This window comes from Oryctolagus cuniculus, chromosome 20 (assembly GCF_964237555.1).
Source record: "Oryctolagus cuniculus chromosome 20, mOryCun1.1, whole genome shotgun sequence".
In the NCBI taxonomy this organism is placed as follows: Eukaryota; Metazoa; Chordata; class Mammalia; order Lagomorpha; family Leporidae; genus Oryctolagus; species Oryctolagus cuniculus.
This window is the reverse complement of record NC_091451.1, coordinates 37,686,208-37,811,829: the sequence shown is the minus strand read 5'-3', so window position 1 is coordinate 37,811,829 and position 125,622 is coordinate 37,686,208. Positions and strand designations below refer to the sequence as shown.

Sequence of the window (125,622 nt, the reverse complement as noted above, 5' to 3'; positions counted from 1 at the left end):
TTTTAATTCCGTTTCTCTGTGAGCATTTTGAAGTATCCTTGTACAGGTGGTTCAATGCCTGTTCCTCTGTTTTCTAGAACAGTTGGCTGCCTCCATACCTTGCTTCTCTCTTTGTTATTAGACCCCCTGTGGAACGATGGTCTGCTTCCTAATTTATTAAAGGCAGAACCTGAATGTTCATGGTTCTCAAAGTGAAAAGCAGCTGTGTTTCATTTCCCAAATAAATGACAGTTTCATCGGTGACAAGGACATGGCCTTTTCCCTCCCTGGTGTGGTTCATGGGCCCCAGTAGGACTGAGGTCTCTGTGCCTTGGATTTCGGTCCTTTCTGGTAGATGTTTGCCCTGGCCATCATGGGCTGTTATAACAGCGTGCCTTGCAGGGGTGCTTGGGAGCTGGAGAGACCGAGATCGGGGCGCCTGTCTGGGTGGACCCCGGGATGGTCCTACACTCGGGTAACAATCTAGCACGTCATCTGTGGCTCCCGCTATTCCAGTGTGGCCACTGGCTGGAATGAGGCGTGGCTCTGTGTCCTGGCCCGCTCAGTGCAGCCGCGTCTGTTTTTGTGGCCATCCTTCCTGTCACCGCAGGGTGGGCTGGGCTGCCTTGTCTATTTCCTGCCCCGGTCCTAGAGTCGGCCATTCCTCCCAGGAGCCCTGGCTCCTTTAGTCACGTCAGCTCCTGTCCCCTTACGCCTTGCAGTGAGCTTGTTCTAGACTTTGACAGTGCAGTCAGGTGCTTTGGGAGCCGTCTGCTTCCCCTTCTGGGGCCCCTTGACTTCCTGAGTGATATTTGAAGATTAGCAGACATTAAGGTTCACTGTGCCGGAAACGTCCATCTCTTGATGAAGGGATGACGCCAGGCATCTGCCTCTGCATGTGTCACACAGGGTGCTTTCCCTGCCCGGGAACCTCCCGAGTTCCAGCTCTTCGCCCTCCCTTCTCCCCCTTTCCTCTGGCACCCGCTGGCCTCCCCCTGCCCCACCCTGGTCTCGTACCCATGCCTTTTCCAGAGCGGGTCTCACTGGGTCAAAGCTGTGCAGCTGTTGCAGGTGGCGACAAAGCCCTGGTTTTCCGGGTGATGGCTCGTGTCTTCCCCGTGCTGAGTTCCATTCTGTGCATGAGCCATGATTTGTCCCTTCATTGTTGAAGGACATCCTGGTTGCTTGCAGGTTTTCTGGTGCCTCGTGTGTAGGTTTTTGGGTGGACACGGGTTCTCTGTAAGTGTGTGAACGCCCAGGAGCGACTGCCGAACCTATGGGGAGCAGGGTCAGCCTTAGGAGGAGCTGCACCTCGGCGTCCCCTCCCGCAGCGAGTGAGGGGGAGGGAGGGAGAGGGCGCGCAGGCCTCTTGCCTGGGCTCTCAGCCCTGCTGAAGGTGGGTGGTGCTGTCTCTAGTCTAACGTGCAATTCCCTAGTGACATCACCTCCCGCGTATTTTCATTTGCTTCTTTGCCACCTGTGTGTCCTTGTGAGGTGTCTGTTCCAATCTTTTGCCCATTTTTAATGGATTTCTTATTTTTACACTGATTATACCATGAGTCCCTAGGGGATGGAGTCCAGCAGCTCAGGCTCCTTTCTGTGGCTTCTCTGGGGGAGCAGGCTGGCCTGTCGTCAGCTGAACCTGCGTTCCCTTCTCTGGCTTCCCTCTCTCTCCGGTCCTCCCCTTCACACGTTTCAGGAAGCTTCCGTGGCTCCTGGAGTGTGTTACACACTCAGCACGCACACTGATGCTCTTGGCTGGAATCTTGCCCCTAACGTGTTTGTTTGAGGCCTGCTGGGTCACACTGTGGGCGCCCCTGGTGTGGCCATGGTAACCTTCCTTGCGTGTCAACCAGACCCATTCCCTTGATGTCTACAATGTCACTTGTCAACGCCCATGTAAGTGGCCCAAGGAACAGCTCTGTGTTTTCTAAAAAGCCGGAGAACATGCATCTGGTACCTCCCCTCCTTCTCTTGGCGTTTGCTGTCTCAGCAAATTACTGGAAGGTGGCAGTTCTAGCTGGTGGATTGTTTTCTTGTTGAGGCTAAAGAATTTTTTTTAAAAAGATTTTATAATTTATTTGAGAGACAGAGTTAAAGAAAGAGGGAGAGAGAGAGAGGTCTTCCATCCCCTGGTTCACTCCCCAAATAGCTGCAATGGCTGGAGCTGGGTGGACCTGAAACCAGGAGCCAGGGGCGTCCTCTGGGTCTCCCACGTGGGTGCAGGAGCCAAGCACTTGGGCCATCTTCACTGCTTTCCCAGGCCATCGCGCAGAGCAGGGAAGAGGAGCAGCTGGGACTTGAACCAGCACCCATATGGGATGCCGGCGCTGCAGGCAGAGGCCTAGCCTACTATGCCACAGCACCGGCCCCAAATAATTCTTTATATATTTTGGAAACAAGTCCTTTATCGGATATGAGAGTATTCCAAACGTCTGTGAAAAACCATGCATGGATTTCAAGATTTTTACACCAACATAAATTTACATTTTAACTCATTTTTTTTGCTCACTTTTTGAAGCACCCTCATGTACATTTTGCAAATATCCTCTCTTAATTTTTGGCTTTTTTGTTTTTAAGATTTATTTATTACTTGAAAAACAGTTACACACACACACACACACACACACAGAGATCTTCCCTCTGCTGGTTCACTCTCCAAATGGCCACAATGGATGGGGCTAGGCCAAGCTGAGGCCAGGAGCCAGGAGCCCCATCCAGGTCCCCACGCTGGTGGCGGGGGCTCAGGCACGCGGCCCATCCTCTGCAGCCTTCCCAGGCGCGGTAGCAGGGAGCTGGATCGGAGCAGCTAGGACATGGGGTGCTCACATGGGCTGCCCGCACTGCAGGAGACGCTTAGCCCGCTATTGCGGTTGTCCTCTGTGTCTTACCTAACTTCCCTCATATTTTTAGCTCTTTGATATAGTTGATTGCATTTACTTTTTAAAAATTAACTTGCTTGAAAGAGAGACACAGCAAGATCTCCCATCTGCTGGCCCCACCCCCCCATTCCCGCAACAGCTGGGGGTGGGGGTGGGGGCGGGGCTGAAGCCAGGAGTCTGGAACTCAGGCCAGGTCCTCCATGTGGACTGCAGGGGTGCACTCGCCCCAGTTCCTCTGCCTCCCAGGGTGCGCGCTAGCAGAAGCCGCACCCCACGGGGCATCCTCACTGCTGTGCCCATCACCTGCCCCACAGAGCATTTGTGCACTGTCTGCGGGGTGAGGCGGGGGAGGGGTCTATCTTTCTCCCTGTCCGCAGGAGACTTGGCCACTTTCTTCCACCCATGAGGAGTAACTGAAGCTGAGGCGGCCGCAAGGCCTGGGGAGGACTGGGCGTCGGCAGGGCGCGCGCCGAGCCACCAGGGATGGTTTTGCCCTCCGCGGAACCCCCTCCCCTCCGCCCCGCCCTTCCAGAACAGCCTGCGAGGGCCGATGGCCCCAGAGTGTCCCTGCACCCCCGCTGGGTGTCCTGCGTGCCCCTCACGCCCCGCACACCCACAGCCGCCTGCCTCGCAGGTCTCTGTCCCGTCCCCCCACCCCCCTGCATCCCCATGAGAAACCCGGGCGTCTAGAGTTCTACCGCTCCGCGGATTTCCCACCCTCGCCGTGTCCCATCGTTCACGCCTCCTCGCACCGCCCCACGGCCGCGCCCGGGCCGCCCTTTCAGCCTCCTGTCCTGCTCCTGGCACCGGCCCGCGTGTCACTAGGAGTTTCCCTGTGGTTTTCGCTGTCTTGCTTCCCGCTTGTCCGGAAGTGGGAAGGGGCTGAGGTTTGACTCCACTGACACGCCAGCCGGGAGCCGGCCGTGGGTTCACAGGCTCTGGCCGATCCGACACTCCGGACACCCCCGGGCGGGCGGCTGCAGGAGCGGCATGCTGGCTCATGGCGCCACCTGCCGGCCAAGTCCGGGCGCGCCGCGGTGCCGGGTCCTCTGGGTCCCTGCTTAGGAAACTCAGTTCTTTCCAAAAGGGGGCAAGCCTGCCCGAATTAGGCCCTGGAGGGGGACACCCCTTCCAAGGTGAGAGCCATGGTTTTATTATTATCCTGGTCAGAGAAACAAGGCAAAGCCGTGCGCTGCGGCACAGCAGGCCCGGCATCCCATATGGACGCCGGGTCGAGTCCTGGCTGCTCCGATCTAGCTCTCTACGTATGGCCTGGGAAAGAAGTAGAAGATGGTCTAAGTGCTTGGGCCCCTGCACCTGTGTGGGAGACCGGGAAGAAGCTCCTGGCTCCTGGCTTCAGATCAGCTCAGCTCCGGCCGTTGTGGCCATTTGGGGAGTGAACCATCAGATGGAAGACCTTTCTTTCTGTTTCTCTGTAACCCTGGCTCTCAAATAAACAAATTTAAAAAGATTTATTTTATTTATTTGAAAGACTCCCCAGATGACCGCAACGGCTGGAGCTGCGCGGATGCAAAGCCAGGAGCCTGGAGCTTCCTCCAGGTCTCCCACGTGGGTGCAGGGGCCCAAGGACCTGGGCCATCTTCTACTGCTTTCCCAGGCCATAGCAGAGAGCTGGATCAGAAGAGGAGCAGCCGGGACTAGAACCGGTACCATATGGAATGCCGGCACTGCAGGCCAGGGCGTTAACCCGCTGAGCCACAGCACTGGCCCCTCAAATAAATAAATCTTTTTTTTTTTTTTTTTGACAGGCAGAGTGGACAATGAGAGAGAGAGACAAAGAGAAAGGTCTTCCTTTTGCCGTTGGTTCACCCTCCAATGGCTGCCGTGGCCGGCACACTGCGGCCGGCGCATCGAGCTGATCCAAAGCCAGGAGCCAGGTGCTTCTCCTGGTCTCCCATGGGGTGCAGGGCCCAAGCACTTGGGCCATCCTCCACTGCACTCCCGGGCCACAGCAGAGCTGGCCTGGAAGAGGGGCAAACGGGACAGAATCCGGCGCCCCGACTGGGACTAGAACCCAGTGTGCCGGCGCCACAGGCGGAGGATTAGCCTAGTGAGTCGGGGTGCCGGCCTCAAATAAATAAATCTTAAAAAAAAAAAAAAAAAAAAAAAGTGAAAACTGTCGAGGGCTCTTCCCCATACCTGCAGACATGGACATGGAAGATGGATGTATTTATTGGAAAGGCAGAGTTACAGAGAGGGAGAGACAGAGAGCGAGCGAGCTTCCATCTGCTGGTTCACTCCCCAAATGGCCGGGACGGACAAAGAAGCCAGGAGCTTCTTCCGGGTCTCCCACGCGGGTGCAGGGCCCCGAGAACTTGGGCCATCTGTGCTGCTCTCCCAGGCGCACTAGCAGGGAGCTGGACAGGAAGTGCAGCGGCAGGGCCTTGGACAGGCGGTGGCTTTACCGGCTGCTCTACGCCGCCCTGGGGGGGTTCTCTGGGCTCTGCTCCTGGCCGGCCCTTTGTTCCTCCAGACCCCGCCCGGGCGCCCTGGGCTCCTGCTGGGGTCCACGCCCTGCATCCCCTCAGCGCCCAGGACCCCAGGACGCGCTGTGCCTGCTGCTGTCACCCTGATGGTCACACTGAACGGAAAAGAGCTCCAGGCTCAGCGGCCCAGATCGGGACGTCCCCTTAGATCTGGAGGACAGAGCACAGACTGACGCCCACTGGCCCCAGGGCCACCCAGCGTGGGCCGGGAACCTGCACCCCCTCCCCGCCACTGCGAGCCCCCCACTCCTTAGCTTTTCGAGAACATCCGGGACCTCTCCCGCCTGCGCCCCCAGGCCCCGGGAGGATCAGCACTCTCACTCAAAGAGGGGAAACCGGGGCTCCAGCCATTGCACGACGGGCTGAGGGCACACAGCTGGCCTGGGGCCCAGGGCCGCTGAGCCGGTCAGCGAGTTCCCACCCTTACTGCTGCGTTGCGTTCCGGATCTTGAAGTCCGGCACACTGCAGAGTACCCATCCGGGGCCTGGCGCGGGGGGCCATGGAGGCCGGCCCTTCCTGGCCAGGCCGGGTTTGTGTGGCAGCCGGGGGAGAGGGAAGCCACTGGCGGGCTGGCACGTCCCCACTTCCTGCCACAGCTGCTGTCCTCCGTCGGCCCAGATGACCCTGCCAGATGTGGGCCTGGATTCCGGCTGAGCATGGGCACCAGCCCTCCCAGACGTGGCCCTGGCTGCCCAGTGGGGTTGGGGGCCAGGATGTGTCCACAGCGGGGGCGGGGCAGCGGGGGTCCCTTGGGCCCTTGCCTGCCTTCCTCGGATCTGCAGGCCTAGCCCTGTCCACTTGCTCTTGAGGGAGTCTGATAACCCCATCAAGGTCATGTGGGGTCACCACACCTGGGCATCTTCAGGGCTGGTTTGGGACTTCTGAGGGGCAGGACTTTGTGCCCAGCTGTCCTAGCAGGGCCAGGGCGTGCCTGGTCTCCAGGGAGACCCTGGGGGGCTTTTCCCAGCCCCAGGAGAGCGGAGGGAGCCAGTGTGCCCCAGGTCCCCACCGCCTGCAGCCTGGACTCTTCGCCAGGGCCCAGCCCTGCTGAGCTCCCCCGGCTCCCCTGGCAGGGGCCCCAGGAGCTGGGGTGAATTGTGTACCCCCGGAAGTCCACAGGTTGGAGCCCCGAGCCCCGGTACCCAGTAAGTAAGGTTCAGGGAGGTCACCCAGCCGGGCCCTGATGCACTGGCTCCTGTGTTCTTGCGAGCAGACGGCGGGGCGAGAGGCCCAGTGGACAGAGGCGTGGGCCGGGAGAGAAGGCAGCTGCCTGCAAGCCGGGGAGGCCTGGGGAGCGGCCAGCAGGGCCCCGGCTCCCTTGGTGCCGTCCAGCTTCCGGAAGCGAGAGGCACTCCCTGTGGTTTCGGCCCCAGGTCCTTTGCGTGGGAGCGCCAGGAGCCCACGACACCCCGGTTCTTGAAACCTTCATGACCTCACCCACAAATGCCTCCCTCGGGGCTGTGTGGGGTGAGATGGTGCAGGGGAGCCGCACAAGGCACCCCCAAAGCTCAAGCAGGGGTGAGGCCACCTCCTGGGAGCAGCGCACTCGGATGATGGGAGCGCCCCCTTCTGTTCTCGGGGCTCCCTGGCCTCACCTGACGGCTGGGCCCCAACACTGGCCTCATGCCCACGTGGGCCTCTCACAGGGAGCCCCTCAAACCAGCCCACAGCGCCTCGGCCCCTTTCCTGGGGACCCCAGGGTAGGCATGGTGCCGCCCTCTGAACCCCAACCCACTGAGCGTGGGCCCCGCCGCGGGCTTGGGTGCACGGGGCCCCTCTGGCCTTCCCGCTCAGCCCAGGGCTGGTGGCAGGCGGAGGCCCCATGTCCCACAGCTGCTCAGGGCCCAGGGCAGCGTCGGAGCCCAGGCAGCGGCGTCTGCAGCACACAGCCAGCCGCGCGGGGACAGTCTGGGCTCGTGGCCAGCTGCCCTCAGCTGTGTGGGCTTTGCCTGTTTGCTCACAGCCTTGACACCAACCCCCAGGGCCAGGCTGTATCCTGGAGGGTCCCGTGTCTCCCACTGCGCCAGCCCAAGCCAGAGTCGGACAGAGTCTGTTGACCGGCAACTGAGCAGGCTGGAACCTGGGACTGGGCCGAGCTGAGGTCAGCTCACCCCGGGGGGCGCCCAGGGGCTGTGTTGTGTTCTGTGCTGCAGGCACCCAGCAAACGCCCGTCCCTAATCAGGGCAGGAGACACAGACACACAGCTCCGTCCAGAGGCGACATCCACGGGCACCTGCATTTTGATGGGCAGGAACACGGATAAGCACAGTTTGGTCCAACCTGGGCAGTCCCAGGAGGCTTCCTGGAGAAGCTGGGTTTTGAAGGGTGTGTAGGAGTGGACCAAGCAAAGCCCAAGGGAATGGTGTTCCAGTGGCACCATTCCAGGGGACAGATGGCTGTGAACATGACCTTGTGGCTGGGAGGAACGGGGACCAAGGTCAGAGGCTGGGGGCAGCCACATTAGGACCCCGGAGGCTGCGGGAGGCCGAGCCTGAGCCCCAGGCTCTGGAGACACGGCCCCCTCCCTCGGTGGCAGCAGCGCTGCTCCCGACCCCCACCCGGGAAGGTGGGGCTGCGAGCCCCCCCCCACCCCGCACTGGCTGCAGCTCCTCCAACCACAGAGACGCCATTCCCAAAGGGTCTTTATTCGCCCCTCCCCACGCGGCTGGGTCTCTCCCCACAACTGCGTGGCCCCGGGGGACGGAGAGGGCGTGTCCCCCACGGGTGGCTGCCTGCTCCTCGGGGCTGCGGGGCGCTGGTGGCCGAGGGCTGGTCCCGAGCCCTCCATACACACTTGGGGCGCCCCGGAGAGGCCAGGAGGAGCCCCCAGCTGTCCGGCGCCTCCCTGGGGGCAGGGGAGCATCTGCGGCCATGTCCTGGACACGGAGCTTCCTCCCCCGCCCGAGGCGCTGTGCACGCACAGCGGGTGGGCTCGCTTGCTGCGAGCCTCAGTTTCCCCTTGCGTCTGAAGAGCCAGGGCTCTCGGGGCTGGGAGTCGCCCGCGGCTGCTGCCTCGCCGTGTTCCCCAGCGTCCTTGGCTCTCTGCGCGCTGACACGAGCGCGCGTGGGCCCGTGTCCAGGCGTGCGCGCCTCACAGGAAGTTGGGCTCCCGCACCACGAGGCAGGGCGGGCTGCCGCCGCCGTCCAGCGGCCGGTACACGAAGTGGAAGTCGCGCTTGGGCTCGCTCCGCAGCAGGTAGCCCTTGATGGCGTGCGGCAGCGCCTCGTCTGCCAGCTGGAAGCAGCGGCCGTCCACCAGCACGAAGAGCCGGTGCTCGCGCGCCTGCGCCACCTCGAACTTCTCCGCGCACTGCGCGCACAGCGCCTGCGCCTGCGTGTCCGCCCGCGACGCCAGCGTCCGCGACTGCTGCTCGGGCTCCAGGTACGACACGCAGATGAAGTCCTGCGGGGCGACAGCGGGGGTTGCGGTCACGGCGGGCCCGGGCTGGCGGCGGCGGCGGCGCGCGGGGGGCCCTGGACGGCCCGGGTCCCGCCGGCACCTGCGGCCCCTCCCTCCCCGAGCCCAGCACCTGGGCCCAGAGGCAGGGCGGAGTGGGGGCGCACGGTGGCGGCTTCAGGGCAGGTCCAGCGGGCACGGCGGGAGCCAGGGGGCCCGAGGGGAGCCGGGGCCTGCGGGGCCGCCGCGACCCGCCCGACTCTGACTCGGTCCCCCGTGACTGCGTACCCGGGGTTTCCCGGCGCGTCTGCCCCCTCGGCTGGGAGCCGAGGACGGCCTCGGCCCTGCACGGTAGGGAGGAGAGCGGACGAGGATGGCGCGGAGCCTGGAGCCGCAACCGCCGGCCCACCCCGGGCGCCCCCAGCGCAGGTGCGATCCGGCGTGCGCGGGCTACCCCCTTGTGGCCGGAGTGGTGACAGCAGCCAGGCCACCCGCGTGAGGCCCACCGCCCCAAGCAGGCAGGCGCTTCTGAGATGCTGGGCTCCGGCCGGGAAACCCCAAAGGCCCCTCTCTTGCTGCCCGCAAGGGAAAGGATTTAAGGCCCGGGTGCGGGGGGAGGCACGGGCAGGGGGCCGAGGGGCTCTCTCCTGAGCGCCCATCTTCCCTGTGGCGGGGTCCATCTCGCCGAGGCCCTGCCTGGCACAGCATCGGGAACTCACAGTGTGGAAGCGAGAGGCAAGGGAGGCCTGGGGCTGCAGCTGGCTCGGCCGAGCTGGGGCGAGCTGACTGCACAGATTGCTCATGTCAGCCATGCCAGGCTGAACTCGCCCTGGACAGTTTTCACAGCATGGAGACGGACGGAAGCTGTAACTGGATCTTTGCTTTTCCTTCCCAGAGAGCCAGTTACTGAACACTGATCGGGATGCGGGGGTTACAGGAAGGGGCAGCCTCCGGACACAGGGAAACTGAGCTGTAGGAGAGGCAGGACAGCTCAAGGGCGCACAGCAAGCTGGGACGGAGCCGCGTCCAGCATGCGAGCCCCCTGCCGCCTGGGCCCGGGCTCTGCCTGCTGCACACAGGCCATCTTGGGAGCCGGGAGTGGGGTTCAGGACCGGTGTGCTCCGGGTGCCGGGGGAGTGCGTCTGCATAGCCCCGTGCAGCTGTGGATGGCTGCCCAGCTCGGCGCCCCTTCCACACACGCAGGCCTGCTCTGTCCCGAGCCCTGGGCCTCCTCTCCCGAGCTCCTGTGCTCCCAGAGACGGCGCGTCCACGCAGCGAGGGTGGGCGGCACACCGAGGGGAGTCTCGCGCCCAGCCTGGGGGTCCCAGGGACGGCCCCTCAGCGGGGCTGTTACAGGATGGGCAGAGCAGTGCAGGTGGAGGGCAGGCAGCCGGGCACGGAGCGCTGCGTGTGTGCGGGAGGCTGTGGGCAGCTGGATCTGAGGCAGGCTGGGGCCGCCAGGGAGGGGAAGCATGGGTGCCGAGGACGTGGCGCAGTCTGGCCAGGAACTGGATTAGTGGGGGAAGGACTGCAGGCTAGGGGCGGGGCCTCTGCGTTTGTTCAGGATCCCAAGCCAATAGGACAGCTCGTGGGCTCCCTCAAGCCGGACACCCCCGTCTGACGTACCAGCAGCGCCAGGACACAGCAGGTGCCAAGGGATGCTGGTGGCTGTCTTACCCTCCTATGCCGGAGCAGGACACAGCCCCGTCCCGGGGCAGAGAGTGGGACACAGTGGCGGGGGGCGGAGGGACTGGGGTCCCTTCCCCACTGCGCCCCTGAGGGCCCGCTGCGCCACCCGCCCTGGCCCCCAGGCCGCACCGCACCTGCACGGAGGAGCGCGAAGCCCGGGCCTTGTTGAGCGTGCGCCGGCGCTCCCAGCGGTGGATGGAGTCCTGCACCTCCACGCTCAGCTGCCGCGTCACCGTGAGCTTGTCATAGTTCTTGATGTGCTCCAGGGCCCCGTAGGTGGTGGTCAGATAGTAGGAGCCTGCGAGGACAAGGGTGTGGAGGCTGAGCCGGCCCCGCCCCCGCCCCGCCTGCGGGGAGGGCGCTGCTCCGGGCTCGGCCGCCCCCCCCCCCCAGGCTCCACCCCCCGCCGCTGCACGGGGCACTCCCTAGTCCCTGCACCTGCGCCCAAGGCCGGTCTCCACCTCACGCTCGCCCCTGCTCAGAGCTCACTGGCTCCCCTTCCGGATGCTACTTGCTTAGTTTCAAACGTTTGAAAACAAGTTTAAAATAAAAAATGTTTAAAGACTTATGCAAGAAACTGAAATAGGGGGCCTGTGCCATAGTTCACTTGGCTAATCCTCCGCTTGTGGCGCCTGCATCCCATATGGGCGCCGGGTTCTAGTCCCGGCTGCTCCTCTTCCAGTCCAGCTCTCTGCTGTGGCCTGGGAAGGCAGTGGAGGACGGTCCAGGTGATTGGGCTCCTGCACCCGCGTGAGAGACCGGGAGGAAGCACCTGGCTCCTGGCTTTGGATCGGCGCAGCGCTGGCCGTGGTGGCCATTTGGGGGGTGAACCAACGGAAGGAAGACCTTTCTCTCTCTCTTACTGTCTAACTCTACCTGTCAAGTAAAAAAAAAAAAAAAAGAAAGAAAGTGAAATAGGGGTGCATTCAAGGAGAGAAGGGGAGTCTGGGTGACTGTGGCAGGATACTCATGTGTGTTTTCATGTAAATCCTTCTTAAAAACATGTATTTATCTGAAAGGCAGAGTTACAGAGAGAGAGAGAGAGAGAGAGAGGTCTTCCATCCTCTGGTTCACTCCCCAAATAGCTGCAATGGCCAGAGCTGGGTTGATCAGAAGCCAGGAGCCAGGGCTTCTTCCAAGTCTCCCACGTGGGTGCAGGGGCCCTAGCACTTGGGCCATCTTCCATGCTTTTCCCAGGCCATTAGCGGGGAGCCGAATTAGAAGTGGAGCAGCCGGGACTCGAGCTGGCGCTGCAGTATGGGATGCTGTGTTGCCGGCAGAAATGCTTTAAAAACCTAAGCTCTTCTGACTGCATCGTCTCTTCTACAAACGACGTAGAGGAGATTCCAGTTATCATTGGCCAATTGCATGCAAGTTTTACTGACCAAAAATCAGTGAGAATTTCCATGCAACGCTCCCTTTATTTGTGCCGACTTCGGTTAGTTCAGGCGCGTTTTCACTGGCCAGCGCGTCCTGAAGTGACTCAGGCTTTAAGCACGGAGTGTGGCCGCAGCCTCTCCATGAGGTTTGAAGATAAAAGACTATTTTGCATGGATGCTTCCAAGTCCGCTCTGCTTTGCGTGGAGGCAGGGGGTGGGGCAGCGGGTGGGGCAAGGCCTCCGCCTGGGGCAGCTGCCCCCTACACACACAAAGCCCATGATGCGGCTGTGAGAAGTCACTGCGCGAGTGACGCACGGTGGCTCCTGACCCCAGGGGGGCGCTCTGGAGGCCTCTCCCCAGATGGGGTGACAGGTGGGGAGCCCCGAGCCCGTCCAGGGCCGCCCCACTGTTCACAGCCAGAGCCCCACCTGCGGGCCAACTTCCCTGGGATCTGAGGCCACGCAGTGCAGGCCACGGCCACTAGGCGGCAGGAGAGCCCACCGGGAGCTCCGAAGCCCCTTGTGCGGCCCCCACAGCCTGGCCTGGCGCTCCAGGGACCCTGGGCCAAGGAGCCCCTGCGGGCACTTTCGGGAGAGCTGTGGACTTTGAGCTGGCTCCAGAGTTGCTGGTCTCCTGCGTGCCCCATGATTTCCCAGAGGGGTGGGAGCAAAGGAGAGGCCAGAAAGGGGGGCCCTGGCCCCATGAGCTGGAATCCAGCGCCCCCTACTGCTTATAGGAAGCCCCGACCTCTCTGGCCCCACACAGCCGCTGCACAGTGACACCCAGCGCCTGGCCCCTTGCTCCGTTACAGCAGGTGGGCTGGGAATGCAGGGTCCACAAGAACACAGGACCTGGCTTGCAGGCCCTGTGCGGAACAGGCAGCGGTCGGCTCGCGGGAACTCGGACACGCGGGAGACAGAACCCGACTCAGCTCCCAAGCCTACTGGTCTCAGCTGTGTCCCCCGAAGCCCAGCTGTTGAAATCCCGGCAGAGACCCCTCCCGCCGCCCGCCTGGCTCCTCCGCCCTGGCCCGGGCCCCTGCCCAAGGTGGTCCTGGAGGCTGACACCTGTGGGGCTGGGCCTGGCCCAGGTGCCGAGGCCTCCCCTGCCATTGGGCAGGACAAGGAGAGGTACAGGGAGGCACCTCCTGGCACCTGCTGCACATCGCGGGGACCGTCTACAGGTGCTCGGAGCTGCCACAGGCGCACAGGCTGCCCAAGCGCTGCGGGGCGGGGCCTGGGGAGGCTCCACCCTGCCCACCACCTTGCCCTCTGACGCCCCCAGGAGCGCCTCTGACGTCACTGCGGGGCTGGAGGTGGGGTGGGGCTCTGGCGCCTGCAAGAACCAGACCAGTGCACTCAGGCAGCCTTGGGTCAGAATCTGTGAACTGCTTGGCCTTCGTGGATTTTTATTTTTATTTTATTTATTTATTCTTAACAGGTAGAGTTATAGACAGAGAGAGAGACAGAGAGAAAGGTCTTCCTTCCGCTGGTTCACTCCCCAAATGGCCGCTGCGGAGCCAGGTGCCTCCTCCTGGTCTCCCATGTGGGTGCAGGGCCCAAGTACTTGGGCCATCCTCCACTGCAATCCCGGGCCACAGCAGAGAGCTGGACTGGAAGAGGAGCAACTGGGGCAGAATCCAGCGCCCCGACCGGGACTAGAACCTGGTGTGCCGGTGCTGCAGGCGGAGGATTAACCAAGTGAGCCATGGCGCTGGCCCCATCCTTTGTGGATTTTTAAAACAGATTTGAAAGGTAGAGAGAAAGAGAGAGAGAGATCTCCCATCTCCTGGTCCCCCACAAGAGTGGCAGGGGCCCAGCACTTGGGCTGTCCCTGCCTTCCCAGGTACAGTCACAGGAAGCTGGATTGGAAGTGCAGCAGTGAACCTGGCCCGGTGCTCCCACTGGGAGGGGAGGCGGGCGTGCGAAGTGGCAGCCTAACTCGCTGTACCACGACACCAGCCGCAAACCTTCATGGATCGATCTGTTCTTTGGTTTGTCACAAAAAGACTCAAAGGAGCCCTGGACAGACCAGCTCTCTGCTGTCTGGAGAATCCCCTTTCCCACCCGACTCCCGAGGCTTCTGCAACGAGAAGGACCCCCGGAGCCTCGTGCAGGAGCGGGCAGGGCCGCAGGCTCACAGGAGAGGGAGGGCTGCTCCCCGCCCTGTCCCTGCTCTGCCATGAGGCCCCCCCCCCCCCCCGCTGCAGGGCTGCGGGCCGGGGATGGAGGAGAGGGGGCCAGGCTCACACATGCACGGAGCCCAGGCACTTGCTCCCTCCCAGCCCCCAACGGCCTCCATGTCTCTGACCCCCCCCCCCGCCCCACCACTCAGCACCTGCTCCCCAGGACCATCCGCAGCACCTGCCCAAAACAGAAGAGAAAGGGGGGGGGAGCTGCTGACTGCTCAGAGCTCAGTGCTCTCCTGGCCACCCGAGCCCCCCCCCCCCAATCTCTCCAGCCCACCAGCCACTTCCCCTCTCCTCGGCGTTCACCACGCGGGACAGGGACAGGAGCTCGAGTGCCGAGCCGCTCACTCTGCTCTGAGTCCCCCACTGGAGTGGAAGCCCTGAGAAACGGGATCTGCGTCAGCGGGCGCGCAGGCTCAGTGCAGGCTCAGCTCAGGCACCCGTGCGTGCTGCGTGAGTGGGCGCACGGCCTCCCCAGTGCCGGGACTCGGGGCTCCCGCGGAGGCCTGAGAGCCTTCTCCCCAGGCAGGCTGCGAGTCCGGAGGGTCCGATCTGTGGGAGCCCTCTCCCTTGGTTTGCCCTTGGCTTGGGGTACTGTTTATGGGGCTTTCTGACATGTGAGCCTTGAGCCGGCACCGCAGCCCCGAGACCACACCGAGGTTCCTGCTGGGAGTGCGGGGCAGGCTGCGTCCCTCGCGGGGAAACGGGGTGCCCAGAAGCTCACCCTCACAGCCCTGTTACTCACCCCACCCTCTCTCCTCTGTTCTGGGGGCCTGAGACACAGGTCGGTGATGCTGGGAGGCCCCCGGCCACTCCTCCGCCTCGGAACCCCTCCATGTGTGTGCTCAGGGCCACACAGAACAAACAGGAAGGCCCGTGAAGGCCCCAGGAGGGGGAAGTCCTGAAGTGTGGGGCGCATTTGTTCTGATGAGGCCCCCAGCCCTGCCTGTCTTGCCCTGCACTGCAGCCCAGGTGTCTGGCAGGGGTGAGTGGGTGGGGGGGAGGAAGGGACAGATAGGCGGGTGGGGGATGGATGAGTGGGTGGACTGGGGCATGGACGGATGAACAGATGAGCAGATGGATGTGTGAAGTGGATGGATGGATGGATGGACGGGTGGATGGCTGGGTGGACTGATAGGGAGGTGGATGGGCAGGTGGATGGGTGGACAGATGGACTGATGGATGCATGGATGGATGGATGAAGAGACAGGTGGATACATAAATCAATGGATGATGGATGGACAAATAGATGGGTGAGTAGACGGATGGATGAAGAAACGTGGATACACGGATGGATGGATGGATGGATGGATGGACAGGCGGCCTAGTGGGTGAACACATGGATGGATGGGTGAAGAGACAGGTGTGTGTGTGGATACACAGGTTGAATGGATGGCTGGATAGGCAGATGGACAAAGGCACAGGTGGGTGTGTGGAAATGTAGGTTGACTGATCAACAGACAGGTGGCTTGTAGATACATAAACTGAAGAATGGCTGGCTGGCTGCAGACAGGTGCATGTGTGGGTGGAGGTACCAGGCAGTAGATAATCACTTCTAAATAAAGTTTGGCTTCTCCTGAATTCCTGGACCCTCCTAGGAAATACATTGTTCTAACTTCCGGAAGATTTTAACTAAAGAAGAAAATGAGGTGCCCGAGCCACGAGCCAAAGGCACACAGGATGGCGAAGTCTGGGGCTCGCGCAGGCTCCCTGAGCCGTCCATGGCTCACAGCACCACCTGTCACACTTCCCCAGAGACCCACAGATGTTACAAACACATGTGGCCGCAGGGGGCCAGCTATGCCCACAGGGCTGGTGGGGCCTGGCAGCCTCACCCCACCCTTCAAGGCTCAGAGGACGAGCTGGGCTCCCCCAAAGCCGGTGTTGGCTCCCTGGAGGCGTGGCTGGGGCTGGGTGGGCGAGAGGAAGTAGGGGGAAGGCAAGCGGAGGGTGGGGTGGCACAAACCACATCTCTGCCCCCACCTACGGGGACACAGGGCGCTCTTTCCACGCCACTGCCCCCTCCCACTGCAGAGGCCCCTGGCAGGGGACTGTCAAAGCACTGGGCGCTGGGGGGGAGACTCCTTCCTGTGGGTGCCGCCCACCGTGTCAGCCTCCTGGGCCACACTCCCAGCCCCTGCTGCCCCTCGTCCATCACTGCCTTTTCCCTTTCTGTACCTGGCTGGCTCCTACTCAGCCTTCAAACGCTCAGCTCTGGCGGCACCTCTTCCAGGAAGCCCTCCAGGGAGCATGCTCCAGCACCCCGTGGGCGGCTTCCTCCCACCCCAGCAGCTGTCGGTCTCTCTTCCTCCTGGTTCATCGCCCCTCCCAGGCTACTCGCTGGCCCAGGAGTCACACTCAAGTTCACGTCTCCTGGGCTCAGCCCGAGCCCTGCACCTTGCGCGCCGGGTCAGGGGCGCCGGGGTGGGGGACTCACCCTCCCCCAGCTGCAGGGCGGGGTCCATGAGCTCCATCATGTACTCCACGTCCAGGAGCAGCTCGGTGAGGCTGCTGCGGGCCAGCACGTACATGAGCACCGGGAGGAAGTCGTCGGCCCCGTAGGGCTTCCCTGGGGGAGGAAGGACGAGAAGTGACCACCGAGGGGCTCTTTCTAAACGCATCAATTATTTTCATTTATTTTTTTGGTGTTGTTTTTTTTTGACAGGCAGAGTGGACAGTGAGAGAGAGAGACAGAGAAAAAGGTCTTCCTTTGCCGTTGGTTCACCCTCCAATGGCCGCTGCGGCCGGCGCATCACGCTGATCCGATGGCAGGAGCCAGGTGCTTCTCCTGGTCTCCCATGGGGTGCAGGGCCCAAGCACTTGGGCCATCCTCCACTGCACTCCCTGGCCACAGCAGAGAGCTGGCCTGGAAGGGGGGCAACCGGGACAGAATCCGGCGCCCCGACCGGGACTAGAACCCGGTGTGCAGGCGCCGCAAGGCGGAGGATTAACCTAGTGAGCCGCAGCGCCGGCCAAAACGCGTCGATTATTTTCAAAGGCAGAGACGGAGAACTACATCTGCTGGCTCATTCCCCAAATGCCTGCAAGAGCCGGGGCTGGGCCGGGCCACAGCCAGGAGCCAGGGTCTGGAGCCAGGTCTCCCACGTGGGTAGCGGGGATCCACTCCTCCGTGGGCACCTGCGTTAGCAGGAAGCTGGATCAGAAACCTGAACCCAGGCGGTCCCGTATGGAATGCAGGTGTGCCAAGTGAGGCCGTAACCACCGTGCCCAGTGCCCACCGGGGAGGCTGTCCTTGTGCCCGGCCCTGCCCTGCCCAGCGCCAGGGCCAGGGATTTGCGGGCTGAGGGGGACAAAGTCCCTGCTCCCTCTGACTCCCAGAGGGGCCTGGGCTGGGCCTCCTGGAGAGGCCAAGGCAGCAGCCAGGTGCCCTCTGGGCCGTAGCGAGACCCGGCCCCCTTACCCCTCCCAGCTCTTCCCTCGACCACCCTTGGCTGCCCGCTTGGCGGTCAAGTTCACGTCGCACTTCTGCCATAGCACTTCTGCCTAGCAGCAGCTGTGGGCCGCACATCGATGCTTCTGGGAAGGTTCCCCCCGACCACCCCGACAACCACGCGTCTCCTGCCCCACCCGGGAAACAGACGCTGGCCTGCGACCAGACGAGACCTCACATCCCACTGCTCGCCGCCACGCTGGGGCTGTGGCCTTTCCAGGTGTCTTCAAACGTCAGCCCCTCCGGAAGGAACGGCTCCTGGCCACGCTCGGGCCCCGCAGACAGCCCACAGGGCTCAGCACCCTGCCGCCAGCAGCAGGTGCCGTACGGGGTACGAGGTGCCTCCCCCACGAGGCTCAGGCTGGCTCTGAAGACACAAAGCCAAAGGCTGGGGCTCCGCGGGGAGAGGAGAATCCCCTGGAGGTCCCTGTGGGCGCCTGGGATGCCTCTGCAGGCCCCTGGGGAACTGTCTGCCCAGTGGAGGATGGCCACGCAGTCCCCAGCTGGTTTCTCACTTCCTCTAACCCACGGGGCTCAGGCAGGGGTCCCTAGATCTCAGCCAGCGGTTCCCAGGGCTGTGCGTGGCCCCAGCAGGACGCACACGGGGCTGTGGCCCTTGGCGTCTCGGCTGAGACTAATCCATCAGTCCACAGGCGCTTCCCCCCGAAGCCTGTGTCCACTGGCGCGTTTCAGAAGGACTCAGGCGACCGCTGGGGGATACAAGGGCACTGCAAGGAGCTCTTGGGAAACGGACGATAAAGCCAAGTCTACTTTGGTGCAAAAAATTTTTGAAACCCACGTCTATGGGTCTTTGAAAGCTTCCTGCCCCGTCACATCACTGGGCATGGACTTCGAATTTTCTTTGCACTCTATCTTTCAATTCCACTTTCCAAAAACTTTCCTGAAGTCCTCACATACACCTGACAAAACAGGAAAATCGGAAAAATAAAGCCAACATAAAGACAAGTACCAATTCCAGGAGGAGGAGCTGCACTGAAGGAAAACCTAAATGCACAAGAATAAGCAAGAACCTACAAACCTTCTCACGTTTGGCTTTGAGCTTCCTGGTGGCTAAAGTGAAGAGGGAAACACAATCATTACGCCCTTCTCTCATTGTCCTTGAGAAGGAAATAGGCCTGTTTCTTGGGGGAACAAAACTATTTTTCTTGCCCTAAGCACCATGGCTCCATCTGGGGGACATGAAGGGACGCGACTGGCAAGATCGCATTGTTGGGGATGATGTGCTCATGACGTCATCTTGCTCAGGGCCAGCAGCTCCCGTGGGGGACTTCACACCTGCTCCCCTGAGCAGTGCCACGGAGGAGGTGGCACAGGCTTTGGGGAGCTGAACTCCCAAGGTGCAGCGGGCAGAGCTGTGCCTCCGGCCTCGGGCCTGGGTTCGAATCCCAGCTCTGCCGCTCAGGAGCTGTGGACGAGAGCAAGTCCCTTCCTGTCTCCACCCCGGCATCGAGGCTGCAGGCCGAGGTGCCCAGGCCAGGTCTGTGTAGATGAAGTCACACAGTGGGCAGAGCCAGGCTGAACCACACTGGGCCAGAGCCACAGGTAGTTACCAGAACGGGCTCTCGGGTGCTGAACCAAGTGGGAAACAGGGGGGTGCTTTGCCGTAAGCAGTGCCAACGCCAGTACCCCCTTATCTGCGGTTTCACTTTCTGTGGCCAGCCGTGGTCTGAGAGAGTATTACGGGGGAAACGCCGTAAGTTCCAAGTGGTGCGCCGCCCCAGGCGGGCAGCAGGTGGCGCTCTCCCGCTCCCTTATGTGAAAGGCCTGGAGCAGGCAGCAGGTGCTGGGGACTGAGGGGACCAGGGAACAGGGAGTGCCAGCCAGCGCGCACAGGGCTTCTTCCTCGTGTGACCAAAACATTCTGGAATTGGAGCAGCTTTGGACGCACGACCTAGCAGCTGTGCTAAAAAGCAAGCACTCCATTAGTTTTAAGCATGTACAGCGTGCACGTGTGATAGGCACACAGCAGGTGTCATGGTGACTGTGGATTCTCCGGCACCCCCATGGCACTCCCCAGCCCTGGCTCACCTCACCCACACCCTGGCCTTGCAGGTGGGGCCAAGGCAGCGGCTGGCACAAGACCAGCTGGGCCCGCCGCCAGGGGCACACGTGGGCTACCCAGGGAAGACCTTGTTCCTCCACACCCCCGTCTCCTCGGGGCCCTCCATGGCTCCCGCTGCCCAGTGCTCCATTGCAGGGGTGTGAGTTCTGCTCACAACTCGCCCGCTTGATTTTCCCGAGAACAGGTTACGGACCCCTGCCTCCCTGGCCACACTCAGTTTCTGCATCTGCAAACTGGGGCCAGCAAGACTGGCCCTGATGCCCTCGCAGGGCGTTTGAGAGAAGATGATGAGAGAAAGAGCAAGAGAGTGATTCAGAACCCACTGGGTGTGGCAGCGAGGTGGGCGAACTGAGAACACAGCACCTGCAGTGTGAAGTCCCGGTGCGTGCGCCTGCAGGCTGTGTGACCTTGGCCTGATTGCTTCACCTCTCTGAGCTTGTGTGCTCGCCCAGCACAGAGAACATGGCCTTCCTACGGGGGCGGTGAGGCACTGGCGCTCGGACCAGGCCATTCCGGCAACATCTGGGGTGGCTTCTTGGAGGTGACGGCTACGGAGGGTCAGGGACTCCGTGCAACGTCCTGCAATGCCGGCGCGGCCTCCGGCACTCCCCCGAAGGGGCCACAGGCCTGGGGCAGGACATCCTGCTTCCAGCCGAAGGCCAGCCCTGCAGGCAGAGTGGACAAACCCTCCCCACGGGCCTCTTGGGGCATCTTGGCCAACCCCTTAGGAAGGGCTTTGGGGCCCATTCCCTGTCCCCCTCCACACACACCGTGTTCAGCCTCCCCGCTGTGGGGGTCTCCCGACCCCGCGCAGGTCCCCAGCCCCCGCCATGAGCAGCTCATCTCTGTCTCCCGGTACACAGAGGACAGGAGTAGCACCCATGAATGAGTGAATGAGTGAATGAGTGAATGAGTGAATGAGTGAATGCAGAGCCCCCAGCCAGAGCCCGGAGCCCTGACTCTGATGGGCCTCTGCAAAGCCCCGATAGTGCTTCCCCCACCAGCGAGGACTCGTCTCCCCCTGGGGCCTCCCCACCTCTGTGAAGTTGCCCGCCCAGGGCCGGAGTCCCCACCCCTCCTCGGGGGCCGCCTGTCCTGCCATGGCCGGTCAGCGCAGAGCCCCGGGCAGTCGCCCCTCCTGCTGCCCAGCAGCCGCGTCTTATCCTTTGATCCACAGCGAAGCTCTCATCCCACTCGATCTCGAGAGCCACGTGGACGTGGACGTGGACGTGGACGTGTCTCTAAGACCTTCTCCACGACGTCCTCCCGGGTAGCTCACTCTACTTTCCAACTTCCAACCCAGAACATTCTGCCTGCATCCGCCTCCCAGGCGTCACCCGCTCGCTGTGTGGCGTCACGGGCCCGTCCCCGAACTCTGAACACACGGTCACTCCGGATCCCTTCCCACACAACACTCCCCTGCCTGGGACGCCCCGGCCGCCTCCCCCGGCCCCACTTCTCCTGTCCTCGCCCACATCCTCCTGTGCGGCTGGGTGGTCCCCGCTCCAGCTCCCATAGGTCTTTACAAAAAGGTTATTTCATCTGAAAGGGAGAGAGAGATCTTCATGCCATCCTCTGGTTTACTCCCCACATGCCCCCAACAGCTGGGGCTGGGCCAGGCCGAAGCCAGGAGCCCTGAGCTTAATCTGATCCCCCACATGAGTGGCGGGGCCCCAAGTGCTTGGGCCATCACCTGCTGCCCCCCAGGTGGGCTGGGCCGGAAGTGGAGCAGCGGCACCCTAACCCGGGCATCCAGAGACGTGCGTATCCCAAGCAGCTCCTAGGCTCTGAGCCGGGTGCCCAGCTCTCCATCGTCCTGTTTCAGGGCCCGCCCTTCGCTCACTCGGGCCACTCCCTGAGGGCAGGGATGGAGGCTGTGGGAGCTGGGGCAAGTCGCTACACCTCTCTGAGCCTCTGCCCATCGCTGCCTTCCTGGTCCCCAGCCCCGGGCTTAGGATGTAGAATGCTGACAGGGGACTGACCCGAGGCCGGGCGTGTTCTCACTGGACACCACTCTGTCCTGCCCGGGTCAGGGTCAGGGGCATGGACACTGAGGGGAAGCCTGGAGTCCCAGGCCCAGCCCTGCGCACCGTGGGGCCTCAGCCAGTGCCACTGGGACGCGTGCAGGGTCAGGGATCACACCCAGCTGGCTGCAGCCTGCACCTCCCGGTGGCTTCTGTGGTCCTCCCGTCAAGTTCCAGCCGTGTGCCGCCTGCAGGGACGCCGGGCACCTGTGACAAGCTGGCCAAGGGGCCGCACGCGTGTTTCACCTGCTGCGAGACGCTGGAGAAGCAAAGCTCTCCACATAGAAACGAGCCGCAGGTGCCCCCGGGAGTGCTCCCCGCGCGTGCTCCCCACGGAGTGCTCAGGAGTCCCTGCCGCTCGACCACTGCCCAGCTGAAAGACTTGAAGCCGGCTGCGGGCCCCTGCGTGGCGCGAGGCGGGGGCTGCCCTGGCGCGGGGCGGGGCTGCGTGGCGTGGGGCGGGGCTGCCGTGGCGGGAGGCGGAGCTCTCTCTCTCGGAGCTCCCCGAAGCCGCCCTGCACACGTGCCTGTAGGTTAAGTCTCAGTACTGCTCTGAGCAACACCGCACCCACAGGCACTGGCACCGCCTCCCTGCAGAGCGCCCAGCTCAGCAGCCCTGCAGGCCGTGGGCTCGGAGGCCTGGAGCCACAGAGGCCCAGCCTGGCTGGAGAGGGCTGGAGGCCATGGAGGCAGCGATACGAAGCCTGTGCGGCCCGGGTCTGTCTCTGCCAAGCTCATTTCTGACACCGGGATACGGGAGAAAAGCCAGCCGGGGAGGCAGGAGAGAGCAGTGACTCAACACGAGACCTGGGTTCAAGTCTCAGGTCCACCACGCACCTGCCCAGGTGTGACCCTGAATGTGCTACAGGACCTCTCCAAGCCTCAGTTTTCCTGGCTATAAAATGGGGATAATGACGGTGCCCACATCCCATTGGGTGGTGCTTAGCTCGGTGCCTGTTAAACACTGGACACGATAATCATCCAAGACAGGAGGGGGCGTGTCCTATAAAGCCTCAGAATGGGAGATGTCCAGGACCAGGGTGGAGAAGCAAGGACAGGGACCTACAACACCTCCCTTAGCCTGGTGAGGCCTCGGATCAGACGCCCGGCCGGGGGGGGGGGGTAATAACTACAGTGCGTGCCGGCTGCCAGTTGCAGCCAATGAGCAGCCGGCGAGGTGGGCACGGCTGCGTCCCTGCACACAGGGGAGACTGAGGCTGTGTGCCTGAGTGACCTGAACCCGGTGACAGAGCCAGAAAGGGGCAGGGCTGGGTCCCGGGCAGCCTGTGTGTTCTCTCTGAGGCTGCCCTGGCAGAGGGTCCCCCGCTGGGGTGCTGGGCGGCGAGAGGCCTGGGCTCCATCACCACCCCTCTGGCCCCACGTCCCATGGCCTGGCCCTGTGCACTCTGTTGCCTGGCATGGAGGAGCGCTTGTGGCATCAGGGGCTTCAACAGACGGCAGAAGGAGCGAAGAGGCCGCCCCTCTGCCCCTGGGATGGCTCCTGCTCCTCACAACGGAAGTCTCACCTGCTCATCCCCCCTTCCTGCTCCCATCTTAAGGGCGTCCTGGGCTCGGATCTGTCTCCCCCGTCAAAGAGCCGGGAATGACCTGGGGCCAGCGTTTGGTGCAGTGGGGTTGGCCCAGTGCCTGCAATGCCAGCACCCACACGGACGCAGCAGCTGGAGTCCCGGCTGCTCCACTTCCGACCCAGCTCCCCGCTCATGCGCCTGGGGAAGCAGCGGAAGATGGTCCCAGTGTCTGGGCCCCAGGTGGGGCTCCTGGCCCAGCTCTGTGGCCATCTGGAGAGTGAACCAGTGGCTGGAAGGTCATTCTCTCCCTCTGTCTCTCTCTCTCTGCCATACTGCTTTTTAAATAAATAAAATCAGTCTTTTTTCTAAAAGGAGGTGGGCATGACTTGGCTGTCAAAGTGACAGCAGGGATGAATCCAGAAGTTCTAACGCTCTCTCCAGGAACCCAGTCTGTCCCTGGCCGCAGGACGGTCAAGTTCATCCAAAGCCGTTTGCCTGGGAGAACCACAATCGCCTGACCCGGGACCCCAACCCCGCCCCTCATGGAAAATGCTCCCGAGGGGGGACTCTGAAACTCGGGTCGGCTCCCGGGCTGGCTGCCTGGTGTGGGATGTCGGCACGGGCTCCCCAGCGAGAGGATTCTCGGCCTGCGCCGGGCCACTCGGCACACGGGCACAACAGCAGCTTCTTTCTGGGAGCTCCCGACCCGCATCTGAGTCCATCCTTCTCTTCTTATTCCAATGGGCAGGCAGCAGCCGGGCCCCACAGCAGTCCTGTTTCCAGCGGGCCTGGGTGAAGCCAGCAGGAGGCTGGGCACCCTCGCCGGAGGCCAGGGCCTGGGCAGTCGGGGAGCAGAGCTGGGGCAGGCTGGGTGGTGGGGTCGTTGGTGGAAGAAACAGGTTGACAGAGGCCGGCAGGACGCAGCCTGGGGTCCCCGGGGGCCCTGGGTGACACTGGAGTAGCCAGAGCACGGGCTGCACCAGCCGCTGGGTGCCCACGGTGGGGGAGGCGGCAGTCGGAGGCCTAAAATCGCTGCTTGTCCAGATCAGAAGAGACTGTCTGTTGGGATCTGGCTGATAAGGCCCACCCGATCTAATCTTGAGAAACGGCCGACAAACCCCAAATGAGGAACTTCCATTACAGAGCCGGGCGGGGGCAACCCGTCTTCCTCAAACACATCAACGTCCTCAGTCGAAGGCAGGCTGTGGAAAATTCCACAGGAAGGAGGCGGGCAGCACGGGACAGCCACAGGCACGGATCTGCACTGGAGGAGGGCACGTGCTCACCGAGCCCTTAGGAGGCCAGGCGGCAGCGTGGGAGGACGGCGTGGGTCCGGCCCACGGGCACTCAGAGCGGGCCAGCTCCGCGTGGGAAACCCACCTGCTCACACACGTGCCCTCGGGGGCCCGAATGCCCCTAACAAAGATGGCGCTGGCAGGCTGAGAAACTGACCAAGAGGCGGGGTCTACCTTACTAATTCACAAAAGTACGAGGGGAGCCGGCTCCCCTGGCCCGATGCACCACTGCTGTGCCTGGAGCTCCGAAGTCCGAAATGATTTCCAAACGAAAGATTTAAAAACAGCAGCAGCAGAACCCCCACGCAGCCCTGCCTGTAACCCACGGGCCTGTGGGCTGGCCTGGGGCTCGGCCTCTCCTGTGGCACGTGGAACCCAGCTTAGAAACCACTCGCGAGGTTGAGCCCCCAACGTTTTGGGGAACTCGCTGGGGAGCCGGTGGCTCCTGCATCCCGACACGTGAGAACACACGCTCATCTCTGATTCTCCTGGATGCCCTGAGAGGTGGTCCCGGCCCCATTTTATGGGTGGGAAAGCTGAGGCTCAGGTGCTGTCCACGTGCTTCCCATGCGCTGTCCCACCCCTCAGGCAAGAAGCATCTCAACCCCATTTCACGCGCTTGGGGGCGCAGTGGGACTGACGCCCAAGGACACTGCACCAAAGCTGGGGTTCAAGCCCACGTTTGCAGGTAAACCCCAAAGCATTTCTCTTCGTGGGGGAAACTGGGGCTGAGCAGGTCGGCCCCAGCCTGCTAGAGAGCAGATGAGCCCGGGCACCGCTGGACTCCCAGTCCAGTGCTCACCTGGAGTGGGAGGGGCGTGCGATCTGCCTGGTCCCAGCTGAGAAACGCAGCGATTTCCGTGGGAAATCCTCACCTGCCCCGCTCAGGGTCCCCCTGTCCGGACCCCAGCCAGGACGGAGGGCCCTAAGCCCCCTGGGCTTCGCCTCACTGCCAGCCGTGCCAGGAGTGCCGGTTCTAGCCCTGCCTGCCTTCTCCCCACTCCCTCCCTGTCCCTGCTCTCCAGGAAGGTTTCATTGAGCAAATTCATTGTTGGCAAAGCTCACGGTGTCTGACCACAGCCGCCAGGACCGGAAACAGGACGGAGCCCCACTAGGATGGAATGGCCCTTTCTCAGCCCCCGCCGCGGACGCCATGATGACGTCTCAGGGGGCGGAGCCCTTGGCCCTGCCCTCAATCCTGGTGAGGCCTTGGATCAGACGCCAGGCCAGGGCAGGTAGTAACTATAGTGCGTGCCGGCCGCCAGCCGCAGCCAATGAGCAGCCGGCGAGGTGGGCACGGCTGCGTCCCTGCACATAGGGGAGACTGAGGCTGTGTGCCTGAGTGACCTGAACCCGGTGACAGAGCCAGAAAGGGGCAGGGCTGGGTCTTGGGCAGCCTGTGTGTTCTCTCTGAGGTTGCCCCCGGCAAAGGGTCCTACGGGACCTCGCTCTGTTCTGACCCAGTCTCACTGCTGGTCCCCTCCACACGCACCTCCGAGCCTGCCCCCCGCACCCCCACTGCTGCAGACCCAGGGCTGCCTCGCTCTGTGAAGGTGTGAGCAGGCTCCTGGCTGGTCCCCGCCAGCCCTCAGCTGGGTCATGCCGCCGCTGCAAGGCATGCTGGGTACTTTCCCAGGGCTCTGGACCCCTAGGGCTGACCATGCCAAGCTCTTGAGAGCTCTGGGTTCTGCCTGCTGCCCACTGAACCCCACTTACTTTCCTGTTTTTTTTTTTTTTTTTTTTTTTTTTTTTTTTTTTTTGTAAGGCAGAGTTATATATATATAGAGAGGGAGAAAAGCAGAGAGAGATCTTTTATCCACTGGTTCACTCCCCAAATGGCTGCAATGGTCAGGCCGAAGCCAGGAGCCAGAAATTCCACCCAGGTCTCCCGCACGGGTGCAGGGACCCCAGCACTTGGGCCATCTTCTGCTGCTTTCCCAGGTGCATTAGCAGGGAGCTGGATCAGAAGTGGAGCAGCCGGGACTTGAACCGGTGCCCATGTGGGATGACCGTGGGCGTGGCTTAACCGCCCCTCTCTGGGGTTTCACAGAGGGTCACTCAGTTGTGCAGCTTGCATCCTGGGCCTGTTCTCTGGGCTCCTGACTGCACGGGGCACCTGACCCCCGAGCTGAAGTCCACGCCACAGAAGCAAACCCTTCGCTGTGTCCGCGTCTGCAACGGCCCCCTCTCTCCCAGCCACGTCCCCGGCATCGTGATGGGGGCTACAGTGCGGTTCTGTCACTGCGGCCCCTGTCTCCGGGGAAGGCTACTCCTAGCAGCTGGCCACAGGACACGCACCCTAGCAGCTGGCCACAGGACACGCACCCTAGCAGATGGCCACAGGGCACGCATCAGTCTCACAGAAGACAGCGACTCCCGCTCGGAACTGCGGCCCAGGCAGCCTGTGAGGGGAGCTTTTCTAGGGCAAGGGGCCCTGGCACAGCGGTGGCCACGGCTCCTGAAACAGGTGCGTTTGTGGCTGCTTTGATTGACATTTGCCCTGAACCACCAGGGGCCCCAGTGTCCCCTCTCGGTAAAGCAGCTTCCTTGGCAGAGGCCCCCGGGCTCCAAGTAAATCATTCGCAGCAGTGAGTGGCAGATCAGGACAGTGCTTCCACTCCCCACTGCCGTATCTTCCACGCACAGTTACACAGGTTGCTCACTGCACAAGGGCATCCAGCTAGAGGGGTAACTGGTGGACAGAATCCAGTGAGGATTCTGCCCACTGGGTGTGCACCAGGCACGGGGACAGTGCTCGTCTGCCTGGGGGAGCACAGTGATCAGTTGGCGACCAAGGTCCCAGGGACTCCCCTTCTTACATCCACACCCCTGCAATGCGACCGCGGCCCTCCCTCCTCACCCCTGAATCCGGGCTGCTCTGTGACCAAGGAATACGTGGATCAGAGCGCCGGCTCCGCAGGCCTCAGTTCTTGGTTCTCTCCGTACCCCAGCGACAGCCATGGGCGCAAGGCCAAGCTGACCTGTGAACCTCACAGCCCAGGCACCCCCACCCTGGACTGGCCAGCTGCCTCTGCCCTCAGTCCCACAGGGGGAGCCCAGCCAGGCCGCAGCGTGCTGCCCCAGACCTGCACGCCTGCCCCACAGCCCCATGGCCCCGTGGCCCCACGGCCCAGGCAGCCGTCAGCAGTGCTGGCTGCTTATGGCACCTGCCACGGTGGGTACCGAGTCCCTGCCACCCCCTCACGGCGTGTGGCCTTATTTGGCAATGGCACTGTTGCAGCTATAAATAGCTCAGATGAGGTCACACTGCAGTAGGGAGAGTCCCTAACCCAGGGGCTGTGTCCCTAGGGAAAGGAGAAGCTTGGGCCCGGGACACGTACACAGACCCCGCCTGGCACAGACCGCGCCTGGCGAGCCCCCGCCCTGACTTCCCAGTCTCCGATGCCGTAGGCTGACTGTGTGCCTCGGCTTGTGGTGCTGTGTCCTGCAGCCCTGTGCCTCTTCCTATCGCCTCCAGCGGCCTGGGATGGGCTGGCTCGATGCTGGTCTCCCAGGACCAGCCACCCAGGGCCCTCCTCCTAGTCCCCAGGTGGCTCCCACCTGGATCAGCCAGTCATCAAGCCACCGCCCCCGGGGAGCTCAGGGGATCACCTGGCATGCCCTGGCCCCTCACCCTGACCCCTCAGCCGGGCCCCTGTGTCTGGAAAGGCTTCCCCAGTGCCAGGCTCTCCCGGGGGTCCCAGCCCTGCGCAGCCGCCTCCGGGCGCCCGCCGGCCCTACCTGGGTTGCTGAGGGCCATGGAGTCGTAGATGAGCTTGCAGGTCTTGAGCAGGATGGAGATCTTCTTCTCGGGCGAGTAGGCCTTGTGCATGCTGGTGAACTTCTGCAGGATCTTCTCCATGGTGGGCAGCTCGGGCACGCTGGTGGTCACGCCCAGGTCGGTGCTGGTGGTGGCCAGGATCACCAGCTGGTTCTCCTTGAGCTGCCGCAGCGAGCCGTCCCTGCTGTGGATCTCGTGCAGGCTGGAGTTGATGGCGTCCTGCAGCGGCTTCAGGACGCACTTGTACAAGGCCGACTCCACGATGGCCTCTGCGGGTGGGCGAGAGCGGGCGGCGGTGAGGGCGGCGCCGGCAGCGACCCTGCCGCCGCCCGGAGGCCATGTTCACAGCCCCGGTGGCCAGACCCTGTGGTTCTGGCCCAGGGGATGGGGGTTGGGGGGTGGGGGGCGTGCAAAAAGAAGCCCCCCAGGCAGGCACAGGCACCCCTGGGGTGCTAACACCAGAGCCCTTCCAACAGTGCATGGGAAAACGGAATGCAAAGGTGAGTTTATTTTGTGCAAAAACTGTCTTCAAAACCACAGAGACACCCCCCCCGCCACTGACCATATGCACGGATTTTAAAATTTGTGCACCAAATCAATGCACCTTGAAAAAAACCGTTTATAGCTATCTGAGAGTCAGAGAAGAAAGAGAGAGAGAAAGCGCTCCCATCACTGGTTCATCTCTCATAGGGCTGAAGCCAGGAGCCTGGAACTCAATCCAAAGTCTCCCAATCAGGTGGCAAGAACCCAGTCACTTCAGCCGGCACTGCTGCCTCCCAGAATTCGCTTCGGTGGGAAGCTGGAGTCAAGAGCCAGAGCCAGGGGGAGAGCACTGTGGTGTAGCAAGTAAAGCTGCCGCCTGCGGCACCGGCATCCCACATGGGCGCTGGTTTGAGTCCTGGCTGCTCCACTTCCGATCCAGCTCTCTGCTATGGCCTGGGAAAGCAGTGGAAGATGGCCCAGGTCCTTGGGCTCCTGCACCCGCGTGGGAGAACCGGATGGAGCTCCTGGCTTTGGATCGGCACAGTTCTGGCCGTTGCAGCCACCTGGGGAGTGAACCAGCAGGTGGAAGACCTCTCTCTCTCTCTCTCTCTCTCTGCCTCTCTATCTCTCTCTGTGTAACTCTGACTTTCAAAATAAACAAATACATCTTCAAAAAAAAAAAAAAAAAAAAAAAAACACCAAAGAGCCAGAGCCAGGATTCGAATCAAATCCAGGCACTTGGACACGGGACACGAATGTCTGAACTGCTAAGCCAAATTGCCCGCTTCCAAATTCTCTTTGAATTCCATTTCTCCACAAACTTTTTCAAGCATCCTCATACGAGTTGGTCATTGTATCCTAACGCTTTCCACATGGCCTAGCACAGATTAAACTCTCCCAGAGCTGCCAGCAGCACACAGCTACAGGGGGTACTATTCACACTGAGTTGTGCAGTGGACAACCTGAGCAGCTGTATGCTGAGGGCCAGGGTACTCTGTGAATGATTGGAGGGAAGATTCTGGATGTGTCTTCTTCAGTACTCAAGTGCAGGGCAGGCCCACGGCGCGGCAGCTCACACGCCGGCTGGAACCCCTGCGTCCCCTATCTGAAAGCCTGTGTTCGTGTCCTGGCAATGCGCACCTGGGAGGCAGCAGGTACTCACGGTCAAATCCGTGGGCCCCTGCCCGTGCACATGAGAGACTCACTGAATGCCAGGTGCCTGGCTTCGGCCTGGCTTAGCTCTGGCTGTTACAGGCATTTGGGGGAGTGAACCAGTAGGTGGGCAATCTCTTTCCCTCCGTCCCCCAAACAAGTAAGTTAAAAAAAAAAAAAAGCAGTTAAGTGTCAGGTTGGGCAAAGGGATGGCCCCAGCTGCTGAGACAGCGAGCGCTCAAGTCCTGTTGTCTGCGACCTCAAACACACGGTGGATCCAGGCCGCGGCCCCGCGTCACTTTGACGCCAGCCCCCACCTGCACTGGTCAGGCCACCATGGCCATCGCTTGCCCGAGTCACGGCAGCGGGCTCTCCCCTGGCCCCGAGGGCACACTGTCACACAGCACGGCGTGTCACCGTGATCGGCACATTTGATGGTGACGGCCGCCTGTTCAGTCTCCAGTCTCCCGTGTCACAGGCACTCAGACCCAAACCAGAGAGCTCCCTGTGGCCCCGAGGCTCTGCCGTGACCACATTGCTCTGCGGGCTTCCCCCAACCCTCGTGCCGCTCTACCAGCCGGCCGGGCCTGCTCCTGCCTTGCAGGGCCAGCCCAGGCGCTGATGGGTGGCTTGGGAGCCGAATAGGGATTTGAATTTATGCCTGCTTGGCCAAGACACTGTTCAGCTGCTGTGGGTGACAGCAGAGAAACAGCTTCAAGGAGGCGTGGCCTCCCCGGTCCCCACCCAGGGGAACGGTCTTGGCTACTTGGCCAGCAAGGGAGCATCCCAAGTCCTGTCCCCACAGGGAGTCACCTGGGCCACCCTGGGGGTGGGGGAGGAGCTCCTGCTTCCATGGCTGAGTCTAAGCTGAGGCCTGGACAGGCCTTCCCTGCTGTGTAGCCTGGCCGGGGTGCCCTGGGTCTTCCCTCGCCCTCCCTCTCCCCCCTGAGCAGGGACACGTGGTGGCCCTGCCTCCACCCCGATCCTGTCACCCTACCAGGCTCACGTCTCGACCTCAGCGCCCTTGGAGCCTCTGCAGCTGGAGGAGCACTGACCCTGCACCACCCCGGGACGCTGCATGACCTTGGCCAAGTCCCTTCCCCTCCAGGGCCTGTTTCCTCTCTGCCTGAGATCTGCCCTGGACTCCACATCTCCTCCAGCCAACCCGGCCCACGGGCAGAGCTGGGGGTGGGGAGCAGAGCGGCAGAGGGGTGCGTTCCTGGTCAGCGTCAGCCTGGCTGTGCACTGGCTCCGTGCCACAGGAGACAGCTCCCCGAGCCGTGGTTTCTTGGGAGCAGCAGGAGCCCAAGGCCACCAGGCTTTGGGGTTGTCGCGAGGCGGAAACGTGCAGTGTCTGGGATGCTGCCATTGCTCCTGTCACCTGCTCGGCCCTGCTCTGCCACCCGCAGCTCCAGGCCGCGCCCTCCATGGGGGCCCAGCTCACAGCCACCCTCTGTCTGCCTGGAAACCTCCTCCCTCTGTCTGTGGCAGGCTCGGGGGACTCCCTGCCTTTGCCTAATGGACCACTCTGAGTTTAGGGCCTCTTGGCATCCGGGCACCGCAGACAGAGCTGCCCAGAGACCCCGGGGGGGGGGGTCTGTGTCCTGCCGCTGCCTCCCCAGGCGAAGTCTAACCAGCAATTCCACCTCCTCTGCCTGCCAGGGTTCCTGGTGCTGGCCCTGCCCCTCCCAGCCGCTGGCCCAGCCTCCGCTGCGTCCCCTCCACACACCCTGCCACCTGCAGCTCGGTCCTCAGCCCGACCTCCGCGGCCCCCACCCCGCCGCCTCTGTCCGCGCTGACGTCTCTCCCTGGCAAGGAAGCCCTCCCACCACTCTCTCTCCACAACACAGCCCATCCGGAAGGCAGTGCCGACCACAGATTCCTCCAGGCTGCTCTGAGCCACTCATGTCCTCCACGTCCTCCCATGCCCTTCCAGGCCCTCTTGGCTGGGCTCAGTCCTCCGGCCCGGATGGCCTCATCTGGTCTCACGGCTCTATGTGTGCTGCTGGTACCCAAACATCTCTGTTTGGCTCACTCGTTCCCCTAAAAACTATGAACTTGGACCTCCAGGGCCCTACTCGAGTCACCCCGCTGTGTCTCCGACACCCTACACCTGGATCCGAGCTCCTGTCAGGTCCAGGACAGATGCAGCTGTCACTTCAATCTTCCAGGGACAACACTGTGCTCACCCTGCCCCTGTCACTACCCACAGCCACTCCTGCAGCTCCGTCCTCACGGAGGGTCAGACCCCAGCCCCCTCTCTGTACCTGCACCACTTGCACACCACTGCTGGCTGCTGGCTGACCGTCTGCCTACGTGGCTCACTGCCTCCCAGATAATGAGCTCTGCGGGGCACAGCCAGTGTCACTGACTCTCTGTCCCGGCTGTGAGTTGCTACTGGGGGCCTTGCTTATGCAGCCCCTGAGCTTCCCGCCCGAGCAACCCCAGGACCCCTGCATCATGTGCACAGTGCAGGCTTCAGGCCTCAAGTCCACCTGCCGTGCCACTACCGGCCCTGCCACCGGGCCAATGGATCAGTTTCCAGAGTCTGCTATCAAAATCCAATTACCCCAGGGCGGGCAGGCGTTTGGCACAGGGGTCGAGAAGCCACCTGGGATACCTGCATCCCACATCGGAGTGTCTCAGTTCACATCCTGGCACTGGCTCCCTGCTATGCGCCTGGGAAAGGAGAAGGTGGTGGCCCAAGGACTTGGGCCCCTGCCACCCATGCGGGAGACCTGGATGGAGCTCAGGGCTCCTGGCTTCAGCCTGAACCTGCCCTGGCTCTGTCAATCTGCCTTTCAAATAAATAAATCTTAAAAAAAAAAAAAATCCCATGGCCCTGGGAAAGTTATCACCTCTCACTCCTTTTGGAAGAAATTCTAAGTTACTGAGTCGCAGAACCACAAATGCTCCTTCTTGTGCCCATCACTGGCCCTGGAATGAATGAGGCATGCCAGGGAGGGTGGCACTCGGAGAGCCGGGGGTGGCGCTTGCTCCCCAGGCAACCAGTTCAGGAGCAGGCCCGTGTCCTAACCACGGCGGCCACGGCACCAAGTGCTGACTGCAGTTGCTCGGTATTTCCCTAGGTGTGCAGTGGAGTGGGAAGTAACACAGCTTTCTCCTCATGGAGTTGCTGGATCACAGGCTGGAGGCCGGGGCACTCCGGCAGAAGGGGTGTCGGAGCCGCGAGCTCTCTGAGAACAGAGCCCCATGTGGGATCCGGGTGCTCGTGACCGATCACGGGAGAGCTGGCAGGAAGGGGAGCGAGGGGGAGTGACGCATCAGGGGCCAGCTTGGCTCCCACCTGTCTGGGGCAGACACTGAGCCACAGAGCAGCCCTGCCTTGAGGCCCGCGGGCCAGCCTTTGTCCCCGCCCTGAGGAACTGGCTGTGGGCAGAGAGATGAGGGGGTGTGGGTAATATGGATCCCACCAAGGGGGCCCCAAAGAGGAAAATGCGCATCATGCAACATTCTGCGCCCCCAAACTTGTCTTTAAATTCTGCTTCCCCAGGAGTCCTGCGATACACCCTCACACATGGCCAAGCTGATGTTCCAGCAAAGGGGGCAGCCACGGGCTTACGCAAGCTGGGGAGGGCAGCTCGCGCCCAGGAGAGGGGACGAGAGGGGGGCACCAACCGCACATGCTCCACCAGCCTCTTCTGTGCCCAGGGGCTCCCAGCCCAGGGCCCTGCCCATCGCCCCGCCCCCAGCCCCGGTGACACTGACCAAGCTCCTCCTCGGAGTGCAGGCCGGGGTCCACCATGGCCTTGAGCTCCGTGCTCTGCAGCAGGTAGCTCTTGAGCTGGGTCATCATGGTGCGAATCTCCTGCAGCATCTCGGTGCTCGAGTCCTGGCGCGCCATCATCTCCAGGCTGTAGGCCTTGTAGTCCTGCACCAGGCTGCCGAAGTACGAGGCCTTGTCCTGGGCCAGCTCCACCACCTTCTTGTAGAGCTTGCGGTCGCTGGAGAGCAGGGCCTGGAAGACGCTGGTGAAGCTGGCCAGGCTCAGGCGGTGGCGCGCCTTGCCCAGAATCATCGCCGGCTTCTTCTTCACGCTGGGGAGGCTTAACTGCTCCGGTTCCTCCTCTGTGCTGCTGGTCGAGTAGGAGTCCTGGTCCCCGGCCAAGGCGGGCACTCCCAAGCCGTCGGGCAGAGAGGCCAGGGAGCCCTTGGACTCTGGAGAGCTGTGGGGTCGGGGGGTGCCGGCCTGGGCATGGAGGCATGGGGGCCCAGCCTGCCGGGCAGGACTGCGGCCTTCGCCGGGGGCTGGAGGCGTGCGCTTCTCGGGGGCGGCAGCCTCGTGCGTGGGCGGCGCGGCGCTCTCCGCGGGGCCTGGCGGCACACTGGCCAGCTGCCGGGAGATCCGCTTCTTTCTGGGGGGCGGGACCGGGGGTTGTCTGGTCTTCCCCGGCGGCGGCGGCCCTGGCACCACGCCTGGATCGCCGGCCTTGGCCTCTGCTTCCTGGCCTTGCTCTGCGGTGCTCTGAGGCCGCTCCTCCAGGATGTCCAAGGGCCCCTGGGGAGGCAGGCTCAGTGGGGTCGCCCCGCAAGGGCCCGGCTGGGCCCCCTCTGCTGCTGCCATCTCCGCACTCGGGTCCTCCAGGGACACCCTCTCGGAGAGGCGGCGTCTGGGGGGCGCGGCGGGAAGGCCCTTCTTGGCCGGCAGCGGAGGAGCTGTGGCCAGCGGCGCGGGGCTGGGGGCTGCGCCCGATGGCGCCTCCTCCTCCCCGAGGGGCCCCAGGCTGGCAGCCGGGCGCAGGAGCCGGTCGCAGGCTGTCATGGGTGGCTGGCTTGGTCGGTCTGGGGGGCCAGGGGCGTGGGGGGCGGGGTGGGGGGCAGACGCCGGGCGGGCAGCGGGCAGAGGACACACAGGAGCCGGCGGTGCGGGAAGCCGGGCGGGGCCCGCGGGGTGCAGGGCGGGCGCCGGGGGCGGTGGCGGCGGTGGCGGGCGGCGCGGAGCCCACCTGGCGGTGGGCGAGGTAGCATCGGAGGTGGGGGGCGCCGGGCGTGCGGGGCAGCTCCCCGGGGGCGGCTGGTCTGAGGGCAGGGCGCCCCCGTAGTCTTCGATGAAGAGAGGGCTCACAAACCACAGGCGGTCGCTTCCTACGGACAGCTGGAACTCGCAAGAGCAGTTGGCGGACGGCGCGGGGGCCCTGGGGCTGGCAGCAGGAGGCGCTCCGGGGGCCGGGTCCCTGGCGGGCTCTGGGGGGCTCTCTCCGCCTCGATGCGGGTTCAGCGAAGAGTCCCAGAAGCCTGTGGGAAGCAGAGGTGGGGACAGGCGTCGGGTCCCGGGACAGGGGCCGTGGCCCTTCTGGGTGCCTCTGAGCCTCTCCCACCACTTCCTGCCCCGGGAGGGGAGGCCCCACGCCTTCCTCCCAGCAGCACTGGGGTGGGGCCGCCAGGGTGACAGAGGCTGGGCCTCAGTTCCGGCTCTGGGTTGAGAGCCCACTCAGGGTGACACAGGGTGGGGACGCATGTGCGGGGGGCCAGGAAGGCATGGGGAGGCCTGTTGGTGGCAGAGGGAAGCGGTGGCCTGGAGTTCATGCAGGGGACCAGCTGGGTGCTGGGGCACGGCGCTTGGCTGTTATTTTCTATTTTTAATAACTGCAGGAAAAATCACTACTTATTTATTTTGAAAGGCAGGAGGGGGAGAGAGAGAGAGAGAGAGAGAGAGAGAGAGAGAGAGAGAGAGAGAGATTGAGATTTTCTTTGTGCCGATTCACTCCCCGAGTGCCTGCAATGGTTGGGATTGGGTCAGGCTGAAGCCAGGAGCTGGGAACTCAATCCAGGTCTCCCACGTGAGTGGCAGGGACCCAGGTCCTTGAGCTGTCACTCCCAGGGTGCACATGGGCGGGAAATCAGAGTCCAGAGCCCGAGCTGGAATTTAAACCCAGGACCCTCATGTGGGATACAGGCATCTTTACTGCGAGGCCCAAAGTCCATCTGCATTGGCTTGGCTTTTCTAGGCCTCAGTCTAGCCATCTCTAAAGTGGGGTCACAGCAGAACCCACAGCATGGGTGGAGGAGAGACACCATCGGATCAGGGAAGTGGCCACCATGGTCGTTACAGCTGGGAAGAACCAACCTCTGGGCGGCGGCTGTTGGGCTCGGGAAACAAGGCTCCTGCCCGCCGAGCAGGTTCCAGCGGGTGCCTCACTGCTGACCCCGTCCTGGTGTACTTGGCACACAGCAGTGGCCACCAGGGCAGGCCTGGCTCAGGAGTGCCGCCGCTGGCTCCCATGCCCCTTCAAGGGTCTGCTGGATGCTCAGGACCTTCCCCCAAGGGCCCAGGGACACGACGTCCGTGTCTCACAGGCCACACTGAGCTCACGCAGGGAGCTCCTCCCGGAGAGGCACGCAGGCCCCGGTCTTGGCCAGCCTGCCAGTTCCAGAGACGGGCAGGGGATGAGCCAGGCAGGTGCACAAGGGCTGGGAATGGTGAGGCTGAGTGTTCAGCCCCGGCTCCTCCCTCCTGGGCCTGAATCATCAGCATCACCGAAAGCTGGAGCAACGCGCCGAGTGCCAGCCCGCGGCTGCTCGCTTTCCCTGGGTTACGCGCCTGGTCCGCAAGCAGACTTGTCACCGTGTCGCAGACGGAGGTAAGGGGCTCAGACAGCTCAGAGAACTCGCTGAGGTCCCAGAGTGGGTGAGTGGGGGGGCTGGGACTTGCCGCAGTGGGGCCAGCTCCGTGTGTGCCCCCTCCTCCACGGGAACTGGCGCCAAGTCCTGCTGGGTTGCTCCCAGCACTGGTGAGTGGCGGGGGTGGGGTGCCTGCACCCCAGAACTGGAGATGTGGAAACGTGAGGGGCACCTGACACCGAGAGGAAGGAGCCTCCACAAGACGGCGGGGCTGAGCCCATGCCTGCTGGGAGATGGGCCGATGTGAGATGCTGAGACCTGAGGGCTTTGGCTACCCTGCTGGCCAGTGGGCCACCAACCCAATCAGAGTGGGCAGCATGCACTCACAGGTCCAAGGGGCTACTGAGAAATGGATGCCCTCGGCTCTGTGCAGCCCTTTAATAGGGGAACAGGCCGGGGCCTGCACCAGTCCCGTCCTGGGCAGAGACCCTGCTTGTGGAACTAGCGGTCACCATGGCAACTTGGGGACCAGCTTTCACACAACTTTCCACTATGCGCAGCTGTGCACATCACGGCCATGGGCTACAGCGTGTCCAGGGCCGGCTCTGCCATGCCCTGGCCTCCAAGGCCTCCACAGCCGACTCACGCTGCAGCCACCTTGCATGGGGCACACAGGTGCGCTGGCCCCCTGGAGCAGACGCAGGGAGCCCGGTGTGTGGAGTTTTCCTGCCAAGGGGCAGTGGGCAGCCAATGTGACCCACAGGGCCACTGGGCAGCAGCCTCACACGTGAGCAGAGTGAGCTGCCGGTGACTGCCTCCAGGTTCCCACAGACTTCCTTTGGGTGAAGGGGGCAGCCACATAGGAAGAGCCCACCAGGGCCTGGACACTCCCATACCGCATACCTGGGTCATGGCCCTGGCCCCCTTCCCCCCCATTCTCCTCCCTGGGACACTGTGCCAGGCACACAGTCGGCCCCTGATTGCAGCTGGTTGAGAACCTCTTCCAAGTCTTTAACCAGCATTTGCGGCCCTGTCCGTCTCTTCTGGTGTCACCTATGCAGGAGTTTCACTCCAGTCCACCCACGGCTCACTTCTTCCTGAACACGCCACGTGCTGCTCGGCCTCAGGTCTTGGCTAATGCTGTTCGCCCCCTCCCCACTCCCCCTCGGGGACTCAGGTCCCAGATCGCCTGTCTGGTGGAGCTCTCCCGTGCATTCGGGCTCCCCGCAGTCCTGTGGGCCCCCCGCTGGGCCGTGCACCCTGACAGCAGTGATCAGCACGGGGCCTGTAACTCTGCTTCTGTCCGACACCCCCTCTACGCTCTGAGCTTCCAGAGGGGCAATGAAGCTGCATCCAGCTGGGTACCTGCAGCACCTAGAACAGTGCTCGGGACAGAGCAGGAGCCAGGCCAGCCCCTGAACACACACGAGCGGATAGGCTCAGACAGGAGGCAGGGGCTGCAGAACAGAACACTGGATGCTAACGTGGGCATGGCCTTTACCTTGGGGGGACGGCTAAAGACAGGAGAAAGCAGGGCCTGGTGTTTGGTGTAGCAGGGAAGATACCGCTTGGAATGCCCACATCTCCTATCAGAGTTCAAGTCCCAACTCCGCTCCTGACTCCAGTTTCCTGCTAATGCGCGCCCTGGGAAGAGACGGCTCCAGTACTTGGCTCCCTGTCATCTGCGTGGGAGACTCAGGTGGAGTTCTGGGCCCCTGGCTTCGGCCTGGCCCAATCCTGGACGTTGCAGGCATTTAGGCACACAGGAGGTCTGCCTGTCTGTTTTGTCTCTCTCTGTCTTTCAAATAAAATGAAACAGATAAGTAAAAATGAAAAACCAGAGGCAGTGAGAGGGAGGAGGCTAGAAGAGGCTGGAGCACCCCGTCTGCAGAGGGAGCACTGACTTGTTTCCTGGCTGCGGGCAGGAGGTCAGCAGCACTGGGCTCAGGCACACGAGCCCAGCCTGGAGACCCGGATGCTGCTTTCTTGCTCCCAGGATGGCCTTGGTGGTTGCAACCGAGCAGAGGGAGGGAAGCTGGGAGCCGAGGGCTGCATCCTACAGCCTGGGGCTTGGTTAGGGAACCACGGGGCCAGTGCAAGCCTTTAGACTTGAAAATAAAAAAAAAAAAAAAGGAAGTCGGCAACTTTCTCTGCAGCCTGCAGAAGCCTGAGGCCAAAGGAGAAGCAGAACTCGGTGTCATGCAATCCGGTGGTTGGCAAAGCTGCGAGCACCAGTGCCCAGTGGCACCACGCCAAACCTGGCTGAGCGGCCAGAGTTCCCCAAAGAAAGATCTGACCCGTCCCGGCCTCTGTGCCGCCCTCAGATGAAAACAGCCATTTGGCTTGCACGCGGCACACAGGTGTGCGGGCCCCTGAGGCCTCCCGAGCCTCGGCTGGGGACGTCACTGCCAGGGGCCCACACCTGCAGTCCTCAGGGCTGGGGCTGTGCCAGGTGCTGGAACGCAGGTCCCGAGGGCAGAGTCCTGGGCCAGGGGCAGGATGTAAAGGGGATGGAGAATGTGACAGAATGACCCAGACGCCCTGGCAACAGCCCAAGTCTGAGGAGTTCAAGGGGTCCATATTTTTGTGGCATCTCAAAGATGTGCCGTTGGACAGTCATTCAAACTCAAATCTTCAATGTATCTTTAATAACCAGAAAGATTCTCATTGTATGATGTAAAGGAAAAAGCAAGTTGTATGTACAGTTGGAGAGTTATGGACCATATGTCTTTTCTAAAACATTTTTTTAAAAGTATTGAGGCTGGTGTTGTGGTGCAGTGGGTTTAGCTGCCACCTGTGATGCCGGCATCCCATATGGGCACCGGTCCAGGTCCTGGCTGCCCCTCTTCTAATCCAGTTCCCTGCTAATGCACCCGGGAAAGCAGTAGAAAATGGCCCAAGCACTTGGGTCCCCATCACCCATGTGGGAGACCTGGATGGAGTTACAGGCTCCTGGCTTCAGCCTGACCCAGCCCCAACCACTGCAGCCATTTGGGGACTGAACCAGCAGGTGGAAGATTCTCATTCATTCTCTCTCTCTCTCTCTCTCTCTCTCTCCATCTTTCTCTGTAACTCTGCTTTTCAGAAAAACAAAATTAAAAAAACATTGGGCCGGCGCCGTGGCTCACTAGGCTAATCCTCCGTCTTGCGGCGCTGGCACCCCGGGTTCTAGTCCCGGTCGGGGCGCCGGATTCTGTCCCGGTTGCCCCTCTTCCAGGCCAGCTCTCTGCTGTGGCCTGGGAGTGCAGTGGAGGATGGCCCAAGTGCTTGGGCCCTGCACCCCATGGGAGACCAGGAGAAGCACCTGGCTCCTGCCTTCGGATTAGCGCGGTGCGCCGGCCGCAGCATGCCAGCCGTGGCGGCCATTGGAGGGTGAACCAACGGCAAAGGAAGACCTTTCTCTCTGTCTCTCTCTCTCACTGTCCACTCTGCCTGTCAAAAAAAAAAAAAAAAAAAAAAAGGGAAAAAAAATATTAAGCAGCACAAAATGTTCTAAACCACTACACATAACCATCATTCTCTGAGAGCACGGTTTGGGACTGAATTTCTCCCTATGCTTGTCTCGTGGCCACAGCCGGCCTGTGGGTCACAGGGTGTGCAGCCTGCACTTTTGAACACGGCCTTTTCCCAGTCAGCCTTCCGTGAGCAAGCACCCCGGGCCGTCACGTGGTGCTGAGCCTGCAAGGCAACAGCTCTGTTTCAGCACCAGCAGCCCTGTCTGCACGGCAGGGCTTGTGCAACTCTCTGGATACTTACTGCCTCCTACTCAGTTCCAAAATACTAAATACAAAAGTGCTGGGGCTGGTGTTTGGCCTCGTAGTTCAGCTGCCTGTTGAGATACCTGCATCCCATATCAGAGTGCCTGGGTTTGGGTCCTGGTTCTGTGCCGCATTCCAGCTTCCTGCTAACACACACCTGGGAGGCCGTGGCGGCCGATCAAGTGAGCCTCTGCCACCCACGAGGGGGACGTGGAGGGTGCTCGGCTCCTGGCTCAGCCCTGGCTGTTGCGATCCGTCCCAGCACATGGGACTCTCTGTCTCTCTCTCTGCCTCTCAAATGAATAAATAAATAACTTTTAAGATATATTACATTGATAACGCTAAGGTTAACAGACGCATCAGCCTCAAGAACTCACTGCAATTGTTGGAGCGCCAGGCGGGCAGAAAACCCAGGGAAAGAGAAAACCCAGCAGGGGCTTGAGCCGCATCTTGCCTCTGAGCTCCAGGAAGAGGCTGCCAGTCACAACTACGGTCACGTCAGACCAAACCAAGAGGCAAGGCACGAAGCTGCATTTTCAGGCTGTGCTCTCAATAGAAATCCTGGAAGGAAACCACACCCCAAACTGGCAGCAGCGGTGGGGTTCCCATGATGTTCAGCCTCATCCTTTTCTGGTCTCGTCAGTTAAAACCAACAAGCTACTGGGCCTTCTTAAAAGAAAAAAAAATGTAAAATCACAATCATGGGGGCTGGCACTGTGGCGCAGTAGGCTCAAGCCCTGCCCTGCAGCGCCGGGTGCCGATTCGGGTCCCGGCTGTCCCACTTCCGATCCAGCTCCCTGCTAATGTGCCTGGGAAAGCAGCAGAAGACGGGCCCAAGTTCAGATCCCTGCTCTGCTGGCCACACATGGGAGACAAGGGTGGAGCTCCAGGCTCCTGGCTTCGGCCTGGCCCAGCCCTGGCCACTGCAGCCGTTGGGGGATTAAATCAGAGGTTGGGAGATCGCTTCGTCTGTTTGATTTTCAAATACATGTTTAATTTTTGAAACAAAAATAAAAAGTACCCAGGTAGTTTTTAGCATATCCACAGACTTGTGCAACCATCACCACGATCACTTTCAGAACATTTTCATCACCCCAGAGAGAAGTCCCTTACTCATGCACGGTCACCCCTGAAATCCCTTACTCACGGGGCCACTCCCCCTCCTTTGTCTCACTGGCCCTGGCAGCCGGAAGTCCACTGTCAGTCTCTATGGGTCTGCCTGCTCCGAAACCCTGCAGAAATGGAATCACGCGACCTGTGGTCTTTCACGCCTGGCGACTTCCACCGAGCCTCATGTGGTCAAGGGTTATCCAAGCTGCACCCTGTGTCAGTAGTTCATCTTTTTTAACAGCTAAAGAAGCCCTTTTGATTCTTTGAGTTTCTGTTTCCTTGTCCGTAATGGGTTTCGGGGGGAATAAATGAGATAGCGAATGTCCGTGTCGGCCTATGTCCATGCATTTGCCTCCTGCTGTCCTTTTGGTTTTCCCTGAAATGCTGACAATTCCAGGGAAGCCCCTGGCTCATGAGGCTCCCTTCCCCGTCTGGCCAGTGGCCGTCGAGGCTCTCCCTGGAGGATCTGCAGAGAGGGCAGTGGCCAGGCAGGGCTCGGGGCTGCAGAGGCAGAGGAGCGGGAAGCTGAGAAGGCACAGCACGGCACAGAACAGCTGCCATTGCCCACTAAGGCTGCTGACTTTCAATCTCCGATTCTGGGAGATTCACCGCCCTCCCTTCCTCCTCTAAGTCTGTTTGCATCCATGCTATTTTGCATGGTGTCGGTTCTCTGCCATGAATGAGTCCCACGCATGACGCGCTGAGCAAAATGCTGGAGAGCACACAGGCCCTTGGCACACGTTGCCGTTTGCATATTTATCACCACTTCCGCACGTGGAGGTTGGCGAGGCCCCGGCCTCCGGCCTCCGGCCTGTGACGGGATGTGCTCTTCAGCTCCCATCTCCCCAGGGTACTCAGGGAACGGAGGGACAAGTCCACCTTGCCTTGGCTCTGGGAAGAACCACCCCTGGGAGCACGGCCTTGCGTCGTGCAGCACCAGGGACGCTGGGTCTGCACAGAGCACGCTGGGGCCGAAGCTGCTACAGACTCGGGCTTCGCTGGGATCTGGTTCTCAAGGAAGCCAGTGCTGGCGGATGGCTCTGAACTCGCTCCCCCACTTGCGCCTCTAGGGGAGGGGGTTATGTGTGCCGGAAGAGCAGCAGCGTGTGTCACACGTAGAGTTCCTAGGTCCTGGGGTGGCCAGGGTCTCCTGGTTCAGGGCCCTGCAGGGGCTGCCAGGCCAATCAGCCCCAGGGACGTGGACAGGGACATCTGCAGCCAACTGACCCGTGCATCCCAAGCGCCCCACCAACGCGGCTCCAAGGTGGCCACTGACGGCTGGTTGTGAGCTGCAGCTGGGGAGCTGGTGCCAGCCTTGGCTTTGTCAGGGGCTCCTGCAGTACGCAGGACAGCGCCAAGCGCTCTGCTCTGCTCAGAAAGAGCCTGTGCCCCTTGAGACCGCAGGAGGCTCAAATGAAGAAACACGAATGGCCAACAAACACGTGAAAAAACACTCAGCACCACCAGCCATCAGACAGGCAAATCCAAACCACAATGGGACACCGCCTGACCCTGTCAGATGCTGAAAAGGGACCAAGAAACGCTGGTGAGGACATGGACGGGGGGCGCTCGCAGGCTGCTGGTGGGGATAGAAAGGGAGGCAGCCGCTGCGGAAACAGGTGGCGACTTCTCGAAACACAGAACAGACTTGCCAGGTGATCCAGCAACCCACTGCTGGGTGCACACCGGAAGCCTCCAAGAGATCCCTGGCCACCAAGTTTGCAGCAGTGCTGTCCACAACAGCCAAAACTGGGAATCAACCAAGGTGCCCGCCATCAGACAAAGGCACCCGGAGAATGCGGTAGGTGCACACTGCGGAATATTATGCGGCTATAAAAAAGAACGACATTCTACCATCTGCGGCAAGATGGACGCAGCTGGTGGACATCATGTTGAGGGAAACAAGCCAGACACAGAAAGACCAGCACCGCATGTTCTCCCTTATATGTGAGAGCTGAAGTTAAAAAAAAAAATGAAAAGACCTCCAGTGGACGTCATTTGGACAAAATGGCCACCTGTCCCACACGGACGCTCCCAAGAGGGTAAAATCTCAACAACTAAGAATCAGACCGGTGGGGGCAAAGGTCCGTGTGTATTCCCACTATCAACTGACAACCGGCACGGGGTCTGTAAATGCTCATCCAGGCCTGGGGGCATCCGAGTCAGGAGTCAAGGGCAGCGGGAGATGGTGGCGGGTGCTCGGGATGGCCAATGGCCCGGGTTCAAATCCCTGCTCTGCCGCGTACTCTCAGTCTTGGCTTCCTCGGGTATCAGTGGGGATAATCGTGGTAACGATGGTGACTCGCCAGGGCTGCTTCAAATAGCCGTGCGTCAACGCAGCGAAGGAGCTGAGCGCGACGTCCGCATCCACTAAGTTCTGACAGCCAGGGGCCTGCGGCCTCCCCCTGCCCAGCCTCCGACCAGGGGCAGCCCTGGGGCGTCTCTTGCACGGCTGGCCAGAGGCCCCGGGAGCCAGGGCGTGCCTTCTCGGATCCCAGGTCTGTCTCTCATTTCCTCTACAACCCACTTCTGCTGCAGCTTTTTCCACCCAACCGATACTGGCGGCCAGGGCACCCCGGTGTTCCGGGCGCGGTGCCGGACGCAGGCAGCACAGGGTCCCCTTCCTGGAGACTTAGGGATGAGCTGCTTGCTTTGCTCAAAGTGGGACCTGGTGGCTCCAGGGTAGGAGCCCTGTGTCCTGGAGCTGCAGAACCTATGGAAGCAGCCGCCCCAAACATGCTCTCCCTGTCCCCCCGGGCAATTCCCTGCTTCTGACACATGCAGACAGAGGCCACTGGCCCCCCCGCAGCCACAGATGGGCGAGCGTGGGCTTCCCAGGGCCTGCGCGGTCAGGCCCTGGTCCTAGGTTGGCACAGGCTGACTCCACCCTTACCGCGTGCTCAGAGGAGCCCACACAGGGAAAAGGCCCACGCAATGCAAACATTCCAGTCCGCTCCGCTCCCACTGCTCCTCGCCCTCCTCAGCGGCCCAAAGCCTGGCAGGTGCGGGGGGCGGGGGGAGTGCTGAGGGTCAGCTGGCTGGGCAGGGGCAGGCCGAGGAGTGAGTGGCCGCCGCCAGTCACAGTGGCCTTCCTGCTGCTTTCTCTTCTGATGAGGGCACGGCTGGGGTCACGTGGCTCTCTGGCCGCCACTCCACTCCTCCCTGAGCCACGCGCCGCTGGTGGGGCAGCCCCTCTGGCTCTGATCTGCCCCTGCTCCCTCTGACAAACGAACGGGCTGTGCTCGGGACCTCCCAAGTGCTGTCTGGAATTTTTTTTTTTTGACAGGCAGAGTGGACAGTGAGAGAGAGAGACAGAGAGAAAGGTCTTCCTTTGCCATTGGTTCACCCTCCAATGGCCGCGGCAGCTGGCGTGCTGCGGCCGGCGCACCGCGCTGATCCGAAGGCAGGAGCCAGGTACTTCTCCTGGTCTCCCATGGGGTGCAGGGCCCAAGCACTTGGGCCATCCTCCACTGCACTCCCTGGCCACAGCAGAGAGCTGGCCTGGAAGAGGGGCAAGCGGGACAGAATCCGGCGCCCCAACCGGGACTAGAACCCGGGGTGCCAGCGCCGCAGGCAGAGGATTAGCCTAGTGAGCTGCGGCGCCGGCCCTGACTGGAAATTAAACCCCCTCCTTGCTGTGCAGGCTCAGCAGCCCGGCTGGTCCCACGGGAGCTGGGATCAGGTTCCAGCTCCGCCTTGGCCTGGGGGACGCCCCCTGCACAGGCTTTCACTGGACCCAGAATTAGGGTCTATTTCCTCACGCCCCACCTCCGGTCTCCGAGCACACGGGCGCAGTGGGTGGGGCACTTACCCAGGCCCAGGCTGGAGATGGTCTCGAGGGCTGGGTAGCTGCTGGCCTCCAGGATGGCCCGGGGCAGCCGCAGCGTGAAGGGCAGGAGGTCTCTGTGAAGACACAGGGGTCAAAGGTCAGGCCTGGGGAGGGTCCCGTGCTGTCCGTCCCCACCCTCCACAACTCCCACTCTGCAGCCCAGAAAGCAAGAGCCCGATGAGCCCACTGGCTGCCGCCATCTCCATACAGGCTGGATAATTCCCGGGAGCTGGCGGACAGAACCCTGAGGCCGAGGGAGCCTCTGGCCAGGGCTGTGGCTAGTGAGTGAACCCTGCACAAGCCCACGCGTGTACGTGCTGACTGCTTTCTGTTTTGTGGGCTGTGGGCCACTCCAGGGGAGGACTGTCATTTATTTCTCTTCTGATGGACAGCCAAATTCGTCCTTCCTTCCTTCCTTTCTCCTCCCCTCCCCCACCCCCACCCCCACCCCCCATCCCTCCATCCCACTAACACTTAGTAGGGTTTACTCAGCATCCGGGTATATTAGATTTAAACAACATTTATTTTATTAATTTGAAAGGTACAGAGAAAGAGAGAGAGAGAGCAAGCAATCTTCCATCTGCTAGTTCCCTCCTCAAATGCCAACAACGGCCATGGCCAGGGCTGGACCAGGCTGAAGCCGGCAGCCAGCATAGGTGCAGGGCCCCAGAACTTGGGCCTTCTTCCACTGCTTTCCCAGGTGCATTAGCAGGGAGCTGTGTTGAAGTGGAGCAGCTGGGACTCCATCACCCATAAGGGATGCCGGCATCGCAGGCGGAGGCTTTACCCACTAGGCCACAGTGCCGGCCCTGTGTTAGCTCTTTAAATGCTCTCAACAACGTCACAAAGCAAGTGCGTGCCTCATGGCCACCTCACAGCTGAGAAAAGTGGGGCACAGAGACGCTTAGCGGCTTGCCCCGTCCCACAGCGTGGAAGTGCCGAAGCCGCGAAGCCTGACTTTGCATACAGACAGCCTGGCTGCAGGGTCCCGGCTCCTGACCCCTTGGCTGCCCTCAGTCTCAGTGAAATGATTCCAAGTTGCTCCAGTGCTGCGAAGAGCCATTCCGGCACGGACTCGCCCAGCCTCCGGGCTGCCACGTCTCTCGGGCAGATCCCCTGATGCGAGTCTGCCAGGCCACAGGTGCGTCCTAAGAAATGACAGACTTTGGGAAGCTGACTCCTTCCCTGGGCTCATCCCGGTTTCCCAGATACAATGCCCATGAGTCAGGCCTCAGAGCCGCGCGCCTGCGCCAATGCCCTCTGACAGCCTCCTGCCCGGCTGCAAGGGTGCGGCCTGGCCCACTGCCGGGTGTGGGGTCCGGGGACAGGCGGCCCCCGCCCCGTCAGTCTCGGCAGGCAGCCCTGTGAAACTGGAGAGGAAGGCGTGACTTACCCGCACCCCGACGCTGAGTCCCTGCGTCTCAGGAAACACGGGGAAAGCCCTCCAGACAGGGTGCTGGGTGCTGGGGCACCCTCCTGAACACCCACAACCCCAGCCAAAAGCTGGGGGGCTCCACAGTCTGTGGCCCGCCTGGGTCACTCTGTGGGCTGCGTCCAGGGGCTCCCAGGGTCAGGTCTGGGGGTGAATGCACGTTTCGCAACAGCTTTCAGTAGTGGGGGGGGACCCTGATGGAGGTAGCTGTGGGTGGGAGTCACAGACCCCCAAAGCACGGGTTACCAAAAGTCCTTAACGTTCAGCAAACTTCCAGATCTGTGTGTATACTGCATAGGCCCGGGGATTTCCTCACAAACTGCTAAGTCCATCAAAAAGCATCCACCAGGGCCGGCGCTGTGGTGTAGCAGGTAAAGCTGCTGCCTGCGGCGCCGGCATCCCAAATGGGCGCCAGTTCAAGTCCCGGCTGCTCCACTTCTGATCCAGCTCTCTGCTATGGCCTGGGAGGGCAGTGGAGGATGGCTCAAGTCCTTGGGCCCCTGCACCCATGTGGGAGACCCAGAAGAAACTCCTGGCTCCTGGCTTCAGATCAGCCCAGCTCTGGCCATAGTGGCCATCTGGGGATTGAACCAGTGGATGGAAGACCTCTCTTTCTCTCTCTCTCTCTCTCTGCCTCTCTGTAACTTTGCCTTTCAAATAAATAAATAAATCTTAAGAAAAAAAAAACATTCACCAAAGCAGAAATTTTGAAAATGAGATTTTTAGAATAAGCATTCCCCTACTCCCCCACCCCCACCCCCACCGCCTCCCACACCCTGGATGCTGTGCACATGGGCGACAGAGGGTGGCTACTCACCTACTGACACAGTAGAACGCGATCAGCCTGAAGATGTCCTCAAACACAAGGACCGAGCCTTCCAGGTACAACACTGCGGAGAGCGGAAAGGGCTCCGTGAGCAGCCTGCCAGGGACGGGAGGGAGGGAGCCGGCAGCTCGCTGGGGGCTGCGGCAGGGCGGGTCTGCTGCGTTCGCCGTGGGTCCTGGTGTCCACCACAGTACCTGGCCTGCGTGGCTGCCAGCCTGACACCCATGAGAAGTGGATTCCGGGTGTTCACCCACTGAGATTTCAGGGGTTACCTACTACGGCAGCTGCTGTTAACACATTCATTCTTGGCAAGAGAATCCACAAGATTCTAGACTTTAAAAGCAGAATTAAACATCTGACAGTTCCGAGGACTGCCGGGGCCCCTGGAGGGAGTTGTCATATTCCACACTGGCCTCTAGGAGGCGCTGCGACCCAGGGGCACTGAAGTGGGGACACCAGGCTTTCACTTGCCATCCACAGTCTCTGTCCCTGACAACACATGGCTGCCAGGCACCCCGAGGTGAGGATGGCCCTGATGTCCCACAGCTCTGATGATGGAGAGGGCTGGGGGGGGGGCTGCAGCTAAGCCTCCTGGGAAGTGTGCAGGTGACACAGTCAGTGCTGAGGCTGGACGGGAACCGAGCAGAGGAGGCCCCAGGCAGGGGGCTGCAGGGCCCGGGACGCCCGCAGCACTTCCCCCACTCCTGACCCTCATCCTGGCACCCCACAGCCGCCACGGGTGATGCTCCCCCCAGGGAACCTCCTGGGCCGTGCCGGGGTTGCGAATCGTGTGAACATCACGTCCGAGTGCCGGCGCCCTTACGTCCGCCCAGCTTCTGGGCTGCGAATACAGTGCCAGGGTCCTTCCTCACCCTGACAGTCACTGCTGCCCTCACAGAAGCCCACACCTGACCTGCGGTTGCCATGGGAACTGTCCCCTTGCTGCAAAACCCTGGGGTTTGGGGGCCAGAGCTGTGGCGTAGAGGGTGAGGCCTCCTCCTGCAGTTCTAGCATCCCATATGGGCACTGGTTCGAGTCCTGGCTGCTCCACTTCCAATCCAGCTCTCTGCTGTGGCCTGGGAAAGCAGTAGAAGATGGCCCAGGTGCTTGGGCCCCTGCACCCACATGGACGACCTGGAAGAAGCTCCTGGCTCGGCTTTGGGATTGCCCAGCTCTGGCCATTGCAGCCATTTGGGGAGTGAACCAGTGGATGGAAGACCTCTCTCCTTCTCTCTCTCTCTCTGACTCTGCTTCTCTCTGTAACTCTGCCTTTCAAATAAATAAATCTTTAACAAACCAAAAACAAACGCTGAGGTTCTGAAATGGACAAACACAGCTTCCCCAGTTCCCAGGGGTGGATGGGGGCGGACGGTGACTCGTGGGGGCGGACGGTGACTCCCTGTCTCCGTGTGGGTCCAGGTCCGGCTCTGGGGTGGATGGGGGCGGACGGTGACTCCTGGGGGCGGACAGTGACTCCCTGTGGGTCCAGGTCTGGCTCTGGCACCCACTTGCTTGGAGATGGGTACTGCAGCGCAGCCCCTGCCTGTGAGTCTGGAGCTCAGCCCCCTCCCCACCCGAAGGAAGGGCACCACCAGACCAGAGCTGCCAGCATCGCTGGTTCCAGCAGCAGGCAGAGCCACCAGGAGCCAGCAGGCACAATCCCAGGCTGGCAGGTGCATCACTCCTGCTCTCCAAGCAAATTGGCCACCAGCCATGCCCAGGCCTGGCTCCAACAAGCACTCTTGGGGTCTTGTCCCTCTAAGAGGAACAGAGCGCCCCTCCCGGGACCTCCAGGTGGCTGTGAGCAGGCCCAGCAGTGCCCGCGAGGGAGACTCAGGGTGAAAACCAGCGGTCACTACATGAAAGGCACCATAGAGATCCGGAGCCTTGGGCCGGGGGTCCAGCTGGGGGTCCCAAGAGCCGGAAGGATGCTGCCTGGAAAATACACCAGGAAGGTCTTCCTTCTCTCTCCGGGCTGTTAGGGAGCCAGGGTGGGCACCTCTGCCCCAGGAGCACCGGCTGGCCCTGGAGCCCGTGTGTGTGCAGCCTGCCCGGCTCCCCTGCAGAGGACCTTACCCCGTCCCTGTGGCCCACCGCCCTCAGTATGCAGTCATGATCCCAGCCCCGAGGCTTCCCCTCACCCATGCGCCTGGTTTCAGGGCCCACCTCGTCTAGGGGCTCATTCTGGGCTGCCCCTGCCTGCCCCCTCCTCCCAGCTCCCAGGCACTGGGCTGTGCACAGATCAGAGCCTCCTGATTGGCAATGGAGGGTTATGGTTTTCCAGGATTTAATAATACCATCTACCATTATTAAGTGCCCACTGTGCGCCAGGCTCTTTACTTCTCATCTCACAATGATGCCATTATCTACATTTTATAGGTAAGGAAACTGAAGTTAAGTTACTGGCCCAGTGCCAGCAGTCTACTGGGTGCCTTGTGTTCGGGACAGGTGGCCCAGGGCAGAGGGAGGGCGTCTCTCTCGAAGGCAGTCACTGGCAGCAGAGACCCCTTTCCTGTGGGCCGCAGTCTCCTCCTCTGTCCCTGGGCAGGCCCCAAGTTCCCCCTCCCCTCCCCTGGCTCCAGCCCTGGGCATACCCCCAGCCGAGAGCATGGTGGCGTCACTCCATCATTAAGTCACGGGCCTGACTCAGGCCCAGAGAGCAGGGCCCACAGCTGACTTCTCTGCCCGGCCCCAGGCCCAGGCCCCCACAGGGACAGCCACACTGCACTCCACTGCTAAAAGTCCCCTTTTCTTGGGAGCTTCTGTTCCCCACCAAGCAAGCGTGGAGACAAATCTTGCAGAGTGAGACAGGAACGCAGGGCAGACAGTCACCACGCAGCAGGATTTATAGGTTCAGATGCCAAAACACGAGGCAGATTTGAGAACTGTCAATTGTCTTGGAGACTAAATAAAGAGTAACCATGTAGGGAGCTTTCCTGGGAGAAGGGGGCGGGGGGAGCGGCCGAGCAGAGGAGCCCTGGCCCAGCCGCCGTGAGTCTGGGAAGGCAACCCTGTGTGCACCTGCTCACACCATGGACTGTGACGGCGTGACGGCACCCGTCAGGGAAGAGCACTTTGCTCTCCTACAGCAGAGGGGACAGGAGCAAGGGAGGGGGCCCAGAGCAGGGACATCCCCAGGTGCCACAGCAGAAGGACCCACCATGGACGCCCAGGAGATACCAGCTCCAACTCTGGCATCTGACGAAGTTGGAACTTTGATGCAAGGTCTGGGAGAACAGTGAGAGCCGTGGGACCCACAGAGGTTAAGCCGCTTGCTTAACAGAGCTGGGAAGTAACAATGCCGGGATGTGGCCTGGAGCCAGTATGGCTGTGTGGCCTGTGGCCTTGCCAGCCACGCTGGGCCAGTGACCCTCTGGACCCCACTGTCCAAGAGGAACAGAGTGACAGCCATGCGTGCAATTTAGAATTTGCTCATAGAGACATCAGTTAACAGAAACAGGTCAAACTAATCTTAATAATAATATATATGTTGCTTAATTTGTTATATCCAAATCATTATCATTGCAACATACTGTAAGTCTATCTTAAAATTATTGCTGAGACATTCTACAATCTGTGTTTCACACTAAGTGCTCAAAATCTGGAGTGTGTTTCACACTCACAGCCCGTTACCACACTTCCAGAGCTCACCACCACCGGAAGTTCGTGGCTACCATGTTGGATGACAAAGCCCGGGAGCCAAGGCTCGCAGCCCTAGGCAAGCTGACCTCTGGGGGCACAGGTGGTGTTGTGTGCAGGCACTTCTGGCTGTCACGACTCAGGGCCAGAGCTACTGGGTCTGGAGGGCGTTGGCCAGGGATGTGGCTAACACTCCCACTGCCCACGAGGCTCCCCCTGTGGATGAGCCAGCTCCAAGCACTCAGGGCCAGGTGTCACACGCTTTGCCTACTGTAGGAGCCCAGGCGTCCTGTGCTGTCAGCACCCAGCAGGTTGCCTGCTGGACACCACCAGTGCCTGCATCTGACTCAGTGGAAGACAGCGACGCTCACTGGGCCTCGGAATCAGGCCCAGAGGGATGGTACTCCTGTCCTCTTACCCAACAGGACAGAGACACCGAGAGCCTAGAACGAGGGACCAGTGTGGGGACAGCCGACATCTGACTTGCTTCTGATGCTGCTGAGTGGTAGCTTTGGGGTCCACAGGAGAGAAGGCCTACACTTCCGGAAATGGAGAGTCCCTACCTGCACTTCCGGGAACAAAAAGTCCTTGTCAAGGTCCCTACGGGTGCCTAAAGGTCAACCAATGAGGATCAAACCCTCCTCAACCTTTAACCCCCAAGCCCTGTATCAGTCTATAAAAGGAGCCCTCCCCACCTCACCCGGGAGCAGAATTCCAATAAAAGCTTGTGAATTAATTGATTCATCTGACTGGGAAGATCTGTTACACACCGGACACCTTGCACTGAGCCCCCTCATAAAGCCCTGGCAGCTGGCGCAGGACCCAGCTTTCCTCCTGGCTCGTCCTCAAGCGTCCGGGGCAGGCTCAGCCCTGGCTCAGCCCAGAGTCAGCAGCCACAAGGAGCGGTCAGTGGAGGCGCGTGTCAGGGCACTCCATCGTGGCTGGGGGTGCCCCGCACCCTCCAGTGCAGCCCATCTGCCCGAACACTCACGACCACCACCATCCTCCTGTTGATTGCCTCCCTGGTTCTGAGCAGCTGCCAAGGAAAGGGGCGCTACTGATCGCTCCGTGTTCCCTCCCCAAGTTCCCATGCAAGGCACAGGGCTGGGCACCTTCCAGGGCCACTACAAATGCCCCTGGTGACAGGTGGGGACATCACTGCTGACCCAAGGAGAAGCACCTCAGTTGACACAGGGACGTCTGTGCTGAGTGGCCAGGGGTAGGGGTGGGGGTGGGGGTAGGGGTCTGGGGTAGGTGCTCAGGCAATCACTCACAGGGTCTGAGCTTTCTCTAGCCGGCCTCCATCCAAGTTCCCCTTGGGCCACCACCGGGCAGTCTCACAGCCAGGTGGGAAGAAAATGGTTTATCTCTAAGCACAGATGTGCAAACAGGTCTCTTGGCCCCCAAGGAGGACAGAGGCAAGGGAGGGCGAGTGCTGGGTTTAGCATCTCAACTCTCCCTGTGCTAAAGACCACCTCGGAGTCTGCTCCTCTGACTCGAGTCCTGGCCCTGGGTGTGCATTTAGTCTTTGCCTATCCGCTGTTTGCCTGGCCCCTACTCCGTGCCAGGCACTGCTGCAGGCTGGGGTGTGTGTGTGTGTGGTGGGGGGTGGCGGCTCACTCTTTCCAGACACCATGCTCACCATGTCACTGTTTCCCCCGCTCTGCCCCTGGTCCTGGAGTGAGGCTGCCACACGGGGCCCCACACCCGGTGTCTCTGAGGCCCCCTCTGCTTCCTCATACAATTCTCTAATTAAGCAGAGTGAGTGATTATTGCACCCTAAAGGGGACTGAAGTCTCCCTGGGAGCGGAGCCTTGTTTTCAACTCAAGAGCGGCCCAACACAGGGCTGGGAACATGTGCTGGGGAGCCAGGTTGCTGGGGTTTCAGTCCTAGCCCATCGCTTACTGATGTGTCTGCTTGTACAAGTCATGTAGCCTCTCCGTGCCTTTGTTTATTCATCTATAACATGGGGATTATAATTGTTCTGGATCTCTATAGCTGTGCCAACCTACTTAGAAGATTTAGTGGCTTCAAAACCACAACCATCTTACTGTTGTTCACAGTTTGTGGGTCAGGCATTGGGCAGGGCTCAGCTGGGCGATTCTTCTGCTCCTCATGGCACTGACTGGGTCACTGGGGGCTGGTCTGCTCCCGAGGGTCCAAGACGTCTCTGCTCATGTCTGATGCCTTGGCAAGAGCACAGGCCAGCCTCCCTCTTGAGCCTCTCTCCTTCTCCATGTAGTCTCTAGGCCTCTCTTTTTGGTCTCTCCAGGATGGTGACAACTCAGGTCCCAGAGTCCAACTGGAAACAACACATGGAACTGGCATCATGTCGCTTCTGCTTAATTCTTTTGCCAAAGGAGTCACTGCCAGCCTGGCTTCAAGGAGAAGGCAACAGACTCCATCTCTTTGAGGGAGAAGTGTCAAAGAGTCACAGTCATCTTCAATCTGCCCCACGGCAGTGGTCCCTTCCTAGGGCTGATGTGCCAATGAATTCGCAAAAAATGCTATGAGACCATTGATGATGTTATTCTAGTTCCTTCACTTCCCTAGGCACCCAGCAAAGTCTCAGTAAATGTTCTCTTCATAACTCAATAGAGGGGCTGGCGCCGCGGCTCACTTGGCTAATCCTCCACCTGCGGCGCCAGCACACTGGGTTCTAGTCCCAATTGGGGTGCCGGATTCTGTCCCGGTTGCTCCTCTTCCAATCCAGCTCTCTGCTGTGGCCCGGGAGTGCAGTGGAGGATGGCCCAAGTGCTTGGGCCCTGCACCTACATGGGAGACCAGGAGGAAGCGCCTGGCTCCGGGCTTCGATCGGCGTAGTGCGCCGGCCATGGCAACCATTTGGGGGGTGAACCAATGGAAGGAAGACCTTCCTCTCTGTCTCTCTCTCTCACTGTCTAACTCTGCCTGTCGAAAAAAATTATAACTCAATAGAGGAAGAGGCCCAAGGAAAGCATTCTGGGCTATGTAGAGGGAGTTTCTTCTACCAACCTCTGAGCCACACCCCACAAACTAGGGACCCGGCTGGGGTCCTGAGATGCTGGTGGGAAAGACACCAGGTGCCAGGAGAGAGAGCGGAACTAGCACAAACCCCACCAGCCCACCCCTCTCCCAGGGTCTCCCAAAATCCCTGTTATAGAGGGGCCATGTTTTCCACACAAGGCTCAGGAGCTTGCCCAGATTCAACCAGGTAGTAACTGACATCCCAGGCGTCAAATCCACGTCTGCCCATTGGTGGCTCTGCCTGCCACAGCCGTGGTCAGAGGCGTTTCTCAAAGGACACCGTGGGAAATGCTCCACTGTGTCCTCCCAAGGAAAGACAGGACTCAGGGACTCTGAAGCCAGAGAGAGGAGAACCAGCTTTCCCTGGGAAGTGGTCTCAATGTTATTCCACCATCAGCTGTCTCACACCATCCACCTGACCTATCTGGGAATCCATGCCACGCCTGTCCAGTCCCACCCTGATTCCGAGATATTTCCTGTTCCCTCGGAGTTGCAGCCTTAAAAAGATCAAGCTTTTTACTTAGGCGCTCATACACACATCACCTCTACGCAGACGTCACACCTCAGTGTGCAAAAGGCCCACCAACAAGCGTTGTTCAACAGAAAATGCAATGAAAAGACAACCTTATTTTTGTGCAGAAAATTTGAGTCCATGCTTGGTTTTTCCATAAGTATTTTCCAAGAACTTTTTGAAGATCCCTTGTATACGTCTCTTCCCGAGTTCTGCAAGGTGGTTGTTACCATCTCCATGTTACAGATAAAGAAACTGAGCAGTGATGTCCTGGAAAATGTTTTCAACTGGCTATCCAAGAGACGGGAGGAAATGAACATTTACAGCGTTTGCAGGTTCTCAAGAGTCGGTTCTCACCTGTGGGTACAAGTCAGCTCCAGCACGCCACCAACATCACAGCTCAAACACCTTCACGCAGGCGGTAAGAGGCGGGGAAGGGGCACGTCTGGCCCAGTGGTTGAGACACCAGTTAAGATGCCTGGGTACCACATCAGAGAACTGGGTTTAATTCCCACAGCCAGCTCCAGATTCCAGCTTCCTGCTAATGCAGACCCTGGGAGGCAGCAGTGATGGTCAAGTGGTTGGGTCCCTGGCGCCCATGTGGGAGACCTGGCCTGGGTTCCAGAGTGGTGGCTTTGGCGTGATCCAGCCCTGGCCTGGGAGTGAACCAGTGGATGGGAGCCTGCTTTCTGTCTCTCTGCCTCTCAAATAAAGACTTTTGTGTGTATTTTTTTACAAAAGGGGCAGACCCACGCCTGGAACTTGGGTGCCTTCCTCAGTGGGGCTGTCCTTCCAAAGCCCTCTTGGCTGCGGCTTGGACTCTGAGGTTATTCCGATGCTCTTTGTTAACTAATTCCCCTGCTGAAGAGGAAAGATAGGCCACAACGAGGCAGCAACACATACAAATGGCTCCGTTACTATCCAGTCTGCTTCCCTCTCTGTGCTACACCTCCTGGACTTAGAGCATCACTGGGCACTGGGCAGAGGGGTACAGGAGACAAGTCAGGAAACACCCAGCTCGGGTGCGAGAACTCTCCCCGCAGCGTCTACAGACCTGAGCTTCAACCCAGTGACGCCCTTGGGCACCCCTTCCTCAGCTACCAGTGGGGGCCTGGCACCTGCTTCACGGGGCTGGGGCGGAGACAGGGGGCTGAGGTCTACAAAGACGCACTCAGCACCTGGTCCACAGCAAGGCCTCAGTAACCGGGGTCAAAGGCTGCAGAGAAAGATCCCACGGCCGAGTTACAGGGGAGCTGGATTTCGCCTGGGAGACCCTATCTTTGTGGGTGTCAAGGTCAGCCCTGGACTGGGAGGAACACCGAAGGAACATTCCGGCAGGGGGAATTCCTCCACAAGTCCTCTAGAAGTTTCCACCGTGAAAACCATGACTGAGGCATCAGTAAGCACAAACAGGAATAGGATGGCCAACACAATGACTCACTGATCCCTGATGGACAGGAAGATACCAGTCTATTTTCACGGAACCTTCCAGAAGGTCTCACCTCTGATGAGTTCCTTAAGTAGTTTGAGCGGAAGGATGAAGTTGGTTGGACAGGGACCATGCTGTGGCTCCCCAGGGGCCGCCTGGGCTGCACGGACCCAGGGCCACGTGGATTTCCCTGCGCTGTGGTGAGGCTTTCTAACCCAGGTGCCAGGAACACCGCAATTAGGCAAATGTATAGGCTTTATTCTAACACGGCGTTCTGTATCTATCTCTTGCCAGGTGAGCTCAAGAGTCCCTTCTGCTATGAGGCCCAGAGACACTGAGTGACTTGCTTAAGGTCACACAGCAAGCTACCAGTGGAGCTGGCTTAGAATCCAGTGCACTGAGACGCACCCAAGGCATTGCACAAGCTCACCCTGGTTCTGACTTTGTTCGTACGTCCTAGTAGGGAAGATACCTGGGACCACCCAGGGCAAAGCCAAGCTGGAACATGAGCCAGAGGTACTCAGAGGAAAGTCAACCTCCTGTTTTGGGTAAAACTCCCAAAGCATGGGGGCCAACACTGTGGTGTAGTGGGTGGGGCCGCTGCCTGCAGGGCTAGCATCCTGTACAGGTGCTGGTTCGTGTCCTGACTGCTACACTTCTGATCCAGCTCACTGCTATGGCCTGGGAAAGCAGTGGAAGACGGCCCTGCACCTGCATTGAAGACCCGGAAGAAGCTCCTGAATCCTGGCTTCAGATCAGCACAGCTCTGGCTGTTGGGCCATCTGGGGAGTGAAGCAGTGGGTAGAAGACCTCTCTCTCCCTCTGCCTCTCTATAACGCTGCCTCCCAAAGCTGAGTCCCCCGGCAACCTCTTTAGAAGTGTTCTGGTGGGGTGACCTGCTCAGGACAGGGTGGACGTCCACGTGGGGACATCACGGACACAACGCACTCACAAAGTCACGTGGTGTGCTTCTTCCGCCCTTGGCGTGGATCCACTCGCTCACCCGTGATGCTTTCAGGGCAGGACCTGGCCAGTGCAGGGCCCTGAACCCTCTCTCTCCCCGGGCCCCTCCCTCGGCTCCTTCTGATCACACCGTGTGGCAACCCTGCCTCGCTGGCCAGACTCAGGCTTCCTGGGGACAGCGACTCCGTCTCGCGCCAGCCCAGTGACCCACGTTCGGGAAGGAAGGGCCGGAGCAGGAAGCAGCTCTCTGGCGTTTTTGCCAGGCTTTGGGGGTGCTCACATCACCTTCTCCCGCGCCCCTCCCAGCAGCTTCCTTACGGTGTCTTCAACAGCACCGTGAGGCTTGGGGGAACCAGGCCCGGAAGTCACAGGATGGGCTTTAGTTTACAGTCAGATCAGCGGAGAAACTGGACGGGAAGCCAGGTTTAAATTTCCCGCTGGGTACTGCTGTTGCTGCATCCTACAAACTTTAAGTGTTTTTCTTTTTCTTTTTCTTTTTTTTTTTGGTAAAGATTTATTTTATTTATTTGAAAGACAGAGTTACAGAGAGGTAGAGAGAGAGAGAGAGAGAGGTCTTCCATCCACTGGTTCACTCCCCAAATGGCTGCCAACAGCCAGAGCTGAGTCAAGAAGCCAGGAGCTTCTTCTGGGTCTCCCATGTGGGTGCAGGGGCCCAAGGACTTGGGCCATCTTCTACTGCTTTCCCAGGTGCCTTAGCGGGGAGATGGATCGGAAGTGGAGCAGCCGGTTACACCCAGCTCACCAGCCATGGTGCCCGGCATCGGGTACATCCAGGTCACCAGCCATGGTGCCCGGCGTCGGGTACACCCAGCTCACCAGCCGTGGTGCCCGGTGTCGGTTACACCCAGCTTACCAGCCCTGGTGCCCAGTTCTGCTGAGTCCCCACCAACCGGATCTGCCCTTTCCCGACAGAGGGCGCCGAGGTCTCCAACGTGCCGGAGTCCGCTGTTTCTCCTCGCTGTTCTGCCAGCTTTGCTGCTGGCGTTTTGGAGCGGTTAGGCACGCGCTCAGGGACTGCTCTGTCTTCCCGAAGCCCTGGCCCCTTTATCCTCACACCCGCGCAATACCCGTCTCTACTCCTGATAGCTTTTCCTGGACTTCTCTCTGCCTGAAATTAATATAACCATTCCTGTTTCCTCCCCTAGCCTTTTTTTTTTTTTTTAAGATTTATTTATTTGAAAGTGTCGAGAGAGAGAGAGAGAGAGAGAGAGATCTTCCATCCACTGGTTCACTTCCTAAGTGGCTGCAACAGCCAGGGCTGAGCCAGGATGAAGCCCAGAGCCAGGAGCTTCATCCGGGTCTCCCATGTGGTTGGCAGGTACTCAAGCACTTGGACGATCTGCTGCTGCTTTCTCAGGCCATTAGAAGGGAGCTGGATCAGAAGCAGGGTTGGGGGGCAGGCACTATGGCATAGTAGGCTAAGCCTCCGCCTGAGGTGCTAATATCCCATATGGGTGCCGGTTCAAGTCCTGGCTGCTCCTCTTCCCATCCAGCTCTCTGCTATGGCCTGGGAAAGCAGTAGAAGATGGCCCAAGTCCTTGGGCCCCTGCTCCCACATGGGTGATGTGGAAGAAGCTCCTGGCTCCTGGCATCAGATTGCCTCAGTTCCAGCCATTGTGGCCATTTGGGGAGTGAACCAGCGGATGGAAGACCTTTCTCTCCATCTCTCTCTGTCTGTAACTCTGTAACTCCACCTGCCAAATACATAAATAAATCTTTTTTTTTTTTTTTTTTAAAGCAGGGTTGGGACTTGAACCCAGAGACTCCAATCCTGGATGTGGACAAACCCACGCGGTATCTTCACCACTGAGACAAACACCCGTGCTGTAATGGATATGGATCTTTATATTTTAAGTGGTTTCTTGTAGACAACATATAGCTGGGTCTTATTTTTTGATCCACTGTAACAATCTCTTTAATAGCTACTCTGTTACTATTTTCTATTCCATGTCCTGTTTGTTGGTCCTATTTTTATTTCCACTTTTTCTGTCTTCTGTAATTTTCTCTCTGTCTCTCTGAGCGTCTTATGGTTCCATTTTACCTTCTTGCCTAGGATACCACTCTGCTGGTTCACTCTCCAAAAGCACACAGCAGCCAGGGCTGGGCCAGACCTAAGCCAGGAGCCAGGAGCTCCACGTGGGCCCCCCATGGAGGTGACAGGGACCCCTCACCTGCCGCCTCCCGGGTGTGCGTTAGCACGAAGCTGGAATCCACAGAAGCACAGCTGGGCCTTGATGTGGGGGCGGGGGGGATGTGGACGTCGTAACCATGGTGCCGAACACCCGCCCCTCCCCTTCACTTCTGAAGGGTAATTTCATAGGCGCAGATTCTTGGAGACGTTTCTTTCAGTACTTTAAATATGGCAGCCCACTCTCATTTGCACGGGTCCTGAGGGCAGGGTCACACTGTTGCTCTACACACAAGATGTTTTCCCTCTGACTACTTCCAGGATCTCCTTTTTTAAGATTTATTTATTCCAAAGGCAGAGTTACAGAGGCATAAAAAGAGAAAGAGACAGGGAGAGAGAGAGAGAGAAAGGTCTTCCTTCTGTTGGTTCATTCCCCCAAATGGCTGCTACGGCCAGTGTGCTGAGCCGATCCGAAGCCAGGAGCCAGGTGCTTCCTCCTGGTCTCCCATGGGGTGCAGGGCCCAAGGACCTGGACCATCCTCCGCTGCCTTCCCGGGCCACAGCAGAGAGCTGGACAGGAAGAGGAGCAACTGGGACAGAACCGGCGCCCCGACCGGGACTAGAACCCGGGGTGCCGGCGCCGCAAGTGGAGGATTAGCCTAGTGAGCTGCGGCGCCGGCCCTCTCCCTGCCTTTTATTGGGATTGCCTAGCTAGAATGGGCTGTAGCTGGTTAAGTCTGGCAGAACTCCAGCAAATCAGGCTCTGGTTAAAAACCTTCTCCTGGGCTCGGAGTTGAGGTACAACAGGTGAAGCTTCTACTTGCCATGGGAGCACTGGTTCAAGTTCCGGCTGCTCCACTTCCAATCTAGCTCCCTGCTAATGCACCTGAGAAAGGCAGTGGTCGATGGCCCAAGTGCTTGGGCCCCTGCACCTGTGGGGGAGACCTGGCGGAAGCTCCTGGCTGCTGGCTTTGGATCAGCCCAGCTCTGGTCATTGCAGTCATTTGGGGAGTGAACCAGCAAACGGAAGACCACCCCTCTGCCGCCTCACTTCTCTCTAACTCTGCCTTTCAAATACAACAGTAAATAAGTAATTTTTAAAAACAGAAGATGCAGTCATCAGGAGGTGATTAGGCCACGAGGCTCCTCCCCCATGCATGGGACTGAGGCCCTTCGAGACTTCCCCTGGAATCAGCTCACTTGCCCTTCCACCTTCCGCACGGAAGGGCGCAGGGCTCCTGCCTCCCGCGGAGGCAGCCACAGGTGCGACCTTGGAGCAGAGAGCAGCTCTCACCAGACACCTGCACCTGCCAGCAACCTGATCCGGGACTTGTGATAAGCAATTTCTGTTCTTTATAGGAACAGGTACTTTTGCACACATGGCTACATGCTGAACTGAGCTCACCCCCACCCAGCCCCCTCTGTCCTCTGGGGCCTGCACCCTGACCCCTGACCCTCTCCTGTAGTCAGAGCTGTGGTTGTGCAGAGGCCCTGTCCCCCGACACAGCTGAGCCGGGCTGCCCTCTTTCAGATGTGTCTTCCGGAGCTGCCCAGCCCTGCAGTCCCGGCACACACAGGCCAAGGCCACCCTGGCACTAGCCCATTTCCTGTGCATCTGCTCCCTCTCTTGCCTCCGAGGCCCTGTGTTCCAGATCTTTCTTTATCTCTATCACACACCCCCTCCTGCATCTGATTCTCCCGGAGCCAAACAGTTCCCACGGTCACTTTTCTAGAGACGTGGGCTGCACCTAGGACTCTCCCCAAGGCCCCGGCCAGCTGAGAGGGCCACGGCTGCCCCTTTTCTTAGCCCCCCATCCCAGCTCCTGGGACACCTTCCAGACCTGCACCCTGGCCAGGTCTCTCAAACCCCTCGCTCACCACCCCCGTCCTGGCTCAGCCCCGGTCCCACCAGCTCCCACGCTCCTGAGCTCTGCTGAGGCTGATCACGCTTCCTCCTGCTCAGAATCTTGGTGCTGCCTCCCATGGTGTTACAAACCCCGTCCCTAGAGGCTTGGGGCAGTGGTCAGGGCCCTTGGGGATCCGCTGAGTGCCACCCTCCCAGCCTCACCTCCAATCACACCCACCAGCGCCTCACCCTTTGCTGCCTCTGAGACATGATGCAGGCCGTGGTCCCAGGGGATCACGTCTGCTCCCCGGTTTCTCTCTCACTGTCGGTTCCACCCTCCCAGGCCCGCAGTCAAGGGCCGTCGGTGTGGGTGCCCGCCATGTGCAGGCTTACCTAGCACCCAGGACAGCGCTGGGATTTCTGGCTAAGCGTGCACGCGTCTGTCTTCCCACTGCTCCAGGGACAGCGGCTGTGTCTTATCTCTTTCAGAAGCCATTTGGCACAGATCTAACGCACTGCAAAATCTTGGCAATGTTTAGTAACACGGAGAAAGCTCGTAATAAAATGTCAGAGTGAAAAAAAATGAAGGGTAAAAAAAAACTAGAGACACCACTAGGATTCAAAATCTCCTTTAAAAGAACGGAAAGAAATCCGCCAAACTTCCCCAGTACGGTTTTTGGAGTTAAACTGTTGCATGACGTAATTTTTTCCCCCAGCTTTGGAAGCAGAAAGGGAATGCTGAGAAGAGGAGGGGATGAGCAGTGGCTATCCGAGCCAGGATCACGGGGGTGATAACCAGTGTAAGAGACACCGGCTTCCAGCAGGGGCTCTCAGGGCGCGAGGCGCTCCAGGAAATGAAAGGTTTCAGAGAACTGTTGGAGCCAGCGCTGTGGGGCAGTGGGCAAAGCCGCTGCCTGCGACGCCAGCATCCCGTATGGCTGCCACTTCGTGACCCAGCCGCTCCCCTGTCGCTCCCCGTCTTCGTGGAGGAACGACACAGGACCCTGCGCTGTTCTTTCGTCTGCTCGGCCCTCCCCGGGTTTGCTGCTGGTTCTTCCCGGGTTGGCTACCGACCCTTCCACCTCCGTGGAAGGGTGGTTCCCCCTGCCACTTTCCCCACTTCCGCGGGGGAGCGGCACACCGCCGGCCGGCTCTCTCGGGGGCTGCACAGGTGTTCCTTCAGATAGATGTTCCTGGTGCATGTTGTCTCTCTCCTCCTTTATAGTCCTCTTCCACCAATCCCAACTCTGCTACCCACACGCCGAGCACGCTGCTCTCCTCCAATCAGGAGCAGCTCCTGCAGCTTGTCAAGTTGGTGAGAGGCAGCTGGGTAGAAGCTGTTTACTCCTCTCCCAGCGCCATATTGTGGGAGAGCAGATGCATAGAATAAGTCTTAACTCCAGTAACAGTCTAGTCCGAGTTGCTCCCCACACTCCCCTTCTGATACGGCTTCCTGCTAATGACCTGGGAAAGCAGCAGAAGATGGCCCAAGCACGTGGGCCTCTGCCACCCACATGGCAGACCCCAAAAAAGCTCCTGGCTTCGGCCTGGCCTAGCCCCAGCCATTGCAGCCATCCAGGGAGTGAATCAGCAGATCTCTGTAACTTTGACTTTCAAGTAAATAAATAAGTATTTTTTAAAAAAGATGGGAATTGCACTCTGCTTCATCCCCAGAGCTTATGAGAACTGCTGGCACCTTGAATGCCTACTGCACGTGGCACTGGAGATGTGCCCGTTTTACAGATGAACAAACTGATTCAAAGAGAGGCTCAGTAACTTGCCTGATATCATGAAGTGATAGAGCAGAAGAGAAATCCAGAACCGTCAGCTTTTCCAAAGCTCACGCTCTCGAAGAGGCTTTTAAGGACAAGAATGCAAGACTTAGCTGTATGCAATCAAGGCCGCCTCAGCTGGAAGGCCCAGAGGCCGCCTCTCCCTGCCAACAACCAGCATTGCTCCCGGCCTCTCTCCACAGACTCAGCACATCTTGATGCAGGCCACATCCCATGTGGGGACGAGTCAAACCAGGAGCGCGGAGACACAAAGGCGTTCGGGGCCACTCTGCTGCGGGGAGGACTCGTCCAGAATCCCAAAAGCCCCTCGGCCCAGGGGAGAGAACCGTGGGTGCCACTCAGCACAGGATCCACACAGCCCCCTGCCGGGCAGAGGACAGAACCACGGGTCCACACATCGGCCCATGTCTGGGCTGCATTCCCAGGTTAGAGCCAATCTGTCAACTCCAGCTACCGGACCTGAGCCACACTCCAGCGAGCGCAAGACTTGCTGGGGGTGGAAGAGACACTGGCTGGGCTGCCAGGCAGCCGGGGTGCAGCTGGGCAGGAGAGGGGACAGGGAGTGAAGTTGGGGCTCCCTGGGGAACACAGACTGCATGGTGCAATGGGCAGTGCTGGGGGCACCCCCACGCGGGCCAGACCACGCTGTCCATCACTTTCCCATGGCTCCTCTCCCAGAGATAGGGCCCAGGGACTTTCATGCCATCATGTGAATGTCATTGTCACCACATCCAAAGCCCATGAGTGAGAAAGAAGCTACAGGCTGAGCATCCCTAATCTGCAACTTTTTGAGAGAAGCGCTTGGTGCCAAGAGTGGAAAACTGCACACCTGCCTTCACGTGACGGCTCACGGTCGAAGCGGAGGTGTACCAACAGCTCAGCGCGGGGCAGGCACTTGGCTGAGTGATTGATGCCCACGCCCCACATCAGAGCATCCGGTTTGACACTTGGGGCCCGCTCCTGATTCCCGCTTCCTGCTGATGCTGACTCCGGCAGGCAGCAGTGACGGCTCAAGGACTTGGGTGCCTGCCCTCCCTGGGGAGACCTGGATTGAGCCCTGGCTCCTGGCCTCTTTCCTGGGTCAGGGGCTGTTGTGGGCATTTGAGGAATGCAGCACAGATGGGATCTCTCTCTCTCTGCCTCTTTTAAAGACTTTGAATATTGCGTAAAATCACCTCCAGGCTTTCTGCATAACGTGTCTATGAAACACGTGGATTCCATCTTTAGTCTTCAGTCTGCTTGTGTATATGCAAATATCCCGAAGTCTGAAACAGTTCTGGTCCCAAGCATTTCGGAAAAGGGCTACTGGAGCTGGCGTGTCCCCCTGGCCAAGGGGTTCATTTGGCCCATCCGGGGCAGGGCTGCCGCCGGGAAGCCACCCTGACCGCCCTCCACCCCCTGTCCTGCTCCGTCATCCCCTGCCCCCTACCCCTCGCCCTGGCCCCCGCTGGCTCCATTCCCTCCGCACACATACAGCAGGCCCTGGGGGGGTTCCAGTAAGGCCAAGAGGTGACCCTGGCATCAGTCTTCCTGGGGGACACAGGAGAGGATGACACTTGCTCACAACACTTGCTCCGCCCCCTGCTGGCCACATGCCCCCGGGGGAATTCTAGTTCCCATCCACTTTCCCTGGATGTCCATCCTGGCCACGTGACCTGTCGCGGCCAATGAGATGTGAAGGGAAGTGGCACCTGCCACCGCCAAGGGGCTCTTTCAGGCCATCCGGGCGCTGAGTTCTGCCCCCTCCTGCCCTGTGCTGCTGGGTGCTGCTCCTTCAGCCTGTGCTGCAGCACGCCGATGCTCTCATCAGGAGGGTCAGTGGGCACGTCACAGAAGGGGTTTGCGCTGGTCACTCTGGGCTAGCCTGGGCTAGCTTGGACTAGCCTGGGCTGCCCGGTGCAGGCTGTGTCAAAGATTCCCTTCACAGACAGGAGAGGACGCCCGGAACCCACACAGACATGGTCCCCGTGCTCCCTGCTCGCAGCGGACTGGGGCCACACACGAGCCTGACCGCCCACTCCCGGGGTATCCCCTCGTCTCCTTCCCCCGCCTCAGCTCTGCGTGGGGAACCCCAAGACACGGCCCCGGGCCTGGGCCTTTTCCTTGCTCACTTCCTCCTCCAGCCACCCCGACTGCAGCTGCCACTCCCTTGGGGAGGCACCAGCACCGTTCCCCTCTCATGGTCAAGGACACTGAGGCTGAGAGGGAAAGTGACTGGCCCGCGGTCACCCAGGCAGAGCTGGGAAGCAGAGACTCCGGCCCAAGCTTGAGTCTATGCCACAGAGTGGGGTGCGGGAGCAAGAGTGAGTAGACAGGGACTCACGGAGGCAGGGAAAGGGACCACGGGCTCTCGCTTGGTGTGCCCGAGGCTGGCCCTGGCGGAGAGCCCTGGGGAAGGAGGCGGGAGCAGTGGGGAAACCAAAGAGCCAAACAGAAACTGCAGATGACAGCTGTGAGCTGGCGATGAGCGCGCAGCACCAGTGACTGCAAGAGGTGGGCTACACAAAGGATCTGGGGTTCTGGTTTTGCTCATCGTGTTAGCAAACCTGAGCATGGCGGTTTTATATAGATAAAGATTTTTATTCTACTTATGTGAAAGGCAGAGTGATGGAGAGGGAAGGAGAGAGAAAGAGGTCTTTCATCCGCTGGTTCACTCCCCAAACGCTGCCAAGGCCAGGGCTGGGTCAGGCTGAAGCCAGGTGCCTGGAGCTCCACCCAGATCTCCCAGGTAGATGGCAGGGGCCGTGCACTCCGGCCTCCTCTGCTGCCTTCCCAATTGCATCAGCAGGGAGCTGGAGTGGAAGCAGAACTGGCAGGATGTGAGCTGGTGCCCTGAAGCGGGATGCCGGCAACACAGGCAGCGGGTTAGCCTGGCCCTGAGCACTGAGGTTTTAAAGGTGTCAAAGTGGAAAATGAGATTCGTCCACAGTGGCCTGGGAGGAAGACAGGAACCCAGAGAAGCAAGCGGCTTCCTTCCCCGAACGCCCCGTTGTCTCTGGGGCTTGACAAACCTCTGCTCGATGGAATGGTAGGGAGGCTCCTAACCCTTCTCCCAGGCCCACCCGTGTGCTTCCGTGTGAAATCCAGTTTCAGCAGGAAGCTTGCAAAGTGGGCTGAGCAAGAACCCCCAGCCTTGATATGCGATCCCCAGGATATGTGATCCGGTCCCTGCCGCCCCACACGCCCCGCCCCCTGGCGGCTGATGGCCCTGGACTGCCAGCAGCAGGAATCCTGTCGCCTTGGTGCAGCCGCATCCTCCCCGCCCACCGAGACGCCCCTCTGTCTTCTTCCTCCTCCGACCCCCGCCTGCTCCTCGGCTGTCGATTCCCAGCAGCCCATGCTGGATCCAGGATTGAGCTGGATTCCACACTGAGGTCTCGTTCCCCCTACCACAACAGCTCCTGGAGGAGACCTGATTTAACGACTCTTCAGCCCTGATCCGAAATGAGACGTCAAGGTGGATCTGACCTTGATTCCCAGGGGAGGTGACGGGGCTGGAGAGACCCAGAAGTGATGACCCTGGAGGTGGCAAAGGAGCCCGGGCCAAGGGGGAAGGCAGAGCTTCCAGATTCCCTGTGATCTCTTCCAGGAAGCCTTCCTGATTGCCCTGCCCTTCAACACCTCCCCCACCCCCCCCCCACCCCCCCGGCTCTGGGCCCAGGCTGCCGCTTCCAGCAGCTTCCCCAGCGCTGGGGTTGGAATTCAGCAGCACAGCGGCCCCGAGGTCTCTAAAGGACCGCAGGGAAGCCGCGTTCCTCTCTCGGGAAGAGGCGGGACTCACACGCTGGCCCCACGGTGGGTCAACGGCGGGGGGGCATCATCTCTCAGGAGGCCATCAGCTGTGCGGCCCCCGCAAAGGATGCCTTCCCCTGGCTGGGGAAGAATGGAGCCAGGCTCTTACAGGGCAGCAGAGGCCCCAGCAGCCCGACCCCTTCCACGGTCACCGGACTGCACCACCCACTTGGTCCAGGAAAACTGGCACTCACTCCCTTCCCTCTTTGAGGACCCCACGCTTTCTTCCCCACTGGGCTCCACGGGGCACAGGGGTCATTTAAAGACCAACCTTCACCTTGGCTGCACACTCCCCAGTGAGCTCACTCCCGGCAGTCCACCCACACACTCCGCTTCCTCCTGGGCACTCAGTTTAACTACATTTCCCAGGCTCCCCCGCAGGTGGGTCTAGTCACATGACTAGTTCTAGCCAATGGGATGGGAGCCCAGGTAATACACCCACCCAGAAGCCCCCGCTTCCCCTTCCAGAGCCTGTGCTTGGCGTCAACTGCAGGGAACGGGAGGCCACCTGCCGAGCGTGCAGTGCTCCGTCAGTCGGGTCTTTGATCAGGAATCCCAGGTTTAAGCCGTTACACCTTCTGTTGTTACTGTGGCAGCCACTGTTCCTCCGTGCTCCCGTGTGCTCCTCCGCCAGACTCCCCATCCGACAGGGAGTCTGACACCCTACATGGTCGCTGATGTGCCGTCTCCTCTCCACCCACGTGGAAACTCCGAGAGGCAGGGGCTGTGTCATTCCTCCTGTGTGCCCAACAGCAGAGCAGGGCCTGGCACACAGCGGGTGTCCCGGGGCCAGCAGCGTGGCACAGCAGGTTAAGTCGCCACGTGTGATGCTGGCATCCCATACGGCAGCGGTGGCTCGAGTCCTCCCTGCTCTGCTTATGACCCGGCTCCCTGCTGTTCTGCCCCCAGAGAGCAGCAGTGGATGGCTCAAGTGCTTGAGTTCCTGCCACCCACATGGGAGGAGTGGATGGAGTCCAGGCGCCTGCCTTTGGCCTTGCCAGGCTGCTGTGGCCACTTAGGGAGTGAGCCAGTGGATGGAGATCTCTCGCTGTCTCTCTGTTGCTCGCTCTCGCGCACTCTCTCTCTCACCCTGACTTTCAGATAAATGAATAAACCTTAAAAAATAAGAGTGGAGGCCGGCGCGGTGGCACAGCGGGTTAATGCCCTGGCCTGAGGCACCGGTGTCCCATGTGGGCACGGGTTCAAGTCCCGGCTGCTCCACTTCCAAGCCAGCTCTCTGCTGTGGCCTGGGAAAGCAGTAGAAGATGGCCCAAGGCCTTGGGCCCCTGCACCCATGTGGGAAACCTGGAAGAAGCTCCTGGCTCCTGGCTTTGGATCGGCACAGCTCCGGTGGTTGTGGCCAATTGGGGAGTGAACCAGCGGATAGAAGACCTCTCTCTTTCTCTCCCTCTCTCTCCCTCTCTCTGCCTCTCCTCTCTCTGTGTAACTCTGACTTTCAAATAAATACATAAATCTTAAAAAAAATAAGAAGAGTGGACATCCCACACAAAGGCGTGAGTGGCACCTTACCCACTCTGTGTGGGCCTGGGTCTCTGTGGAAAGACTCCTGCATAGCAGGACTTCCTCGTCCAAGCCTGGGGCTGAAAATAAACCTTTTTTTTTTTTAAATTTTATTTATTTATTTTTTTGACAGGCAGAGTGGACAGTGAGAGAGAGAGAGAGACAGAGAGAAAGGTCTTCCTTTGCCGTTGGTTCACCCTCTAATGGCCACTGCAGCCGGCGCACCGCGCTGATCCGAAGGCAGGAGCCAGGTGCTTCTCCTGGTCTCCCATGGGGTACAGGGCCCAAGCACCTGGGCCATCCTCCACTGCACTCCCGGGCCACAGCAGAGAGCTGGCCTGGAAGAGGGGCAACCGGGACAGAATCCGGTGCCCCGACCTGGACTAGAACCTGGTGTGCCGGCGCCGCTAGGTGGAGGATTAGCCTAGTGAGCCGCGGCACCGGCTTGAAAATAAACCTTGAATTAGACAAATGCCCCTCCTTTGGGATGCAGCTTGGATGTCCCCTCCTCTCTGCTCCCCTCCCCCCAAGACCTGCATCCCCCGTGGCCCTCAGCCACAGCTCCCTCCACAGGGACACTGGTTACTATGCACAGGAAGGGCCAGCGCCTGTCCCGGCTCAGCCAGACTGGAGACCCTGGAGGCGGGGGCTCTGCTCTGGCCACCTTCACATCTCACCGGTGTCCAGCACAAGTGCCTCTTGGGAAACCATCCCAAGGGTGTCCAGTGGAGCCTCTTCCACAGTGGCCACTCAGCTGCTAGCCAAGGGCAGAGCTTCCCGCCCAGCCTGGGTCCTCTGGAGGTGGGTGTGAGCCGGCGCTAGGGACACTGCCTGGGTTCTGCCTACGCTCACAGGTGCAGGTGCACCCATGGCCCCCGAGGAGGGGGAGCCGGGACACACGGCCGAGCCTGGTAGCGCGAAGGGGCCCAACCTGATGGCACTGTGGAGCAGGGTACATCCGCCCTGGCCCCGGGCCCCACACAGATCCTTACAGGTCCCTGCAGCCCCGCGCACACACAGTGCTCTGTCTGGCAGCGTGCTCACCTGCTACACCCTGACAAACAGCCCAGGAGCCATTACATCCTTTTCACAGGTGAGAAAGCCAAGGCTCAGAGGTTGACTTGTCCTGGATCATGGTTTGCATATATGCTGAGCTAGCCCTGAGCTGTATATACGTATATGTTGAGCAAAATATATGTGTATATGCTGGGCTGTATATGTGTATGCTGGGCTGTATGTGTGTGTATGCTGGGCTGTATGTGTATATGCTGGGCTGTATATGTGTATATGCTGGGCTGTATATGTGTGTATGCTGGGCTGTATATGTGTGTATGCTGGGCTGTATGTGTGTATGCTGGGCCGTATGTGTGTATATGCTGGGCCGTATGTGTGTATATGCTGGGCTGTATGTGTGTATGCTGGGCTGTATGTGTGTATATGATGGGCTGTATGTGTGTATATGCTGGGCTGTATGTGTGTGTATGCTGAGCCGTATGTGTGTATGTGTTGAGCTGTATGTGTGTGTATGCTGGGTTGTATGTGTGTATGCTGACCTGTATGTGTGTATATGCTGGGCTCTATATGAGTTTCTGCTGAGCTGTATTTGCTGAGCCATATGTGCATATCTGCTGAGCTGGCCCCGGGGCTCGGACATCTCTGCTCTTTTTTGACTTTCTCCTGCGTCCTCGCACAGCTAACGGGCACGCCAGTGCTAAGTGGAAATGAACACAGAGTTCTAGCGATGAGCAGAGTTCAAAACAAGCCACTCCAGAGGCCTGCAAGCTTTTCCCCTCCTCGCCCTCAGCACCTCCGGCAGCAGGAGAGGCTGAGGCTGGCAGGTGCAGCCTCTGTCCGGGCCATGTGGTGGCAGTGAGAACGAGGAGGAGGGCACTTACTGGATTTCTCTTCTTTAATGGAGTACTCCCGCACCTCGGACGCGCCCTCGTGCAGCGAAGGGAAGTGGACACACAGCACCAGGTGCTTCCGGCTGCAGTCGCGGCGCACCAGGAACATCTGGAAGCAAGACAGGGAGGGGCCGTGACTGGAAGGCCTGAGGGGCCGTGCTGTGGGGCAGCCTCCCCCTGCAACACCGGCATCCTACCGGGCCCCTGCTACTCCACTTCCGATCCAGCTCCCTGCTAATGTGCCTGGGAAAGCAGTGGAAGATGGCCCAAGTGCTTGGCCCCTGCACCCACGTGGGAGACCTGGATGGAGTTCTGGCTCTTACATTTGATCTGGTCCAGCCCTGGCTGTTGCGGCCATTTGAGAAATGAACCAGCGGATGGCAGATCTTTCTCTCTCTCTCTTTCTCTGTCTTTTCCTCTAACTCTGACTTTCAAATAAATAAATAAATATTTTTTTTTTGACAGGCAGAGTGGACAGTGAGAGAGAGAGAGACAGAGAGAAAGGTCTCCCTTTTGCTGTTGGTTCACCCTCCAATGGCCGCCGCGGCCGGCGCACTGTGCTGATCCGATGGCAGGAGCCAGGTGCTTCTCCTGGTCTCCCATGGGGTGCAGGGCCCAAGCACTTGGGCCATCCTCCACTGCACTCCCGGGCCACAGCAGAGAGCTGGCCTGGAAGAGGGGCAACTGGGACAGAATCCGGCGCCCCGACCGGGACTAGAACCCGGTGTGCCGGCGCCGCAAGGCGGAGGATTGGCCTAGTGAGCCGCGGCGCTGGCCATAAATACATCATTTTTTAAAAGGTCTGGGAAGAGGATAGAGGAGAGCAAAGTGTCGGATGCCTTCTGGAAGGCTCCCGAGACGAGGTGGTGGCTGGGGCAGTCACACATCGCTCAGGAGAACTGGTTCCTCCCCAGGAGCCTGGAGTCCACGCCCTACCGGAAGCTCCTTGCGTCTCAGGTACTCATTTGCCCACTGAGAGCTTCAGGCAAATCAGAGCTCCTCAAAGGGAGTTGTGGCCAGAGTCCATGGGGCGGGGGATGCGTGCAATTCCTGGGCCCCATCCCAAGATGCTGATGCCAAGGTGAGTGGACGGGAGTCAGGCTGCATGGTAGGCACTGGGAAGGCGGTTTGGGACAGTCACAGATATTGGCAAATCTCACTCTCCCCTCCCCTGCAAAAATGAAAATGGCTAAAATGCTTAACATTGCGCCCTGGTGTGACAGGTGCCCTCCAAAACTCCCCGTGTGGCCACAATAAGGCTGTCAGTCAAAGTCTGCACCTGCTGAAAACACCCAACATGGCTGCTGACTGAGTCCCAGCCACACCCCCAGGCCTGTGGTCATTACAGTAAAATTCCCAGAGCTGACACTCCCGTTCCCATCATGCACCTGACGCCATGACACTTCTGAGAATTCTTCAGAAGTCACCAAATCCCTGGAAATCCCGGCTCTTTCCTGGAAAACCTCACCGAAGCTGCACCTGCTGTGTCTCCAGATCTCACCAGGGCCCCGAACCTGTGGCTGCGCTCCCGCCAGCTCAGGCCCACACTCCATCGTGAGTGCGCACTTTTGTTTTGCTGCTAAGTTTTACTCTCCTGCTGTAACATCATGTCTCCATCCTTGAATTCTTTCTGCCTCAGGAGAAGAGCCTTGGACCCTTGGGCCCCCAGGGTGACCCCCATTTCATGGGTGAACAGACAGGCACTCCCATCTTAACAGGACCACATCCCCAGGCTGCTGTGACGACTGACCAAGGGACAGCCTTTGAGGACTTGGCCGCAGGACCCACTCCAGGAGGTCAGCCTGGACAAGGTCTCATGGCTCTTGGGTGCAGCCCCCAAAATGGGTGCGAGGAGCCCCCACATAAGAGACCTCTCCTTACAGGCCCAGCCCCATCTGGCAAAGGTGGCTCTCGTCTCCTGTGGATTGATTTCACTCTGATAACACAATGGCCCTGGGCCCCGAGAGTACGCCAGTGCACCCACCACCAACGCTAGCTGAGGTCTTAACCCCAGCCAGGGCCACTGCTCTCCCAGGGCCATGTCAGGGAGGGCACTCAGATGCCTTTCATAAAACCTCCTTCTCAGAGCCAGCACAGGGGGGCAGTGGGTTAAGCTGCAGTTTGTGATATGCCAGATCCCTTATCAGAGCGCCAGTTCAAGTCCTGGCTGCTCTGCTTCCAATGCAGCTCCCTGCTCATGAGCCTGGGACAGCAGCAGAGAGTGGCCCAAGGACTCAGACCCCTGCGCCCACGTGGGAGACACAGATGGAGTTCCTGGACCCTGCCTGTAGCCTGGTCCAGCCCTGACTGTTGGGGCCATTTGGGGAGTGAGCCAGTGGATGGAAGATCTATCTCTGTCTCTGCTTCTTTCTAACTGTGCCTGCCAAATAAATAAAATAAACTTTAAACAAATAAACAAATAAGCCATCCTTTTCAGAGGTGGCCAGCCCCGCCCAAGGGCACCCTTCTTTGCCAGGTGACACGTCCTGGAATCTCCCCTGCCCTCTGGGGGCAGCTGTCCCAGGGAAGGGGAGGGCCTGAGTTACAATGCTCCCCTCCCCTCCACCCCTACCCAGACCCCACGGTCTGGGGCTACAGGCTGGGAAACAAGGAATCTGGCCCGTGGCCGAGGGGGGCTGGGGCATCCCGAGGGTGAGGATGTGGCCACCCCCAGTGGGGAGCACTCCTAGCCCCCCACAGCTCCCTCTGGCCTCTGCCCCTCTGCTCCACATTCTGCTGCCACTGGTAGTGACTACTAGCCTTCGTACTGCTGTCTCATTACGATGGGTCACAAAACACCAACGTGACCGCTGACCGTGTCCCAGCCGCGACCTCAGGCCCATTATCAAGTCATTATGCTAAAATGTCCACGGCTGACACTACCATTGGTGGCACTGTGACCGACTCAGCGGCTGGCACACAATGCCTCCCTGGTTTGTCCCAAGCCCGAACACCACTGCCTTAGCTCCCACGATTCCACTTCTCTCACTCAATCTGGGGGAAACTGAGGCAGAGAGCAGCAAGGAACGCTCCGGCTCAGGGGGCTGGGAGTGCTGGGCTGAGATTTCAGCTCAGCCTTGGACCCCACATTTTGGGCCCTCAACTTCTCGTCTGCCTGAGTGACGGAGTGGGGCGCTGGCTTTGAGGTCAGGCCAGGGGACACAGCATGAGACCCGTGAAGGGTGTGTCTGGGGTGGAAATGCAGGCTGGCAGGGGTGCCACCAGCCTGGAGCGGGCCTTGCTCAGGGGCCCAGAGGAGGCACCTGCAGCCTTGCTCTCTGCTCAGAGGAGACGTTCGGCTCCCAGCACGGCCTTGCTCTGCTCTGAGCTGCAGCAGCGCTGGACTGACACCAGGCCTGTCGCCTTTCAGAGAAAAGGGGTCACGTTGCCCCTTCTGCAGAGGTGCCCAACTGAGCTGCCCCCTTGCCCGCCCGGCCTGTGGGAACCAGCAGGGGTGAGGCACTCGGAGTGTGCCTGTGCGTGCACACGAGGGTATGTGTGAGTGTGGCAGAATAGTAATAAAAGTTACAGAGCTGGCCTTTGTGTAGGATTCCTGGCACTGAGCTCCACACCCTGGGGGTTTCCTGATGCTGCTCACAACCACACCACGCCTGGCTGATGCTCACAGGTCACCCCTGGGACCCTCGGCTCTGGGGAGGGGCTGGCTGAGCCCCTGACTAGAGGGTGTACCTGTCCGGCCCGCCTGGGCATGACGGGGTGACGGGGGAGAAGGATCGGAGACTGGGCTCCAGTCGCCCTGTGAAGACTTCTTAACCTGCGAGTGCCGAGCCACTCTCACACCCGAGACACGCTTCCCCTGGGACCCCGATGACCCACACTCTGGGGCTCCTGTGGGACTGCCTACTGAACTAACCTGGGCAGGGGTCCTGGGACCCCCACACTTGTAGCCGGTTTTGGAGGAAGTGCTGACAGTCTGGGGAGCCCAGGTGTGGCTGGCACATGAAGGAAGATGGTCCTGCGGGGGCCCGGCCTGAACTTGTGGGGTCGGCACTGAGTCCCGGGGGGCAGGGTCCAAACTGAATTGTTGGACACCAACTTGGTGTTGCAGAATTGATGTTAGCGGGTGAGTGTGTGCACACATGAGCAAGGGCGTAACTGCGAATGTGTGCACATGTGAGTGGGGGTGGGGCTGTGTGTGCACATGTGAGGGTCTGAGTGTGACTGCACATGTGAGCAAGGGTGTGACTGTGCACACATATGAGGGTGGGAGTGGGAGTGTGTGCACACGTGAGGGTGTGGGAGTGTTGCACATGTGAGGGGTGTGAGTATGTGCACATGTGAGTGGGCATGGGTGTGTGTGTGTGCACATGTAAGGGTGGGGGTAGGAGTGTGTGTGCATGTGAGTGGGGGCAGAGGTGTGTATGTGCACATGGGAGTGAAGGGAGTGTGAGTGTGCACATGTGATCGACTGTGCACACATGTGAGGGTGGGAGTGTGTGCACACGTGAGGGCGTGTGGGAGTGTAAGTGTGTATACACATGAGGCTGGGAGTGTTGTACATGTGAGGCTGGGAGTGTTGTACATGTGAGTGGGGCTGGGGGTGTGTATGCACATGTGAGTGAAGGTGGGAGTGTGAGTGCACATGTGATCGACTGTGCACATGTGAGCAAGGGTGTGACTGTGTGCACATGTGAGGGCGGGAGTGTTGCACATGTGAGGGTGTGTGTGCACATGTGAGTGGGGCTGGGGGTGTGTATGCCCATGTGAGTGAAGGTGGGAGTGTGAGTGCACATGTGATCGACTGCACATGTGAGCAAGGGTGTGACTGTGTACACATGTGCGGGTGGGAGTGTTGCACATGTGAGGGTGTGTGCACATGTGGGGGTGGATATGAGTGTGTGTACATGAGTGAGGGTGGGATGTGTGTGCACATGTGAACAAGGGCTGGTTGTGTGTGTGTGTGCACATGTGAGTGGGGGTGGAGGTGTATATGTGCACATATGAGTGAGAGTGGGGTGTGAGGGACCCCCGTAGGACCATCCTTCCTTCACGTGCCAGCCACACCTGGGCTCCCCAGACTGTCAGCACTCCACCTGAAACCGGCTACAAATGTGGGGGTTCCAGGACCCCTGCCCAGGTTGGTTCAGTAGGCAGTCCCACAGGACCCCCAGAGTGTGCGGTCACTGGGGTCCCAGGGGAAGCATGTCTTGGGTGTGAGAATGTGTTCGCCATGTGTGTGTGCACGTGTGTGTGTGTACATGTGAGGGGGTATGAGTGTGCACATGTGAGTGTGTGCACATGTGAGTAGGGTGGGAGTGTGTCCATGTGTGTGTGTGTGATGAGTGAACACTGTGGTGTCCCCCGGGCCACTCCCCTGAGTAGGACACAGGAGAGAGATGAGCAGGAGTCGGGGTGCCCTCAGGAAGGTCGACAAGGCAATCTTTGGCCCCAACCATGAGCCAGGGCCGCAGCTGAGGCTGGCGCCATCCTGACCTGACCTCAGTCTGGGGGCCCCGTGTTCTCGGGGGGCGCTCCCCGGGCACTGTGGGCACAGGTGCAGGCCGAGCTCCCTGCACACCCGAGGCATCGGCCCAGGCACAGACCGTGTTTCTCAAACTGGATCACAGCCCGTTAGTGTGACTGTCACTTGCAAGCTTCTAAAAATAAAACAGAAAGGGGCCATGTGTTAGGCTGCCACCTGCACTGCCCACATCCCTTTTGGGCGCCAGTTCAAGTCCTGGCTGCTCCACTTCCGATCCAGCTCTCTGTTATGGCCTGGGAAAACAGTAGAAGATGGCCCAAGTCCTCAGGCCCCTGCACCTGCGTGGGAGACCTGGAAGAAACTCCTGGCTCCTGGTTTCTGCCAGGCACAGCCAGGGCCATTGAGGCATTTGGGGAGTGAACCAGTGGATGGGAGACCTCTCTCTCTGTTTCTCCCTCACTCTGTAACTCTACCTTTCAAATAAATAAAAAAGTAAGTAAATAAAAACAAAACAGAAAGGAATGAAACAGAAGACGCTGGCCTGTAGTAAAATAATCGTGTACTAGAGAGACAGAAAGGGGAGGAGCCACGGGCCATTTACTCCCAAGGACTGGCTCCATTCTCCCCTCAGGACCCCGCCCCCATCCAGCTCTCCCCAGGCAACCACAGGGCTGCGGGCCTCCACCCACCCGAGCAACCTGCGCTGCCCTGCGGCCTAACCAGCCCTTCACAGCCACATGGGGCCACCTCCAGGCTCTGTCACTTTGCTCAAATGCAGCCCCGTCCTCTGCCCTCCCAGTCAGAAGCAGGAAAGAAGACGGGCAGGAGCCCGCAGGCCCTGAGCAGCCAGCTTCCATCTCTGTGACCCCTGGGCCTCAGGGCTGCGATCTGAAAATGCAGGTACCACGCCTTCCGCCACGCAGCAGGTGCACAGAATGCAGAGCCCCGCCTCCCGCGGCTGCCTGGGGTGAGCCGGGCTCCACTTGCTCCTGGTTTCCCTGTCTCAGGCTCTGTCTGGAGCTGGGCTCCCGTCGCCACGTGTGTGTGTGTGTGTGTGTGTGTGTGTGTGGTGAAAAAGACTGCGAAGGCGTTTCCTCGTGGTCGGGACACGAGGTTTCCAGAGGCAGGACAAGAGCGGCCCAAGCAAGCTGATGCGCAGACAGTGGGGATGGGTGGGGCAGTGGCGGGCGAGGGGCTCAGCGTTAAGGCAGCGGCTGGGCTGCCGTTCACGCTCTGAGCCCGGCACCTTACACCCGCCAGCACTGTGTTCTCTCGGCCCTGCAAAGGCCGCAGACTTGGGGTACAGAGGGGTTGGCTAGACTCAAGGCCACACAGAGGGCATGTGCAGATCAGAGCGGGTGCTGTAGCACCTTGCTTGTCTCTTGCCAGCACCCGGGTTATCTACTGGTTGGGGGGCAGGGTTTCAACAGGGCTGGAAAGTCCCCAGGCTGAACTCTGTGGCCCCCGACTCTGCACACCCAGCACCCGCCTCCAGTGTGACCACAGAGTCCTCACGCGGTGCCTCTCTGTGCCAGGGCAGTCACGGGGCTCTTATCTGAAACCGTAAGGCACTGCCTGGGGGTGGTGGGGGCCGTGAGCTCCGAGCCCTGGGCAGGGAGGGAGGCTGAGGTGGGCCGCAGTGGCTTCTTCCTGCCCAGGTGGCTGTGGGTGCCCACTGCGGTCAGTGGCCTGCTTGGCCACCTGGAATAAGAGCGTCCATCCTGTTCCCCTCTGGGGAGGTTTGGCTACTGAGCCGCTCACTGAAGGCCCTTGTAGGAGGCCACCATGACAGCAACTCAAAAACAGTGCCACTGTGTGGCAGGGACTTCTGAAGAACATTCTAGATTATGGCAACTGCCTTCCACACCCTCAACCTAGCAGAACGCGACCCAGGTCAGTGCCGGGCAGACCCGTCTGGGAGCTGCGTGTGCGCTCCTGTCCTCCGAGCGCCAGGTGTGCAGAGCTTATGCTCGGGAGAGCTGCAGGTGGGCACCCGAGCTCCTTCCCTCGCACCGTGGGGCTTCCACATGCAAATCCTCCAGACCCCCACCCCCTTACTTCTCACTCTCCCCGCTGCAGCCAGCTACTGAAAACGCATTCATCTGTGCCACGCAGGAGCTGTGTGTAGGTCCAAGGACAAGTTCCGTTGACTTCCTAGTCTCAATTTCTTCACCTGAACGTGAGCATGAGAATACCCATCATTCAGGGTGGCGGTGAGAACTGCTGACCCTGTGTACAAAGGCCTGGTACACAGTATGCCCTTAATAAATAAAGGGGGGCTGGTGTTGTGGTTTATGGGTACCTGCAGCACCGGCATCCCATAGGGTGCTGGATCACGTCCCAGCTGCTCCACTTCCAATCCAGCTCCCTGCTAAGGCCTGGGAAAAGCAGCAGAAGATGGCCCAAGTGCTTGGGCTCCTGCTACCCATGTGGGAGACCCAAAAGAAGCTCCTGGCTCCTGGCTTCAGCTTGGCCCGGTCCTGGAGTGAACCAGAGGATGGAAGATCTCTCTCTCTCTCTCTCTCTCTCTCTCTCTCTTTCTCACTGTAACTCTGACTTCTAAATAAAAACAAATAAATAATTAGTAATCATTAGTATTATTAAGGACTGCCACCATTAGCTGGGAACTTAACCATGTGCTAAGATTCCAAGTACGTAATCTCATTTGAGAAATACATTATAATAATTAACAAGATTACCATTGTGCTTAAAACAAGACTGAAAAAAGAGACAGGAAAAAGGACTCAAAGAGCATTAAACCCATGTAACAGATCAAAAATGGCCACAAGTCTTTGCTGCTCCTCCCATCAAGGGAGTCTATTTCCCCACCCTTAGGAGGGTGGCCTTGAAACTGCCATTGACCAAAAGAATGCAGCAGGAGGACAAGGTGCAGTTCTGGGCCCAGACCTCCTGAGACTTCCCAGCTCCCACACCCAGCTCTTTGGTCCACTGCTGTCATGTCCTGGAGCTGTGTGGCCCAACCAACAGCCTGCACCCACTGCCGGACACAGAAGTGAGCCCATCCTGGACCATCCAGCTCCAGGCAATTAGTCCGACGGCTGACCCCAGGAGCACCCAGCAGAAGAACCACTCAGCTGAGCCCAGTCTGGACTGCTGAATCAGAATGACGGCTGTTTCGAGCTGTGTGTGTTGGGGAGGTTTGTTTTGCAGGGGTATGTCCTAGCCTTGGTGTACCCCCCTTCTCTTCCTTCTTGCTGCTGGGGGTACAGAGCTCTGTGGGGAATTTGGAAACAGTGATGTGGCCCAGCCCCTCACTCTACAGCCAGAGAAACCGAGACCCCAGGTGGGTAAAAGACCTCCTGAGGCTAGGACAAGGACACAGGACCAGCGACCCTCACATCAGGGCTGTGACCACTGCAAACCACAAACTCCAATCACCCCACCCCTCCAATGTTAGATGAGCAGGTGCTCCATGCCAGGCAGCAGGCTAGGGGCCTTAGACATCGGGATGTTAGGCCCACTGCACAGACGGATGGCTGGGATGCCTGGAGCTACAGCTGGCATCCTGCTGGCATAGGGGGACAAACCTGAGCACCAGATGCCGACACCTGGAAGACAGGAAAACAGCAAATGTGACAGAACCTGGAGATCTGGGTGCCGGACACATCACTGAGCTGCTTGAGCCGCACTGGTCCCGACCCCAGATTACTCATCAGGTCAGCCAAGGACCCTCATGGAAGAAGCTACCACCCACTGGGTTTGTGGCTGTTTGAAGCTAAAAGCATTAACTGCTAATCCTGTGCCTCAGAGGATGGCTGAAAAGGCCACACTGCTGCCTTTGATATGTTATAAACACCAACAGGGGGCACTTCCTTCCCAGCCCTCCCCACCTTTGTCCACTGGCACCCCTGAGGACAGTGGCACTGAGCCCCCTGCGTGCCTGTCCTCAGCCGTTCAGGGAGCACTCCACGAATCAGAAGGGCAGTGGGCGGGACACGAGGCACCGGACCCAGCAGCTCTGGACCTCAAGCCCCAGCCCTGCGTGGGGGCATGAGCCAGGGTGAGCCAGGAGGGACGCAGATGACAGGTGCAGGCACGGGCCCTTCTCTGTTCATCTCAGGACCCTGGCATTACTACAAATGGAGCAGTTCACATTCAAGTCCATGGTCAACTCCACTGGCTGATAACGTTCCCTGATGAACACACGTGGCAGGGCCCCAGCGTACCCAACCTGGGCTGAGTCAGCTATGCCCTCTGCTCCCCCTCTGTCTCTTCTCTCCTTTCGTCAGCTTCCCCAAAGCCCTGGGCTAGGCCCGCTGGAAAGCAGAATTCTCTCCCCTAATTGTGCAAGCTGCTGGGTCTCTGATTTCTCTGAAGAGCTGGGATCCCACCTTGCCAAACCACAGTGGGGGCAGAGTTGCGAGCACGGGGCCACGAGTGGGGACACTTCCCAGTTCTGACGCCAGAGGGCTCTGTGTTCTCTGGCAGGTCACTTGCCCTCTCTGGGCTGGCTTTCCCAGCCTGTGATGAGAGTAGGGAATCCTACCTTCTAGAAGTTGCTTATTCAGCATCAGTGCCCGGGGTCTTTCCTGCTCATACGGCTTGCACGAGAGTAAATGGATGCAAGCAGGAGGTTGTGTGGCCAGCGATGGGATTCTCTCCCTGGCGACCTCAGTGGGCGTGGGCTTTGGAAAGACCCACTGATTTCAGGGCCGCTGGGACAGAGAAAGCTCAGGGAGAGAATGAAGCAGCCACTGCAGGTCCCCTCCTCTCCAAACGCACAACAGCCCAAAGCAAAATGCACAGTGAGTGTGTTTTCCCTTTTTGGCCTGGACACCCCAGAGCTGTCTGCTTTTCCACTGTTGCTTGGGGAAACTCTCCAAGCACACTCATTAGGGCAGGAACCTAGCAGTGGTGAGTTCTTTGGGAGGCCACGTGGCAGGGGCTGCTGGCCTGAGGCCCAGCCTAGACACACGTGGCGTGCATGTCAGCCTGCAGCAAAGGGCCTGGGGTCAGGAGTGAGTGTGTGTGAATGTGTATATGTGAGTGTGTGTGGGTCTGTGAGTGTGTGTATGTGACCACGTGTGAGCATGTGTGTAGAGGCAGATGTGAGAGTACGGGTGTATATGTGAGACTGTGTGTGAGCATGTGTGTGAATGCATATGTGACAGTGTGTGTGCCCACATGTGTATGTGCAGGATGTGTGAGTGCATATGTGTATGCATGGGACTTGTGTGAGCATGTGTGTGCGTGTGTGCATGTCTATGTTTATTTGGAGTATGAGCACACGTGAAAATGAGTGTGTATGTGTATATGTGAGAGTTTGTAGCATTGAGCATGTGTGAATGGATGTATATGTGTGTGCACGTGTATAAGTGTGTGAGCATGTGTGCGCATGTATGTGTATGCATGTGTGTGTGCATGTGTATGAGAGTATGTAAGTATGCACGTGCATAAGTGTGAACGTGTGTGATCGTGTATGTAAGTATGTGAGCATGTGTGTATGAGTGTGCACGTGTATAAGTGTGTGGGCATGTGTGTGCGTGTATGTGTGTGCATGCATGTGTGCATGTGTATGAGTATGTAAGTATACACGTGCATAAGTGTGAACGTGTGTAATCGTGTATGTGTGTGAGCATGTGTGTATGAGTGTGTGCATGTGTATAAGTGAGAGTATGTGAGTGCAAATGTGTATAAGTGTGAACATGTGTGATCGTGTGAGTGTGTGAGCATGTGTGTATGAGTGTGTGCACGTGTATGTGTGTGAGCATGTGTGTATGTATGTGTGTGCATGTGTGTATGTGTATAAGTGAGAGTATGTGAGTGCAAATGTGTATAAGTGTGAACATGTGTGATTGTGTGTGTGAGCATGTGTGTATGAGTGTGTGCACGTGTATAAGTGTGTGGGCATATGTGTGCATGTGTATAAATGTGTGAGCATGTATGCATGTGTATAAATGAGTATGAGTGCACACGTGAACATGTGTGATCATGTGAGTGCGTGAGCATGTGTGTATGAGTGTGTGCATGTGTATATGTGTGTGCGAGTATGTGTGCGCATGCATGTGTGTGTGTATAAGTGAGAGTATGTAAGTGTAAATGTGTATTGTGAACATGTGATTGTGTGTGTGGGCATGTGTGTGCATGTATGTGTGTGCATGTGTATAAGTGAGAGTATGTGAGTGCAAATGTGTATGTGTGAACATGTGATTGTGTGAGTGTGTGGGCATGTGTGTGCGTGTATGTGTGTGCATGTGTGTAAGTGAAAGTACCCATGTGTGAGTGTGAACGTGTATGTGAGCATGTGTTTATGAGTGTGTGCATGTGTATAAGCGAGAGTAAGTACCCATGTATGAGTGTGAACGTGTATGTGAGCATGTGTGTATGAGGGTGTGCATGTGTGTGAGAGTATGTGTGAGCATGTGCATGTGTGTGTGCACATGTGTGTGCATGTAAGTGTGTAAAGGGCTGTACAAAATCCTTAGAACCACCAAGGACTGCAGGTGGGAGAAACACACTGCCGAATCCCTTGACTTCACATGTGGGGAAACTGAGGCTGGCCCTCCCGATCCCCGCGTCGCCGACAGCAGTGCTCCGCCCTGGCTGCGCACGGAAGCCCCAAACATGCTGGTGCAAGAAAGCAGCATCTCTGGGCAGAGGCTGCGTCGACCCTGACAGCTGTCAGTTCCAGCTGCGACGGGAAGTCGGTCGCCCTCCGCCCTCACAGCCCCCGTCCTCAGGGCGGGCTCCTGGGCACCTCGGAGTTGCCTGACTTCTGGCACAGAGCCCCTGTGGGTCTCAGGGTGGCTGGAAAGACGAGGGCCAGCGCTGGGCCCACTGCAGCCCTGCACAGACAGACGGCCCAGCCCCGGGAAGGGGCCCCAGAGCAGCTCACTGAAAGCGTTTGCCGAAGTGACAAAGTGACAAGGACAAAGCTGGCATTCCCGGGCTCAGGCCTGTGAGGCGTCTCAACTGCAGCCAGGCCAGCCCATGTCACAGCTCCGGCCGCATCGGCTCCTGCTATGTTTGAGACACGTATTTTTGGGGCTGGTGCCCGGGTGCCGTGGCTCACTTGGTTAATCCTCTGCCTGTGGTGCCAGCATCCCATATGGGCGCCGGGTTCTAGTCCCAGTTGCTCCTCTTCCAGTCCAGCTCTCTGCTGTGGCCTGGGAGGGCAGTGGAGGATGGCCCAAGTGCTTGGGTCCCTGCACCTGCATGGGAGACCAGGAGGAAGCACCTGGCTCCAGGCTTCGGATCGGTGCAGCGCCAGCCATAGTGGCCATTTTGGGGGGGTGAACCAGCAGAAGGAAGACCTTTCTCTCTCTCTCTCTCTCTCTCTCTCACTGTCTAACTCTGCCTGTCAAAGTAAAAAAATTAAGATACATATCATATTTTTAAGATTTGTGTTTATTTATTATTTGAAAGAGAGAGAGAGAGAGAGAGAGAGAGAGAGAGAGGTGTCTTCCATTCTCTGGGTCACCTCCCCAATGCCCACTACAGCCAGGGCTGCATCAGGAAGAGGCCAGCAGCTGGAACTCCACATGTGGGTCTCCCACATGGATAGCAGGCCCACCCCTGCTGGCCCCCAGGGTGTGCATTAGCAGGGAGCTGGCACTGCGAGTGGAGCCACACTGGAACCCAGGCTTTCCAGTACGGTGGCCGCACCAGACACCTGCCCCGACTACCACTCAAGCCAGCCCCTGCTGCCAACAGCAGTCTGACCAGATGGTTCTTTTACTGAAAGCCACTTTTTGGGGACTGGCATTGTGATGTTTATCAGGAAAGCAACTGCTTGTGACATTGGCATCTCATATGGGCACTGATTTGTGTCCCAGCGGCTCCACTTCCGACCCAGCTCCCTGCTAACAGCTGGAAAACAGTGGAAGATGGCTCGAGTATTTGGGCCCCTGCATCCATGTGTGAGACCTTTATAAAGCTTTTGGCTTTGGCCTGGCCCAGCTCCAGCCGTTTTGGCCATCTGGGAAGTGAACCAGTGGACAGAAGATCTTACTCTACTTTGGTCTCTACCTCTCTCTATATAACTCTGACTTTCAAATAAATAAATAAATCTTTTTAAAAAGTCACCTTTTGGTCTAGAAACCATGGCACCCCAGAGCAATGAGCACCCACAGCACCCAGAGCTGGTGTCTAGTATCACCCTCCAATCACAGGAACCAGGCCTGCTGGGAGAAACGGCCAGTGCCGGGCCGGGGCAGGAAAGACCCAAGAAGAGGCTGCAGCCTCCCCTGTTGCCAGGAAGTAACGCAGTCATCAACAAGCAAACAAGGACACACATCCGCACGGTGACGGGGACACAGGGCTCCCCATGGCCAACCGGGGAACAACCTGAGCAACACAGTCGTAAAGTAGCACTGGTGTGCAACCCGGGAACAAGGTGAGCATGCACGACTCCGTGTGGAAGTGACTGAGTAAATGAATGGGGGCAGAAGTCCCAACGATTCCAGCAGATTCTTCCCCGAGGAGGTGCAGCACAACGGCCCGCCCCTTAGTGGTGGCCGGGCCCTGTGACTCCTCCACTTCCCCGGGAAACAGAAGGGAAGGGGGAGGGAAGCAGTCACCGTAGACCCCACCACAGCCAGGAGACCAAGGTCAACCCCGCCGTTGTCACTCGGGCAGTACCCCACTTTTCCCTCCCCAGACCCACGAACGCCAGTGGAGCCATGAGACGAATCCCAGTTGAGGGATATAACTGCCAGGTGCATGACCAGTCCTCGTCGAAACGGTCAAGGTCACCATGAAAGGAAGCTGGAGAAACTATCAGAGCCGAGAGCAGCCCAAGGAGCCGTGCTGACTGCTGGGGGGTCCTGGGGCTCAGGGCAGGAGGGAAGAGCTAAGGAGATGTGAGAGTGCCCCGGCTCTGGCAGGCACCTGTGCCTCCATTGCGGCCAACACACCGCACGGAAGCTGGAGGCCAAGCCGGGGAGAAGCGGAGTGCGGCGTCCCGGATCCCTCTCCACTAACGCGGCAGCCATTCTGTAGCCCATCCTGATGCAGGATGAACAGAGGTGGCTTTTGATCGCCCTGATTCTGAACACATACAAATCAAAACAGAGGCCCCCACATTCCCCACGCCTTGTCAGAGAAGCGATGCCACCAGGGCAGGGGAGGGACGTGGTGGCCAAGGTCACAGGGACATTCCCACACAGAGGCCGGATCCTCAGCCTCCCAACCAGGGCCTCTCAGTGCTGGTGCTGGGAGGCTGGGCCCCGGAGGACCCAGACGACCTCTGAGCTCCCCCCCGGGGGGAGAGGGGCACCCATGCCTTGAAAAACCACGAAGTCCTTGCGCTGGCGGCAGCCAGGGACCCGACCTCCTGGAGATCACACCGCAGGACTCGGCTCCCGCTGGCTGTGTTGGAGAAGACGGCACGCACGGCGACTCAAGGTGGCCACCCTTGGCATCAGGGCGTGAATTCAGGGCTTTGCTGTGAATGGGCGGGGCGGGCAGAGGCAGAGGCACTGCCTACGCTGCTGTCCCTTGGGCCAGTCCAGCCCCCATGGTCTCAGAAGGCAGCGGTGAGTGGGTGGTGCTGACCTTGACTGTGGTCTCCAGGGGCCTCAACTACTTCCTGTCCTCAGTGACTGGATTGTGGGAGAGGCCTGGGCTGCCTGGGCACATCCCCTGCCTGGGGTCCCGGGACCACCTGCAGCAGCTGAGGGCCCAGCCGGAACCTGAGCTGGAAACTGAGCGAAGCTTCAAGGAGGCCTCTGCCTCTGTCTCTAGGCCATGGGCAACCGGCCCAGGCTTGTTAGAGCCAGCCCAGGCCCTGCCCACCCTGCAGCCTTCACCCTGTTGTCCCAGGGAATGGTGGAAGCCAGGCCCACTAGGGACTGGGCTGAGTCGGACAGCGGAGCCACGAGGGAGACAGACCAACACTGTCCAGCTCTCAAGGGGCTTGGGTTGGCACCAGTCCCTCCCTTCCCATGGCCTTCTATCCCCGTGTGCCCAGCCAGGCTCACGTCCACCTCTGGGCCTTGCCTGTGCCATTCCCCCACTACGCACCCCCCTAGCTGACTCTCTCCGCGCTCCCACTCCATGCTGGCCACACAGCCTATGAGTCCCAGATCTGTGTTTGCCTCCTCCAGGAAGTCTGCCCAGATCACCTGACCTGGGTGAGCTCCCTCCCTCCTCCCTGCAGCCCACTGTCCGGTATCTCACATGGAACCTGGACACGCCCTCCCCACGCCTCTACTGCTCATGTTTGTGTGTGGAGCTCCCACAGGCCCCTCTGGAGGGCAGTGCTGAGATCCTGTCTTACTCATCTTTATGAATGTGGCCCACGTCCAAATTCATCTAGCACTGGCTGACCTCGGAAAGCGATTTCCATTGCTCTCCGCTACTCACCTGTAGGAGGCGCTTTCACCCAGCTGGGACTGTAACTCACCAGCGTGTGGCACTGGCCAGGTGACCACACTCTCGGGTAGAAGCGGCTGGAGCCCCGGATGGCCCGCAGGGGCCTCTGGCCCCACCTCGGCCGCTTGCTCGGCATCTCTTTGCCCACGAATTGGCTCTGGCGAGAGTCAGGCCTCACTTCGGATGCGCGTTTGCTGTTCTCACCTTTGGTATGGACTGCACGCTTCTCTGTGTCCCAGGAGCAGGCCACGCTTAGAAATGCGTGGGGCTCAGCTCATTGGCAGACTCGGCTCACTCGGGCAGAGAGAAAGAGCTGGGGAGTGACGCCTCACCCCCCCACAGTCTTTAATCTGTGACTGTTGGAGGCTAGGGACTCACGTGCTGCCCTTCCAGGAGGAGCTGTGTGGCAACACTGGCCCGCAGGGCTCCCACGTGGGCTGCAGGTCCAGCTGTCCCCAGGCTTAACTTGTGTGATGCTTCTCTTTGATTAGCTGCCTTCCCTGCCCCTGTCCTGCCACCCCTGCTGTCGCTTCCTGCAGCACCCCTTAAACCAACTGCTTGTACTCAAACCCTTGACTCGGGGTGTGCTGCTGGGGAAATTCAAACTAAGGCAGTCCTCCACCGCAGCTCCACCGTCTGTAAAACGGGTACAAGAGCAGAGACAACTTCACGGGGTTTTTGCAAGGTGGTAACTGTTAGGTCACCCGGCATAGCATTAGCAAGTGTTCTCCAAATAGAACTGTTTATTTTCAGTTACTCTTAAACTTTTTGAAGACAGGACTGAATCTTTTGGCAAAGAGGTCAAAATATACAGCTGGCCCGGTTTATCCTAGACAGCCACTTGGCTTCTCCTGGGACCGCCCCTCCCTGTGGGGTCTGCACACATGCCCTGGGAAACCCAGACAAGAGCCTTTCCCTCGGGCATCAGACACTTGCACCCCGCAAGCGCGGGGCGGGGATGAGGCCGATCTAACAGGGACGTGGGTGAGCAGCCGGCTGCAGCTGGGGAGAGTCCCCTGGCGTGACTTCCTCCCCAGGGTCCTCCGCTGAAGCCAACAGTCACCGCACAAGTGGGAAGCTTTGGGGGAGAGAAGGGAAACGCTGGAACGGCTCTGCCCAGAGCTGCAGCCGCCCCGAGCTCCCCTGACCCGGTCCGCTCATCCCTCTGAGAAACGAGACGTCTGGGGGCTGGGCTGGGACAGACGCCTCGCCAGGCCAGCCGCCGGCTCTGGGTCTTGCCTTCGGGGTCCCTCAGTCCTCATCCCCGTGGCAGCTGTGGCAAGGGGAGGCTGGGACTTGGCCAGAGGTCCCACGTGCAGGCCCACAGGAAGTGATCTGTTCCCATTAAACCCAGCGTCCTAAGCTGATGGTGCTAAGAGAGTGGAAAGCTAATTTGGCTGTGCTGTCTACAGCTGGGGTCTTTGGGTGATTAGATTAGGGCATGAGAGCGAGGGCCCGTGATTGGACCCCGGGGCTTTATGAGGAGGGGCAGACGGACCACCCTGACACGGACGCACACGCATGCTCCCCGCAGTGTGTGACCAAGGGCAGCCCCAGCCAGAGCCCGTGTCCTGCTGTGTGGACTTGGACTTCCAGACCCACCACTCAGAATCAACCTCTCTTCTTTATAACGTAGCCCCCTTGGGAATTTCATCACAGTCAGGACCCAAGGTGCAGCCGCCAGCCGGATGGATTTTCCTTGGTCTGGGGGAACCAGCCCACCGAGGGGCTGAGCCCTGTGCCTTTGTAACCGAGGCCTGCTCCCTGGAGACAGTGGAGCGCCATGAGCTGTGTCACAGAACAGCAAGCACGCGGCCCCGCTGGTGCCCACTCCCACCTCTCTCTCTCTCTCTCTCTCTCTCTCTCTCTCTTATGTACCTACCTACCTACCATCCACCCACTCAGCATCTACCATCTGTGCGTCTGTCTATCCATCCATCCATCCATCTTCCATGTCATAGGCATGGCACTCCTGGGAGTGGGATTAAGGCCCACATTTCAAAATGACGAAAGTGAGGCTCAGAAACCAAAGATGCTGGTGGCAGAGCCGGACTCCGTCACCCAGCCCCCACTGTGGGGAAAGCCGTCTTCCCTCGGTCCTGATGCGCTCAGGGCCCGGATGTCCGGCTGAGCTCTCCAGGTCGGAGCAGGCCAGCGTGGGGGTGTTCCTGACCACACCGGCACTGCCTCTCAGGCACCCCTGTGCCCAGACTGCCTGCTGGCCCCCACTCCCTGCCCTCCAAAGCAGAAACTGGCCCTCCAGGCCACTGCTGAGTCCTGCAAAGACACGGGTGGAAAAGCTGGTTGGCACAAGAACAGAAGGCAGATGGGTAGCTGTCTCGTGGCAGCTGCATCCTCGTGGAGCCCCGGCACGCATGGAGCACGCAGAGCTCCACACAGCTCTGCCCGCCCTTGACCGGAAGATGGAAAGACCCCAACTCACCCCAGCCGCCTCCTGGCGCAGGATCCTGGCAGCCTCTTCCCGGCCCAGCCCCAGCTGCAGCCACACAGGACACGTCTTGATGAGCTTCTCCAGGACGCTGAGGCCCCGACAAGGACAGCAGTTCTTCAGGGTGGCTGGCAGAGACAGCCTCGAGCCCTCCTCCTCTTCCTCCTCCTCCTCCTCCTCGCCCTCTCCTTGGCCCACATCTGGAACAGGACTGAGACACAGAATGGAACCATCAGCTCCTGCAGCCCCAGAGAGGGATTAAATCCAACCACACTCAGTTACTTGGCATCTGTGTAGCCACGAGCCCTCTGGTGAAGTAAAAGTGAACAAACCCTGGCCTTCGGCTTAAAGCGCTCACAAGAAAGCAGGTGTGGCTGGCACCACGGCTCACTAGGCTAATCCTCCACCTAGCGGCGCCAGCACACCGGGTTCTAGTCCCAGTCGGGGCTCTGGATTCTGTCCCGGTTGCCCCTCTTCCAGGCCAGCTCTCTGCTGTGGCCCGGGAGTGCAGTGGAGGATGGCCCAAGTGCTTGGGCCCTGCACCCCATGGGAGACCAAGAGAAGCACCTGGCTCCTGGCTTCGGATCAGCGCGGTGCGCCGGCCGCAGCGCGCCGGCCGTGGCGGCCATTGAAGGGTGAACCAACGGCAAAAGGAAGACCTTTCTCTCTGTCTCTCTCTCTCACTGTCCACTCTGCCTGTCAAAAAAAAAAGAAAGAAAGAAAGAAAAAAGAAAGCAGGTGCAACACGCACAGAAGGAACCGGTACCGGCTGGATGGACACAGAGTCGCAGTGAGCACCAATGGGAGACACACTGGCACGACGCAGAGCCCTGAAGACGAAGCCCGATTCCTAATTAAGGAGTAATTTACACACAGTGACATCTACAGATCTGAGCACCCGGGTAACCACCATTCTGAGCGACAGTTAGACCTCTGCTCTCCAATGCCATGGCCACTAGCCAGCCACAAGTGGTTCCTGAGTTCTTAAACGTGTCTGGTCTGAGTCGGGGGCGTGTGGCACAGTGGTTAAGCTCCCCGCTGGGACAGCCACATTCTGTCATTGGCCGGCCTGCATCTGAGTCCTGGCTCTACCTCAGAGTCCAGCTTCCTGATGATGTGCACCCTGGGAGGCAGCAGCTGATGGCTCAAGGACCTGGCCCGTGCCACCCACGTGGGAGATCTGGACTGAGTTTCCGGCTCCCGGCTTTGGCCAGGCCCAGGCCCGGTTGCTGTGGCCATCTGAGGAGTGAACCAGCACATGGAAGTTCTCTCTGTCTTTCTGCTTTTCAAATACATACTTTTTTTTAAAGTGTCTTATCCAAATTGAGACATATTGTATAAATAAAATGTACATGGGATTTCAAAGACAGAGTATGATGGAAAGAATGAAAAATAGCTCATTAATAATATTTGAATATCAGGACAGGCGTTGTGGTGTAGCGGGTAAAGCCCCCACTTGGGACAACTGCATCTCCTGTCAGAGTGCCACCCTGAGTCCTGGCTGCTCTGCTTCTGATCCAGCTCCCTGCTAATGCACCTGGGAAGCCGCCGAAGATGGCCCGAGAGCTTGCGCTCCTGCCGTGCACGTGGGAGACCTGGCCCAGCCTGGCCCAGCCCCTGCTGCGGTGGGTATTTGGGGAGAGAACCAGAGGATGAAAGACTTCTCACTCTCTCGGTCACTCTGCCTTTTGAATACATAAATCTTTAAAGAAGCGTTTTGTATTGATTATATGTTGAAATAATATGTTAGATACATTGTTAGATAAAACATTATTCAAATTACTTTCACCTGTTTCTTTTTGCTGCTACAATGTGGCCATTAGAATATTTAAAATAACCGATGCGGCTTGCATTACATTTCTGTTGGTCAGTGCTGATGTAGAATATTTCTAGGCGGTTCCTTGGTGCCCCTCCCCCTCTTAATACTCCTCCCCCCTCCCCGCTCAAGACTCCCTTCCCCCCTCAACATTCCTCCCCTCCCCCAGGATGACGACAATGTTGATAACATGTTGACATCAGGATGGGGGAGGGAGGAGGATGGAGAGCCAGGACAGGCAAAAGCCAACTCTCAGGTGCACTGGGGGCCGGGCACTGCCCGCTATGCATCCCTCGGGCATTAAAGGATCCCAAGCCCCGTCCCCATCTTAGACACAGGCTGGCAGGCTGGGTTTGATTTCAGGAAAGGAGAAATAATATCTCGGTGCCTCAAACCCTGAGCTAGGAGGGCCGGGAGGTCGGTCTGCCTCCTACCCCAGGACCTGAGCCTGTCACGGCTTCTGTAGGGGTGAGCACCTGCACCTGGCACAGCCGGGTGCCCAGGGTGCAGGAGAAGGGACAGGTGCCTCTCTCTGTGCCCTGTGCCTCTGTGATGTTGCCTCAGGGTAGTGGTGAGCTGGGCTCATGCTCCTTCCAGAAGTGCCTGGACATCTGTTGTGAGGAGCCCTGGGAGGAAGCAGAAGGTGAGGCCAGACCATGCCCTGTTCAGAGGCCCAGGGAAGTGGAGCCACTGACAAGGAGGCCAGGGCTGAGGGCCTGGTGAGGGCCAGCATTTCCAAAAGGCAGGGAGGGGCAGGAAGTGCTGGATTCCTCAGCGGCCACAGCACCGAGTTGTTCAAACTCCGGGCTTCGCAGAGACCTGACCAGGAAGGTGTGTCCCGGGCAGGAATGTGTGACAGTCAGCAAGATGCTGTCTACAACATGCGCTAAAGCTCCCTGCTGGGCGCAGGGTGTGGCTGAGTCTTTGGGCGGTGCCTGTGGGTGGCTCCACGTGCCCAGAGCTCCCTGATTCCCTGCTGAGGGTCATGGCTGCGGGACCCGTGCCCACAACGAGGACTGTGGTTCCTGTGGCAGCGTGGACGAATATTGTACCCACTGGGGCTAGAGCCTAGGCACTGGCCTCCTCTGAGGAGAGGAGGAGAGCATGAGACTTCACCAACAGAGCAGAACAACTCTCCCCTCTGATTGGAAAAAAAAAAATTTACCATGCTCAACTTGGGTGTCGCCTTGGCTATTCCCTTTGCCCTTCACAGAACGGAGCTCCCTGGCCACACTCAGTACACACCTCTGGGAATTCACTCAAAGAGTGGACACTCCACTAAGCCACAGAAGCACAGTCCAAAGATAAAAGCCATCACAGGGGAAAAAAAAAAAAAAACCAACAAGTATGTCCAGAAATGCTGAATAATAAACACAGCAATTCAAGAAACAAGAATAAGGAAGACAACATGGCACCCCCAAAAGAACACAACACTTCAATACTAGAATGTGAAAATGAAGAAATGCCAAAAAATTGAATTACTTAGAGGTAATCAGAAGCAAATCTATGAACTAAAGAAATCTGTGTATGACATGAATGAAGAATTTTCCCAAGAAATTAAGATTTTAGGCCAGCGCCGCGGCTCACTAGGCTAATCCTCCGCCTAGCGGCACCGGCACACCGGGTTCTAGTCCCGGTCGGGGCGCCGGATTCTGTCCCGGTTGCCCCTCTTCCAGGCCAGCTCTCTGCTGTGGCCAGGGAGTGCAGTGGAGGATGGCCCAGGTGCTTGGGCCCTGCACCCCATGGGAGACCAGGAAAAGCACCTGGCTCCTGGCTCCTGCCATTGGATCAGCGCGGTGCGCCAGCCGCAGCGCGCCGGCCACGGCGGCCATTGGAGGGTGAACCAACGGCAAAGGAAGACCTTTCTCTCTGTCTCTCTCTCTCACTGTCCACTCTGCCTGTCAAAAAAATAATAATAAAAAAAAGAAATTAAGATTTTAAAGAGAAATCAAAATTAATTTTTGGAAATAAAGAATTTAATAGAACAAATAAAAAACGCAGTGAAAAGCCTTAACAATAGACTCAGTGAGGCAGAAGAGTATTCGAGTTAGAAGATAAATCTCTGGAAATTCTACAGTCAGAGAAAAAAATAAAAATAAAAAAAGAAGAAATTAGAAAACTAAAAACAGTGTTGGCGATCTGTGGAATACTATCAAACAACCCAACATACAGGTCTTAGGAGTTCCTGAAGGCATGGAAAGACAGAGCGGATTAGAAGGCCTTTTTAGTGAAATAATTACAGAAAACGTCCCTAATTTGGAGAAAGGGATGTCCAAGTACAGGAAGCACACAGAACTCCTAATCAGCATGACCAGAAACGATCTTCACCATGACACACTGTAATCAAACTCTCCACAGTAAAACATAAAGAAAAGATTCTAAAGTGTGTACGAGAGAAATGCCAGTTACTCTCAGAGGCTCTCCAATTAGACTCACAGCTGACTTCTCATCAGAAACCCTACAGGCTAGGAGAGAATGGTGAGATATTCTCCAAGTCTTGAGAGAAAAAAATACTGTACCCTGCAAAGCTCTCATTTGTGAATGAAGGTGAAATAAAGACCTTCCATAACAAACAGAAATTGAAAGAATTTGTCACCACTCACCCAGCTTTACAAAAGATGCTTAAAGATGGGCTACACACAGAAACACAGTCATCACTGTGAAAGAAGGTGAAGGCAAAAAATCTCCCAGTAAAAGTAAAGGGAAATCCAAAGTAAACAATAGGAATATTTATGGGAAATGGCAGGGCCAAGTCATTACTTATCAGTAGTCACTCTGAACATAAATGGTCTCAACTTTCCACTTAAAAGATACAGACTGGCTGAATGGAAAAAAGACCTATTTGCTGCCTAAAAGAAACACATCTCACCAACAAAGATGCATGCAGACTGAAAGTGAAAGGATTGAAAAAATATTCCGTGCCAATAGAAACAAAAAATGAGCTGGTGTAGCCATCCAAATATCAGACAAAATAGACTTTAACACAAAAACTATTAAAAGAGACAAAAAGGGCACCAAGTAATATTAAGGGATCAATTCAACAGGAAGATATGACTATGATCAATGCATAAGCACCTAATTATAGGACACTGGGCTATTTAAAAGAAATGTTAAGGGTTTTAAAGGGAGACACAGACTCCGATACAATAGCAATAGGGGACATCAATACCCCACTTTCAGAAATGGACAGATCAACCAGACAGAAAATCAATAAGGAAACAACAGAGTTAATCGACACTGTAGACCAAATGGACCTAACAGATATCTACAGAACTTTTCACCCTACAGTTGCAGAATACACATTCTTCTCACCAGTGCATGGAATGTTCTCTAGGATAGACCACATTCTAGGCCATAAAACAAGTCTCAGCAAATTCAAAAAAATCAAAATCATCTCGGACCACAACAGAATGAAGCTGGAAATCAACAACTAAAGAATCTCTAAAACATACGCAAACACACGGAGACTAAACAACATGCTCATGAATGAACAGTGAGTCACTGAAGAAATCAAAAGAGAAATCAAAAATTTTTTGAAAAATGAAGATAACAATACATCATATCAAAACTTATGGGACACAGGAGAAGCAGTATTAAGAGGAAAGTTTATAACAGTTGGTGTCTACATCAAGAAATTGGAAAGGTATCAAATAAACGAGTTATCAATGCATCTCAAGGACCCAAAAAAACAATAGCAAACCAAACCCAAAACTAGTAGGAGAAAAGAAATAAACAAAACCTAAACAAAGGCCGGCGCCGCGGCTCACTAGGCTAATCCTCCGCCTAGCGGCGCCGGCACACTGGGTTCTAGTCCCAGTCGGGGCGCCGGATTCTGTCCTGGTTGCCCCTCTTCCAGGCCAGCCCTCTGCTGTGGCCCGGGAGGGCAGTGGAGGATGGCCCAAGTGCTTGGGCCCTGCACCCCATGGGAGACCAGGAAAAGCACCTGGCTCCTGGCTCCTGCCATCGGATCAGCGTGGTGCGCCGGCCGCGGCGGCCATTGGAGGGTGAACCAACGGCAAAGGAAGACCTTTCTCTCTGTCTCTCTCTCTCTCACTGTCCACTCTGCCTGTCAAAAAAACAAAAACAGCCGGCGCCGCGGCTCACTAGGCTAATCCTCCGCCTAGCGGCACCGGCACACCGGGTTCTAGTCCCGGTCGGGGCGCCGGATTCTGTCCCGGTTGCCCCTCTTCCAGGCCAGCCCTCTGCTGTGGCCCGGGAGTGCAGTGGAGGATGGCCCAGGTGCTTGGGCCCTGCACCCCATGGGAGACCAGGAAAAAGCACCTGGCTCCTGGCTCCTGCCACTGGATCGGCGCGGTGCGCCGGCCGCAGCGCGCCGGCCGCGGTGGCCATTGGAGGGTGAACCAACGGCAAAGGAAGACCTTTCTCTCTGTCTCTCTCTCTCTATCACTGTCCACTCTGCCTGTCCAAAAATAAATAAATAAATAAATAAATAAAACCTAAACAAAAAATACAAGAGATCAGTGAAATGAAGAACTGGTATTTTGAAAAAATAAACAAAATTGACACACCATTGGCACAACTAAACAAAAAAAGCAGAAAAGACCCAAATCAATAAAATTAGAGATGAAAAAGGAAATATAACAACAAACACCACAGAAATAAAAAGAATCATAAGAAATTACCACAGAGAGTTGTATGCCAACAAACTGAGAAAGCTGTAAGAGGTGGATCCATTCCTGAACACATACAATCTATCTAAATTGAACCATGAAGACACAGAAAACCTAAACAGACTCATAACCAAGAGAGAAATTGAATCAGTAATAAAGACTCTCCCAAGAAAGAAAACCCCAAGGGCCTGGTGCTGTGACGTAGCAGGTAAAGCTGCCATCTGCAGTGCCTGCATTCCATATGGGCGTTGGTTCAAGTGCTGGCTGCTCCACTTCCAACAGCCATCTGGAGAACGACCCAGTGGATGGAAAACCTCTCTCTCTGTCTCTGCCTCTGCCTCTTTGTAACTCTGCTTTTCAAATAAATAAATAAATAAATCTTTTGAGAGAGAGAGAAAACCCCAGGACTGGATGGCTTCACTGCTGAATTCTACCAGACATTTAAAGAAGAACTAATTCCAATTCTTCTCAAGCTATTCAAAAACAATTGAAAGGGAGGGAATCTTCCCAAACTCCTTCTATGAAGCCAGCATCATCTTAATTCCTAAACCTAAAATAAAGATACAACAGAGAAAGAGAACTACAGATCAATTTCCCTGATGAACATAGATGCAAAAATCTTCCACAAAATACTAGCCAATTGAATTCAATAACACATCAGAAAGATCATTCACCTGGACCAAGTGAGATTTATCCCAGGTATGCAGGGATGGTTTAATGTTCACAAATCAATCAATGTGATACCACATTAACAGACTGAAGAACAAAAACCATATGATTATTATCTCAATAGAAGCAGAGAAAGCATTTGATAAAATATAGCACCCTTTCATGATGAGAACTTAAAGCAAATTGGGTATAGAAGGAACATTCCTCAGCACAATCAAAGCAATTTATGACAAACTCCTGGCCAATGTCCTGTTGGAAGCATTCCCACTAAGATCCAGAACCAGATAAGGATGCCCACTCTCACCACTGCTATTCAATATAGTCCTGAAGTTTTAGGCAGAGCCATTACACAAGAAAAAGAAATCAAAGGGATACAAATTGGGAGGGAAGAAGTCAAACTATCCCTATTTGCAGATGACATGATTCTGTATATAGGGGGCCCAAAACACTACACTAAGAGACTACTGGAACTCATAGAAGAATTTGGTAAAGTGGCAAGATATAAAATCAATACACAAAAATCAATAGGCTTTGTATACATAGACAATGCCACTGCTGAGAAAGAACTTCTAAGATCAATCCCATTCACAATAGCTACCAAAAAAAAAAACCCCAAATAATTTGAAATAAATTTAACCGAGGATGTCAAAGATCTCTATGGTAAGAATTATAAAACATTAAAGAAAGAAATAGAAGAAGACACACAAAAAATGAAAAAGTCTTCCATGTTCGTGGATTGGAAGAATCAATATCATCAAAATGTCCATACTACCAAAGGCAATTTACAGATTCAATGCAATGCCAATCAAAATACCAAAGACATTCTTCTCAGATATAGCCAGAGGCATCACAATTCCAGATTTCAAGACATGCTACAGGGCAGTTATAATCAAAACAGCCTGGTACTGGTACAGAACAGATAGATAGACCAATGGAACAGAACAGAAACATCAGAAATCAACCCATGCACCTATAGCCAACTTACCTTCGACAAAGGAGCTGAAATCAATCCCTGGATCAACCACACTCTCTTCAACAAATGGTGCTGGGAAAACCGGATCTCCACATGCAGAAGTATGAAGCAAGACCCCTACCTCACACCTTACACAAAACTCTACTCAACATGGATTAAAGACCTAAATCTATGACCCAATACCATCAAATTCTTAGAGAACATTGGGGAAAGACTCCAAGACATTGGCATAGGCAAAGAGTTCTTGGAAGAGACCACAGAGGCACAGGCAATCAAAGCCAAAATTGACAAATGGGATTACATCACATTGAGAAGCTTCTGTACTGCAAAAGAAATAATCAGCAAAATGAATTGGCAACTGACAGAATGGGAGAAATTACGTACAACCATGCAACTGATAAAGTATTAACAACCAGAATATATAAGGAGATCAAGAAACTCAACAACAATAAAAGAAACAACCCAGGTAAGAAATGGGCAAAGGACTTAGACATTTTCGAAAGAGGAAATCCAAATGGCTGACAGACACATGAAAAAATGCTCAGGATCACTAGCTGTCAGGGAAATGCAAATCAAAACCACAGTGAGGTTTCAGCTCACCCCTGTCAGAATGGCTTTCATACAGAAATCAACAAACAACAAATGCTGGCAAGAACGTGGGGGAAAAGGTGCCCTAATCCACTGTTAGTGGGAATGTAAACTGGTACAGCCACTTGGGAAGACAGTATGGATATACCTCAGAAATCTGAATGTAGACCTACTGTATGACCCAGCCCTCCTACTCCTGGGAATTTACCCAAGGGAAAAGAAATCAGCAAATAAAAGAGTTATCTGTGCCCCCATGTTTACTGCAGCTCAGTGCACAATAGCTAAGATATGGAATCAACCCAAACGTCCTTCAACTTAAGACTGGATAAAGAAATTACGGGATATGTACACCATGGAATACTACACAGCTTTTAAAAAAAATGAAATCCTGTCATTTGCAATAAAATGGGTGAAACTGGAAAACATCATACTTAGTGAAATAATCCAGTCCCAAAGGAACAAACACCTTGTTTTCCCTGAACTGTGGTAACTAACAGCGCTCCTAAAAGAAAACTGACACATTGAGATGCAATGACTTTGAACAGCCCTTGTCTTGACTGTTGAGGAACAGTTTTTTTTTTTTTCATACAATTTGTTAAACTTTTTTTTTTGACAGGCAGAGTTAGTGAATGAGAGAGACAGAGAGAAAGGTCTTCCTTACGTTGGTTCACCCCCTAAATGGCCGCTACGGCCGGTACACTGCACCAATCTGAAGCCAGGAGTCAGGTGCCTCCTCCTGGTCTCCCATGGGGTGCAGGGCCCAAGCACCTGGGCCATCCTCCACTGCACTCCCTGGCCACAGCAGAGAGCTGCACTGGAAGAGGAGCAACAGGGACAGAATCCAGTTGCCCCAACCAGGACTAGAACCAGGTGTGCCGGTGCTGCAGGCGGAGGACTAGCCCAGTGAGCCGCGGCACCAACCAAACTCTTTACTTAGTATACAGTTAATCATATGTGTATAAAGTTAATTGAAAATAGATGTTAATAAAAAATAAGAATCGTAATAGGAGAGGGAGGAGGGGGAGGGGTGGGAGCGAGGGTGGGAGGGCGAGTACGTTGGGAAGAATCACTATGATTGTGAAAGGCATGAAGTTTGTATTCCTTAAATAAAAGGTTTCTGGGGGAAAATTTCTCTCCTTTCCTGTCTTGTCCTGGATCCTCCAGGGTACCCTGGCTCTCCAGAATGCTGTGGGTGAATGTCCCCTCCTGGGTCCTCACGCTACAGCCCATTCTGGAGAAAAGAGCCAGCTCCCGGCCGGCGCCGCGGCTCACTAGGCTAATCCTCCGCCTGTGGCGCCGGCACCCTGGGTTCTAGTCCCGGTCGGGGAGCCGGATTCTGTCCCAGTTGCCCCTCTTCCAGTCCAGCTCTCTGCTGTGGCCCGGGAGTGCAGTGGAGGATGGCCCAGGTGCTTGGGCCCTGCACCCCATGGAAGACCAGGAGGAAGTGCCTGGCTCCTGCCATCGGATCTGCGCAGTGCGCCGGCCATGGTGGCCATTTAGGGGGTGAACCAATGGAAAGGAGACCTTTCTCTCTGTCTCTCTCTCTCTCTCTGTCTAACTCTGCCTGTCAAAAAAAAAAAAAAAAAAAAAAAAAGGCCAGCTCCCTTGAACGTCAAGGGACGTGTCCTGGGCCTGGGAAGTGTGTGGCGAGACTCCTGGGGTGCAGCAGGAGGGGTTGATGGACAGCCCCCAGGCAGTCCACAGGCTACAGAACTGGGGCTGGACAGCCTCATTTGCAGCTCCAGGCTGAGCAGCCCAGTGGACACTGCCATAACCCCACCCAGGCCCCGCATCAGTCAACCCCGGAGAAGTTCAAGTGGATTCACCCAGGAAAGCAGCGCAGCGGGCCGCCAGCTCCCTCCAGCCCCACCTGAAGGCACAAAGATGTCTCCTGGCACCTGAAGCCTTGGTACCCACCCTTCAGCTTCCTCGCTTGCCCCTAGACCTGCCCCAGGGGCCCGGGTGGACTCAGAGCTGGCAGTGAGCAAAGCCGCTCCCGTCTCCTCTCTCCACTGGCTGGCTGAGATCTGGGCCCAGTCCTCTCCCACTCAAGGTCTCCGTGTGCTCATCTGTAGAATGGGCGGTGGGAGAGGGTAGACCGGAAGCCTCTGCCATTGGCTGGGATGCCGAAGGTGGACCCTGACCCCTCCTCATTTTCTCCTGTGAAACCAGAGCCCATCAAACAGAGGGGCTGGGGGGAGGGGCATTGCCTCCCATGCCTGAGGGTCTTCCAGGGTCGCCTGCTGTGCCAGGCACAGGGTAGAGCAGGGGACAAAACAGTAAAGAAGGAAAAATAACCCAAGCCTTGCTGGCTTTTCCTTCCTAGGAGGAGACAGGCAGTAAGCGAGGCAAATGGGCGATCTGTGTGTGCTGGTGGTGGCATGGCCAAGGGGGCAGAGGAAGAGGCTGGGGCAGGGGGCAGGGGACAGGGGGCAGGGGGCAGGGAGGGCTTCGTCTTCACACCGGGAGGCCAGGAAGTCCCCACTGAAACGGGCACTATGGAGTAAACACTTGGACGCAGGTATCGGAGACGGGACGAGACTTCCGGGCAGAGGGTAGAGTGAACTCTGAAGCCTTGAGTTCCTGTTCAGAGGTGGGGGAACTTCAAGGGGGGGCTGCAGTGACAAGGGTGGGGGCCTATGAGGATTGTGGAGGCACTGGGGGCTCTGGTTGTAAACCCACTTGCACCAGCAACTTCCCTGGGGCCAGGCTTCTGGCGAGCTCTGTCTATTGCAGCCCACTGGTTCCTGCGCAAGGAGAAGTGGGTCCGTGGGATCTGCTGGGATCTGGTGGCCTCTGGGCCCACGGAGAGAGTTCCAGACAAAATCCACAGTGAGAACGTCGCTCCCCGCCCGGCAGTCCTGTCTGCCCTCCGGAGGCGCCAGGGAGTGGTTCTCAGGGTGACCACGTGAAAACCGCCGGGGGCCAGCATCACTGGGGCTGGGCCATCTCTGTCTTGGGACCACGTCTTTTCTGCCCTAAAACCGTCGATGGATCCCCGTGCCTAGAGGATGCAGGCCGCCCCTAACGTGTGTGGCTGTTGCCCCCAAGCCTGCCCTTCCGTACCCTGCTCCTGGGCAAACTACTCCATCCTCTTGCAGCTAAGTGGCGTCTCTGCTTGGTCCTCCCAAGATTCTCTCCAATAGCAAAGCAAAAATATCCAGAGAACAGGAAAATCAGACTGCATCAGCGTTCCACACTGCTGCCCGCTAGACTACAGCACACAGGTCCAGCAGCAACAAAGCCTGGGCAAAGGATTAGAGAATGGCCGATCAGCAGGTGAGAAGGTACCCCACGCCATCAGCCATTAGGGAAATGCAAATGAGAGCCACAGGATACCACGGCACAACCACTACAATTTTCTTGGCTAAAATTAGACTGACAGCGTCGCATGCCAGGGAGGACGGAAGAGATTCAGAACGCTCGTGCCTTAGGCCATGCCACCGTGGAGCCACTGCTTTGGGAGAAGACACAGCAGTCCTTTATAAACCTGTACAGATGCTGTGTGACCTCTGGCCAATTGCGTTACCTCTCTGGGCTTCAGCTTCACCGCCTGTGAAAAATAAGTGCTTGTCTCTGCTTACTATGGCTACCGTGAGGATTCAGAGCCGTCAAGTCCGTCACAGTTCCTGGCACACAAGCAGCAAGTGTCAGCTACGAGCTGCTGCCAGCGCTTCTCCAGTCGGGCTTCGCCTCCTGCCCTCTTCCTGCCGGGACCCCGTCCCCGTGCCGCAGCCTTGACTTGAGGGCTGAGCACCTTCGGCTGCAGAGACTGGGGTACAGAGTTGTGTGTTACTCATCTCATGCCCAAGCCAGCATCTGGCCCCCGCGGTGACCTCCAAGCTCAAGTGCCTGGGAACCACACGGCCTGATGTGAGCAAGACGCAGCTGCCAAGAACACACAACTTTCTTGGCAGAGACAGAACCCGGGGGAGAAGCCCTTTTACACTTGGCCCAGCTCACGCCGCTGCAAAGACGCGTAAAACCCGGGGCCACCCTGACACCGGGCAGCACTGAGCGCCCAAGGTCAGCCTGGCCCCCAGGCTCACACACTGCAGAGGCCAAAGCTCTCGAGATACTGCCTTCCAGGAAGTGCCCAACCCTTGTGAGGTCCTCCTTTCCCTCTTGGTGGCCAGTGTAGACGCCACAAAGGACCCCCTCCCGCCCCCCAGGACCTGTAGTTTGCCGGGGCCCTCTGGGCAGTGGGGTGGCAGAGGCAGGGTCCTCAAGGTCAAATGTCTTGATCCAGGTCTAGAAGTTAGAGAAGGAGCAGCTGAGGTTGGCGAGGTCTGGACCTTACACTAGGTCACAAAACGTCACAGCCTGTAGGGGACTGAGTGACGTGGCACCTGCTCTGACCATGCCAAGAAGGGTGAGGGAGCAGGCACTGCCCCTGTCGCTGGAGCTGTGACAACGTCCCTACCAAGGACTGGGCTGGGCAGAAGGCGCAGGTGGAGGTGCCCGGTGCTGGGCACGAGTCTACTTTGTTCCACAGCTGTGATTACTGTCATCACCCAGCCCGGGCACCCCAGCCCCCACTGCCGGGGCCATCCTGCACCCGTACTGCATCCGACCCGGCATCTGTTGGCAGAGCTGGCGGCCCTGGCACCCATGTCCTCCTTCTCACCACCCAAGTGCCAGCTCCACCGAGGGCCCCACAAACATGGCAGCAGGAGACTCAGGTCATTAATGGTGCTGTTCACGCAGAATAATGACTCTCAGACCCAGAACAGCTTCACCAGAGACAGAGTCTTCCACGATCAGTTTTCCCTCCGCACGTGGGGCTCGGAGCCGAGGGCTCTGCTCAGTGCCAGCTGCCTTCCATTCCCACGGGCCTGGCTGTCTGGACACCAGGCTGCCCCAACAGGTGCACGCAGCCGGGCACACAGGTCCACCCGCACCCCAGGCTGCAGGTGCCACACTCCTACTCAGCAACCCAGGTGCTCTGGGAATTTCTCCCCCACACCCTGGAGGAAGTGAGCCTGGGCTTGGTGCCTGTGTCCCCATCACAGGTCTATTAAGGCAGGGGGAGTGGAAGAGGGAAGCTCCACTCTGGGGTGCAGAGGCAGCCCAAGGGGGCAGGTCCTGGGGTGCGGGGCCCCTGTGGGATGCTGACTGTCTGGAAGGCACAGCAGTTTCCCAGGTTGAGGGGTGCAGCTTTGGGCGCCTGTGTCGGCCCAGGGAAGTGGCTGAGACAGTTCCAGTACAGCCTCCTGGTGAGAAGTGAGGCCGCTCCTACAGACGCGTCCAGACTCGAAGGGAGCAGGCAGTGGAAGGGAGGGCCTGGAAGAGGCCTACATCCCTGCACCCCAACCCTGACAGCAGGCCAGTGCCCCCAGCTCCAACAAGAGGAAGGGGTGGGTGGGGCTTGGCACAGTGGTGACGTCACCACTTGGGTGCTGCATCCCGTATCGCAGTCCCGGCTCCACTCTGGATTCCCGCTTCCAGCGGCAGCCGCGGGAAGGCGGAGGCAGACAGCGGAGCTTCGCACCCCACCCTCCGCAATGCCATGGGCCGATGGCCGTCACTAGGAGCTGAGACAGAGGCAGGGCCCGGATCTCCTCCCAGCCCCCCGCCCCTGAGCCCCCGCCCAGAGGCTCGAGGAGGACCGGACTCTGCGGGCTCCTTGGTTTTGGACTTCTGACCCCCAGACCTGCGGGAACTATGTTCCCACGGGTGTGCGTTCGTGGCGGCTCGCACCTGCAGTCCCAGGAAGTGAACACACCTAACCCGCACCTGGAAGTCCCGTGAAAAACCGAAGGTGCTGAGGGTGAAACCACTCCGCGAGGCACACAGCCACCAGCGCCGGGCTGGGGTCCCACCCAGGCAGTCTGCCTGCAGAGCCTGTGCTCCTCACCGGCTGGCCCAGCTCGCGGAAGGGTTTTTAAACCTCCCATGTTCGTGTATCTTTGTAGCACCCACCAAGAAAGGATATCCAGTGTTTGTTATCCACCACACACAGGGGCACATAAATCCACAATGGAGTCATTTCCAGAAGCCCAAGTCAGAGGTTAAAGATAGTTATTTCTGAGAAGTACAGGGGTGTCTCAAGTGTTTGTAGGAACCATGCATGACTTATATGATTAAAAATCGTTTCAATAAACAGCTTCCTTGGGGAGAGCATCTGGCCCAGTGGCCAAGACGCTGATTAAGACACCTGGGTCCCACATCACGGTGTTGGGTTCAATTACCGGCCCTGGCTGCTGACTCAGCTTCCTGCTAACGCACACCCGGGCGGGGGCGGGGGTGCAGCAGCGAGGGAGCAAGTTGGGGGATCCCTGCTCCTACGTGGGAGACCTGGATGCAGTTTTCAGGTCCTGGCTTCAGCCCAGGCTCAGCTGGGCATTGGGGGGAGAACCAGAGGATGGACGCTCTCTATCTCTCTGTCTCTCTCCCTTCCCCTCTCCCTCTCTCTGCTTCTCAAGTAAATAAATAAATTTTACAAAAAAAAAAGCAAGGGCTGACATTGTGGTGTAGTGGATAAAGCTGCTGCCTGCAATGCTGGCATCCCGTATGGGCGCTGGTTCATGTCCCAGCTGCTCCACTTCCGATCTGGCTTCCTGCTAGTGGTCTGGGAAAAGCAGCAGAAAATGGCCCAGGCCCTTGGGTCCCTGCTACCCATGTAGGGGACCTGGAAGAAGCCCATGGCTCCTGGCTTTAGCCTGGCCCAGCCTGGCCATTTGGGGAGTGAACCAACAATGAGGATCGATCGATTGATCTCGCTCTCTCTTTTTCTCTGTAACTCTGAGTTTCAACAAAATAAATAAATCGTTAAATTTTTTTTAAAAAAGCCATTTTTCTCCTCTGTACAGCAGAACTGGAAATACTTCAAACAGCTCACGCTTCTGGCTGCAGGTTGTGACCCCCCAGGAACACCTGCCGCTGTGGGGACAGTGACCCACTCATTCTCCCCAGCAAGCCTTGCTCACACCCGCTGCTCCCACCTGTGGTGGCTGCGACAGGAGAAACGGCTGGAGGTTGGTGAGAACCCACCACCCAGCAGCCTGCAACGCCCGGAGCTCCAGGAGGGCAGAGCACCTGGGAATGACACACTGCACCTGCTGGGATGACAAGCTGGCAAATCTAAGCAGTGTGACGCCGAAGCCCCCGTGTCAGCAGCCACCCCCAGGACCCTGGGCACGTAAGGAGGCGGTAACGACAGCTGTGGCTGCGGTGCTTACAAGGAGAAAACGGGGAGACCAGCATCCAGCCAGACGAGAACAGATACAAAAGTTGGGGCTCAGTCCACCCCGGTCTATCTATCACATGACCAGTCAAAGGCAGAAATCCCCAAATCCTGCTTGCTGCCCGAATGTTAACTTCCTGATCCATGCCTTGTGCTGAGGTTATGTAAGAGGATGTCCTGTGTTCCAGGGACGCCCCCGCAGCACGTGGCAGACACGACACCTGCACCTCCCTCCCCCTCGGTTCAGAGAGAGGAAAACAAGCCAGTGGGAAAGGTCCTAACCAGGGGATCTGGGGAAGGTGACACCAACCCGGAACACCTCCTGCTGCTCCTGCAGCTTTCCCGGGAGGCCAAAGTCACGGCCAAGGAGAAAGGTCAAAGCTTTACAATCAGACGACCAAAAACCCTCACACGTCAAGTGCAACAAGCAAATTACCGGAAGAAGAAAACATTTCCGTAAAGCGTAAAAGCATACACAACAGTTGTGTGTCTTGTTTGTGGGTCTACACACACACAGATTCAAGGTGAAGGCCAGCCCTGGGGTGAGGGAGAACATGAGGAGCGTCCAATCAGCTCTGCAAGCACTCGATTGTTAGAGAGAGAGGGAGGGAGATAGAGAGAGGGAGGGAGGAAGAGAGAGAGAGGGAGGGAGGGAGAGAGAGAGGGAGGGAGGGAGAGAGAGAGAGAGGGAGGGAGGGAGAGACAGAGAGACAGAGAGAGAAGGAGGGAGGGAGAGTGAGAGAGAGAGGGAGAGAGAGAGGGAGGGAGGGAGAGACAGAGAGACAGAGAGAGAAGGAGGGAGGGAGAGAGAGAGAGGGAGAGAGAGAGGGAGGGAGGGAGAGACAGAGACACAGAGAGAGACAGAGACACAGAGAGAGACACGGAGAGAGAGAGGGAGACAGAGAGAGATAGAGACAGAGAGAGAGAGGGAGAGAGGGGGGTGGATGCAGAGAGGGAGAGGGAGAGGGAGGGAGAGGGGGGAGAGGGAGGGAGAGGGAGGGAGAGAGAGAGGGAGAAGGAAAAGGAGGGAGAGGGAGGGAGAGGGAGAGAGAGAGGGGGAGGGAGAGAGAGGGAGGGAGAGAGAGAGGGAGGGAGGGGGAGAGAGGGAGGGAAGGAGGGAGGGAGAGAGAGAGAGGGAGGAAGAGAGGTATAGGGAGAGAGGGAGGGAGAGGGAGGGAGAGACAGAGAGAGAGAGACCTCAGGCAAAATGATGGAATTCAACCAAGCTGAATCACAGCTGCCTGGGGCGTTGCTATGTCTTTCTCTAGACTTCTCCATGATTAATATGCCTAATTAAAAATAAAACAAAAGGCCCACATGCACGCACGCACAAGCACACGACACCCCTTCCTGCCACGTCCCAGAGCATGTGACAGCTGAGGTGTGGTGAGGGGCGTGGTGTCCAGCACCTAGGGCTGACCCTGCTGCCTGCCAGTGCAACTGCCCATGGCCAGCTGTGTTCTTGGCCTTCTAAACCAAGGCCCGTGTTAGCCGGTCACCAGGATGGTGCCAGCCCTGGGGATGGAGCCGTGGCATCCAAATCATCAAGCCCCCAGGCACATTCAGGGACCTCCTCTGACAACTGCCACAGGTCAGCACGGCCATTTCTCTCCCCTGGGGCAGCCACAGACCTGGGCCAGGGCCATCGTACCCTGAACTTCCTGACTGCAGGCCAAGGTCACTGCAGGCAGGCGCTGCGGGCCAACTTCCGCTGCGAGGCCTGGCTGTGCTGCACAGAGGGTCAGGCCGGCCTGGGATCCCAGTGAGCTGCTCCACCTCTCTGGCCTGCTTCCTGGTCCATAAAACAGGGAGACTACGTGCCCCACCTCCAAGGTCATATGAGGAGGAAACAGCTCAGTGTAACTGAAGAACCTGCAGGTGACTGGGGACAAGTGGCAGCTCCCCAGCGAGACCGCGGAGGTCGGGGGGTGGGGGACCTGCAGCTGGATTAGACTCTGGGGCAGAGCGGGGAAGGGTTTCCCAGCGCAGGGGGAGGGGGATTGGGACCTGTCGGGGTACTCGGTTTGGATCAGTGATGTGCTAAGAAAGCACCTGTCTAGGACAATCAATCACTATAAATCAACCAATCAACACAAAGCAAAAGCCTGATGGGTAAGACTGCCCGCGTCCCAGGTGCGAACGCTCCCACCACGGTGGCGCCACGCTCTCCGGGCGCTAACAGCGGCTCCCAGCATCCCTGGACACGAGGCTTGTCTGAGTGCAGCACCACACTTCAACCAAAGCTGTGCTCCACCCCAAGTGCTCCCCCCAGGGACGGGCATCCAGCACTCGGGGTAAGACACCCACAGCCCACGTCACAGGACCTGGCTGTGGCTCCCAGCTCCAGCTCCGGACTCCAGCTTCCTGCTGCTGCGCACCCTGGGAGGTGGCAGTGACGGCTCAGGGCTCCCGCCGCCCACCTGGGAGAGCGGGGTTGAGCTCCCGGCTCCTGGATCCAGCCCACCCCTGGCCACTGAATCAACTGTACGTCTCTGTCTAGGAAATAAAAAAATAATCCCCTAACAGTGCGGTCCCCACTGTACTGCCCCTCTCGCATCCCGGTGGCCTCCAGTTGAAGACCTGTATCGACAAGCGCTCCCCTTGCCCCTGGGCAACCTGCTCCAACGAGCAATTCTCGCTTTCGACCGAGACGAAACCTGTTCCCTCAAGTTTCTCCCCGGCTGCTGCTTCTACGCGTTGCAGGGGACGACTCTGCCAACCAGGCGATGACACCAGCACACGTCACCTCCCCTCTCCCCCGCAGAGCCCTCTGCTCTCCCCCAGCTTCCCAGAGGCCCCGGGCACCACCTGCTTGCCCCAGGACCAGCCCTGAGCTGGCTGCGGGACACACACCTCTCCTGGCTCCCACAAGGTGCACAGCGCGTGCTCTGTGTGTTAACAGCATGTGAACGTCTCAATTTACCAGTTTTCAACACAACCAATCCCAATGAAATCATGCAGCGTGTACTTTTTTAAAATTTATTTTATTTGAAAGGCAGAGAGACAGAGACAGAGAGAGGTCTTCCATCCGCTGGCTCACTCCCCAGATGGCTGCAATGGCCGGAGCTGCGCTGATCCAAAGCCAGGAGCCAGGAGCTTCCTCCTGGTCCTTCTACTCAGGTGCAGGGGCCCAAGGACTTGGGCCATCTTCTAGTGCTATCCCAGGCCACAGCAGAGAGCTGGATCAGAAGTGGAGCATCCGGGACTAGAACCAGCACCCATATAGGATGCCGGCACTGCAGGCGGCAGCTTTACCCGGTACGACACAGCACCGGCCCCACGCATGTGCTGTTTTATGATTGGCTTCTGTCACTTGGCACCACGTTTTCATCAGGGCCGGTCCACGTGCTGGCCGCTGGTAGAAGAGACCGGTACGTCCACATCAGTCACTCACTTCTTTTTTGCAAATACTACAGCACAGCGTGGACACACCACAGGGCGCTCGGCCATCCTCAGATGACAAGCATTGCGGCTGTCTCCACAGACAGCTGTTAACACTCAGGTGCACATTCTGCGTGGAATGTGTGCAGCCATCAAGCAGGGCAGCTGCCGGATCATAGGGTCACCCGTGTTGAGCATTTTGAGGACCTGCTCGGCGGTTTCCTGCGTGGCCACGCCACCCTGCAGTCCCACGGGCAGTACACGGCGTTCTAATTTTCCACAGCCTCCCCAGTTCCTGCTATTGTCTCTTTTAAAGTATAACTACTTAAGAGGAAGAGAGACGGGGCCACAGAGAGACAGAGACAGAGACAGCTCCTGTCCACTGGTTCAGTCTCCAAAGGCCACACTGGTCAAAACAGGGCTGGGCCCCAGCTAGGAGGCAGGACTGAATCCAGTCTCCCACCTGGGGGCAGGGGCCCGAGTCCTTGAGCCACCTCTGCTCCTGCCAGGTCTGCCTGAGCAGGAAGCTGGGACTGAGAACAGAGCCGGGCTTGTCTCCACGGTATCTTTTGCAACATAAACAGTGCTCCTCTTGCTGAAGCCCGGTCTGCCTCTTCGTTCTTTCGTAGCTTGTGGTTTTGGTGTCGGTGTCCTGTGTGTTACCTAACCTGAGAGAGCATGAAAACGTACCCTTTTTTTCTTCTGAGAGTTGTATAGCTGCACTTCTCTCTCTCTCTCTTTTTTTTTTTTTTGACAGGCAGAGTGGACAGTGAGAGAGAGAGACAGAAAGGTCTTCCTTTTCCGTTGGTTCCCTCTCCAATGGCCGCTGCAGCTGCCGTGCTGATCCGAAGGCAGGAGCCAGGTGCTTCTCCTGGTCTCCCATGGGGTGCAGGGCCCAAGCACTTGGGCCATCCTCCACTGCACTCCCTGGCCACAGCAGAGAGCTGGCCTGGAAGAGGGGCAACCGGGACAGAATCTGGCGCCCCGACCGGGACTAGAACCCGGTGTGCCGGCGCCGCAGGCGGAGGATTAGCCTAGTGAGCTGCGGCGCCGGCCTAGCTGCAGTTCTTACAGTGGGCTGTGAGGTAGGAATCCCACTCCCTCCCTCGGCACGTGGACCTCCAGTTACGGCGGCCGGAGCAGTTCCTGCAGCCCCGCGGAGTCAGCTGAGCGGAGCCCCTCTTCCTGGGTTCTCCTCTTGCGTACACTGCATCTCCTGCAGAGCACCCCCTCTGTCTCCGCAGGGGAGACCTGTCCCGGTGTGTGTGTGGGGCTGCACTGCCCAGAAGGGGGCGTAACTACCTCCTCCTCCCATCGAGAACCCCTCGCCCTGTGCATACGGCCTAGGACGCCATCAGCTTGTCTGCGGCTGCACAGTGCTTCGGGAAGACCACCGTGGATGCTGGGGGAGGGTCGTGTTGTGGGAACAAAGGGAGGCAACAAGGGGCTGTGGGATGGACGCTGCCCTACCAGATCCTGGGTTCCTGTGATGCCCCGCTGATGGGCGGCAGACGCCTGGGCTGCCTCGGGAAGGCTCCACTAAGACAGAACACGGGGCTCTGCTAGTCATGTCTGCCACGGGCTCCGCACGGGATGACGGTGGCCGCTGGGCTGTGTGAACACATCAGATGCTAAGCTGCCAGCTCCGTGAAGTCCATGATTCTGCGATTCCCCGACCCCTGGCTAGGGGCCCCTTAACAGGCTCCTCTCCCACACCAGGCTGGCCTTGCCCCAGTCCCAGCTCCTCTGTGGCTTCCTGTCTACCAGCTCCTTTTCCTAGAAGCGCGTGAGGCCGAGCCATGGCGGCTGCCTCGTTCTTCCTCCAGCCCAGGCTTCGGGGCTGCAGGCCGGGGTTCCAGTGGGGACGGAAGCAGCGAGGCCGCCCCATTCGGAATCAGAGCTGCTCCTGCACGTGCAACGCGCAAACCCGCCCTGAGTGCCTCCAGCCCGGCTCCGGGGATGGGGGAGCTCACGAAGCCCAGTGAGTTCCCTGGCCTCTCCTCTCACAGGTGAGCAGAAGGCTGACCGAGGAGACGGGGCCGGGGTGAGGCGGAAGCCCCCGACCCCCGGGCAGAAGCGCGGGGGAACCTGGGCCAGGCTCTGCAGGCCCTGCCCGCGGCCTCTCAGACGGGAAGTCCGCCCAGGCGGGCCTTCCGGCCGCCGGAAGTGTAGACAGCAGGTCAGGCTGCTTCAGCCCCCAAGGCACAGCCCACATCAAGGGGCTGGGCGGGTCAAAGGCCTTCGAACTCGCAGTGTCTGTGTGCTGCAGGCCACCTGCTGCTCCAGCCAGGCGCCCACTGCCCGCACTGCCCCTCCATGGGCCACGGTGCAGCCCTGCCCCCCTGCTGAGACACACGCTGACTGTGATGCACAGCTCTCTGTCCTCGGGTCCACGGCCTCCAGGGCCAGCTGTTCCGTTTCACTCTGAACTCGGCTCTTGAGAGCCCTGGACACCCTCAGCCCCCGGGGCCCTGAGCTAGGTTCCTCCACCTCCCCCCGCTGCCGCCAGTCCTGGGCAGGGCTGTCCACTGTCACGGAGGCCTGGCTCTCCCAGGACGGCACCGATTCTAACTCCGGCACTGTGCAATCAGACCAGCGGTGAGGACCAGGGCTGAGTGTCCTGGGCTTAAGCACGGAGCCAGGCATTTGGGGTGGAATTCCAGCTCGGGAGCCTTCGCAGTGAGGAAACCTCTCTCTGCCTCAAGGCACAGACACTGACAGTGGGCAAGGTGAGCACCACTGCTATGGGGCTAGGAGACACGGCCCAGAGGGGCGCCCCGCACACAGCAAAGACTCAGTGTTAGCGGCATCCGTTCAATCATCCAGGAAGTGTGGACTTGGCCCTGACCGTGGACCAGACGCCACAAACAAGGGACCAGGCCAATAAACGGAGTACTACACACCTGTCAAAACGAGGAAGCACTCTGCAGACACACGCAGAAGGGCTTCCAGGCCAGGTGGGGAGGAGACCGAAGCCAAGCACAGAGCAGCAGGTCTATTCTGCTCCCATGCTGGGTAGGAAAAGAATAGGAACGTGGATTTGCACTGAGACTCTGGGAGAAGACACGGGAATCTAACGACTGGTGCAGCTGAGACCGGAAGGGGACAGACGTGGCCTGGCGGTGAAGACGCCACTTAAAACAGCCGCATGCCGCACTGGAGCACCTGGGAGGCGGGGTCCTGCCACCCACAGGGAACGCCTGGACTGAGACTGAGTTCCTGGCTCCTGGCTCCGGCTCTGGCCCAGCTCTGGCCACTCGGAGAAGATGGGGGGGGGGGGGCGGACGAGAGAGTAGGAATTCTCTGTCTTGTTCTGTCTCTAGACGAAGGATGGAGATTTTCATTGCACAACTCCTTCTGTGTGGATATTTCCGAGTCCTGGGAAGGCAGCCCCTACTCAACAGTGGATGATCCTGTTCCCTGGTGCTTTGTGTGTGCCACGCACGGCTCGCCCCGCTCTGGGCATTCTAAGTCAGTCTTTCCAGACAAGGCGGCTCTGGCTACCACTGCCGTCTCACAGAGGACGGTACTAAGACCCAGAGAAGCTAAGCAGCTCACGAAGGCTGCAGACTTAGCAAGAGGCAGAGCTGGGGGAGCAAGCCTGGCCGGGTCTACCGTCCGCGTCCCGAATGACGGCCAAGGTCTTCCCGAGAGCCGCCTGTGACACGGGGTTAAAGGCAAGCCCCACAAACACGCGACATGGCACACGAGGCGGAAGGACGGTGCTTGTCCCCGGAGGGGAAGGGACCGGTTCCGCACAGGCTGACTCGCAGGAGCAGCGAGGCGGCGAGAATCCCTGGGCAAAGCACACGGGGTGCGGAGGGCTGGGAGGGTCCGCGTCCCAGGGGAGGAGGGGGCGGATGTGACCCGCAGGCCGCAGGACTTCCTGCAGAGCAACAGTGCTGGCGAGAGCAGCGGGGCAGGGACAGGGGGAGGCCCACGGCGGAGCGGCACAGAAACACAGCCCTACCGTCACAGCCCCCAGGGGTCTGGGCGGCCCCGGGGAACCCCGAGGAGGGTGCAGTCTTCCCAGGAAAAGGCACCGAACAAACCGCGGACCCCACGAGGGGCACGAAAGAGCCGTGGCCGCGTGCACGGCCGTCAGCCCCAAACGGACTCTGTCCCGACCCAAAGCTGAACAGCAAAAGGACGAAAATTCAGATTTTTCGCAGGAGAGGCTTCTTCGCCAGCACGCACCCCGACCCGCAATGAACAGACTACCGGTCAGAGTGAGCACAGTCAAACCAAGGCTGCGTCCCCCGAGACGCCATTCCCAGGGTGCGAGTTCCAGCCCCGAGGGGAGACGTGTGCAGCACGCAGAATGGACAAAGGGCTCGCAACCAGACTGCATGTAGAACCCGCACCATCGACAGGGACAATGCAAGCCAGCCAATGGCAAAGCGGGCCCCAGGCCTCCCCGACACCTGACACACAGCGGCCTGAACGCTCCCACGCACACTCACGGCCAGTGTCACCGTCACCAGGACAGTGGGGAAACGTGGCTGGGGCCCTGCTCGAGGCGGCATCTCTGGGTGGCGCTGAGGACCGGAGGCCCTGGGGGTGGGGCCCTGGGGGAGGAGGAGAGGAGGCGGAGGAGGAGGAGGAAGAGAGGGCCCCCCAGGATACCCGGTCTCGCCAGGTGACATCCTGTGTGCCACCTTGGGATCCTGCCCAGAAGTCCCCAGCAGGGAGAGCAACCTCGCCACAGGCAGCCCCTCCCCCTGGACGTCCCACCTTCGGGAGTGCAAGCCGAGCAATCTATGTGTTAGGAATTGCTCAGTGCTAAGTAGCCCAGGGGATGTCCAAGACCTTGGGATCCAAACGGTCTGCGAGCAGCCAGGGGGTCTCATCCAGCAGGCACCCACCGGGAAGGACCTGGGATGGAGACCACGCTGCCAAGCGTGGGGGTGGCCGTGGGGAACAATCCGCTTTGCAGGTGGGAGTGGGACCCGCACCACGGCGGCGGTTGGCACTGACATTAAGCGACCCCCTCCTCTTCGCTACACTGAACGACAAGCGAAAATTTCAGGGGAAACAACAAAGACCCAAGAATACGAGAGGTATTCAGAAGGTCAGGGAAAATGTGTATTACCAGAAACACCCATGCAGGCGCAGGCGCAGGCGCAGGCTGCTGCTTCAGATGCCCACGTCCCATTGCACGGTGCCTGCGATTCAGCCCCGGCCTCTGACCCAGCTCTCTGCTGGTGTGCACCTGGGAGGCAGTGGGCGACGGCCCCACTACCTGCGTCCCTGCCACCTGTGTAGGAGACCCGGATGGAGCTCCTGGCTCAGCCCCAGCTGTTGAGGGCGTCTGGGGAGTGAACCAGCAAATGCAAGACCCCTCTCTCTCTCTCTCCTTCCCTCTCTCGTTTTGCCTCTGGGATAAATACAACCAACTAAACAAACCTTACAAACGCACACTCCTGGGGCCTGGGTCCCCCGTCCCCCTGCAGCAGCACTGGCACACCCCTGGGTCTCACACTCCACAGAGGGCCAGGCTGGGCTCGGGGGTCCCGGGCCCAGAGAATATCCGGGCTGGGGAATAGGATTCTGCCTTGAAACAAACAAAAAGCAAACACAAAGCAAAACCAGGCCTGGCTTTCAACTGCTTTTGGCACTGAAATAAACTCATCTTTCCAGGAACTTTCTGAACCTCCCCCACCCCGTGGACGGCCAGGAGGGAGACTTTCCAGACTGACCCGCGTGTCTGAGTCTCTCTCACACACAGTGGACAGAACACACAGGGACCAGAAGCGACCGGCACTGCCCCCTACAGGCTGCACCCCAGCTACCCCCTGCAACCCAAGGGCGAGGCTTCTGGTCCCCAGGGACATCCCAGCCTCCCATTTACCTTCATAGCAAACACAGAAGGGAAATGCCATTCCCATACCCTGGGCAGGCGGACGGAGCCGTGTGTCAGAGAGCTTTGGTAAACTCATAGACGCTATCTCCATAGAGACCCACAACTACATAAATGCCTGAGGGATTACGAGGGAATCGAACCGTCTGGGCCGGCAGGGTTCTCCTCGTGTACGGTCCAGCCAGTGCGGCCCCACAGAGTTCTGCACATGGATGGAGACGTCTCCACCTGCCCTGGCCAAGGCGGCCCCGCGAGCCACATGTGGCTTCCGGGCAACGTGAAATGTGGCTAGCACAGCTGTGCCTGCATTTTAATACACTTAACTGGAAGGCAGCCATGTTGGCTGGTGGCTGCCACGTGGGCTAAGGTAGGTCTGGCCTTTCCTCCTGCTTGTCTTTTCAGCATGCACGTGAATTCCTGCGTGACCGTGGATTTGTTTCCCCCCAGGAAGAAAGAAAAACGGCACAAGAAGAAAACCACGTGCACGCTGTTATTGCCATCAGCACGCCCCCCCCCCACCCGGCGAGCTCTCTGGGAAAGGAGGTTCCAGGCCCAGGTCACCCCTCCCCCAGGGCAGCTCTGCAGGGCCCGTGCCGGTCAAGGCCCTCGGCTGGGGCCCAGCTGTTACACCTGGAGCCCAGCTCAGTCCGTCCTAGGCTCACCCCCCACCAGATTTCCGAGGCTCCCCGCACCCGTGCCCACCGTCTCCTGCCCGGGCGTGAAGCAGTCTGGGAGAAGAGGAGCCAGAAGCCTTGAGGCTCAGACACGTGGGCAGGCATGTCCTCGGCCCCTCCCACCAGGAGCACCCACAACACGTGGTGGCCCACACATCCCATCCCGTGGGGACCTGGCCTCTGACCCTGCCGGCTGCTTACTCAGCGGCTCCCCGTTGTCTGGGGTGAGGCTGGGAATAGGGAAGGAGACTGCAGCCCTCCCCTCCCCCACATCGGGGCAGAGGGCGGGGGGGGGGGGGCAAGGGGCTTGGGCGGAAGGGGTGGCTGTAGACACACTGGTGCCGAGAGAAGGCTTCGGCTTGCTGCCCCAGCCTCTGCCACAGGCCTGCGCTGTCTCCCTCCCTCCCTGGGCCTCAGCTCTCTCCATGCTATGAGGGTGTCCCCAGGACAGGGGATGCAACCATGGTGGGGGCAAGGGGAGACGTGCATGGACCCCTGATGTCAGCACGCAAAGCCGGCTCTGCAGGGCTGCCCTCCACGGGCGCTGCTGGCCAAGGACGGTGCAGGAAACTGCTGTGGTGTCACGGCCACACACACACCCCCTCCCCGTGACACTGAGTCACGCTGCCACCCCCAGCAGTGTGACCGCATTTCCTCCCCTAGGACGAAGGGTGTCCTGTGTGCGGCCAGAGCAGGCTGCAGCCGCCCAGGCCCAGGCCCAGCCTGAAGAACCACCTGGAGACCGAGCGTCCCGGCCTGGAATCCCAGCCTGGGGCTTTGGCTCCCTGGTAAAGCCCGCCCCACCTGCCCCCATGGGATCGCACGCTAAGGTTGCTGAGCTGTCAAGAGCGGGAGACGGGAGGGGGTCGAGTGACACAGACTAAATGATTATGCATCCCCCCCCCCCCCCCCCCGCATAACCCCTGAGTAAGGGCATAGGAGGCGGGGCCTTTGGCAGGTGCTTAGGTCATGGGGGTGGAGTCCTCCTGATGGGGATTAATGCCCTTGTAATCGGGAGCCTAGAGAGCTGTTACTTTTGCCACTAGGGGGTGCAGACAGCAGACTGCCCGCTACAAACCAGGTAGCGAGATCTCGCCAGACACCCAATCTGCCGGGGCCCTGACCTGGGTCTTCCCAGCCTCCAGCGCTGTGAGCAGGCAACTCCCACCGTGTCAGCCACGGGGCCCTGGTGCCAGGACCACGGCTCACTGCAGGGTAAGGGGCCCACGCGGGGCAGCGCTGCGGCAGCACAGGCACACCGCACCCCAGGGCCCAAAGACTCCCAGGCCAGGGCCTCCGCCGGGGACGACGAGGGCGGTGGGCAGGTGCGCCCGGCACGCCTCCTCCTCCCAGGTTCTCCACCACATCTCCACCTCACGGGGCCAGCTCTGGCCTCAACGAACTTGGACTCAGGTCCTGACCCTGTCACCCGCTGTGCTCTGCTTCCTCCTGGGCACGGAGACAACGACTGAGAAAAAGCTCTTAGCCAAGGGGCCCTTGCAGGCGGCAAGACACCCCTGCTGGCCGGGCGTCAGAATTCCTGCTGCGGGCTGCCTCCGCCCAGGGGAAGAATTCTTCCACTAGAATCGCAGGGTGTGAAGTGCAGGCCTGGCCGCTCCCCTTCTTGGAATCTCTCCTGTCCAGCTCTTGAACTCCACTGGAGGCCAGAGAAGGCCACAGCCGCCAGACTGGAGGGATCCCGCCAACCCCCGGGGCCGGCAGCAGAGGCCCGACCGTGCAGGGGACAGGCCTGGGACAATCACGCTGTAGAAAGTGGCGGGGGACTTGGAGTCAGCAGATCCTGAACCCCCGCTCTCGGGGATATCCTGGGGCCGGCTCCTGCCAGCCTTCGCTCACAGCACTGCCGGCGGTGTTCCACGGTGATGGCCTCTGCTCAGGGGCACCTCTCGGGGTTTGCATCCCAGGCTCCCAGCCGCGACGCTAGGGCTCAGGCCTGCAGCTCCCCCCCTCCCCGGCCCCCCAGCGCCTGCGCGCCAAGCCTGCGGGCTGTCTTAAACAGAGACCTCCACCAGGATGCTGCCTCGCAGCTGAGAGCTGAAGCAAGCAGGCCGCGCGTCCCCTTGTTCAGCCTCAGCTGGGGCGGTGTGCACCTGTCGGTCGACTCAAATAGCGCACCCCCCTCCCCGGGCACATTCTTGGGTGGCCTGGAAAGGGACACCAGGACCCACCCACCTGGGGCTCACACGTGAACGTAAGCAAGCAGCAGGACTGCAAATACAGAATTGATAAGCATTGAGAATTGAAGCTAAGCGTCGCTTTGTCAACCACACCTGTCCCCTCGCATCCTAGGTCGGGCGCCACCTCCTCCCCGCTGACCACGATGTTGGTGGCGACTGTTGGCAGAGCCTCCGCCTACCCCAACATGGGGGTGTCCCAGCCGGGAGTCTCTGTGAAGCCCCCAGTGTGCGTGAGCTGCAGCGCCCCACGCTGGCCAGGCAGTGCCTGCACACCCGGGATCCGCAATGATTAGAGCCGCAACGAGGCTCCCCACGGCTCCACAGCCACTCACGGAGCTGGCGCCCCGTTGCCCCATGGGAGTAGAGTGGACAGGAGGGTGTGGCCTCGGGGCCCTGCGGGGAACCACGAAGAACCAGCCACGTTTATTAACTCCTTGTAGGTGCCTCTCCTTCCCACACACTGACTTGTGGTCCACGGCCGTCGCCTTCCTCTGCCCACCAGCAAACCCAGGCCACCGGACGGACTGCCCAGCCTCAGCCCAAGCACCGGCCTGTCCCAGCTCCCCCTGCCCAGCCAGGCAGGCCGAGTCGTGACTGCCACCATCTCCCCGCCCCCACAGCACACACCTGATCCACCGCCAGGTTCTTAGAACATCCTACGCCCACTGCCCGGACCCCAGCCCAGCGGCCTTTCTGGCCTCGCTTCCTGCTCCCTGCATACCGCAGCCCTAGTGCTAGCTGCCCACGCGCTTCGGCTAGGAAAAAAACCACACCCACACGTCTGCATTTGCAATCACCAAAGCCTGGAGTTGAGCCAGAGGCGCCCCAGGGATACTGGCACAGCCAGGTCACAAAAACTCAGCGATGCAACAGGGCTGACTGCTCACCCGCAGCGCGCCGCCAGGGGGCGCCACAGGGCAGGACCCGCACCCCCACCCCATCCCAGGACGCGGGGAAGTTGGCCACAGCGACTGCCGGGCAGGGAGGGGCCGGCCACAGAGGGCTCCGGCGCGGGCGGGTGATGGAGCCTCCTTGTGTCTCACTTGCAGGAGTGGGGGCTGCTGCCCAGGCCAGGTAGGATGAGGGCCTAGTGGAGCAGGGTGGGCCCCCAATCCAGAGTGTCGAGTGTCCCCAGACGAGGAGAGAGACACACACAGGCAGCAGGCATGCGACAGCCAAGGAGCCAAGGATGCCCAGGGCCACTGGAGCCAGGGAGAGGCAGAGCGGGGGTTGCTTCCCTGAGACCCCACCCCACCTCAGCTCGGCTGGCACCTCCCAGACACCGCCCTGGAGCAGCCCGGGCAGCCTGCAGCCTGCGGCACCAGGCGACGGTCCTGTGTCCCCCGAGACGGGGCAAGGACAAGGTTCCAGGTCACCTCTGGACCAGCGCTGTGCAGGCCAGGGCGGGGTGCAGGCTAAGGGCGGGAGGAGTGTGGGGCTTCGGCAGCTCGGCCCTGCGAGGGTGGGGCGCGGGCCGAGCAGGTGGAGTCTCTGTTTCTCCAGCCACTTAGAGTCATCGGCCCTCACTCTGCTGCCTGCGCCCAGCTTCGACGGCCGCCCCCAACACACGGCAGACCTCGCAGTGGGCCCCTCCCCTCCCCCAGGGCCTCTCTGTCAGTTCCTCCTCGCCCTGCCCTTTGGCATCAACCTGTCCTATATTCATTCAACAAACATTCCTCAAAGGCTGTGCCAGACCCTCCCCCCTCCCCACCCACGGATGCTTACAAACCAGTGGGCCCTCGGCAGAGAGGAAGCTGCCGCAGGCGGGAGGGGGAGGCCCTGGGCGTGTGGCTGGCCAGGGCCCCTGCGTAAGCGAGAGCCAGGTGCTCCTCCCTTGCTCGCCGGGCTTCGGGATGACCCCCACCTCTGGGTGACACACCTGCCGTAACATGCGGTCTGCCCAGAGACCGAAGGTGCGGCGCCCCCACCTGCCTTTCTCTCTGCCAGGTGCCCTTGAGCAGTGAACAACCCGCGCAACAGTCCTGGGAGGCGCCTTGCTGGAGGTGGAGGTAGGGCAGGTGCGCTCGGGCCTTGAGGCAGGAAAGCCCTCAGAACCTTCCGCAGGGCTGGAGGGAGAGGCAGCCCCGTGCCCCCACCTCTGGGGCCTGCCACGCGGGAGCGCCCCGTGCCTGCACTGAGCCCAGGATAGAGCCTCGGGGAAACCAGGGCCCCTGTGTGAGCACAGAGCGCCCGGGCAGGGCCTGGCTGGGGGATCCCCGGAGCAGCCCTGAGCTCCAAGGCCCGCAGGGCTGGGGGCCGGGGTGGGCTGCTCTGGCCAGGGAGAGAGACCACTCTCCAGACAGCCCACCCTGCTCAACTCCAGGCTGTCCCTGGGGCCTCCAGGTGCAGCCCCTAGGGTCTGGCCACGTCCAGGGGCTGATGCGGGGCTGTGGGAGGGCGGCTCCGAGCAGGAGCCGTTGCGGCCGTGGGAAGGGGAAGTCGGGTCCTGGCCACAGCTGAGCCGGTGGACACCGAGGCCTCTGGTGGACAGCAGGCAGCCAGCGAGGGCCCAGCGACAGGCAATGGACGTGAGCCTGACGGCAGCCAGGGAGGACATGGAACCGCCCAGGAGGTCGGGACGCGGGTGCACGGGAGGTGTGACCCGGAGAGACCTGGATCTCAGGTGCGGATGGGGACGGAGCCACGGAGACCTTGGTCAGGACGCAAGGCGCTGGCGGCACAGACACAAGCCAAAGCCGCTGACCTGAGGCTCACGAACCCTCGACGTGGGAAACAATGTTTGCAATCCCGGCTCTCTCCTCTGCCTCCTCCTGCCTGCTGATGCCGGGGCCAAGGACCTGCAGGCAGCCCGGCAGGGCAGCTCAGTGCTTCTGGCACGTGACTTGGTGCCGTGTCATGAGAGAACAGCATTCTGGGTCAGGGAAGACTGGCTGTGTCCACCAGTGACAGAAAGTCTAGAGCAGCAGCAAGTCTGGGTGGGCGGTCCGGGGAGGGCGCTGCTCCAACATGGCTAGGACCCTTACTATTTTGTTGTTCCACCCTGCTACACAGTTTCCACTCTCAAGTTCACCTCAGAGTCCAAGATGGCTGCTTCAGCTCCTGCCATCATCTCTGCATTTCAGCCAACAAGAAACAGGAAAGGTGACACAGACGTATCCCTTCCCTTTCAGGGCGTCTTCAGATGCCTTACATCTCTCGGTCCTGAACTTACACGTGGCCACACCCAGCTATAAGGAGACGGGGACATAGCTGCACAAGACAGCCAGCTGAAATTCGGGGCCAATCAGCAGGCTCTGCCTTGCCCTTGAACTCAAGGCTCCGGGATGGTGACAGAGCCACATGGGTTTTCAGGAGCTTCGGTGAAAACACGGGGGACCCAGAAAGAAGCCAGGAAGTCAACCCAGACCCGACTCAGCCGGCTCCAACCGGTATGACGACCCCGCCAGGAGGAAGCCGGCAGAGCGGGCAGGGGACCAGCTCAACGCGAGATGCGTGCTCAGGAAAACGGTGCACAGAGCAGCGAAGCCGCGCGTGCGCACACACGGCCGGCCAGGGCGCAGGCTCGCACGGCGGGGCCAGGCCCACAGGCGCCAGGACGCTGGCCGGCCGCACACGGCTCCGTGTGCTGGAGGGACCTTTATCTGAGCACGCGCGCACACACACACCCCACCCGCGTGCGGGGCGGCAGCCCCCAGCTGCACACCGCTCCCCTCGGCCTTTCCCCCTCCCCCATCCGATGCCTCCTGGCCACCTGGAAGGCTTTCCCTGCCGAGGCCCGATGTCATCAGCAGTTAAAACCTCACTCATTCTTCGAGACCAGACGCAAATGCCACCTCTTCCAGGGAGTCCTCCCTGCCTGGCCGGGTACGAGAGCCCTGGTGCCTTTCTATACGATGCCCTATACTTCAATCATGTGCACGTCTCTTACTTTCCCTAGAGGACAAACTGCGGACTGCTGGGTGCTCAAGTGCTCAGTAGCTGGCTGGATGTGGGGGTGTGGGTGGGCTGGCGGGTAGGCGGCTGGCTGGGCGGAAGCATGGGGGGTGCAGAGGTCGGGTGAGGCTGGATGAGGACTGGCAAGGTTGGGAAGCTCTCCCGGAGGTGGTGGAAGGTACAGACGCGGGGACCACGACACCGGTGAGGCCCGGGGGTCCTGCGTGCCCCGCCCCGCCGTGGGCCCCTCCTTCCTCCGGCCCTCTCCTGATACCCCACGGGGCGGGAGGCGCCACCCAGGAGTCGGAGGGGCTGGCGTCTCAGTCCCCTGGTTAATCAGAGTGGACGAGGCTCTTAGCTTTGCTAGAGAAGCCGGAGCCCAGGGCGAGGCGGGGGCGGCGGCTTCAGGGGCGCTGAGGCGCTCCCTCCCCCAGCTGGGGGTCTCTCCTCCCAGTCTGCCTGTCCCCCGGGGCCCTCACACGCGGAACGGATGCAGGGTGAGGGGCGCCGTGGCCCAGAGGATGTGGCCTGAGCAGGCGCGGCCGCCGCTTCACAGACAGCCCCGGCCCGACCACAGCGGCCCCAGGCCGCCGGTTCCCCAGCAGCTGGCTGGGGCGAGGCACCCGGATGACTGGCAGGATGGGGCGTGGGGGGCTCTGGGCCACTTCCCACGCTCCCGCTCAGCAGCGCTACTTCCGGCCAAGGGGTCGCCTCTGAGGAGGGGGGACAGGCACGGGGCCGTGCAGGGGCGACAGGCGAGGCCGTGATGGCAACACTGGCTTCCAGATTGTTCTACAAAAGGCCCGAGGCTCGCAGCCACACAGATGCGGGGTCAACAAGGCCCTGCCCGTGCCCTGTGGACACCCGGGCTGGTCTTCAAGGCCACACGAGCCGTGGAACACTGTGTCAGGAGGAGAGCGGCACAGAGTGTCGCCGCTGTCCCCTACGCCGGGACAGGACGCTGATCTCAGAGGCCACAGCCTGGCAGGGAGCCCCTTCCCCGGCCCCGTGCCAAGTGGACAAGTGGTTCATGTGAACGAGGAGTCCTTGCAAGCTGGCATGCGTGGAAGGCTTCCTGGAGGAGGCAGACCTTTTTACAAAGGGCAGAAGGGGCTGCCCAGGGCAAGGCACAAGGCTGTGGCTGGGAAGGGCAGAGCTGTGGAGGTGACTAGGCCGGGCCACGGAGCAGGCCGCGGGGGGACCTGCTGCTCTCCCTGCCCAGCCCAAGGTCCTCGCCAGCGGAAGCCACAGCAGCAGAATGGCTCCTCCGGGCCTTGGGACCGAGCAGCGGTCAGCAGGCGACGGCCCCGCTGTCATGTCCATTGTCAGCTCCCACCCTGGAGGACACGCGCGGGTTTCAGACACAACTGCGGTGGGGGACAGGTCAACTTCCTGGTTCCCAGAATAAGGGCAGACTCCGGGGAATAGTTACATGAATGGAAAGTTCTAGAACTGGCATCAATGGACTTCCCAAGACAGAGTGACTCATGCCCCACCCCTGCTTAATGGGGGGGACAAACAGGAAGTCAGGGGGCTTTTCTGAGTCACTTCTCCCACGTCGGGGTCCACTTTTCATCAGCCCATCCCAGGCAGCATCTGTCTTGGGGTCCCTCACACTCAACTCACTGTCCACGGGGGGCGGTCACCGGTCACTGGGCGCTGGGCGCTGCCGGCGGCCTCCGCCCCCACCTCTCTCTCGCTGCGCCTCACCTGTCACTGCCTAGGGGACTCAATCTTGCCGTGCCAATGGGAACTCGGAGGGGTCAGAGGGCGGGGTGGGGGTCCTGTCACTCCCCCCCACTCTGGGCAGGAAGCCCCCAGTCAGCTGCAGGTGCCTCCCGGGGCTTCCTGACTTTAACATGCGGTGCTTTAGGGAAGATCACTACACAGGGCAGGCCCAGGGCAGGGCGGGGAAGCAGGGGCTGGGGGCAGATGCGTAGAGCAGCCCCTCACTCCAGCTGAGTCAGATGACCTGGGCCTGGGCCTGGGGGTAGGGGACAGGAGTGCGGCCCCGGGCACGGGAGGGAGCCCGTGCGCCGGAGTGGGGACGTGGGTCCAGCAGGTTCTGGGTCTCAGGGAGGAATGGCAGCAGGAACTGGAGCGCTGGCCCCTAGAGCAGGGAGGCCCGGGGCCGGGGGCAGAGGGTGGGGGCTGTGAGGTGGGACCCTGAACCCATCACCAGCTTAGCTCCGGGCGAGCCCCGCCCGGGAAGCCCCCTCCCCCAGTGCCTGTGTTAGTTGAGGGGCTCCCGGGAGCCCCCTCTTCCTGTTAGGCCCTGGTTGCACCTGCAGCTCCAGCGCCATTGAGGAAGGCAGTTCCTCTTCCTGGGCCTGTGTCCTCACTGTGAAACAGGATCAGATCAGGCTGGGTCAGGTCAGGGACGGCTGCACCGTTTGCAACAGCGGACTCTTTCCAAATGGAATCTTAGGCATCCCTGCCTCTCACGACGCAAGACCTAGGGCAGCCGTGGGGGACGGCGGTCATCACCGCCTGAGAGGCCTGCAGGAGTGCCCCGTCCAAGTGCCCAGCTTCCTGCTCGTGCGCACTCCGGGAGGCCGCAGTGACGGCCCCAGGACTTGGGTCCCTGCCGCCCGCCCGCGTGGGAGACTTGGACTGAGTCGTGGGCTCCTGGCTTCAGCCGGCCCAGCCCTGGCTATTGTAGGCACCGTGGAGAGGATACAAGATCTCTTTCAGTCTCTCTCTCTAGCTCCCTGCATCTCAAACCAAAAAATGAGACTAACTAAAGAAAATGTTTTTAGATGCAAGTGCTTGGCTTCCCGGAGCAGGGCAGCGTGGGTGCCTGCCAGGGGTCCCCCACCCCAAAAGGTACTGGCTAGAGGGGGCTCTGGGAGGAGCCACCCCCACCCCCGGGTGTTCCCTGGGCACGGCTGCACCTGTCCCCTGAGGTGTGGCCCCTCGGCAGCCTCACTCAGCACAGCCTCCCACTCCCCTCCAGGCCATCAGCAAACCCTGGGTCCCCTTCTCCCAACTCCTGGCCTCCGCTTCCGCCTCCCCCTGCAGTCTGCCCACAGCCCAAGGGCAGGAACCCTCCCTGGCCACAGCCCTCCAGCCCGTCCGAGGCCTCGGTCGGCCGCACACCGGGGAAGCGCCCTTCAGTCCTCTGGGAGTGTCCTCTCCTCCAGCTGGGCTCCTGGGCCCAGATCAGCCCTCTGAGTCCCCAGGCCCCTCTGCCCCAGCTCTGCCCCTCCCCGCGGGGATGTCAGCTGCCAGTGGGGGCCCAGAGGCTCTCTGATGAACGGCCCTGGAATGCATAAATGCAGAGCCCAACAGCGGACAGACAGCGCCTGGACCTGGCCTGCCGGCCCTCCTCTGCCTGCATGTTCTCTTTGCAACAGGAAGCAGAGCTGGCTTGCAAACATCCGCAGGGTCTTGGTTTTGGGGGCGGGGGGTGGGGAGACAGTAGAGTGGGGGGTCCTGGGTGGTCAGCAGAGCCCGGGGCTGGGCTGGGGGGAAAAGGCTGCCCATTCTTTCTCCTCCAGTCTTTGCGTCCTGGGGGGGCCATCTGCGCACTGCCCACTAGCACTTGACGCACGGCCTGGGATCCGGGTGGGGGGGACAGACTCTCAGAAGACAAATTAGCAGGAGGCAGCCTCGTGTCTTCATTTCCTGCTTGCCACCAGTGGGAGTGAGCTCTCCGTCACCAGGGGTATGCAAGCCTATTCCAGGGAGCTTATCTAGGGGATTCCTGCACCTGGTGCACTTACACGAGATGCTATCTGGGGACTGTCATTGTGTGCTTAAAGTGCAGGGAGGCACCCGGGGGAGAAGACGGCCCAGTAATGAAGGGACAGAGGCAGGAGGAAGTGGGCCAGGCCAGGTCGTACCTAGGGAAAACGGGAAGTTGATGAGGTCAGAGCCCCGGCTCTCACCGGGCTCCCCCCCCCCCGCCCAGGGACGCCTCCTTTCCGCTCCGGGGGTGTGGCGGGCACTCGCCCAGGGGGCCCTGCCCCAGCGGAATTCCCTGTTCCTTCCACCGGACGACATGTGTTTTTGTAGAGGTCCTTCCAAGGCAAAGCAACAGGCGTCCAGTTTCCGGGCTGAGGTCGCTGGGGTGGGGGTGGGGGTGGGGGAGGCGTTCAGAAGCCGCAGCAGCAGGCCCGGCCAGCCCCTTCAGCGCCCCGCACCCGAGCGCACGCCCGGCTTCCCCAGCGCCCCCCCACCAGAGCCTGCGCCGGGCTCCCGCCGCGGCCCCCAGGCCCGTGCGGCGCAGAACCCGGTTTTCCAGAACTGAGGCGGAGGACGAAGGACCCGGCCACAGCCGCAGCCCCAGGGCTTCCACGCCGAACCAGCGGAGGCCGGAGCCCGGCTCCCGGAGACGCGCGCTGGGACGTCGGCGCCCGTAGGCTGTCCCAGGGGACCGCTGTCCGCCTGGCACCTCCTCCACACCTGCAGCTTCCCGGGACGCCCACCGGGCTCTGCGGGGCCAGGGGTCTTCTCCGCTGAGCAGTCTTAAGCAATGCCCGAAGAGGCGGCGCGGCGTGGGGAGCGGGCAGGGGGACGTGAAAGGAGACCCCCGGGTCCCCTCTCTCAGAAGCCGCTTCCCAGGCGCCAAGCACGCGCAGCCGCCGCGCCCTGGACCCGACCCAGGCACCGGCTTGACAAGGCCAATCCGAAGGTCACTGTCCCCCGACAGGCCAGTGGGGCGGGCAAGGGGACCCCAAGGGGCCCTCGGTTTAGGCAGTGAGGGTCGCCTGCTGGGCAGCGGGAACGCGCCGGCCGGACCCCAAAACCCGAGGGGGTGCGCAGGGCTCGGGCAGAGCCGCGAGTGCCAGAGGCTGGCGTCGCCGCGACTGTGCGTGTTTGCATCCAAAGTTCGGGCGGAGCGGGGCCGCGTCTACACCGGCAGCGCCGGCTCTGACAGGTCGGGGCGCCCTCCCTGGCAACCCGGCCGCCCCAAACGCGCGCGGGTTTCCTAACAGCACCGTCTGCGCTTCCCAGTGTAGCCAGGTCGTCGCGTCCCGCACACAGCGGGGCTGCCCTCCTCCGCGCAGGACCGGTCTGGCTCTGGCCTTGGCCGCGGCCGTGGGTTCGTCTCCGCCCGCCACCGCCGGTGTCCCTCGGCCGAGGAGCTGCGAGGGCTCCTGGGGGCGGGGAGGCGGAGCGGGGCGGCCCGGCTGGGGCCGAGCGCGGGTTGGGGCGGTGGGGGGGGGGGGCGGGCGCCGCGACTTACCCCGCGGGGTCCCGGCGCGTGGACGCCCCGGCGCGTCGGCTCATGTCGGCGGCGGCCGCGGGACGCTGCTCCGAAAGGCTCCGGCGCGCGGTCGCGTGCGCTCGCATGGCCCCGGGGAAGGGCCCGAGCGGGCGCCGCCGCCGCCGCCCCGCGCCGAGTAGGGAAGCCGCCGCCGCCGCGCGCTGGGCGCTCGCTCCCGGCGACTTCCTGTATCGCCGCGAGCGGGGCTTTCAGGAAGAGGCTGGCCTTGGTGGTCAAGGTTTTTTTGTCAAGAGCCATTCGGCGGCGGCTCGCGGCCCCGAGCCCCCTGGGACACACGGAAGCCCCAGCGGCCGCGCCCCCGGGGCCGGGCCAGGCGGCGGGCGGTGCCGGAGCCGGCGCGCCCGGTGCGGACGCCCAACCTCGGAGTGCCGCCTCCGCCC

At 59.4% G+C, this 125,622-nt stretch overlaps 1 protein-coding gene across 1 annotated transcript; it reads right to left on the bottom strand.

Annotated features, from left to right (window-relative positions):
• Positions 1 to 7,998: 7,998 nt before the first annotated feature.
• On the bottom strand, positions 7,999 to 125,399 carry RIN3 (Ras and Rab interactor 3). Its single transcript, XM_051826438.2, has 10 exons — positions 125,201 to 125,399; positions 88,134 to 88,350; positions 69,904 to 70,021; positions 47,350 to 47,422; positions 45,083 to 45,174; positions 33,551 to 35,077; positions 28,147 to 28,455; positions 16,461 to 16,592; positions 10,590 to 10,753; positions 7,999 to 8,772 (listed from the first exon to the last, which is right to left on the bottom strand). The coding sequence occupies exons 1-10, from the start codon at positions 125,305 to 125,307 to the stop codon at positions 8,461 to 8,463; spliced, it is 3,051 nt and encodes a 1,016-aa protein (XP_051682398.2). The 5' UTR covers positions 125,308 to 125,399; the 3' UTR covers positions 7,999 to 8,460.
• Positions 125,400 to 125,622: the final 223 nt, after the last annotated feature.

Excerpts from the sequence above, each read along its gene's own strand:
- RIN3 (XM_051826438.2), bottom strand. The coding sequence starts at position 125,307 with ATGCGAGCGCACGCGACCGCGCGCCGGAGCCTTTCGGAGCAGCGTCCC. Across the intron at positions 45,175-47,349 it reads GCGTTCTACTGTGTCAGTAG|AGACCTCCTGCCCTTCACGC; the intron begins GTGAGTAGCCAC and ends GTGTCTTCACAG. Across the intron at positions 28,456-33,550 it reads GCACTCCGAGGAGGAGCTTG|AGGCCATCGTGGAGTCGGCC; the intron begins GTCAGTGTCACC and ends GCCCACCCGCAG.